General features: G+C 40.6%; 1 protein-coding gene and 1 long non-coding RNA gene across 8 annotated transcripts; one reads left to right on the forward strand and one right to left on the reverse strand.

Annotated features, from left to right (window-relative positions):
* Positions 1-23,108: 23,108 nt before the first annotated feature.
* SHISAL1 (shisa like 1) lies at positions 23,109-97,392 on the forward strand. Of its 7 annotated transcripts, none has more exons than XM_064420560.1 (5): positions 23,109-23,176; positions 57,930-58,028; positions 63,902-64,115; positions 70,726-71,025; positions 93,808-97,392. In XM_064420560.1, coding segments are annotated over exons 2-5 (582 nt in total). In that variant the 5' UTR covers positions 23,109-23,176; positions 57,930-57,961; the 3' UTR covers positions 93,809-97,392. The 7 variants fall into 7 exon arrangements, with proteins under 7 accessions (XP_064276630.1, XP_064276633.1, XP_064276629.1 ...); XM_064420563.1 differs by lacking the exon at positions 23,109-23,176 and adding an exon at positions 23,396-23,414; XM_064420559.1 differs by lacking the exon at positions 23,109-23,176 and adding an exon at positions 23,572-24,302.
* Positions 97,393-110,651: 13,259 nt separating this feature from the next.
* LOC135301375 (uncharacterized) lies at positions 110,652-120,851 on the reverse strand. The gene is made up of 3 exons (XR_010363137.1): positions 120,680-120,851; positions 111,797-111,989; positions 110,652-111,669 (listed from the first exon to the last, which is right to left on the reverse strand). It is a non-coding gene; the product is annotated as an uncharacterized LOC135301375 (long non-coding RNA).
* Between the last annotated feature and the right edge of the window lie 23,328 nt (positions 120,852-144,179).

The raw sequence follows: 144,179 nt of genomic DNA on the forward strand, positions 1-144,179 counted from the left end.
GCATAACAGGGGAAGGAGTGAGTGAGGGCAGAGGGGGAAGTGAAGGGCTCAAATTCCTTCCTCAGCTTCAGCGGTGCTTAAACAATTGTATGGAGCTGCACGCTCCAAGTGGGTTTGAATTTGTCTCGTTACTCTCTAGTGTGGAAAGCTGCTCCTTCTGTCCTGTTCCTTCCCCAGACAAACACCCCATTTTTCTATTCTGGGCTCAAGCTTATTTCTCTGTTTCCTGTAAAATCATCCTCTTTGTGCAGGCGTGATCTCCACAGCTCTTAAAATCCAGAGTCACAATGACCTGATGTAATACAGTTCAGCAAACAAACAAAGCAAATGGGATTTGTTCACAGATATTTTTCTCCTAAAGACCATTTTAATTCTTGTGCCTTTTTCTGCTCCTCCAGCTGCCTGACTGCTGGACAGTCCCAGGCAACACTTAACCACTGCCCTATTTCCTTTATTATGTCTCAGGCACTGGAGAAAAAGGACTCTGCCAGCTCAAATTCCATAGTATGTCTGATAAAATTGATATTTATATTTTTGTGCAAAGACATCAGGGAGCCACAAAAACATCTCTTATTACAGCATGCTCTGCTACCAGGACCCTTTCATGGGGTGACCTCCTTCCACAAAGAGCCTCAGGGTTTTTCTTTATTAGCAAAGTGTTGTAGGGTCTTCTGGGCCCTGTGCCTGTCCAGGGCTATCTTATCTAATTTCTTAATTTTAATTATTGCTACAAGAGTAAAGGCAGCAATTCAGAGCAGTGTTCAGCACTGGGGAAAGCAGAACACATTCCACTATGCCTGTAATAATTTGGATTTCTTTGGACAATAGACAGGGTGCTAGCCAGAACTGCACCTCTACAAATGTTATTAATGTATTTTTAATATGGTAGGATAGTATATATTGAGAGGCAACAGAAAATACAGAGGTATTTATGCAGAATATTAATTTTTGTGCTTAAAATTCCTTCTGCAGCAGCTCAGAGGCAGATGACATTCCCTGTTCACCTCACTGGGAGAACTCAGGGTTTAAATAAGCTTCTCTAACTAGTTAAAATTTCTTGGCACTTTATTACCTTGGTCCTTAATTACATTCATTTCCCTGTGGAAATTCCTTTGACAGAGATTCTCCATTACATGACTGCTGGAAGATTTCCAACAATTCACGTTTTTCCCCATTAATTTCAGACTCAAATATTGACTTGTTTTGGGACTGAAGCAACAATAAGACTGAATTTCTGATTTGTAGAGCTGGATATACATGTCCTGGGGTATAGTTTATATATTAATTCATGCCCCATTGGGTGACTGAAATGTCTGCTGTCTAGGGGAACTCTCAAAGTTTGTGCTTCAGCAGCAAATTGAAAAGAATAATGTGATGATGGCTTAATGCCTCTGAAGATAATGGAAGTGTCAGAGACTCTTTAGCTCATGATGAGAGAAAACTGGTGAGAGAGTACAAGACCTGAATGCTGGAATTAAGCACAGGCTGAAACACTGAAGTTTGTAGATGGTGGAAGATAAATCCCCTTTTGTCCATGGAAGCCACATTAATCACTGATTGCATGCAGTGGTGCAAATAAGTTCCAATGGTTGTGGACGTTTTGAACAAATCCAATTGGACTTGGAGGCAAAATGAAGCTCAAAAGCATTTTCAGACTCATGGTGTCTATATCAGTTTCTAATCAGATGCCTGCGAGCACTGCTGAGGAGAGATCCCAGTCTGAAGTCACAGCACAGCACCCCTCCTCCACCCAGGGTTTTCCTCAGCCTCACTCTTCAAAATAAATCCAAGCACCTCTTCTAAAAACAAGTTTAAGAGTTGCTATGTGGATTCCTGTGACAGGAAATGTCCTCCAGGCTTCCCCTGCTTTCAAATTCTTAACTGCCTTCTCATCTGATGATGAAAGTGCCTGTGCTGTGCTACCACAGCTCCTGGCAATTTCTCAATAAGTAGCCCCCCCATGGCAGTGTTCAACTATCCAGCAGGTCCTCCAGTGTTCTCAGAATTGAAAAAAATTCTTCAATTTCCTCAGAAAGCTTTGGATGATGTTAATAATTTACCATGTCTTATTACAGAGGGCTACTGTTCTACCCAAAAGGGCTGTTTAATCAGGCCTTTCAACCATAATCAGATGAGAAATGCCTGCTTTTCCAGCTAATTCCCAGAAATAACGCCTGTCCATAAAGGAGGAATTGAGCCTGACATGAATGTACTCTTTGAAATGATATTGCTATTAGCCAGAGCTTGCTACATATCTGGAAATAGAGCCTGCAATGCCAGATAGAAGAGTGTTTTGCTTTTATTTCTGAAGGACTCCTAAAATTTCTCTATGATAATTTAACTTTTTACTGGGATATATGTGGTAGTTTCTGTGTTATACATTGAAAGTATGGGGGGGGAGAATAATGTTTGTTGTTTGTTTAGTTTTCATCGGCAAGTTCTTTTTCCTCGGTAAAATTTTTGAAGTGTGTCTCTAGCAGAAATATTAAATCCCCAGTGTCTGTTCCTTGCGTGTGTTTCCATTCAGAGGGTCACAGATGCTCAATCACAGGAAACAGTCATTGGCAACACAGGAGACAGAGAAAGTTAACAAGGCACAGAAAAGCAGAAGGAAATCTGCACAAGTACAGAACCCGAAAAATGGCAAAAGGACAGATAATCTACATGGACAGGATATACGGACTTCCAGGTATTACTTACCTGTACATCTTGCAACATAATTCTAGCACAGTTGTAGTTTTAGCTGGTTTATGGCTCTGGGGTCAGACGGAGCCAGAAAGGAATTTAAACAAGCCCATTGCCATGAATTGTGAACTTTCATACTAAGACTCCTGTCTTGTGCTGTGTTGTTATACTCAGGGTCTGAGGGTTTTTGAGGAGCTCTGACTACAAAATAGGGGACAGGGAATCTCAGATTCTAGGTGAGAGGAAGGGAAAATGGGGGAAGGGACTGAGCCTGTGAAAAAGAGGGGATGGACAGGAGCAAAACGGGAGCATCTGAGACTGAAATAAAAGCTAAAGGTAATAAAAAAAAAAAAACCAAACTGTAGAGGGGTAGAAATCACAGTACCCCATAGCTCAGTAGCCTTTTTTGTCTTTATTTCCTTTCAGCTCCCCATCAGTGCTTCACTCGGCATCACCTGGTGCCATTTTGCAAGAGCAACCTGCTTTGATGAGCCCAGAACATGGGTTCAGCAGCCCCTGTGGACTCTGAGAAAACAGACAGGGTGGGACAGCAGGGTTTTCTTCAGGCATTCCTCTTCTAAAGCAAAATGAACACTTCCCTGAAGGGAAACCATCTCTTTGGTGCACTTTAGTGTGGAGATAAGAGTGCACTATCTGCAAACAAATTATCTCTATTGATCTGCCCGGTTAGGTGTGCCTGCCAACATATCATCAACTCCCTGCCACAGCTGGAGAAACCTGAAACCTAATAACACGATTTCAATGCATCCTTCTGGCCACAATCTCATTCCCTCAAGAAGAACCCTGAGGAATTCACTTTTTCTCTCCTGCTGGACCATTTCACATCCCAACTTGCTATACCTATTCCAGGAGATAATAAAGTGTGTGCTTGGAAGGGAGAAGGTTTTTTTAGATGTGTTAGTCATGGCCACTGGTTAAGCTTTTATATACAAATTGAGTAGGCAACTGTAACAACTAAAAGGAGTTTGGTGGAAAACAAACAAACAAACAAACAAACCAGTACAAATATTAAAGCTTTTTTTCTGGTTTCTGCAAAGGATGCATTTTGTAACTGAGTTGGAATTGCAGCTGGGCTCAAAAGTTCATTGAGAAACATAGTCTTTCCTGCTTAGCATATCTCCTGGAAAATCTGAGCTGTTTTCTTGCTTGTCTTGAGCCTAAATTTTTAAAAATAATTGTCTTAATACACTGTGTTCCCTAACATAATTTCTTTTTTTAACACAGACTAACTGTGTTCTCTTTTTTTTAAGGGGAATTTGAAAAATGTTCCAATCAGTTCTGGAGGTTTACAGTTCACTGTTGGTTTAGAAGACAGTAACGCACCAAAATTATTTCTATTTTTATCAAATGGGGTAAAAACTTCCTCAGGCAGTGGGGAGAGGTATAGTTTGAGAGGCTGCCTTTATCTGCCCTCTCAGGAACTCTAGCAGTTGCAGAATGACATCTTTTGAAGTCATTCTCCAGTATGTTGTATTTAACAAATTGAAAACAAATTTTAATTTTCAGCTGCCTACAAAGATCTCACCCTTAATCCATCATCAGTGTTCTCCCTTCCATGTCATTCTTCCCTGGTACTGGTGTTTATGAACCTTTTATGTTTTAGCAGCTCCTCTGAGCTGGGCAATTGTGTCCTCTTGAGCCTGGAAAGAGAAAAAGGTGGCACCATTCCCAAAGCCTTTCAGTCACTCTGGAGTTTGCACCAAAGAGTTACCTCTGCACCCTTCAGAGGTTTTGAAGGAGGAAAGGACCATCAAGGCTTCCTGGTGCTGATGGCAGAAGGATCAGGGACAGAACACCACAAAATCAGAAGAAGCAAAGGGAAGGCTAAATGTGCAGCTCAGCAGTGCAGTTCCTCAGCCCAGGAAAGCGTGGGTGGCAAGAGTAGACAGAGTTTAAAGAGGGAATTTGGACAATGAGTGTAAGAGAAATACAGTTGCAGGCTGTTAACTACAAAGGATGCTCATGAGCCACAGACTGTCAGACATTGGGAGAATATTGCAGAATTTTCCAGACTTTGCTCCCCAACAGGGAAGTAATTCTGGCTGTTGTTGGAGATCTTTGGTCCGATCCAGGACAGGTGCTCTTACATTCCTGAGCAAGTAACCACCCTAAAACAGACCTGGAGGGTGGGAGCTTTATTTTTGGCTTGGATTCTTTTCTAGAATAGAAGGTCAGAGACCAAAATGGGACAAAGGATGAGGGACTGAAGCTCTTCTTTGAGGTGTTTGGTTTTTCTTCTTATCAAAACTTCAAACACCAAGTGTGCTTGAGTTCTTTAAAGACAGTATGACTTCCTATTTCATCTTGCCTTTTTTTCCTCTCTAATCTAAACTTATCTCTCTACCTAGAGAGTCCCAGATCCCTTTAAACTAACTTCTAGTACTCGGCTGAAGAATCTATATCTGGATCGAGGTCACTTGGAGGGTGCCCTTGCAGTCAGTGAACCTCCAGTGGGTGATTCATTTCTGAGGTGGGCTGCACCTCCCTCAGGAAACATGAATTAACTATGTGGGAAACCTAACCTGACCTTGTTTCTAATTTAAGCACATCAGCTAAGTGTCTAAATTGTCAGGGCCTCAAGCTAGTTTGGAACAGAATTTACTGCCATCGTATCTTCTATCCTTTCAGAGATTTATTATTCTCATTTGTCCTGAAAGTTATCAGCTCTTTCCAATTTCTAATCCATAGAAACCATGGCATAGCTGTTTACATGGGTATAAAATCAAAATATATGATAAATAAAAATAAAAGACAGATGCTTGGGATCCTCCATTTCCAGATACTTTTCATATACAGGAAACATTATCAGGGTTAAAACAGAACAAGTTTAATAGCAGAACAGAGATATTTAATTCCCCTTAAAATCCACAATTTTGCACTCTACAGCCAACAATGCAGGACCTGCCACAACATGTGGCCAATCCTCATTTTCTAAGTAGGGGAAGAAGGAGCATCAGGATTTTATTTGCCAAACTATTGTTATATCTGTTTCTATTGGAATTCTTGTCTGATTTAGTAATTGAGCTAATTTTGCACACAATTACATGTTGTCATGATGACTTAATTTTGCATTTTCCTAGCGAAAAAAAAGCAGATGCATAAATGAGGTTTTCTGTAAGAAATCTAATGGAATGGGATTCTTAAAAATGAGCACTTAACAATTCTCATTTGTAATACAGAGTATGGCTATGGTTACCTCAGCTTTCCTTCTGGAAGCATGCAAGAACTTACAAAATTATTCTACGGCAGGCAGCAAAACTCTACAAAACATTGCTATGATTTTTAGTTTTCTCCTCAAGAATTTCATTAGATGAGCAAGAGCAGTTTTCAGTCTTCAGTTTTGGCAGTGTCTACACAAACAATGTGAGAGTTAAATGTCATCTCTCAAGATTTTACAGTTCAGCTTTCATTTGATGAAGGGATGATTCATATATACTTCATGTTTTCAGAGGGGGTTTATCCAAAAGGGATTTCTCTGAGCAAGGCTTTCATGCTTCCTTTGCCTGGAAGGTTCAAGTATCATCATTTTACAGATGAGAAGATTCCTGTCTGAGTATCCTCAAATGTCCACACTGAGGCTCATCCCTGTTTCTTCAGTAGTTATTGTCCCTTTCTCTTGAGATGGTCACAAAGCACCAACCAGCACAGGTCTTCCTATAAATACTCGTGGCCACACATCTGTGTTTTAGAATGACCAAAATCAGGGGGTTTTACCAGAAGCTGGGAGGATCTTGAAAAATCTCTTTCAGACCTTGGCTGTTCTGAAGGTCCTCTCTCACCAAACTTTGTTCTCTTCTTTACAAACCGTTGTGCTCTGTTGTAAACATGTGGAGAAAATTCTATGGGAAAGAAACCAGTCTTTGGGGAAGGGAAGGGAAGGGAAGGGAAGGGAAGGGAAGGGAAGGGAAGGGAAGGGAAGGGAAGGGAAGGGAAGGGAAGGGAAGGGAAGGGAAGGGAAGGGAAGGGAAGGGAAGGGAAGGGAAGGGAAGGGAAGGGAAGGGAAGGGAAGGGAAGGGAAGGGAAGGGAAGGGAAGGGAAGGGAAGGGAAGGGAAGGGAAGGGAAGGGAAGGGAAGGGAAGGGAAGGGAAGGGAAGGGAAGGGAAGGGAAGGGAAGGGAAGGGGGTTTCCCATTTCCTAAGGTTCTACTGCCATTGTAATACTCAATGACTACGAAACTTTGCACAAGGCATTAAAAATACTGTAAGCAAAATTAATCAGTAGTGTCAAATATTGATTAATCAGACCAGAGTTCTGCTTCTTCCTGGAAAAACGCTCTTGGTGACTGAAATAGGTCTCATACTGCAGGTCTGGTTTTGTTAGTGAGGTGCATGAGCAAGTTGCTGCATAAGGCATGAGATGCTGCTGAAAAGAGCAGTATCTGCCTCCTTGAAACAGCTTTTCACACACTTTCTGTGTCACTCTATATGTGATATGGCTCAGCTCATTATCATCAACCAAAGACCATAAATAGAGAGCAAAAGTTAGCGTAGAGAGTAAAAGCTTGCTTAAGAAGTAGAGAAACATGTTGTAGTTAAAACTTATTTATACACAGTCTTTGCAGAGAGCAGAAATTTCAGATACATTTTGGAGGGAGGGGAGCACACTTCTTGGATGTGCAATCCAAGGACCATTATCTTACCAGGTTATTTTCTTGTTAATTAAAATGAAATGTAAGAGTTCAGCTAAATCTCCTTCTCTTTCTTTTTTCCTCATGATCTCTCACTTCTTCTTTCCTCATAAACAGCTGGATTACTTTTATCAAATAAGTATTCTTAAAAACAATGATATCCATTCTATTTGTATGACAGCTAGAAGAAAGATAAATTATCTTTTTCTCATATTTCCATGTAATTTCTCTTTTTGAAAATATTTTTTCTCCCTTTGTGACTTTTTTCCTGGAAATTTTATTGTGCATCAATACTTGAAATCTCTCAAAGAACATAACATTCCAAATAGAAAAGAAAAGAAAAAAGAACTTATTATGATAATTGCCTTCCAAAGATATTTCTTTTTTCTATGAGAATATAAATACAGACCCTTTCATCAGAATATTATAACTCAGATCCTCATATGCCTCTGAGCCTGTCATTATTTATAAAAATAAAGGTGTGTCATTGCTATACACTCCTGATTTCAGCTGCAATTTAAGCACTCCAGGGAGGTACCAGCAGTGCCTAAATCATTAACTCTTTTCTCAATGTGCTGTTTCATTTGGGCTGTTCTTTCCTGTCCTGCAACAGCCTCCAAAATCAGCACCCATGGGGACAGGGGTGATCCTTGGCTCAGCAGCTTCCCCACCCTGGGATCTGGGAAAGGATGGAATAACAAGAGTGGTTTGCCTTTCCTTGCCAGGAAGGATCATCCTGTTAGAAAGGCACTGCAGAGGCCTTTGTGAGGTTCAGTTTCTGATCTTTACATATTTCCTGCAAAATGTGAGAAAATAATTCGCTCTGCCTTGGTTTCAGCACTTCTGACAAAGCAGGTTTTGGTGTTTCCTTCTTTTACTGTCATCTTTTAAAGCACTACTATTATGAGGGATCCTAAACAGGGAGATTAGCTTTATGAGCCCAAAATTTATTCCAGTGGGAGCCTCGTATCAGTGTTGATGTACTGTAGCAGCAATTATGGAAATATTAGTGACTATTCATCAATTGCTTATGTAATTCAAGGTTAGATATGCACCAGGGCTTTACAAACAGATGAAAGTCAGCCATATTTCTAAACAAAGAATGATCTTAGAAAACTGTGACAAAGAATATCTAGAGTGGAATGAATCAGACTCATAAAATGTATTAATTATTTATTTACCAAAACCACATTGTTGGACAGTCAGAATTCTTCACTGATTTGGCTGATGGTTTAAAAATGGGAATGATGTTATAAATATAAATATGCTGAATTCAAACAAGATTTTTCAACTTTTGCATTCAAAATCAGTGTGAAGTTGCCAACTTTTTTTTTTATTAATAGAGGGAATTAAAGAATTAAAGACAGCACTTATCTTCTGGTCATTCAGTAATAAAAGCATTCAGTAATTCAGAATTATTCCATTTACAACCTGTGCTACTAAAAAAAAAAAAGCTAAGTTAAGCCCAGTGAAAATGTGAGGTAGCAGATATTGAGCTCATCTGGCTTAGAACAGGCAATTAGCAATAAATTTGGCATCTTTTCTTGGTTGGACTGCACAGCTGGCTGGATGTCCATGTATTTTTTTCATAAGCCAAACTACTAAGAAGCTGTCTCTCCAGATTTCCAGAGCTTTAATGCCATGAATATAAGAGCAAATGTCAAGAACAGAGTCAATTTTCTCAAATAAACAACAGTGTCTCAAGATGTATAAGGAGCTGTGTCTACATTTCTGACTCAGTGGAGGCTTTCAACTTTCTTTTTTTCTTTTGTAGCAAAGATGGATTGGATTATCATTTATCATGGCGTCATGTTCCTTATAAAAGACAATGTGGTAATATCAGGATATTTTCACGTTCCTATTTTATTTAGTACTTCTCTTTCTGAGTCATTAATTATTTTTGACAGTGCCTGGTGTTTCAGGTCATGGAAGCAAAATTAGCAGACTTGGTTCACTTTTGCCCAAAAGTGAACCATTTCTACTGCCAAACAGATCCCACACATTTCAATGGCTCATACTGATCCTCAGGTAGGACACAGGACTGAAAGCTGGTCAGCAGAAACTGAAGGAAGATTGTAGAGAAGGGAGGAAGGCCAGAGGGATGATTCTCCCAGGACACCTTTCTGGTGTCTGATTTCCAGGCAGGCACAAAGGCCTCATTCTGTGTGCCTTAATGTGCCCCCAGTGCTGTGACAATGACACACCAAAGATGCTCTCTTGGCATAAACCATCCTGTTGCTGACATAGTCTGAGCAACTGTGCACCTGCATATTACGTAAATGAAAGGGAATGAGGTTATTTTGCCTCTGTGAGAGGAAGGGAAGTCACTCCATGCGCACTGGAGCATCACCAACCCAACCTACCTTTGTCCCTCTCTCTCCTCACTGAGCGGTGCAACATGGGACAATGAAAATGGAGTTATTTGAAACACTGCCTACCCCTCTTGTGGACTCAAACACCCCCACATCTCTGTTCCCTCTCCTTTGACTGCCACTGAGGTTTCTGTTTGCCTGCCAAAACTTTTCTCCCAGTCTGAACTAGGTTTGACATTTTGGAAAAGCAACTATCTTTTTCCTGATGAAGGAAGGAATTGGAAACTGTAGCAGCTTTTTGTCATGGGTAGTCCAAGGGAACTACAAACTTGAATTTAGCATGAACAACATGGATGTTCTTCAGAGAATGAAAGGTCCAGCACTAGCGATGTCTTTTTTGTTGAATTCCCATCTGAGTTTTCATTGTAATGCCAATTTAAGCTACTGCCAAAAGCAAAAGGAATGAGATCAGTAACAAGATTTGCCTCTAGATGAAGCACATGGTGTAAGTCTCTCCTAGAGATAAACACCAGACTCACTGAACTATGAGTATGACTTGTAAAAATAATGATTTTGTATAGCCTCTAGGTCTTCCTGCTGTTTCTACATTAGTAATTGGATCTTTCCAAACTCAAATAGTATTTCAACTGGTGCTGCTCCGAAACAGCTTTGTATGTGTATCTTCTATCAAAAGGAAAGAAATGAATCTTAAAAATACATTCTATAATAAGGGAGAGAAAGGTCCTTCTTTCTGGTGTTATTGAAAATGTAGTTAGGAGAACTTATCATGAAGGGAAAACAGGAACATAATTTAGAGGAGACAAAGAACAGAAAAAATCCTACTAATGACTAAATTCAATACAGAATGAAAACATCTATCATAATTTAGTCTGAAATCAAAATACTGATTTCAGATTATGAATGCAGTGAGGGAGTGGGAGAATGGGGGAATCCTACTGCTCAAATACCACTTGTCAGGAAATGGAGGAACCTGAAATTTGGTTTGGCTTCATGATCTAGGCACTGTCATGCCACATCCCCTAAATACAGCCAGATGCAATCAAAAGTGGCAATGTGGCATGTGCTGCATGCATTGACTTTATGACAGCAGCATAATCTGCTCACTTTACTCTGCAGCTGTGGTCGTGTTATGTCACTCAGACACACAGGTCTAGACATACTAAGACAAAATCTGGTTTCTTGATGCCTTCCGTTTTAAATTTAGAGATCACCAAGCATAAGGTACCAATATTCTATCAACTAAAGGAAAAAAAGTAGCTGGAACCTCCTTTTTTGTCAAAGGAGTAGAGGGAAAATGCAGAAATGGAAAGCAATTCAAGGACATCATTCCAGTTATTTATGCTGGTATCAGGTTGTTTTGAAATGCTAGTCATAAAGCTGAGCAGAAAGCTAAGACTGTTAGGTCTTATTCCCATAATATGAGGTTTCAAAATGATTCAAGAGTACCTTTTCCATCTTTAGCATCCGTACACCATCCAGGGTTCCACAACTTCAGTTCAAGGGATTGAAATCCCAGTGTGGCCTTTGCTCCTTTTCCAGAAAGGTTAACAGTGCTTGCACCAATGGAAAATGCTTCACATTCTCCCTGGAAGAAGCTTGGAAAAACTGTTTTTCCCATGTGGGACTTACCCATTTTTCACCCTTATCAGTGGCCTGTGTGAATTTGTCCTCTGCATAGGGAGGTTGTTATTGTTGTTGTTGTTCCTTTTGTACCATTCCTATGAGCAGCTGGATGCTGGAGAAAAGATATTGCATTCTGGGGTTCAGGGACTTGGATGGGGTTTGTGGACTTGTGTTGACATGGTTTATACTTTTCATTCAGACACTCTGTCTTGTTCTTTTTGGAGTGTAATGGACCATAGCAGGATTTTAAGTTAGATATGCTGAGAGGAGGGCAGGCAGCTGGAAAAATAGGAGAGAGTGCAATTTCATTATAGGATCTTCCTCATGAATTCATTTAATAATTTAAATTGCATGGGTGTCAGATAAGGTTGCTCTGAGTGCCCAGTCAAGGGGAACTTTCTTTGAGAACACACTGGAGTTCTTGCACAATATTCAGATGTTTCTTTCGAAAATTGTGATTGAATAGTTTTCCAGGGAAGTACTTTAAATGTACTGCTCCCTCCTTTCTTTCTCATTCATGGACACAGATCTAGTTAAAAGGCACCTGAAAAACAGAATAAACCCTCACAGCAACTGAAAACATTAGAAAGATATAGACACATATAAACATAAAATCCAGAGGAAGTGACTATCTTTAATAAATTCTTCTAGTATTTGCAATTCAAATGTTATATTGGTGTGTGAGTGCCAGAGAGAGACCTAAAATGAAAATGACTGGGAAGTCACTGTTTTTATTACAAACAGAAATAGCGGTACAAGGTAATCAAACGGCATACACAATGAAAAGCAAATTAGATTTCTGAAACTCTTCCTGTTTCTACTGACTCCCATGTGGCACTTGCAACACGAGCAAGCAAACTTGTTTATTTTATAAGTAGCAGGCCAAATCCTTACACCCTTCCTCTTCCCCTCATGCCAATCTAACATCACAGGTGATGATAAATTTATTTAAGAGCTGCTTTCTCAGCCAGCCTGCAAAGGGATGTTACCTCCCTTCAGCTGCTTCCAGTGAAGAGGGTAAGCTAGAGAAAGGAGGAGGGGTGGTCACAGACAGAATATAATTTTCTGGTTTGATCTGGGTAAGGGGCAAAATCAGGCACAGCCAGCTGCATTTGAAATGTCTGGGCTGCTCTGAAAAGTCAAGAGAGAGCTGCAATTTGGGTAGTTGAAGAAAATAGAGATGAAGTCCACCGGTGATGTTAAAACATAATTATTTTCCTTTATAAAAGATAAGATACTCTCACATTTTGACCATAATACCCAATTAGATGGGAGAGAGGTGAGAAATATTGCAGGGTTTATATCTTCGTAGGGATAAATATGTAAATTGATCACCCCAGACAGATTGCCTGGAAGCCACTTCAACTAATGGTTCTCATTTCTCACTATTCTTCAGCAATTCTGTCCTCTAAGTATTTTTGACTTTTTAACATCAGGGAACTTGGCAGTGACTCATATAATCTGTGTTCTACCCTTGCCTCTCCCATCATTTCCCTGGGTGATCCTTGAACAAGTTACTTCATTAATTTTAATTGGATGCTGTCATGAGAAAAGACTTGTCGGGCTGGGCTGCGAGTCCACACTTATTCAATCCTTGTTCACACAAATTCCTGTTAATTCTAGAGGGAATTTTCTCTCTGTGAAGACTGCAAGATTTGCCCTGATTGCATATGCTGAAAAGGTGGCAACAACTGGATATGTGGAGTCTGGTCATGTGCAGGTTTCACAGAATCTGCTATTAAGTCTTCTCTTCTTACTTGCCACTTGAACAAATTCAGGCCCTTCCCTGGCTGATTCCAACCACAGCAGGCATTCCTAAGTGAGTCTGTATTTCTACTAGCAGCTGTGCCCTCTCCATTCAAACTTTGAGCAAATCTTGGCTGTGAAAGAAAAGGCACAAAATTATGTGCGGTTATTTTTTAACCTACCATTGCAAAGCAAAAATGAACAGGTAGATAGAGTTCCCATCTCTAAATGAAGACAAGAGCCCAAGAGAAGGTGGCCAGGCTGGCTTCCGCTGCAGCAGAAATCCAGCCAAATGAGGTTCTTCTGCAGAGGAGACCAGAGACAGTTTAAACAGCTCTTACAAGATTCTTAAGAATACTGCAAATAAATGGGATGTGGAAACACTAGATTAGAACGCAAGTGTGCTTATTTACATAGCTTTGTAGAGCAAATATTGCTATTATAATGAAAGCGGTGACAGCTTCTGATTAAACAATATCCTTTTAAACACAGGAGTACTAGAAAAATACAGGAGTCAGAGAAATTATTGGAACTGTGTAAAATAAAGAAAATAATAATAATAATAATAATAATGACAATGTTAATAATAGCAATAAGTAGTAATAGTAGTCAATAATAATATTAATATTATATTCTACCTGGACTGTCTGCAATTTCTCCCACTTTAATTTCTGATCCTCAGGAGGCTGGGGCAAGGCCCTGACATGTAAGAAAGGAGGAGAGGAAATACTCTTGAGTATTACCTTCAAGAATGTGAAAGTACTAGTGACTCCTTTTTATTTGCTCCTTTTCTTTGCAAATGTTTTTGTCCCAAGAGAATGTCCAGAATTCCTGTGGGAGTGACCAGTAAGGCAGGTAGCATTCCCTGGCTGCCCTGAAAGGGCTTCAGTGTGAGAGTCTGTGCAACAGGATTTGGAAGCCCTGACATGTACATGCCACCAAGCATTTGGGTAAGAGGCAACCATGGTCACTGTCACCACAATAGGCATAAAAGACTTCCAGCCCTCTAATTATGCACATACGTTACACCGGAGCCCTAAGATCCTTCTAACTAGGACAAGACAAGAAGATATGGCCTTGAGTTGTACCAGGAGAGGTTCAGGTTCACATCAGGAGAAATTTCTTCACTGAAAAGAGAGAAGATTGTCAAGCACTGACAGGAGCTGCCCAGGGAGGTGTTTGGGTCCCCATCCCTGGAGGTGTTCAAGGAATGACTGGACATGGCACTCAGTGCTCTGGGGTGGTTGATGAGGTGTGAAAAGATGGCAGGAGGTAAAATCAGAGGAAGCTGAGAAACTCTATTCACATCCTCAGACAACCTGTAACAGTACAGAAATTGTAGGGTAAAAAGTACAGCTGCTGCTTCCTGGATGGAATGTGGCTGGAATGCTCAAAAGCTCTTCCACAATGATTCCCACAGCCACAAACTGCATCCACAGCACCTGCTGAAGGGGCTGCTGTTGGTGTGTGTCCCTGAATAAGTCAGTTCAAGGACCGTCTAATCCAGCAGGAGGGAAAAAGTCCCCAAATGGGATGGGACTGGTCAGGCACAAAGGGTCTCACCTTTCCTGGGCACTTTTCCTGGGAAGACAAATTAAACACCAAAGATCCAGGAAATATACCCTTTTCAAATGACACAAGGGGGTGATGGTTCAAAGTTGGACCCAATGATCTTTGAGGTCTTTTCTGACTTAAATGATTCTGTGATTCCATGAACCACTGGTTTCTCTTTCATCCCTTACAATTCCATGTGTTATTTGTTGAGAAGGAAAAAGAAATAATTTATTCAAGAGAAAGCAAAATTTCCCTAAGAAGCAGCATGCAGAACAGTCTTCTATTTTTATGAAGATTATGGAATTGCAAGCTTGATATTATGACATCAAAAGACTGGGGCCTACTACTTGCAGACAGCCATATTGTTTAATGTATTTCATCCTGAAAAGGAATTTCACCAGCCATGGTTCAAAGAACACCATAGGTTTGTCACCATCCTTTAGCAAGGCACAGCAGAACCAGAATACCCTATTAGGTTTGTGTTGAACACCTTCATTTTAGGAGTCTCACTTACAATCCCTTAATTTTCTGTCAATGATTTGTGGTGTCTTAACAAAGTTATGCCCCCCCTAAAAAGATATTGTTTTTCCCAGGATAAAGAGTGTCCCAAAAATTTGTGGTTAAGGGACTGAGATACCAAGTAACCTATTTCTGTTTCACTAACAAAAAGGTTTCTGGTATAAATAAATAGGAAGAGAAAGAGAAGCAAGAAGCAAGATTTGTATTGAAGCAGTGTAGCAGGCCCAGGGCCTGCAAGGCTTCCTTGGAGGCCAGAAGCCTAAGATAGGAAATGCCAAGTCATGATGACTGGACCTTATGTTATTAATGAGAAGCTTGATGAGGCCAATATTCAAGCAGCAATCAATTTATTAATACGGTAAAGTATGAGCAATACAGCGCTGTGTACAGTGGGGGAAATTTTCCCTCCAACTACACACCAATAGTTGAGGCTTACAGGTATTTATAGGTGTACTCATAAGCTTTCTCAGCAGTTTCCATTCTCAATTTTTACATCACAATTCTATACAGTATTGTGATTTAGTTTTTCTCAGAATGTATCCCAGAAAGGAGTATCCCCAGATGGTGGGGTCCAGCTTCTAAAAGAAGAAAGAAGTCTCCCAGCTGGTGAGGTTCAGATTCCAGATTTGGGTCCACCTTTTCATTGCAAGGACTATAAATCTTATAACAGTGATATCTAGCTTCCTTTGGTCGAAACTATCAATCCTTGAGTTGATGTTCATCTTCCTTTCTCAAGCTGCTTTTCAATGTTTTGTTAAGGCGTCGAGATAAGCATGCTTCCTTTTTATATATTCTAAAGCTATAGCTTCAAATATCCTTACTACAAGCAATATTCTAAAATTATACTTCAGAAGGTTATTATTGCAAAACTCTAAGGCTTAGCTAGAAGAAGAAAGTTCTTGTCAAACAGCACCATCCTTAAAGCTTTAATTCAAATACTCCTAAATCAACTTAAGAATTACAAAGGTTAATTGCGAACAAAGGATAGGTTCAAAGGCCTTCTTTCATGCTTTACTTCCTCAGTTATTTATTAGAATTGTCTTTATAACTGTCCCATGTTCAGTTTCCACACATATCACAATCACAAATATACACATTGTCTGTATGTACCTGACACGAAACACAACTTTGTATTTCACACTTAGAAGCCCCTCTCCTGCGTCTTCGGACCCTTGCTTATCTCTCTGCAAGCCTATAGGTCACTTTCCCTTGACCCTTACTATTGGACAATTTCCAAAATCCCTGAAAGGTATATAAACCCCTACTTCTGCCCAGTTCACCAGAAGAGCTGTCACTGAGAACCTTCGTGGAAGACCCCAATAAAGAATTCTTCGGAACCTCACACGACCTTCTCCTCTCTCCCCCTGTGTCTGCCTGGCACCTAGCAAGCTAAAGAGCTGAAATCGCAAATGAGCTGATAATCACTAGGAGCTGATATCACTTGAGCTTGCTAAGGTTGCCAGCGGCTAGCAGCTGCTTGGGAGCTTGGACAGGCTGTGCTGAGCAGTACTGAGCTATCCGGACCAAGGCAGCCCACCAGGCATACCCCGGCTGGAAAGCCACCAATAAAGCAGGACTTCAAAGTGAAGATAACATTTTCTAATACATCTCTGACCCAGACCCTCAAGGATACGGAACAGTGTTACTCTGATGCTTAAATAATTTAATGGGTATGGACAGAGATGGTTTAGCAGGACATGTAAATTTGTGGCCTCCAATCTGCCTATGGTTGGTGTGCCAGTTTTTGCAAAGGAGAAAATACACAAGTGAAGTGTAGGAGGGAGGATACAGCAGTACAGTGAGGGAGGAACGTGCCATCATGGGGGAAGTGGCTGTCCCAGCTCCCATTTCAGGCAGGAGAAAAATCTTCCAGTGGAGTTAAAAATTTCCTTTTCCAGTCCATCAGGAAGAAATCCTAAGCAGGAAGATGGAAGACTGCTCTGGATGTAATCACTTACTAATATAAAGGGGATTTTGATTATAAGCGTTGCCCATACAACAATAAAGGCACATTTACTCTCTGCAAATCCTAGCCCAAGGATAGCAATCTAAAACCTGTGACCACAGAATATTGTGCAAGAGAAACCTATTTCCATTTTGGCTTTATAAGTTATTTTCTCTTGTGTGTCTGTTCTGCACTGACAGAACTCATGGAGCTGAATATAAAGGAAATCATAAGCAACTCTGCAAACTATGCTTCAATCTCTGGATTCCACTGACATTAAAACCCCTTTCACTGAACTTCTGCTGTTCATTCCCACACAGGAGAAAACTCCCTTTGCTTGTATGGCTCAGTGTTACACGGCATGCTTCTCAATTCAAATACTTTCTCTCATTTTTATTCCTTTTTTTTTTCCCTGTGCACACTTCAAGGACTATTTCCAGTAAACTGCTAAGGCATAAACAATGTAAATCTTAATTACAGTATAAAGAATAGAGAGATCCAACATCTTGGCCTTTTCCATACAGTGGCATGTTTTGAAACTTTCCATGTTTGAGGTCCTCTCTCTAATAACAAGGATTAATACGATGTGCCTACAAAGAGATTACGCCAATGAATTACACAGAGGATTAGAGAGAAATCTCATTTCATGCGTCCATCAAAATAAAACCTTTTCAGACTCATTGAAAAGCAGCCTTCCTTTCCTTCCTTTCCTTCCTTTCCTTCCTTTCCTTCCTTTCCTTCCTTTCCTTCCTTTCCTTCCCTTCCTCATTGCATCAGATCCTTAAATAGCCTGTAAGAGGACTCAAAGAGACCAGGGAACCCAAAGCTAACGTATATTCCCAGCAAACTTCCAACCAATCTGTCCTGGAAAGGTCATTTATGCTGACAAACATGAATGTGAGTCAGCCCCATGTGTGTCTCATGTACCACCCTGCAAAAACTCCCCAGTGTGAGCCAGTGGTGACACAGTCGTGGAAAAGTTCCTGCTGGTTTCTAGCAAGCAAAACACAACAATACAAATTCCTGCTCATTTGTAGAACCTTAAAATACTTGACAAACAATATGTTCTGCAGCACATCTGGGAGATCAGATATTTTTGTGTTTATGTTGTGGATAGCTAAACCAAAACATGCTCCACTTGTCAAAGACCCAGAAAGGGGGAAAAAAAAAGATTCCCAAGAACCTTGTGCTGTAAGTACATGAAAGCCCACCCTGCTGGTTCTTCTCCCTGGTTTGGTTAATATCTTCCAGTAAAATATAATCATTGCACATCTGCATAGATTTTTTCTATGTCAAGGATCGCAGACTCCTTCAAAAATTGACACAATTCACCAATACCAGTCCCTCCCCTGAAGTGCAGCCATATTTGGAATGAAATGTAGTCACTGTTCAACAATCCAACCCTGTGTAATAATCCCTGACAGAAAGTGAACAGTGGAAAAACTATTAGCTGATATGTATTTTTACAAAAATGTATACTGTAAATTGTGGAGAACATAAAACTTGCCCCAAAATTTGGTCTTTTTTCTCTTCACACTTCCCATTTGGTTTGCATAAATCTACTTACATTGCAATTGTTCTTCCACCACTTTTTTTCTCTTATTGAGGATTCCACATCCAAGTCCAAACACTGCATAGAGCTGCATCTCTTTATTTCATAACTGGAGGCTTTAGCTGGACACCGTGGCCGCAAAGATCTACTTCATTTTGAAGACAGATTTTCTTTCTTTCTTTCTTTCTTTCTTTCTTTCTTTCTTTCTTTCTTTCTTTCTTTCTTTCTTTCTTTCTTTCTTTCTTTCTTTCTTTCTTTCTTTCTTTCTTTCTTTCTTTCTTTCTTTCTTTCTTTCTTTCTTTCTTTCTTTCTTTCTTTCTTTCTTTCTTTCTCTTTCTTCCTTCCTCCTTTCCTTTCCTTTCCTTTCCTTTCCTTTCCTTTCCTTTCCTTTCCTTTCCTTTCCTTTCCTTTCCTTTCCTTTCCTTTCCTTTCCTTTCCTTTCCTTTCCTTTCCTTTCCTTTCCTTTCCTTTCCTTTCCTTTCCTTTCCTTTCCTTTCCTTTCCTTTCCTTTCCTTTCCTTTCCTTTCCTTTCCTTTCCTTTCCTTTCCTTTCCTTTCCTTTCCTTTCCTTTCCTTTCCTTTCCCTCCTCTCTTCACCAACACAAAGTTATCCAGTCCCATCCAGCTCAGACTCTTGGAACTGATAACTCCTCTTCTGGGTGCAGAATGACTCAGAAGGATGGTTTGTCTTTTTTGCAGAGAACTGTGGAGGCACCTTTGCTTTTAATGTCAGACTGGAAGGCCACTCCAGCTCTCCCCTCTCTCTTTACAAGTGCATGGTAACACAGCCTAACAGCAAAGGTCTGGGAACCTTTTGGGAGCAGTCGCCCATTTTCTCCTTGGCAATCATACAAAGGGAAAGAGCAAAAAGCATCTAAAGGAGAGTGGGGAGAGTGATGGCCTTGCTGTGCTAGGGAGTGACCATCCACACACTGTATACTATTTCTGTGGCAAGTGTGAATGTGTTTTAAATGCCGGCTGCTGTAGCAGAACCCACTGTCTACACACAGAAGAAAGCAGTAGTTTTGATTTGCTGACACAAAAAGAGCTCCCTTCCCCTCTTGCTCTTCTGAGCAGCAGCTGCTTGGAGTGCATGTGAGGGGGAGAGAGGTGCTGCAGTCTGGCTTGCTTAGGAATCAAGTGGAGGAAAGAGCTTTGTGAATTCATAGTGGGCTGCTCTGCAGCACGAGGAATGAACGTCCTTGCCTCTGGAATAACAGGATTCGTCCCAAACCCACACACTTGTGTGTGTGTTCTGAGGTGGATCTACCAGTACAAGCCCTTACCACCAGCTAGCATGAGGTGGCATCTGCACTGTGTAATGTTGTGACCCACTCTACTTCCCTGAATGCACTCTTGAAAATCTATATGTGTACACCAATGACATAGGTAAATGTCCTTACACTATTATAATTAACTATTGTTGTGTCTCTGTTATTTTCCTTCTTTTTTTCCTTTTGGAAATGCCAGCTAATTGAAACAACATCCAAGTATTTATGTTATAGGTAGCCTTTTTCAAATTCACACCTTCAAGAATGTTTATATAGTATATGCCAGGGTTCTTGCTTTTGATCTACTTTTCAATTTTTTTTTTTCTGAATATGAAGCATGTATACATTTATATACACATATACAGCCTGGAGAGCAGCAGTGAGGCCTGTCCCTGTGTAATATCTTTGACATTTAGCTTTGAAAAACCATCTTTGGCAATCTTCAATGACTATGTGGTAGCCAGGGCCATGTCCAAACCACCTGAGTTTGGACTGCCCTTTTTGCAGTCAGAACTTTGTTAATTCACTCCAGATGCCTACACATCTCATCTGGAAGGATCTAATGCACCTTGTCAGCATGCAAGTCCTTCACAAAAGAAAACCCACTCAGGTTTCCCCTAGGTGATCTTTAAAGATGAGTTATGAAAGATGACTGAAACAATATTTGAAACACTGTCTTACTCATAGTGTTTTCCAAACACTGTGTGGAAACTGTGCATTTCATGTCATAATAGTCCTATAAAAAATATTAAGAATGCCAGAAGATGAATTATCCTTTTCAAAAATAAATCTGATTCTGACACGCTGCACTTCTGTGCATATAATGTATTATCAAGATTTCCTGATGTTGCCAAGGGAAAACTTTATGCTAAATATGAAGTTTTTCATCCTCATACAGAGGATGAAATTGCATGGAATTCCCAGGATGAAACAATAGGGATTTTCATCTTCAGTGACGAATACCTAAGAAATTTGGGGTCAGACCCACAAAGGCTTAGACACATGCTTATCTTCATGCATAACTCATGCTTGCAGGTCATTGCAACATTTGGCCCAACACAGTGGTTTCAGCACAGAATCTGTACTGTAAAGCCTGGGATGTGAACTTGTCTTTGCTTCAGTCAGTGGGATGTTCCCTGGGAGCGAAGTTAGCTTACGTGAGCCAGCAGATCTAGCCTGTAAGGGCTAAAATAGAACACGAGCTGCTCAGATGTTGTGAACTTTAAAATAGTGCCTTTCTGTAACTTCAGAAGAGAGAAAAAAAAATTCTTTGAATAACAGGTTTATCCCATTTTTCATTATTTTACTATTTACTGTGATATCATCCCAAATAAGGCCCAAATGAGATTTCCATTTAATGCTTCTTTATACCATATTAAGCAAATTATCACTTCTTGGATTCTAACCATCTTTTGTGGTTTTATGTAGAGCTTTAACTTTGAAACTTTGAAGCAGAACAGGCTTGATTGGGCACACTGCCACACTCAGTGGCATTGAATCCTAACACCAATTCCAGCACTGGTTTGGGCAAGAGGGATCTTCTGTTTGGTGTCACCCTCCACACCGAGACAGGTACTTGACGTTTACACCATGGCAGAAGTCATGATTTTAAACAGTTTTCATTTGATGAGATAGGAGTGTTAGAGCGGGAAGACTTGTAGATATTTTAGAAAATAGAAAGTGTCTACCAACTCGCTAAAATATAAATTGGTTTTATTTTATATTTACTGCAAAAAAGAATCACACAACATCAAGCAGATGATGATGAGGCTGTTGGGACAAAAGCATTTGGTTGCTGCATCTGGCACTAGCATGGGATGACAGAATCATTGATTGGGATTTAATTTTAATTTCTTGTACTAATTTTCATTTCCCTATTACTGTTTGCTGCGTTTCAGCCCTATGGGTTTAGGATTTGAAGAATAGCCAATTGAATGCTCAAACCATTAACAGGCCAGCATTTCTCTCTTTCCTCCAAAATATCGAGCAAAAATAAACACCCTCCATCCTGATCTTTCCCCTCACACGTTTACCCACTGGAAAATGTCTGCTCCTCACAGAATAGGCATGAGTACCACAGAATTGTTTATGTCATATTTAGAGGAGACTCTGGCCATCGCTTTTCCTTTGGTCACTCACAACAATGAAATGGGTGAGGGTGAGAGTGTGTCACTCTTACAGAAAGAGAACAGAACAAAAGGAGTAGCTGAAGCCTGAATTCCTCACAGGAATGGCTTTGAATCTTTGTGTATGTGTGGGAAGTGCTTCCTTGATACAATCTGCTTGAAAAGAAGGAGGAAAAACAAATGAAGAACAGGGAACAGAAGAGCATTTTGCCCTTGCAGTCTTAAGGTTTAGTAAAATAGAGTAATCGGCAATTGTACAGGACTGTAAGAAGGAAACAAAAGATGAACTGGTGGTCCACCATTTATTTGCTCTGTAATTATTTTATGGAAAAATAACAGCAACCCACCTAGCCATAAGGAGATTTTTTTGGTGTCTGGAAGAGAATTAGTCCCAATGGGATGGTGAAGCCTAGTTTAATACAGCTGTGTGATGAGACATCCCAGTATGAGAAACTGGCACAAGCTGGCAGAGTATTTTCATTTCTGTTTGAAATTGTTGAACTTAACAGTTTTTATCTGCTAATGTGCAGAAAGCCACACTTCACATTCCTGACTGATCTGAGAAGTACATCTGTGTTTGTTCCTTTCCATGTGCAGTACCTGTGCAGAAAGAGCACTCCACCTGCTAGGAAATTTGAAACATGTAGTTCCATACAAGTCTCTGAATTGTGTCAGGGAGAGAGACTAGGGTTAAGAAATTATGCTTTACTATCTCCAGAACATAATTATAGGGAAGCAGTTCAGAACATCCAGATTAGGTTATCAAGCAGCCTAATTTAAACATGGTCCCATCCTCAGACAATAAATAATGTACATGTGGTGGGCATGAGTCATCACTGTTGCAACAGTGTCTGGAGCTCCCTACTTTGCATGATTTATGCATTAAAATGTAAATGAAAAATCTTTTTTTCTTATAATGTGAATTCATGAGAGAGATCACTTATAGACATTACTTAGATTAGCTTAGAACCTCTCTGAGGTCACAACCACCTGTTGGGCTCTGGAGGTGTGATGCAAAAGGAAGGAGAGGGAGAAAGGGAAGCTTTAGCCATCTGCTGAGGGCTGAGCCCTCAAATCAGCGTCTAGCCTCCTCTTCCCATCTCGGAGATGCTTTAGTCTTTGTCTCGGAGCCGCGGGGCTGCTGTTGCAGCAGCGAGGGGCCGCCGGGTGCGCAGGTGAGCTCGAGAATCGCTCCGAGGAGCCAGGAGGGCTCACACCGCGCTGCACGGCCAACCCCTGCCTAGCCTGAGCTGGTTTAGTCTCTAGTGAGACGTGGGACAAACTCTGGGGCTGTTCCCAGGCGGAGGCCGAGGTTCTCCCGGTGCTCCCTCCATCCCTCCCGCCTGCAGCACCGCCCTCCCGGGCCGGGCAGGCCTCTCCCGTAAGGAATTTTCCTAAGGAACCCCACAGCAGGTGGGTGTTCGGCCGCGGTTCCCCGGGCAAGCCCCGCTGGAGGCACCGGAGGACGCGGCGCCCGCGCTCTGATCCCTCCGGTTAAACCGTGCCGGGATTGCTTCTTAACAGGCTGCCGGATGGATGCTCGCAGAGTAATTTAAAATCACCGAATCGCTATTTATTAATATAATGCTCTTAAATTGAACGTACACTTAATCCCCAGTGCCCTCGTAAAGACTGGGAGGGGAGGGCAGCGTGCGGGAGGGGGGAAGAAGAGGAAGGGGGGAGCGAGCCCGGGTCTGAGCCGGGCAGAGACCAGCGGCTGGCTGGGAGCCTTGGGGAAGCCCCCGCACTGTCGCCTCCTGGCCCAGCCGCCCGGTCGCTGGTGACAGAGCCCAGTCTGCCCGGGGAAAGCCGATCCTTGCGCACCGCAGAGCGGCACCGCACGGCTCCGCTCCGGCCGCACCCGCGCTGCCAGCGCCCCCTCCCTCATCCATCCTCCCCCCAGCTCAGGAGGACGGGCGGCGGCACCGCAGAGGCGGCCCGGCAGTGCCGCCAGCTCCCGGGCGGCGCATCCCGTCCCTCCTCGGGGAGCCCCGCAGGAGGAGCAGGGCAGGGGGAGCGCCCTGCGTCCCCGCCAGGTTCCACCTCCATCGGCGATGCCGCCAGCGCCGCGTCCACCCCCACGCCGGGAGGGTGCCGCCGGGCTTTGCTGAGGTGAGTGGTCACCTCCGGCCGGCTCTGCCTGTCCCCGAGCCGGGACAGGGCTCCGCGCTGCGATGTCCCCGGCCGAGGCGTGCAGCCCGCTTCGTACAGGACAGGAGCGCTGGGGGCCGGGGAAGTTTCCCTGCGGAACCAGCGCGGCGAGAGGCGGAGCAGCCGCCCCGGAGCTCCAGCTGCCGTAGGGTACGCGTGTGGAAGCAGGGAGGCACCTGGAGAGGCGGCCCAGGTGGAGCGAGAGAGAGCAGCTGGTTGGAGCAGGGGTGGGGGGAGGAAGAGAGAAGGTGGAGAAGCGGGCGGGGACAGGAGCCGGGGAAGGAGGTGGCAGCAGTTTCTGTGCATCGGTGCCTCGTCCCCCTGCTCGCCGGCTGAAGCACCCTGCTCTGCTTCCCGAGGTCGGAGGTGCCAGCGCTGCCGTCCCCGGCCACACGTCGGAGCCGCGCTCTCCTTGGTGGATTCGCCGTGCAACTATCGGGAAAAGTGGCTGTGCGCGGGCAGCGACTTAGCGCAACGTGAGGGCTGGCGTGTCTGTGTGTCTGTCTGTACGGGGCCGGGCGGGTGGCGGTCGCGGGCTGCGCTGCTCCGTGCGCTGCCGGGGACCGGCGGGCACCGTGCCCGGCTGCAGGAGCGGGGCAGAGCGCTCGGCCCGGCCCGGCCCGGCCCGCGTTGTGCTGCGCGGGGGCCGCCGTCGCTCCCCCGCGCAGCGCGGTGGCAGCAGCGCTCGGGAAACTTTGTGTGGTCCCCTTTGTGCGCAGGGAGCCGCGGCGTGTGCACGCTGCGCTGCTGCTCGCCCCGATCTAGCGGCTGCGTGCCTGTCTGGCTGCGTTCGGCATCAATATTTATTTACAGGGCACGGGTATTAATCACTCATGCCGTGGAAAGCTCATTAGCGGCGACTTGTTTCCATGACAACGGGACCCCTCGGAGCCTTGAGGGTTATCTATTTGCCCGATTTTCTCTCTTTTCATATTCGTACTAGTACCTTGTTTTGTCATCGGGGGAGAAAAATAAGCAAATAAACCCTGCGTGATCCTGTGGACCCTCTTCACTTTTCCTCCAAAACTCCACGATTTCCCCAGACTTAATTAACCATATGTGGATGTGATTGAGCAAGTGTGAGAGTTATACAAGGTTTCTGAGTATTTTTTCTGCTGTATTACTTCGTTTAGCTGTAAAACTCAAACCAAGCCATGGTCTGACTTGTCTCATGTTCAAAGTACTCCTGAGACATATTAGTGCTAAAAACTGTTGATGTTACTTCTCTTTCTGCTTGTGTGTCATTTGGCAGCACAGAATCCTTTGAGGAGCTTCGTGTTGCAGTCTCTGCTACAGCTGAGCTGGGAATCAGTGGTGACTTCTTCTATAACTTTGTCATCCTGCTGTGGTGTGACCTTGACAGGTCTCTAACCTGCCCCACTCTGCTTAACAAAAGGAAATTTCGCTCACTTGCACCTGTGCTCTGACCTAATCAAGCAAAATACTTTCTTTAAGATGGAGTAGTGTTAAAACTGAGTATATGAGTGTATTGTCCTCGGTTACAAGGAGTGAACATATGTTATATATTCATTTTCCCTAATGGTAGAGGTAGAAATCCTCCTTTTAAACTCCAGTCTTTATAAAACATATCATAGTCCTGCCGGTCTTCAAAAGATGTCAATTGTTACCACCCAGCTGAAAACAGTGTTCCTAATGCCATTTTAAAATGCTTTCCTGGGTTAACATCTTCAGAATCGGGTAAAAACTAGGGTCTTCAGCATTCGGAAATCTGTAGGAATATCTACTGTTACAAAGTGTATACCTCCAGTGAGAAGATGCAAGAGTAAGGAAAGAAAATGCTGTGAAACCGAATGACAGTCTTGATCACTTGCCTTAGCATTGCAACCTGAGAGGGACTTAAAAGTTTTTTTTAGAGAAAATGAGCAAACACATGCTTTTAACTTAACTATATGTTGGGTTAAACATCTGAAACTATCCTGCAAATTTTCATCATTTTGCAAGAGATAGTTTAATACACAGTGTTATGTTGAGAAGCATTGGGAGTGTGTAAGGAATGTTTTAGAATACTGAGTTCTGCAACACTGCCTGAGAGACGTTCAGTTGTGACTGTTTCAGATTATAGGAGTAGGAAGTTATAATAGTAGAGGAACTTCTGTATGAAGCACACTTTCTTTCTGCTGTCTTGAAACACTCCTTCTCAGTGAATAAACTGTTATAAAATAACTCTCTCATGTTGTGAGAAAGTCTATCTTCAGCTCAGTCCAGCAAAGTGCTAAAACATCTGCCTCATTCCAAATGCATTAGAGTAGTCAAATCACTTCTTGAAAAAAGTTTCATGCTTTTACTGAAATACCCTAAAAGTATTTTTACTGAAATACCCCTAAGGCCTGTGACCTTGACTTTTGTATTCTGTTTTTTAGCAACTTGGTAGTGAGATGCCTGTCTGAAAATATTTCTTGTGATTGGAGGACCATGACCAGCCCCTAGTTACCAGTGAAATAATTTAATGATAATCCCATTAATAGAAAGAAAGAAAAGAACAAAAAATCAAGTTGTCATCTTGTCTCCTTTGGATGTCATTGACTTAAATTTCCTTGCTGAATAATTACATTTTTACTGCTTCGTGCTGTACAGTCAATACAAGTACAGGGAAAGTGATCTAGGTTTTACTCTGTGCTTTACATCTCTAAAGCTCAGCCCTTTATTATTGGTGGTAGTAAGAGTAACAGATATTCCAGTTCATTTTTCAGACCCTACATGCCACGAGGAGGGGAAAAAAAGTCTTAATTTTATTTTTTAAGACTGATAACAGGCAGCAAGAAAGATAATTTGTAACAAGCCCTTATTACTTTTATAGATAGTTTCAGAACAATAATCACTTAAGGTTGTGAGAAGGCATCTTAGTATGTAAAGCTGTCACTGATAAAGGGGTTTTGTTTCAGGGAGTGGGAAAAAAGTACATAGATGTGCAGGCTAAGTCTATACATATAATGATATTGGTTTTCATTGTGTTTTACTCAACATTATACCAAAGTAACTTGGATATAATGTACACTGTTTTTTATATACAAAAATGCTTCTTCTGGTGCTCATATTCAAGATACTGCAAATTGCTCAACCAGCCTATCGCTCAAACTTTGTTGTCATGTGGAAATAGACTTAATGTTCTTTGTTTCTCTGGTGTTGGAAGTTCCACACCTGGACCATTAGTTAGAGGAGGTGGTTGATCTCCTTTCTCGGTAACTGATCTACTACCATTAATCATCATCATTCAGGGTTGCTTATTTGTAGTGTAAAGTTGTCCTATGTGCATATATTGTGCCCAGAGAGATCTCTGGGGAATCAGCAAAATGTTAGTGCAGCACAAAAACAAATGGTAGTCAACATCTTTTGTGTCTCGGGCCTTAGTCACTGGCATCTGTACACCAGTGGGATTGTTGGAGATCAGTGTGAAGATGTTGTGAGGAATTACTTCCAGTGCTAATTCCTTAACATTCATTTTGCTGAATATATTTGAAGGAAACAGATTTCAGAGAAAAAGTTCACAGATCTGTACTCCAAAGACTTGAAAACAAATAATGGCTCATCACTGCTTTTCCTGTTTGCTGTCAGGTTGGATGTACTGGTTTTCTGGATGGAAAAATAGGGCCATTATGAATTTAAAACAGGCATATTGGCAGCAAGGGGCTTGTGAAGGGCAGAGACCAGCACTAAATATCCAAAGTGAATTTTGCGTGTGTGTGTGTTTTGGGTTTTTTTCCCCTGTTTTTAGGAGAGGGTTGGGCAGGTGAGTTTCCAGGTATACTTTTTGAGCTTATAAAATGCACGACCTTATTTGACAGAAGTGAGTAATGGTGTTAGGAAAGTATGAGAGATGTTTCTGTAATTCCAGTAGGGAGCTCAGTTATATTCTTCATAAGTGACTGTGAAGTGTTTATACTTCAAATGGTGGTGTACTTGATTTAGCTATAGGGCTTTTAGTTTGGTCTTCATTTCAGAATCACCCTAATAATCAGTACTTCTGATATTCCAGTCTTTTAGATTGAGGCAGGATTGTTTCATATTAAAGGTTTGCAGATAACCTGACTTTTAAAGTATATATGGTAGACTAACTTCTGCTTTTCATCAGAATTTAGTGGCTAAACTTAAGGTAAAACAAAGACTGTATTTTTACATACCAGTGGTAATGTAAAACTCTCCTGTTTCTGTCATTTTATTATTTTAAAAAATGAACCTTCTTAAACATGAAGATGTAAAAAAGCTCCTTTCTGGCCTTTCATTGGTCACCATATTTTTAATGAACCATGTATAATAATTTCAAAACGACTTAGGCTTTTGAGGCCCAAGTTTGGAACAACCCAAAGAAATCTGTGTTTCAAAAAATGCATTCTGGAGGGATGCCTCTCCCTCGTCTCTGAGATGCCTGATTATTCACATACTCAAACTCCCAAGTCATTTTGGAAGTTTTGGACCTGAGTGTATTTTCCACTTGTAAAATAGAGATGTCAGCTCAAATTACTTTGAAATTCAAGTTCCTCCCATACCTGTATTGCTCAGAGTGATGGGTTCAGCAGCACCTCAGCTGTGAGATGCTGCTGCTGCTCTGCCTTTTCTCTTCAGCAGCTGGGACAGGCTGGCAGGGGGAAGGAGCCAGGGAGTGAAATTGGGATTTTCTCTGGGGGTAAGGCAGGGAGAGGCGTCCCCTCTGCATGTACTGCAGCCCTCTTGTTTCTCTTGTGGGAGTCCCTTGATTTGTAGGCTGACCTTTCCACACCATTGAAGCTTAGCAGGCCCTCCCAATTTTCTCACTTTATGCCAAGATGTCTGATGTTGCAGACAGGGAGTCTGTTCCTGCTCTATTTGGAGGCAAGGGCAGAATTCTCACTGATTTCCATAGGAACAAGATGTATTCCTAAACATACTTCAGTAGCTAGAAACTTCCTAATAAAGAACCAGGCTCGCATAACACAGAACATGAAGCATTGTTCTGAGCTTCACTTCAGAGCTCGTAGCAGGTTTGCAGACCGAGCACTGCAAGCAGCAAATCTCGGGGCATTCCTGGCAGCACTGTCAGGTATTATCCACTCTCATTCTGCCCAGAGAAACAACTGAGGCTTCAGCAGGTTACTGATAAAATCTTATTTATTCTAATGGATGCCATTTGAGCTCCTTAGGTGATATCAAGAGTGAGCAGTGAGTTGTGATATAGTAGCTGTTGCACAAAGGATTTGCTATGTCAAGCAGAAAAGGCAGTGGGATTTCAATTTACCTGAAGAAGCAAAATGCCCTCTCTCTCCAACGCTGATGTGGGAGACTCTTGGAAGTTACTAAGGAAAACTTTGGAATGCAATTCTGCTGCTCTGAGTTGTTGTACTCTAGCCAGACTGGTTCCTAACTAAAACTTTATTTTCTTCTTCTTTATTTGGATTTTTTTTTTTTTTTTTTTTTTAAGGTGGGGATGTTCCAGCCCTCATTTTACTGACATTCCTGTGTTGCTGTTTCACAACAATGAATCCTTTCCAGTTGCAGGCTTTTTCTTTAAGAGGGGTTCAAATGAATCACCTAGAGGCTGTTGGAGGCAAGGGTTTCCAAATATATCTCATAGATATCTGTGATTCCTTTCTTTCCCAAATCCATGTATTCCATTAATTTTGCCACTAGAAAGGCATTGTTCTGTCCAAATAGAGCTGTCAGGGTGCAAGGAAGTGGTGGGAAGATAGAGATTAGTACTTTTGCCATTTGTGTTGCATTCCCATATATGAGGCTGCTTTTCCATACAATTTTCAGCTTGTGGTAGTCAGAGTATAATTTTCTCTGGTTATCTCCCATCTTGGACTGGTTTGTTTTTGTGGCGAACATTTGGGGAAATGCATTTTTTTCCTCCTGAGGTGTTTTAACAGCATCAGCATTTGTTAAATTCTTCTTTACTTACTGCCCAATAGTTAGTACACCTATTCAAATTCAAAAAAGCTTTGTCCTGTAAAGCGTGTAGCATGGGTGCTTTCTCCTTATGTCACTTTTCAGATAATTACTATTTTAACATTTGAAAATATAGACAGAAGTGTAGAGAGATGAACTTTTCCAAGGAAATTATATCCACTTCAAACACTTTAACTTGAATGGCAAATGTAAGTGTTCAATATGCATTAAACTCCAGACTTAAATTAGAGTTCTTTGTTCATGTCTTGTTTCAGTATGACCATCGCATATCATCGGACAGAAAGCTGTCAAGATAATAGACCAACCTTCCTGTCCTCAAGATACAAAACATTTCTATTTCTAAAGGTACAAATATCGCAAAATGCAGAGCTTGAACACAAGACTGCTTGAATTATTTACTTGAAAGCTGCAGCCCAAAATTTCATAGTCCTGAAGAACTTTTGACCCCAAAGCAGGGAGTTGTCAAGCATGTGTGAATGGAAATGAATGGGAACTGAACAACATCTTCACAGGATGGGTTTAATTTCTATTTTTGTCGTGAAAACAAGACATTACTTCTTTTAACATTCATGTTGTCAGTTAAATTGCTATTAGTGGTAAAGGAGCCCTGACCTGAATTAAACACTCAGGTTCAGTATCTGGCTTCTTGGGCTGGAATGCAGAAGTCATGGCAGAAATCAGTGAGTGGCTGCTCTCATTACTGAAACTACTTCTCAAAGGCAAGTTCAGTTTAATGCTCATTACCCTTTTTAATTGTGTCAAGTTTTAAGAGTAATTCATTGTGATTCTGCTGTGAAGTGTTGTGATGTGGCAACATTTTGTTGATTAAGATATTGCTGGAAGTTCATTTTTAGAAATACTGTTGGCAAGGATTTAGAAACCTGGGTTCCAGCCAGGAAGAGAACAATCACTGGAGCCAGCTCTGCGAGGGGATTCTAAAGACACATGTTGGAGATTTGTTAATTATTACTTTGTGCTGCAGCCCCTCTCATCCCCGTTTGGGCAAGTCCGTGAATTCTTGTGGGAAATTGTGTAAGAGGCTGGCAGAGGGATTGCTGTAGTGCAGGGACATTGGCCAGGGCAGTGGCACTGAACCACGTCCTGTCCCACAGCCCTCCCTGGGCAGGTGGCGAATGGAAAGGATCCCATAGCCTTGGTGCTGTTCTGCTTCTACCCCGTGGTTTTTGACAAGTAGTTCTTCTGCTGGAAGTTCAGCAGGGTGCACAAATCACTGTGCTCACCTCTGCTGCAGAGATCAGGTCCTGTCACTCTTCTTCCCATTTCCCTTCCTCCTTTTCACTGTTCATCTCCCAGCTAGGGTGGGTCAAAGGCAGCTCCCTGAAACTCCAGACGGTTTGTTTACTTCAGAAACACATTTTACATAAGAAACCAGCTCATACTGTATAATGCTGGTGATAATTGCTTTTAGGAGCCTCATACACAGAACTATATTGATAAATTACGAGCTTGTCTTGCAACAATTCACCTTTATTATAGAGTAGAAGGGCACTAGTGAAGAGTTACTGAAGAGTTACTCTAACATTCCTTTAATAGGAAATAACTGTTTTCAAGACAGGTATCCTACTTTTGCAAGTCCATGGCCAAATTCCTGTTTATTTGAATGGGGGCAGGGTCAAGCCCCATGTGCCTAATGGCTGCTATTGTGAAAGTAGACCCTTGCTGAGTCCCCTCTGCTGGAATTGGGATGCACTCCTGGGCAGTAAGCTAAATATAACAATGAGAAATTAATGAGGAAGGGAATTGGCAGCAGTGGTACTACTTTTGCCTTTCTGCTCTTTATCACTGGGGCCATGATCTCATTGCAGCCACAGAGACATGGTGGGAATAGAGTCATGGATGGCTACATTCCTTCTAGGAAAGCCAGGGCAGCAAGGCAAGGTGGTGGAGCTGCTGTTTATAGGAGAGAGCAACTGGAATGTGCTGAGCTCTGCCAAGGAGTGGGTGAAGAAGGAGTCAAGAGCTTATGCGTGTGTGAGGGTGACAGAGCAATTGAACTGGCTTCACAGAGAGGCTGTGCAGTCTCCCCTTCTGGAGACATTCCAAACCCACCTGGATGTAGTCCTGTGGAACTTGCTCCAGGTGATCCTTGAGCAGGGGGGTTAGGCTGGATGATCTCCAGAGGTCCCTGCCAGCCCTAACCACTCCCTGTTTCTGTAATTAGATTTCCACACTTCTGTGTCATGCAGTCCATTAATTCAGTCTTTGTTAGACAGTCTCTTCTTTCTCATAGTAACATGTTAATAGCAGGGAAAGTTCTATCCATCATTATTCATTTCAGCCCTAAGGCCAGAATCTAAAGTTTGCTGCTTTTTTTCTTTTTTCCTTTTTAGAATCTATTGTGCAAGAAAGAAGTTAATAGGGATGTACATGCATACATAGCTCTCATTAAAATTAATTTGCATTACGTGTGTTCATTTTGTGCTTCTCTATTGGTCTGCTCTCTGTGATGAAAGCCGCAAGCAGGTTAATGCTTATGGCAAATTTTGGTTCAGTTTTTAACCTTGATTACTATTTTCTAACTCCACCTAACTTCTCCCTAAACCTTCTGAGTTTGGACTGCACTGGGAAATTTTCAGTAGCATGAACATGAGTTCAAGTGACTGAAAACTACTAATAATGCAATTTATTCCTTTGTGTTGACTATAAATAACATTGCTCCAAACTTACTGCTGTGATGGAAATGAAATACAGAATAAACATGTTCACAAGATTTCACAGTTTGAAACATTTAAGGCATTATTTTTCGCTTTTGATCACTGAAATTTAATCCAGTAATCTTAAATCAATGGTTATTATAGAGCAACCTTAAAGCCTCAAGGCAGAGCTCCTGCCATGGTTTTCAGGAGCACCCTGTACTGTGCCTGTGTTACAGAAAGTCCCAGTCACAGTTCTTGGTGCCAGTTGCTTTTCAAGGAAAGATAAAAGAGGAGCAATATTCTCAAGGAAGTCAACACTTTTCTTAAGCAGGATGTGTTTTATGTTAGTTGTTATAAAATGAGCGCAATGGGCCAGTCGGGTCAATTATATAGCCAATTTATTAATACAGAAAAGAGAAAGCAAATTGCATATATTCCCATCACATTACTGTCTTTTTTTATAATTAGGCACAGAAGGCAAGCATTGGTTTTGCTACCTCCTGCATATTTCAACAATTAAAAACCCTGTATGAAATAAATAATGTAAATGAAACTGTAGTGTGATCACTCACCAGAGCTAAGAATTCTCTGTAGCTTCTGAATTTGCTCTGTCTTCCCTATTCTGTGTTGTCAGCCCTGTCTCCTTTTTCGGATGGGCTTAGGCAGGCAAATGGAAATCTTATAATTTGCTTTAGTTACCAAGGCTGGGATTGACTATGTTTTGCAGTTTACTGCTGCCATGGGCTGGCTGCCCAGCAGTTGCCAACAAACTTCCAAAATGAGCCAGGCTTCTATCTCAAAATATTTGTTGGGGTCTTCTTTCTCTTCATGTCTTCAATGGGAAGTGGTGCTGGGGCCAGTAGCAATGGTTTTGTTTGAGGCAGTACTGATCAGAACTTGGAAAATAATTTTCCTGTTTCCTTTGCTTTTTCCTTTCCTTTTCCTTTCTGCCTGGTATGAAGTAACTGTTCTGGTGTTATAGTTTCAAGCATCAAGAACAAACAAATGTTTAATCCATTTAAACATTAATTTCTTTTCCAGTTTTCTTCCAATTCAGCTGCCAAAACAACAAAAAACAATGCAACATGTCAGTTGCATGGCTCTGTTTACGATAGAATCACAATTTTTTAAATCCTCTTTCAGTAAGTGCAAAGAGTATTTTGTGACAAATGCCTCTTGGGTTGTAAGGTGGAATTATCTTGCATGTTGTTTCTGTATCCAAGTTGAGAGCAATCCATCAGAATGATGGTTTTATTCATTTGGGGGAGCAGGAAGAAGGATGTAACCAAAATTGAGTTTTCTAGCTATGAGTAGCAAGGCAGACCCAGTAAAGTGAGCCGTGTGTTCTACTGCTGACAAATGTAATGATAGACCAAAAACAAACACGGTGACCCAGCAAGTATTCATAGCAAGAATTCAAAATTCAGAGCCTGAATTTTGAATTGTTGAAATGACAACAGATGCAATGGCAATCAATTGGAATTGCAATTTTGCTGCCCTTCCTTCCCCTGTGAATGGGAACCAGAATTTCCAACAAGGCTAAGCAGGAAGTCCTTAACATACATAAACCAGCACCTAAACCTGACCTTTGTTCTGTCACAAGAGTGAATGATCTCTGCAAATGTAATTCTATGAGTAGTTAGGAGCAGTTATGGCCCATCAGAAGGATGAAATAATGTCTGCAGAACATATTGCTTTTAGACAGAAATAGTAAAGTGCTATTTAAAATTTAAAAAATAAATTCTTCTGCATGGTGTGGTTTTTTTAGTGGTGTGGTGTGGCAGCTTTTGGTCAAAGCTGAAGGTCACCAGAGCACAAACCCTTCATTGTTTTGCTCCATATAAGGCACACTACAACAAAGTAAAGCTATCAAAACACAAGTGATCAGCAGGATGCAGTAAGGCATAAATATCTGTACAAAATTAGGTTCTTTAAAAAGAAAAGTGAGATCTCATTTCTGTTTCATTGTGACAGCAAAAGGGAATAGATGCTTTCCTAGAAACAATTTAATGACTGGTGTGACTCTTGGATTGGGCACATGACAGAGGAGAAGGATGTTTGGATCAGGTTAAGCATCTTTCTAGCTTGCTACTATTGCCTGGGCTAGGTATTTTATTATCTAAGTATAGGGAAATTGTATTTCTCCAGATATATACCCTCTCAGCTTCTGGCTGGCTGCCTCACAGGTACATTCTGTCTGGCACCAGTCAGTTTGGTGTTTAATAGCTGTTGGTGGGAATTTTTATCCATAGAATTTGCCTAATTGTTCTTGAAAGATAAGCAAGCTTTTGTCATAAAGAGAACAATTAAACTGTATATTGTGTGGGAAAACCACCTCCTTTTGTTGTTTTTCAAAGTGCTGTCTGATAATTCTTGTATTATAAGAAGTGATGCAGGATTGCTGTCTATTCAGTTTGTCAATGCTTCTTGTAAATTTTTGTAGCCTTTTATCAAATTCCTTCCCAGCTGAATCTTCCTAGACTGTTCAAATGCTTTGCATACAGAAAAGATTTTACAGCTCTTACTATCCTTGTCATTCCTGATCTCTTTCCAGCTCTAGAGATGTAGAAAAATCATACCATGATATAATGAGATTTTCTTTCCCCCCTTTTTTTTCCTCATCAGCTTCTGAAATTCTATCTGCTACTGCGTACTAAATCACTATCTGCATAGTACTGATGTGCATAATTTCATTATAGCTTTCCTGTCTCTTTAAGATGAAGTAGCCCACCCAGTGCTGAGAGAAAGGGATTTCCTCCCTGGATAACTTTGTATTTACCAGCATGAATTTAATTTACCATTTTATCCCCCCAGTTCCTCAGTGAGTGATGGATCCTGACAGAATGACTTCTGGGTGAAGGCAAGGAAGTGTTCTCCAAACTGTGGATGCTTTGAGGAAGGAGTCAGCTCAGTGTAAGGGAAAGTGTGTCTTGGGATTTGTAATAGTTTTGAGGAATTGGACCTCCTAAATTCTCTAAAATAAGTTTGGTCAAGAAGTTCTGTTAAGCCTGTGCAGTTCTTTGCCTTCTGGCACAGTCTTTGAAGGACTGAATGGGCAAAGCTTGACAGAGTAACAGTGGGAATGTGGAAGCTCTGCTTTGCTAGCTTTCAGCATCAAGGGCGGCAGTGGGACAGGAAAATAGACCTTGAATCACAAAAAAAAAAAAAAGATAGAGGTTGGTCTTCATTGGAAGTACCTTAACTTCGACACAGCATCTTGATGGCTGGATGTCAGCAGTGGTACGTGATCCACTGACAGCAGAGGCATTGATACCCTGCATGCACTGTGATCATCAGGGCTCTGTAGATGTTTGGCTTTTCTCAGGTGGCAGCACTAAACCTCTTTTCCACTATGGCATTGTGCTGTGTTTCTTGTACAGATTTAAAGTTTCTGTGACAGAAATGGCTCTTGGTTTTTGTTCCCTGTGCAGTGTTTTGATCAGCAGTAGGAACTGGGCTCTTTGGTCGTAAGAGAAGGGACCTTCAACATGATCAGATTCCCAGTGTTTATTCAGACTGCTTTAAAACTATGTGTTCTCAGGGATGCAGTTCCTCATATAAAGGATTCTTAAGATGTGTCTCCTCACCAAATAAGAAGAAAAACCTTTGAGGTTGTCAAATCTTCCTTCCCCTTTAAGTCTAAGTTTTATGAATGTGGAAACTAGCCTTGTTTTCAGTGAGCCACCAGATGTCAAGGAATTTTCCCTCCTAGTATCTTTACCTTGGCTAGAGGACAGGTAATCAGCGCCTCTTTGGGAAAGCAAGTTTCACTTAATGGTGTTGCAGAAGAATCTGGTTGTTGTGGAGTCACAGAGTGTGCTTAGCCAAAGTACTTTTGAAGACTGCTATCTAGATAATAGTCCTCATGTGAGTTTGTCTCAAGGAGACAGAGCAATCACTGAATATTATAAACAACAAACAAGAGCAACTCAGATCAGATATTGAAGGAAATTTAGTTGTTTTAGCAATAGCCCTTTGTGGTAGCATATTTGTGGTTGCCTGAACAGTCTGAGGTGCCTCCATTTGCAAATGTGGTATTAATGTTGTTTTTATTTTTAGGGAATTTACATTCTTTCTTTGCTTTACTCTGTGAATTCTAGTTCTTTCTGGAGCTGCTCAGACTCATGTTTAGTCATGCTATTTCCTTTAGGTTAAGACTTAAGCTTTACTAGGAATAACCTTTTATATCACCAAAATATCTATGCTTTTCCTTTATTTGCCTTCTTTGCTGGGAAAGTAATCTACAGAATACATTTTTTAATGGCTACCGTAAAGGTATTCTGAGTTTCCAACAGCTTTATACATAATCTTGTGCTGTCTTAAGATACAGGGAATACATGGAGTCATTTATTTCTCCAGGTCTTTCCCCCTCGTTCTCTTTTTACATATTTGATTGGTTCATTTCAGTCAGTATCTAAGTTCTACCTCCTTTTGTGCTATTCATGTGTGCATTCATGCTCTGCTTGTACAGGTTATTCCAACAGCTATATGAGAGAAAAACCTCTGTTCTGTGTCTTAAGGCACAGACTGCTGAGTGCTTGAAGTTTTGAGATCTGTTGTGTTACCACATGAATATTGTCCTTGGACCCTGGGGTAGCAATTTGATATATGCAGGAATGGCCTGGCTAATGAGCAACCAGTTAATCTCAGTGATGGGTAATTCCTCCTCCATTATGTGCTGCACGTTTCTCAGTTCATTTACTGAAGCATTTTATTCTGTATTTTGCCATGGCAAAAGCAAAGAGCTCTTGAACCTCAGTTTAACTCCTTTCTGTGAAGTGCTTTTTCTTTAAGTTTGGAGGTCATTATTTGGCTCACTATGCTGACTTGGGTATGCCAAACACAAATGTAATCAGCAGCCTGTTTAATATCAGGCTGATAGTTTTGCTTATCTTCTCCTAAAACCTTGTACGTAACTCTGAAGCAGAATACTTTTGAATTAATTCTACTGACATGGTTCTCAGCAATGTGTTATGCAAGCTCTGGTTCTTACATGCTCTTATTAAGTGAAGTAATCCTCTTGTAGTCCCTGCATCTTTCCTTCACATGGCAGGATGTTGTGCATGTCAGTTTGCCGGAAGTCCATGGACAACTTTCAGCATCAGATGTCTTGTCTTTTGCTTGTAACAGTTTGGGTTCTTTGCAGTTTGCATAGTTGCTGTCCACTGTGTATAGCTGGGTTTTCTTCACTTGGCACATCCTCATTTCCTCAAGAAAGTACAAGGCTGCATCTTCCAGTGGTCTTCCTGTGTTTCCCTGGTCTCTTGTCAGTGCAGTATTCCTTATTTGTTTTTAATAATGAGGCCAACCTGTAGTTGGGCTCTCTGTCACATTTGACCACAAGACAACTGCTGCCAGAAATAAGGTTTCCTAAAGCTGTCTCACCCTTAGCTGGTGCCCAGTGCTGGTAGATAAGATGTGACTCAGGACTTGGTGTATTCATGCGCAATGGAGTTCTCTTCATCCAGTGCAGTCTGCAGCACACTCTTTGTCTTCCAAATGGAGATGTTCATAGTGATTTGCATGTGGAAAGCCCCTCTCCATTGAACTCACTATAGATCCAGATCAGTGTGCTGTAGGAAGTTTCTAAAGATAGGTGAGAGGTGTCCCAGGAATGTCTGAGTATCTGCCTGGGGAGTTCTGCTTAGGGACCCGTAACTCACCCCTTTTCTACAAGAGGCTTTAGTGGACATCACATTCCTTGTCCTGGTGTAATTTTGGTGTGGTTTGGTTAGTTTTGTTTCTCTTTCTAGAACACCATTCTGTGCTTGATTTTGGAAAGAAAGCACAGGGCACAGGAGTCTGTGCCCCAGAGCTGGGTCCTTCACAGGCCTGTGCCTAGAGATGGGAAAGAGTGACCACATGTGATCAATCCAGCTCCTGATTTAGATAATGTGAGTTTATCCAGAAGTCTTATTCCCACTATCCCTCTCTTATTAGTGTCAATTATTGATAAATACTCAGCCCTGCCTTTTGATGAAGATGATCTTGGAAAGAAAATGAGATAGCAGAGCTCTAGTGGCAGAGTACTTGAGTCTTGTATATTCACTGCAGCCTAACTATAGTAAGGCTGACATTTCAAATAAGGCCCTTCACAGGTATGTGCAGTATTGTTTAACTAGTAATTCATTAAATATATTAATAGTTTATCTATTTAAGTTTCTTAAAATCTGTAACTTGTTGCAGTTGATTGGTCATGGTCATTTAACTTTTGGATTCTCTGGAGATAAGAGACTGGGGAGAGGGGATATTTTGGTAAAAATCACACAAAGGTGCCCATTGTGTGGTACCAATGGAACAGATGTGGACTAAAACAAAGCAGACATCAGTTGTTTGGATCTGAGACTCTGGGCAGAAAAACTGGCACTGTTCCAAGTGATCAAGGAATTCTTTCCAAGGCATTTGTAAAGCAATTTAAAATTTTTCTCAGTTATGAAATATTATATGATGATTACTATGGAAATAAAAAATACCACTCCTGTTTTCAGTTACATTCTTCCTTAGCTACATTGAGTCTTCAAATAATTGTAACAGGCTTTGAATTTTCTTTCTGCTTGACTTTTAATTTCAAAGTGCATTTAGGGCAGAAGACTCTTTTTAACCATGACAGTGTACAAAAATACCTGCCTCATACCTGGTAGTCCAGTTACCAGTAGTAAGTGCTAATGGTTTCTAACTAAGTATGTTTTCCTAAACATGTGAAAGAAATGCTCTTTTGTTACTCAAAGGCAGATACTTGTTCAATTGTACTCCAGCCTGTGTTTTGAATAAATTTGCTTCCTGTGCACATCATCCTTTTCATTTCTGCACCCTTATCGTTGCTAGGCGGCTTTCTCAGTTGTTGATCCATCTTCCCACTCCTCATTTTTATTAATATCCCATCTTTTATTAGAGTCTTGCTTCCATTTATATCGTGTGCCGTGATTCAGCATAGTTAATAGGGGATTTTTACTGAAAGGCAGTAAAAGCGCTCTTGCATTAGCTTTTAAAACATATTGTAGTAGGTTTGAAAATGAGATTTGTTACATTTAATGTCTTGAGACAATGTAGATTAATCCAGGCAGATTGCAGAAAATCCAGCTATTAAGTGGAGAATTTATATGATATTTGAAGTTTTCACTGAACATGAAGTGGATATTGTAGTAATGAAAATCATTGCTTTCCTGATGGTTCAGGACTGCACAAGGTTGTGACTCATCTCTTTTTTCTAAATTTGCCCCTTCTTCAAATACACAAAAAATCCAGAAAACAGGTGAGCTTAATCTTTTCTTATGAGGATTTCTCAAAAAAAACCAAAACAAATCCCAACTAAACCTGTTATATCATATCTCATATATATCCCATATAAAATATATATATAATATATATACCATTAATAATAATGTTTCATATTTATCATATGTATTGAATATGTATCACCTACTGTATTTGCCATAAATTATTATATAATATGATTTTTGTAATCATATTGTCATAAGATGTCATGGATCACATGTCATATGATATGATATGTGTTATGTGATACATGTCACAGGTATAAAATCTTATGTATTGTGTCACATTTCTCACATGTATCGCATCCTTTTCAATCACTTTTGCCCAAACAACTGAGGACAGAGGTAAAGCAGAAAAGTCTAAAATGACATTTCCATTTTAGTGGGAAGTACAGTGGAGGAAGAAACTTGCAGAGGCAAGTTTTCTGAAATTGAGTTAAATCCGGGAATGTTTCAAAATCTTTGGCATCAGTTGCTGTTTCCAAGTGTTGCTCCGTGAAGCATTCTGCCTTTGTCCAATACAGAATCCTTCTGGGTTGACCAAAAGAGCAGTGATAACTTTGCAAAATCCAAAGGGTGAAAGTCAAGCTGCTGTACACAGGGACTCTTTTTATTAAGGCACTCTGAATTTACCTGTCAGTTTTTAAAACCCTTCAGAAATACTTCCAAGAAAAAAGAATATCCAAGAACATGTCTCGTTGCTTAAGATGAATGCCTGAAAATACATTATCTTGAAACACTACAGAAATCTTTCAAGTAATGAAGGAAATCACTTTCACATCACTTGTTCTCCAGAAGTAAAACTTGAGTTTAAGCACAAGTCGTACTACTTGAAATTATTGAAAGAGGTCCAAGTCCATTAAGAGAAGGAGGATCTTGGATTTTTTTTTTTTTCCATTTTGCATTTTGGCTCTTACTCTGCAAAGAACAAAGAGGATTGCATTGATGCTCAAGGATTGCAGTCTTGTGCCAGAGCTGTGCCTGTTCAGGGGAGGAGGGTGTGCCTGCAGTGGTATGTCAGCACTCTGGTAGTTGTTAAATAAATTCGTTACACTGATTAGCACATTTTAGATCCAAGTTGTTGATTGCTTCTGTCCAGTGCTGAGCAGCTGGATAGAATTTTTAGCCAGGGCATGGATGAATAATAAAGTACCACTCCAGGCTGTTGGGTGCTGTCTGCAGACTGGGCTTAAATATATGTATGCACACATTCAACTTGAATCATGTTTGTAACAGTGAAGAAAATACTAACGTTTGCCTCAGTAGTTATTTTTTGTTGTAAAACTGCTAATTTTCTTGATGAAAAGTTGTTCTCTTTAATTATTGGATTATCTTTTCCCAGTAAGAAGCTCTGAAGGATTTAAATAGTCATTTTTTTAGTTATGTTATGGGTAACTTTCGAGTGAATTAAGTTTCTCATAGCACTGAGTCAGTGGGAGAATAAACATATTTATCTTCATACGAATGAGCAATCTGAGCCATATGTTTGCATGGTAGAACAATATGAATTATACAGAATGTGCAAAGAGTTTTTTATTTTCAATAACAAATTTCATTAAAAGCAAAAAATAGCTTTAGTCTGGCTTTTAATGGTAAAGATAGGTGACATTAATATATATATATGGTGCAATATAAATACTTAGTGCTTGTGATTATTTCTTCCCCTTTGGGCACAACAAACTCCAGAATGCTTTTCATGCTCCAAATACAAAAGCAAATTGAAATACAATACAATTGCTTTCCTGACTGGAGAAAAGCTGGATAATCTAGATGCTGGTTGTGAGAACAAAATGGAAGTTTCCACTAAAGTGATCCTGGTGGTGCTGGTGTTTGCTCCATGTGAGTAGCCTTAGAGAGTCACTGATGTGCACCTGTTTGGAGGAAAGCTGAACTCAGTTGGCTCTTGTTCCCTTCCATCTCTAAGACAACAACAAAATAACCACTTTACTCAGGTTTGCTGAGGCAGGCACCACTTTCAAGCACTGGTATGCTCTGAAACCTCTCCTTCTGTGGGAGATCTCCCTTTTTAGTAGCAATGTTTGCTTTCAAAAACATGCTGATCCTTCTCTTCCCACAGAAAGTTTGAAGGGTATCAGACCCATCTGTAGGTCGTCAAACTGATAGGACTGCCCTGAATTTTTAAAATTACTGTTTCGGTTGCAGATGCTTTGTTTGTCCTTCACATGGACATTCTCCTGTGAACTGACTGCCTTACAGAGCTGCAATTGAGATGGTTCAATTGAAACTGCTTGTTTCTACTTCACTGGGCTGATATCCCCACAGTTCTCATCTTAAGGGCATCTCTTTGTCTTGTATTTCAGGCATCCAGTCAGAGACCTTCAAAAGTCAATGCATTGCTGTGAGTTTTGTGGTTTTACCTGTCTGGATGCCAGAAACCCATCCAAGCCTGTCTATCACTGCCTCTCTTAGCTGGACAGAGGAGGGGAAAGGCTCTGGAGGTCAGGTAGGGGCAGGGAGAGATCCCTCCCCCATCACTGACGTGGGAAAACTATTGGGGAAGTGGATTGAATTTATGAACAAAGAATAAGATAATGAGAAGTAAAACAAATATTGAAAACACCTGCCCCCCACCACACCCCTCCTTCCCAGGATTAATCCCAATTCCCTCCCTCCAGCACAGGGAGATGGGAATGGGGGTTAAGGGTAGTTCATCACATCTCATCCCTCTCTTCTCTGTACCCAGTTACAGCTGTGCATGAACTTTTTTTGTTGTTATCGTTCTTTGTTCTGGTTTGCGAGCAAAACCAGTGAGAGACTCCAAGTCAGAAATATAATTTATTAGGAAAAGGGAAAAAAATCCCACAGTAATACAAAAGAAAAACCACTGACAGGGTCGGAATACAACCTGACACCCTGCTAGTTAGGGTGGTGGTAGCAGTCCAGATGAAATGGTCTTGTTGAAGTGATAATCCCATAGAAAAGATCTGGTAGCTCTTGTCCCCTGGAAACCAGTGGATAAGGGCAGCTTGTTCTGTCCCAAACCCAGATTATATCCAGGTGGGGATGCTTAGCTCCTCTCCACTGGGTAGAGCAGCTCACAATGGGCTGATATCATTCTGTCAGTCGTGCTGTGGGTCCTTGATTGTCCATTAAACAGAAATGGCTCCTGGAGGGCGTTATCTCTGAGCCATGGGCAAGGCAGTGATGGGCCCATTAACAGGAGATAAAACAAAACAATGCCCCTCCTGGCTTCAACAGCTCTTGAGGATGGGAGTAGAGTACATCTTTATATTGTAACCTAGGACACTCTTAAATCCATTATTTCTTAGGTGTCAGCACCTTCTCTGCTAGGCTTGACCTTGACCAGTGGCAGGTCTGCCTGGAGCTTGGGCTCACAATGGCTCTGCTGGACATGGAGGAGGCTTCTGGGAGCTTCTCACAGAAGCCACCCCTGTAGCCCTCCCTCCACTACAAGAACTTTTCCAGGCAAATCCAATATCTGTATGGTGGATGCTCACCAAGCTGCTCTATCACTCCTCAGCTGCACAGGGTAGAGAAAATGTGATGGAAAACAACGAGGATGAGATAAAGCAGTTTATTAAAGCAAAAGCCAAGATTGGATTTGCGCAAGCAAAGGGAAAAGTCCAAAGATTTTATTCTCTACTTCCCATCAGCAAGCAATATCCAAGGGAAGCAGGGCTCCGGTGTGGCTCTGGAAGGTAAACATGGTAAGTAATCAGTGCTCCCCCTTTCCTTAGGTTTTGTTTGAATCAATGTCACATGGTCTGGAGTATCCCTTTGATCAGTTTGTGTCAGGGGCCTGGCTATGTCTCCTGGAGGGACTTTGCCCACCCCCAGCCCACTGCTGGGAGAATGTTGGATGCTGTGCCAGCCCTGCCCAGCAGCACCAACCAAGTCACCTTTAATTGTCTTATTTGTCTTCATTCCTAGCCAGTTTTCCTTTCTGCTTGCTTTAAGAAACAATGCCTTCTGGATTTCTTCATGGCTTGCTTCATCTCTTTGAAGATTCCAGGTGTTTTCATGTTAGAGAAACAAATGGGCTCACTCTTTAATATGCAGCAGGGATTCTTAGCACACTGTGATGTTTCAGCTCTGGTTGCTGCCTCTTGACTTCCCTGAGGAAGGTTATCACTTCTCCACATGAATCTTGCTCTCCTCTCTGAGCATATTTTACATCCCTCTTCATTTGAAGAGCCCCTTTTTGACAAGGAGTTAGTTTGGAAGGCAGGCACAGTGCAGATGTCAAGCCTGGTTATTGGCCCTGCTGGGAGGGGTGATGTGGAATTTGGTGCCCACAATGTTGCCGTTTCAAGCTAAAGCCCTGACTAACTGAGAAGTGTTTCCCTAAATGTGATTTTCCTTGAGTTCTTTTTTTAATCAGTGCTGTGCTTCAAGGTGAGTTTTCTTCTTAGATTGAGAGACATTTCTGTAATTTAGAATGGCCTTGCCAGTTACTGTTAATTACCTTGTCATACAAGAAAAATTATTAATTGCATTACTTGATTTGGAAATTCATTGTTCAGAATGGCCTTCAGAAGCTGCTATGCTTACAGCTTACAAGAATGATGAAATTGCAATTTTGCCCTTTGGTTTGGCATTTTCGGTACACAATTGAGGTAAAGACAGCAGCTGGGGAGAAAAAGAAGTTATGTTAGAGAAGCATCGTGTGAGATTTAGCTAGAAATATATCAGGTTAAGAACAAGGCCTCCTTTTAATTGAATTTCTTACTCATGGGATGGTGTTTCTAGTTGATAAGGTTTCTGACCTAGTGTGATGTTCCTTCTCAAAGAAAACACTATGTTTTACCTATGTGTAAATATCAGTCTAATGTAAAATATTTCCTTACTTCTTCAAATTAATTGATATTTCAATATTTTATTTTCTAAGTGCTTCTTTGAAATAAGTATTATGATCCAAGTTTACTTTCCTTATCAAAGACTATTGAGCTTCTCCCATATTTCTCACAGGACAAGTGGCACAAACTTTGTCCCAAAGAGGGAGGATACTGAGAAACTTTTTTGGGAAGTGGGGTGCAAAAGTAGTGGTACAGTGAGGGCAAATCAGTCCTTTTGTAAAGCAAGAATAAGAGAATGTTAATCTGGTCCTGTAGCATTTACTATTTATTTAGAGCTGATCAATAGAAGTCGTTGAAGTAAAAGATGTCCATGCTGACAAGAGCTCTGGAGAAAAGCAGACCTTTATATAAGCTATGAAATAATTTATTGCTATGATAATTACATGAAGGTTTTTCAGGAATTAAGTTTTCTTCCATAGCATTTTTAGCCTCATTAGGGGAATATAGAAGAAATTTATGTCTAAGACAAACTTCTCTGCATGCCCACATATCTGGAAGTCAGTTCTGCAGGAAGAAGACTGAGCTGACTTGGTCTTCTAACCTACTGAACAAGAGTACAGCCATCTGATAGTTCTACCAGTCAGCAGAAAACTAGGATGACAAATAAACAAAAGTTCTAGTTATAAGGCATAATTCTGCCAACCAAAAAGCCCTGTTGCAGTACCAGTGATTAGTCTAATGCTTTGAATCATGTGCCCATGGAATATGATGCTATTCTGGCCTTTGAAAATGATGTAAACCACTTTTTGGACAGATTACTTCCTTTAATTGGTACGATTACAATTTTCTAAGCTTATTAGCTGGTCACTATTGTGGCCAGGACAATCAAATTTCTGTACTAGTTCAGAATGGATAAGATGCTAAATAAAAATCAATTATGTCTTTGCATGAAAGACCTTGGATTGGTCAAGTCTTCTTAGGAGGGCTGAGTTTATTTGCTACATTTTGTTGTCACTACAAATACAACCAGATTATGTTCCTGAAGTAGAATTTACTTACAATATATCCAGAAGTTTGTTTGACTTGAGGTTACGCTTAGAATCTACAGTAGCTCCAGCAGCTGAGGCACTGACTGCTCAGGAGCCCTTGGAAAAGCCTCTTTTGCCAGTGTTATGGTTCCTGAAAAAGGACAGTAATCCTCAATGGTGATTACATGATAGAAATTATACAAAACCATGCTGTAGTCTGTGCCTACCCTTTTAACTGATGTTGAAGCCCAGATATTAAAACATAAGGATTCTTGGATGAATGGTTTACCCAATATAAGGATTTGTTTGAAGAGGAAAAAAATAGGACAAGGAGAAAAGAAAATGACGTATGAACTTTGTTGAAATACCACCAACCAGAGCAATATGTTTAGTAGTGTAGAAAACAGTTGATTACTGAGGAAGCTGAGGAATGGACTGCTGACTTGGATTTTTAAGAAAATCATAATTCAGAAAAAATTCAAGAATGGAAAGGAGTTTTCAGATCTGATAATTTCTATTCAACGTTTTTGCTGGAGGGAATAAATAATGATTTAAGCAGCTGAAAGAAGTAGAAGATGAGAAGGAATAGAATCAGGTTATCTGGCTACCATTCCCTTACTTGGACAACTCTGTTTCCCATTATGCTGTCATTCAGTTTCTGTCTCATTTATATGAGCTAAAAAATAAATATTTCTATAATTTGCTTCTTAAAATAATAGCTGCCTTTACCCCAGAGTTGTCCAGTGATGTCTCTGTGAGTTGTCCTCCCAAGTCAAATAAGGAAGGCAGATCTCAATCCTTCTTCATATCTGGCCTCTTTATGTGGGGAATTCTGGTTTGTTACCTGTAACTGAAATGGGTTGATTTTAAATATAAAAATTCTCTCTGCTCTTCACAGACTCTATTAGATTCAGTTCAGTTATATTGAAGGGCTAAGGATTTCACCATTCAATATATTTTGGATGTAGTTTACTGTGCCAAGACACAAAATTGATTGACTGGCCTATGTGACTCCATCCATACTGATAAGTATATTACAAAGTGAGCATCAAAGACCTTATGGTTGGTGAAAAGAAAATGATTGCAGAATGAGCATCTGTGGCAGCTGCCAAAAGGATGAGATTATTAGACAAGAAGCCAAAAGAAGTATTGTTACAATAGGCGTAACATTTTGGGAACAGACCTCGAAAATGCCTTGAGATACCAGCATTAAAATAACATTCTGCTCATAAAATTTGCAAGCATGTTGGGCCTTCCCTGCCTTGGATGCTGTAATTCCAGATTTTTTTGTTGTTGAGGTTTTTTTTTAAATAAGTTTTATGTTAAGCTTTATGTGTACCCCATTTAAGGGAAATGGCTAAAACTGTCTGTGTTATATGGTTATAAAATTGCTGCTTACTAAATGTAACTAATTTCATGTTGCTAAAATACCCTAAAGAATGGGTCATTAGAAGAATGTGAGTAACTGTTCCCTGTATGAGTAAGGGCTTTTTCATGTCAACTTTCATGAGGTAATGCATGTAATGAAGTATTATTGCAGAGGAAAAGCTAAAATTTCCAGAAACAAAGCATCTGATTTTTAAAATACTTCTTGTTATTTAAAACTCTACATTCTTATTTTGCATCTTTACCTAATTTTGAGCTGTTTTTAACTATCTGAATGCAGAGATTAGATGTGATCCTTCAAAGATATCTAAGCTTGTTATCAGCAAGGATGATTTAAAGTGATGTTGGTATCCCTGTATCCTTTCATCACAATCTTTCATTAAGTTAAGGTGTATATTTAATTATACAGAGGCTTAATTAAATTTTCAGTTCTTTGGGTCAGAGACTTTGTAAGTGCATCTCAAAAATGCAGTGGCTAGCATCTGGCTCCTATCAGAATCAACCTGTGACCGCCACATCTCAGTTTTACCAGTCCAGAAGCCATCACTGCGCATGACTTGAGAGTTTACCATTACTAAATTGGGTGCAGGAGAATTCCCAAGCCATGCTCTCTTCTGTACATAAACTTCATGAAAATATTTTAAACATCAAGTGACTTTGTATTCTCGTAGGTGAAGTTCTTTTTTCCTACCCCGATTGTTTTCCACATGGTTTTTTAAATCACTGTTTTGTGTTTAAAGCATTAGGTCTACAAACTTGATGTACAGTCCTCAAATCTGTTGTATTCCTCCTTTATGACTGTGACTGCTCTACTGCTCTGAGCATCAGCATCCTTTCTGTAAACTAGAAATAGTGTCATCCCTCGACTTGTCTTTTTTCTTTCTTTTTTCTTTCTTTTTTCTTTTTTTCCCCCCATTTTCTTGGACTCCAAAATATCTGTGAGAAGGAACAGACTGCATGACTGCAGTATTGCTTGCTGGCAAATAGCTTTGCTGGGTTGAATGCTGTACTTTTATCCTTACTTGCCAAATAGTTGGATTTGAGAGGTTCTCTTAGTCTCTAAGGAAAATGGGAAATGCATGCCACTTTTCACTTTCAGAAGAACTATTTCAGAAAATTCTGGCGAAGTGTTCTCTGTTTGTTGCTGTAGTTGTACGCCTATTAATGGGAAATGTTTCAGATGGAGGCCACTTTTAGGGATGGGGCTGTTTGGAGCCAAAATGTGGTGTTGATTGTAGTAGCTGGAACACCCTGGATTATGTTCTATGTGAGGGATGTAAACCTGCCCACTGAGATGAATATTAAACAACTGTGGCTTCTGTCTGCAGCTGATGCTTCTGGCACATTCCATTTTGCTCAGCTGCACTGCTCAGTGAGGAGAGGGGTGTTTGATGATTGACCTATGGTAGGCCAAGAATCTGAATTTCTGTGGAATTCTGAACAAGCCTTTGGATGCAGTTCCTCTCACACCCACCTCTGTGCACAGCATAAAATCTGCAGACACCCCAAGCTAGGCATAAAATAAGCAGTTTTTACATCTTGTAAAACAGAGGGTGTGAAACAAAGCTTGGGGCCATGTGATGTCACCACCAGCAATACAGCTTTGTTTTACCTGGTTTTTCAGCTCCAAAAATTGCACACTTAAAAAAAGAAGAAAAAGATAAATTGTTGAAAGCCACTTTTCTGTTGCTCTGCATGCTTTATCTCCTTCTGCTTGGCAACCTCCACACCTGCTGTTCTGACTACTAAAAATTGTCCTTTCTTTTGTCCTGCAGGTATTTCTGCTTAAGAGGAGAGGACAAAGGATTCAGTAGCATTTCTCTTGGTTTCTCTGCCTTGTTACTTTCAAAATTAAGCTTTTGTTAACAATCCAGTGTTCTTGGGGTTGAAAATTCAGGGGTTTTAATTAGAATAGCTGTGAGCTAGGATGGTTGCAGTAGTACAGCCATGCATTGCCCTTAAATCCAGCTTTTTAAGATATTTATATGTGCAGCAGTGAAAAATGGCATTTTCTCCTGCAGTGTGAGGCTGGTTGTTCAGTCAGAATGAGGCAAAAGAACAGGTGAAAAGGAAGTTACTCCCACCTTCTACTGTGCATTTTTTTCTTTCCTACATTTCCTTTCTTTTCCATGGTTAAGGCTGCCACACAGTTTCCTTTTTCCTTAGTTGGAGTCTGCTTTAGGAGCAAACTTCATTTGTGATGCTACTGAGAAACATTTCAGTATGTGAAACATTTGCAAATGTTTTAAGAGGAGAGGCAAATTCCTTTGAACTTGCTGATGCTTGTGAGTCCTTTTCATCTTGATTCTCTGATTTCTCAGTTTACTCCAGTGGGTGTTTTTCATCGTTTTCTTTAACAAGAGGGTGAGAAAGATTTGACCAAAATGTTTGCAGGAATTCAGTTATTTTCTTCTTAAGGGACTAGTATCAGGTTTTAAAAATGAAGAAGATCTGCCTTTTGCACATTGAGGTGTTATCCTTAGGAACGGTGGAATAATGCTGTCAAAATACTTGTAGTGCAGATCCATCTATGTCAGATAAGCTACACTTTGTGTTGATATAGTTAAATATCCTCATGAGGGGAAAAAAAAGTGGGGTTTTTTTGCATTTTGAAATGTTTAATTAGATTGTAAAGAAATGGAGTAGTAATTTGTATTTGTAAAAGGAAACATCCTTTCTAAAGCTGATGGAAAGAGGAAAAAGTATTTATGAGAATTTTGATTGCCTTTGTATTTGATATGATCAGATTAATGCTTTTCTGAGTTTACTTCAATTTTTGTTTAACTTGCTGCTCCTGTTTTTTCACATTTGAACAAAATAGCACTTGAAAATGTCTACAGACCCAGAGTGACAGAAGGTTAGAAACCCATCTGATTAAATACAGATGTTGATAATTGATGTTGAAGAATTTGAGAATGAAATAAAATTTAGATGTCCCAGACTTTGCAGTGGAAGGTTTATTTTTCAGAAGAGGCCATTTTGAAAGGAAAACATGTCAAAAAATGCTCCCAGAGAGACTATAGGTAGTTTTTGCTTTCTGTGTATATACAGCTGACAGTATATTGGGAAAACCAAAAATGTGCTCACATTTTTCACTAGATAAACTGCTGATATATTACTTTTTTCTCAAATGGATATTAAAAATACACTGGCCAGGTTTACTGCCTTTTTTACAGGTACACACATTCACAGTTTTAGAGCTATACTCTAAAGCAGAATGGGGGATTAGTTCTGGGAGTTTTATAAAAACTGGCTGTTATAAAACCCATAATCTTACAATCAAAACTAAATTTATTTCTTAGTAATTTACTTAGAATTACTTGGACAAACTGTTTCACATAAACTAGTAGAAATTGTATTATTAATTTAAGACTTGGTAATATTTTAAATTAAAGAACATTTGCTTTGGTTCTGTACTGAAAGTAACTCAAAAAACCCAAGCAGAAGTTTCCCTAGAGAAGAGCCTTGTGTTTCTTTAAAAACTGAAACTTGATTAACAGTAGATTTGTAATCACTAAAAAATGTATCCTAGCCTTTTCTTAAACTCTCTTAGAATATTATTACACAGTTGTGTATACTTCCTTATCATTTCTGCCTCATGGGAGACCAAGACCATTCATAATTTCAGAGTAAAAATTCAGCTTTCGCAGATTGCTTTGTTTCATGCATAGCTTGATTGTCTCACCCTGGCAGATTTATTAATTCATTAGCAAAGCACTCAGTTGAGCTTCCACAGATTGTAGATGTTGTGTTTTCCAAAATCCCCTCTCAGCTGATTCAGTAGTCCAAGTGTACATCTGAACTTAGTTATTTCACTAAAAAGAAGGGTTCTGGATGACTACAGCAAACCTTTATCAGCTGCCTATGCTCAGGCTGATAAAGTATATGCAAATGAGAAAATACAAATATTTTAATCTCAGTGGCTTCAGAGCATTAGGGAAGGGTCAGCTCTTGGCTTCAACCTTCCCTGAATGAATCTTGTTTAATGACAAGTGAGAAAGTTGCCAGTAACTTGTAGCTGAAGTTAGTTATCAGTGAATCATCACAACTGCAGTTGTTATTTTTACAAAGCTGACTGTCTCCACAAAGTAATTTAGGTATTTTTCCCCAAAATGAGATCTAATGTATACAGTGTAAGGCCAGTTGTAGGACAGACAACAGTCTAAGATTTTCTGACCTTTATCAGAAACAGATCTAGGAAATTAAACATTTATTCTACCAAATGCAAGTGTGTAATAAATCACTTATTTGCACTACAGCTACATTATGGTATTATCTTTAATATCTTTGCTTGTGCTATGGAGACAGTTTAGAATTTGACTGTAAATAAAGAGTTTGTCCTCTCTTCTGGAACTTTCTCATCAGTTAAATTTTGTGATTATAAGGTCTGAATGCACCACTGACTCTCTAAAATTAATTCTCTTGTAATAAAGGGACCCTTTAACTTCTGTATCAGACTCTACTGTGCATTGTGCTTATGGTGGGAACTGCTAAAACCTGATTCCAACTTGGATATTTATGATGTGGCTGTGGGACAGTTCCCAGTGACCAACTAAATGTGTTGGTGAAAAGGGGGAAAAGAGAGCTAAAAGGAGAGGAATTAATGGCTTTAACAGGTGACACCTGTGCCACGTGCAGGTTTCTTGGCCCCATCCTGTTAATAAGAGCTTGAAGTTCACAAGTTGGCCTTCAGGCTGTACTTCAGAGCTTTATTTTTTAGGATTCATGAATGTTGTCTCTTCATAACTGTTTGGAGAACAACTGTGGTAAATAATAAACATGGGAGGGTGGAATAAAACACAGCAGTCTATATTTTCAATTATAAAATTCATAAAAAAAGGGGGAAGAATTTTGTGGCCTGAGTAGTGTAGTATACATTTGCTCACCTTTAGCAGTTCTAAAGCTCTGACTGCAAAGGCTTTATCTGTAGCTGGGTAGAGACTCACACGTGCTTAACTTCCTGCATATGTGTTTTTAGGGAAGTGGCATTGAGTAATGTTAGTGCTGCATCACAATCCAGAAGGTTTTCTACCAGCAGCTCCTTTTCATAGATTGTTTCAAGTAAGGCAACTGTCAATTGAAATCTAGTATCTGTTTTTCATAAACATTTTGTTGAGGTTGCTGCAGTATGAAACCACATTTTCCTAATAATCAGGTTTTCTTTCATGCCAGTTATATTGCTTCCTTTGTAATAAGCCTGTAATTTCATTGCAATGGCATTCATGAGCACATACTGGATATATTTTTAAGCCCTCTTTAATGTAAGAAGTGAACAGAGACTAGGAGTTAGGTTTTGATCACAGCCTTTTCTTTTCCATTTAATTTTAAACAGCTTTCTCAACCACTATCATGCTCTGGTCATGCTACTCATCCCCTTAGTGTTGTCACAACGCACCAGCATTGTCTCTCATGTAGTCCTGATGCATTTTTAGCCATGTGGTTTTGTCTGTGTGTGTAAATGTGCCTCTCTTCATTTTAGAGGGATTTACCTGTGTGTCCTTGCAGTAACTGAGAATTAGCAGAAGCTCTGTGGCTCTCTGCACCTTGGTAATGCTGTGTTTTTATTTTTCCTGGAAGAACTGGCAGCTCTTGGGATGTTTATTAGGATTTTCAGGGCACTAAGAAAATACAAACCACTGAATACAAAATTATGCTGAAGTTAACTTGCACAACCTTGCTATAAAGGATAGAGGCAGATCAAAGAGGGGGCATAAAAGGTGTAACAAGGATGTTTTTAAAGGAAAAATTGCAAGAGGTGTAAGCTGATAGCCTAAGAAAAAGCTGGGATGATAGCACTTCTTGTATGTATTAATTGAAAGATTGATGCAAAGAGGTGAAACTAGTGTGTCTGTAGGTAAATAATTCTCCAGCTTCACTGCTGATAGGGCTTAAAGCAAAGAAGCTGCAAATTTGGTATAGGGAAACCTTTCTAGGGTAGAGAAACACTAGGGAATTGACTGAGAAGATTAGAAAACCACTGGTGGTGGGAATCCTGTGAACTTCTGCTAAGAATGGTTTAGATGGTCTTAATCCTATGGCAGGAAAAAGGAATTAAATGATCTCCTGAATTGCCCTATTTTCTGTTCTAGACAGAGAGAAAGCTTGTGAGGCAGTGCTGATATGTTTAATAAATTCTCTTGCTCTAGCTCCTTTTGTTGTTCCTAATAACCAAAAAAATGCAAAATGTGCATTGTTTTTCAGACATCTTTCTAAACATAACTTTTCCTTTCCTTCAAAGTCAGGAGAAAATAATTCCTTAATCAGAATCTTCCCTTATGAAATGGTTGTTTCTCTCGGCAGCTTTTCTTTGCAGTGATTCACTGATTCCCTTCAAGAAAAGACAGCTAGATAAAACTATGGGGATAACCAAAGCAGTGTAGGTAGGAACAGAGTGAGAGCTAAAATGTCACGGAAAAGTAAAATCTGGCATAATGAGCTCATGCATTTCTATGGTCCCCTTGATCATAACATTACACAGACAGTGGTGCTGTCTTTGGGTCATGCATGGCTGCATCTTCTGCGAGGAAACAAGATTCTGAGTGAGGACCATTTCTTCTGTTCCAGATTAAATGTGTGTCATGGTTTAACCCCAGACTGCAACAAACTGCCATGCAGCTGCTTGCATAATAATAATAGTAGTAACAAATAGTGAGAGAGGGGAATAAGGACAAGATGTGGACAAACAGTGAAAAAAAGCCTCTAAAAATGTGATTCTTCAGCCATTTATTTAGTCTGCTTTCTGGGGTAGCTGCAGAGATACTTGTGATTGCCAGCAGAACGGAAGAGGTGGTATGAGGGTATAAATCTTAAAGGAGGAGGAAAAGGATGGGCATCATCCTTACCTCCACAGTGACCACAAATAAGCTTGGAATGGTGCATTAAAAATGAAAGCTGATGCATTAGACCACCCTTCTAATTGTGGTTTGCTGAACTCTAAGGAAAACAATCACACAGCCTCCAGGCTCTCAAATTCTACTCAAAAAAAAAAAAAAAAAAAAAAAAAAAAAAAAAAGAAACTACACCTAAATCTTCCTTTCCTCCATCCTTCAGATGTAACTCTTGCTTTAAAATGCCATCAGTCTTTAATTACAATAATAAATAATAATTTATCTATCTAGACCACTGCTAATTACCATGTTTCTGCCCTCCCTGTTCTGTGGCCTGACATCAGGAAATACTGTGTATGATTTAAGCTCTTCCTTGCAGCACATCACCTGTTGTCCTACACATCTCTTCTAGTGGCTGAGTGGATCACTAATACCTCAGAGATGTCATTGTGGTACTGCATGAAATACCATGGCTTTAGCCAGTCAGCAGCATGTAAGAAACTCAAAATAGTCAAGAAGCATTTCCTTACTGCCACAAGCATATACCTAGATGTATGTATTCACTTACACAGATTCTGTCACTCTGCTAGCTCTTGATGTGCAGCTGTCACTGTCTAGTCCCCCACTCTGATCCTCCCAGCTGGCACTCTATAAAATAAAAGCATTGCATGAGTTGGATTAAAATGCCAATTTCATTGTTGCCCATTCTGCTGGATGTAATTGAATAATTTTTCCCTCCCTGAAAAGTTTCTAGATTCGTACCTGCAGTGCTGTTTAAGAAATTAGCACTGAGACTCTACTCAGTTGCTAACAGGATTGTACTTTCCAAGACATGCACCTGATTTCCAGACTGAGTTATTCTTTCACAACTGATAAGAAGCTTGTTTTCATCATTTTCACTGTTTGCTCAAGTTGCATGATACTAAAGTGAGATATTTTACAGGCATCTCCTACATTATAACTATCTTTAAGCTACTTTAGTCAACAGCCCCGAGAGAAATAAAATTAACTTTGCCATAAGCCCATAGTAATCACATTAATTATATTTATCTCCCTAATTATTTGTTAATTGGACTGCATATTAACCATGTCATTATTTTTTTCTGGATCGACATCACATTCACAGCTTTTGATTGTCTGGATTGTCTCATTTACTTCTAAAAATGTTCTTACATTTCTTCAGGTCCTCTGAAACTTGCCATTGTTTTCCAACAAACCGAAAAAATTATATATGTGTCCTCCAGCCAGCTCTGCTGAAATAACTAGGTACAAATTACACAGAAATGCAAATATCAAATTGCAAACCTTAGTATCAACTCATTAATGTCTTCCTGAATTATTCCTCATATGGAAATATTTAATAGTCTCAGCTATACCAAACATCTTTGTCATCCCAGATACACAACAGGAGTGCTTATTGATCTCTTTTTAATTAACTGTTATGGAGGCCAAGATTTCCTGTAATAATGAATCACTACCAGAATTCCTGCAGCTTTGGTTTAGTCAGGAAAATATCAAATTCCTTTTATTCCTATCAATATTGGCAATAGTTTGTTTTTTGTAGCTGTTTTTCATCATTAAATGCCTGCATTCTCAACCTCTGGCTTATGTTCTTTTTTTTTTCTTTTTTTTTTTTTTTTTTAACAGCTCCAACTCAAAGTCTGCTTAGTTTTCTAATTAATATGATATTCCCTCTGGAAAAGAAGGGAGGCATTTTTTTAAGTATTCATGAGAAATACTCTTACTTAGCATTCCTAGTTTATTGCACTTTTATTTTCTTTTTACAGTGTTAAAGCTTCAAAATTGTTTTCCTCTAGATGAACTGGCTTATTTTAAAGCTAGAAATACAGTGGTTTGGGTGTTAATCATGCTTGCAGCAAACAGTGTAAACTGGTGTGATTTCTTGTACAGAAGTGTAAATATATTATGCATACAATATATTGGTATACACAGATAATGGTAGTAATATTTAGTAAATAGTGATATTTATATATAGTTTTAATAATTGGATCTTCTTGAGGTATAAATTGTGTTGTTCTTTTTTTCTGAATTATCTACTATGTATAATTTGGTCCCTGAGTAAAGACAGCCCTATGAATGTGTTTGTCTGTATTTTAGGTAGAATTGATTTAAACTGTTTTCCTTAATAACCTTTGATATGTACTACTGGGATTTTGTTTTTGTTTATTGTATGTAGGGGTTGAGATTGGGTAGGGTTTATTTGGCTGGTAGAGTCTTGGGTGTTAATTAATTAGGTGGTTTTTGTTGGATGTTGTTTCTAATTTTGAAAGATTTTTACTTAATGTTTTTAAGGTGTTTTTTAATAGTCTAATGTATTTCTTTATTTTGTTTGTAGTTGGTGTATAATAGGGGATATAGTATACTTATTTAATGTCATGTTCCCTAGACCAGGTGCTGGTAAGGTTGTTTTTGAAATGAGTTCTGTTTTTTTATTTAATCTTCTTAGGAGTACTGTTTCTAAAAGACTTGTTTTTCAAGGCCTCGGATGGTGTTTCTGCCCGATTTTGAACTGAAACCATCACAAGAAGTTACACTGATCTTTAGGTTTGTGATCCATGTGCTAAGATAGCTCTTGGTGAATCTGCTTGTGCCACACACAGCATTTTGTGTTAGTGAGGAATCTTTTGCCTCTCAACACTTTGTAGGTAGCACCGTGTCTTCCCTCCAGTGCCCACGTCTGTTACTCAGAATTCAGTTGCTCATGGTGTGTTAATTTTCACCCTCTCCCCCTTTTGTTACATGCAGGTGCAATTGTTTGGGATTTTCATTTGATTCAGTAGGTTGGAGCAGACACCAACTAGTAAACCATGTAGTATTTATAGGATACAGCATATTCATATACAGCTTGTTTCATAGGCATTTGGCAAAATGTGTCTCTTGAGGTGTCAGGAGCAGTGTAATTTTTAGAGAAATTGCCATTCCCTTTCTTTTTTCCCCAAGCTGTTCCATTGTAAACACCTTAGAACAATTTTAGCAGCACAGAAGTTGGATTCCCTACACCAACTGCAGCACCCCCTGGGCCATCCTGTCTGTGGCCCCAGTGCACACAGGGTTCATCCACAAAGGCAGAATTGACCTCTTCTGTTGTGCCCTGATGTCATTGTGAGTCCAGGATGCTCTCAGTCAGGAAAACCTCTGAGACCCAGAGTTAGTTGGATTTATCAGTGATGGCAGTGACAGGTGCCACCAGTCCTCTTGGTGGTGATTGATACCTGGGACAGTCCCTGCTGCAGCTGGTGTTGTTGAATCAAGGCTAGGAGAAGAGGACTTTGGACTCACCCTGTCTAGGAAACACCAAGGAGGGCTGCCAGTCAGATCAAACTGCATCATTTGTCACTCCCTGTCCCAGGAAAACAACAAATAATAATCCTATTAAAGGCTCTGATGCTAATGAAAAGACATTTTTTGAAGTGTTTCCAACCATCTCAGTTGCTTGACCCACTTTCTGAGCAACTGCACCCTCTAATGGGGTAAAACAAATTGACTTTCAAAGCAGACAGTTTATTTTTCTACTGTTTATTCCTTTCTGGCCCTTACACATATAATACAACAGCCTGTTCTTGTGACAGTAAAACAAACACAGTTCTGCTGGATGTGGATTACAGGGGACATATGAATATTCAGTAAAAACTTCATATGATTCATCTCTACTCTGGGTTAATGAAAAGTATGTAAACAGCTGTATGTCTCCATGGTGAAATGAGAAAAGAATTTTAATCATAGAAAGGAGAATTTCCCTTTTAAAAAATGGGGGGGAAATTTTTCTAGAAAAAGAACTGATTTTTTTTTTTTCCCCTACTGTGCGAAGCCATCTCATTTTACCAAAGCTTTGTGGGGAGTGAACATTTGAAAAATGAATGGAGATGAAATAGACATTAATCATGATGTTGTATCTTGCCCAACAGGTAATTCTCTAATGGACCAATGAAAGCCAACGATGACAAGTTGTGGTCAACAGTCCTTGAATGTGCTGATCGTTCTGCTCTCATTACTCTTGTCAGAAGGTAACTTTTATAATTTATCTTGTACTGATGTGTGCCACAGCAAAAAAATAATCACAATTTAATACTGTGTTCCTACAAAATAAACAAATCTAAATGATTGTTAATTGCCTAATAAATATGTCATAGAATCATAGAATGGTTAAGGCTGGAAGGGACCTTCAGGATCATCCAAGTCCAATATAAATGAAGCCTCTTTGTATTTAAGAACTGGAAACTGGAATGTGAAATGGAATTGAAAATTCACTTTAAGAACAAAGACGGGAAAGTTGGAAGAGTAGCTTTATTACTTTGGATATGCTATTTTTTCAGCTCACCTGAAAGAAAATAGTAATTTCTGTTCCACCATAAAACACATCCATTTTGCTAAATAACTATCCACTCGCAGCAGAGCAAGTCAGGTTCCAGGTGTGTGTTTTTCTGTGTGCACACCAGAGAATGTAAAGCGCCTGAAGGACTGAACTTGGAAGCTGTGTAATTTTCCTGAATCTAAAGAATTAACTGGACCAGAGATGTTTCTCCTGATGTGGATGGCTCAGATTATTGTTTGTATTTGTTCATCAGAAGTCATTTATGGCATTAGGGGTTTTTTATAATCATGAGTGAATATTTAAAATAAAATTTTAAAAGGCTGTCAGTCCAAATAGATTTGGTCTTACATGTTTTTAGTTCAGTATCTTTTGTCCTTCGCTCTTGAGACAGTTTTTAATACAAAAAGACATTTTTTTCTGTCATTGCTTCTTATTCTCTTGTAGTACATCACATCCCCAGCCACCAGAGTTAAAATTTTACCAGGCACCATGTTTCTTAAAGTATCCTTGTCCTCCAGTCAAAATTGTTACTACTGAGTCTGTGTCTTTAATACTCATAAAATATTAATTCTCATATTCTCGCCAGTCACTTCAAGCATCTGTTTTGTTGCCCACAGTCTCATTGTTTGCAGTGCTCAAGTTGATTCTTGCTAATGACAGTTCATTATTTAGCTCTGGCACAGCCCTTTTGCTAACAATGTTATAATGTTATCAATTAGACCACTCTTCTGCTCACGTTAAATCACTATTTTCCTTTAGAGCCCTTCCCCGGGAATCCCCATGTATGGAACTTCCTAGTTGTGGAACTGTCCTACTCCTGTGATGGACTGGGATCAGGCACAGGGGCTGGAGCTGCTTCTTTGTCTTCCTCTGGGCTAAAGAAATTTCAAAAATCTACCTCCCTGGTGTAGCAATGAACTTGGTTATCAAGAAGTCTTCAATGAAGTGATCAAACAGGGATCAAACATCACAAAATTGTTCCAGCTGCTCCAGGCTCTTCTGTAAATTTTTAAGTTTTTTATACCTTTGCCATTCTTTATGGGAGACTTCTACTAGAGCTGCCTTGAGATGCCACTCCTCCAACTCATTTCCTCAAGTTGATACAAATTACTATGTTGGAGTTGAGTGGGACACTGTGTATGCAAATAGCTGTATTCAGCCACTGGTGTATTCCCTCAAACCATCATTCCCTCAAACCCAGACTTTTTTTTCCCCCCCGCTCTCTTAGAAGTACTGCCTGTGAAGTGCAATGTTTTTATTTGAAACTAATTACACACAGCTTTTACTTCTTACATAATTTATCTATTATCCTTCATAATTATTGGCTTTGTAAATGTGTTTCTTATAATTTTATTGCTCCTTGGCTTATTGATGTTTTATTATCACATGTTCTATATTAGCATATAGAGTCCAGGCTTAATTTGAAATCATAATGACAGCCAAACTGCTCCTTCCTTGTGGAATTTTGCCACTGCCATCTGTAGGAAAGGGTTTAGGTCATTAGTAACTCACAACACATTTTACAGGAAGAAATTTATTATAATTTTTCAGCCAGACAATGTAATTTTTTTTTTTTTTTTTTTTTGTCCAAGACAGATCAGTTTCCATAAAGGAAAACTAATGGCTTTGTGCAGTGAATGATAGGCGGTGTGGGGAAGAAAGGATGCTACTCTCACTGGAACATAAACCTAATTTTTAACCTGAGCTGAAATGAAAATCTAATGGCAAGATTCCCTTTGAGTGCCCTAGATTTACAGACTTCCATCTGTAAGATACTGCTTTACTTCCAGGCTTTTGGTATACTAAGATTAAAAATCTCAGTAATCAGTTTCTGGGTTGAAAATACTGAAACTTGAGGTATTTTATTTCAGTGCTAGCAAGATCACAGTGATGTTTTAGGGGTGCTGAGCACTCACTGGTTTTACTGGGCACACAAGGAAGGTATAATAAAGGGAGGAGCACCATGCAGTCATGCTGGAAGGATGACTTCCGGACCACTAACTCTAAATCTTTTCATTTAAAGGATTGAAATACATTTATAAAATCAGTGTTGACAGCAAGGCTTATATTAACAAGCAATAAGATTATTTCACATTACAACATTTTTTCTTTGAAGTAGGAAATGAACATCCACACAGCAAGTTAACATGTGGTAAAATGCATGCATATGAATATTTCTGTGTTCCATATGGAAAGCTGATAAACACCAGCATCCAGAGAGTCTTGGAGTTTTAAAAATTTAGTATCTAAATTAGAAATGTACATTAGGCAGATCTCTAGCTGTGACCAGATAGAGAAGTAACAGTTTGACATTTGCTGGCTGTTTATTTTTTAAGGTAAAGTAGGTAAGTCTTGTGATGATGAAGCATGACACTATTCTCTTGAAATCAGTTGGAACAGAGAGAGGATCATCTGTGGCAGCTGTTCAATAACTGTTTTCAAAAATAGCCTGAGAATTTGCACTCATAACTCCAGACGCAGCTGCACCTTTGCAACAGACAACTTAAGGCCTTACAGGTAAAATGTAATACAATCTGAAGTATTTCTATAGAAAGAAGGTCCTTTAAACCTGGGGATTTAAGTGATTTTCAGGGAAAAAAAAACTTGGAAGAAAATAAATCCCATTTTGTTTATTGTCTGTCTGATCCACAGAGAAGCAAAGACGGCAACTGGAATTGCAGAGATTACAATAAATTGAAGAAGTGCTTTCTCTGTGTGCTATGTCTGGCTGGGGTGGGGTCAAGGCTTTGTTTTAGGCTGGTGACCAAAGCAGTGCTGGTATCACAGAGCTGTTGTGGTGGTGACAGGCTGGTACTGCTGACCTAGACTGGCCAAGGTAATTTTCATTCCATGGGATGGATGCTCAGCAATGAAATTGGGGTGGAACTTACCCAAAAATTGCTCAGGGACTGGCTGGACATCAGTCTGCTGGTAGTGAGTGATTACTTTAGCATCACTTGTGCTTTGTTTTTTTTTTTTGTTGATGGTGTTGTGGGGTTTTTTTTAAATTTATTATACAGTATTTATCTCAACCCATCAGTTTTCTCTTTGTTTCCTGATTCCCTGGCACATCCCACTGGGAGGAGGAAGTGAGCAAGCAGCTATGTGGTGTTCAGCTGCCCAGGAGGAGTAACCCACCCCACACTGACTGCCCAGCTCAGAATGGCATTCAGTCATCACATCATGCCTTTATTTAATCACAGACACATTTTGCTATTTAAGGATTTGCTTAGGAATGTTTTATTGCAGACATTCCTCCTCCTAGGACCTGATGTTCTCTCATTTCTCCCTTCCTTCTGTAATCATGCTTTTCTCAGTTTTCATTCTCAGAGAAGTTTGGGGATTATTTTCTTTTTAAAACATGTGAAGGAGCCATGTAGGGATCAGGAGACACTTCCAGATGTGCAGTTAAACCAAACACTTGGCAGTGACAAGCAGGCTTAACCTCTGAATGGTAGGGACAGGACCAGAGGACATGGGCACAAACTGCTAACCAGAGGCTCCCTCTGAACATTGATAAATGCTTTTTGTCTCTGTGAGGGGAACTGAGCAATGCCACAGCTTACTTGTGGAGGATGTGGAGTCTCCATCCTTGGCGATACTGAAAAGACATTTGGATACGGTTCTGGGTACCAGGGTGGCCCTGCCCGAGCAGAAGATTGCATGAGATGACCTCCAGAGGTCCCTTCCAGCTGCAAACATTGAGGTTTTTCACAACATAATCTATCCTGGCACACTTTTATTACTGCTATGTTAATTAAGGACAAGTGTGCAGCAAAGTACTTGTTCAAACAAACCCATTCCCATGCAATTACATGCTGTGTGGATTTTATGACAGAATTTGAACATGCGGATTTGTTACAGGAGTTACAGAGGGTGTTGAAAACCTAAGTCTAAAGAAAGTTTCTTTACTGATGATAGCATCCTCACAGTTGGAACACATATTTGTTTCCCAGATAGGGCAAGAACAGGTAGGTAATTAGTTTTGTCAATATCTGTATTCCTTTAGAAATTACTTTCTTCCAGCACTTTCAGTTCCTGGCTGAATTAATCTACAAAAATCATTTCTTCTTTCATGCAAGTAATGATGCCAGGTATATGTGTGCATACATAAATATTTGGAGTGAGCTTTCTTGACTCTGACCGCAGTACAAGATTACCTTGTCATCAGCCTAGTACTCTGCTTTTTGTTCTAGACTCCCCCATCTTACATACAAATAAAGTGATCTCCACTGTCACAATCCTTAAAATTTGTCTTGAAATTAATATGTTTTATAAAGTTGACAAACAAAAGTGTTAGGAATAGAATTTTTTTTAAAGCCAAGTAAAAAAAAAAGAGGATTAGACAGGTAAGGTGCACAGATGCAATTGTATATCAAGAGGGGCTCTGTGCAGAGGGGTACAGTGCAGTTCAGCTAAATCCATGCAAATTATGTGTAACCTCTTGTACTGGTAAACTGCAGAAAACTTATGCACCACATTACAAGAGTTAATTCTGCCAGTCCAAAGTAAATATATAATTTATTAATTGGTGTAACTTTATGAACTGCAGCTGCCCACAGCATTGCTGAGCCTCAGTTCTCCAAAGTACAAACATTTCACTGCTAAGAGTATTCAGACTCGGCTTCCACATTTCACACTCCTCAGAGCTTAAGCCCTTTGGGGTGTCTGTGGGGTACATGTACTCTTAAATGATGCTGTAAGGCCTACCATAACACACACTGTGAATGTGGAACCAAACATTGACTCCTACAAGTCTTGCATATGGTTGCTTACGACCATTTTGGAAGGGATCTCTACCCTGTCCCCTGCACAATCGAAAAACTCAGAAACTCAGGGAAACAAAGATGAGAAAAGGCTATCAGTGCATAGCTTCTTTTTTTCCCCAGTAAAAGTGATGGTGAAATCAGTGTGACACAGGACTGCAAAAAAGAAAAATGTTCTCAGAGCTGTAATAAACAGTTTACATGAGAACTTGTTAAAGAAGAAATGTAAGAACTCCGAGGAACACCTGTATTTTATTAGTTCTGTCTATTTGCAAATTCGAAGTTGCTTGGATTTGTTATAGTGTTTGTAATGACTGTTTCTGATAGACTATTCCTTAACAAAGATTGACCTTTAGAGAAGTAGAAAAGAAATCAGGAACAGTAAACCAAGTGCCATCAAACTTTCATTGCAGTTTCTACACAGATTTTTTGTTTTTATTAAGTCGTCCCAGGAGAATCGAGCATGAACATTGTTGGGTGTTATGGATATCCCTGTAACTAGAATAGTAGTATGAAAAAAATTTCCTTAAATAATTTCGTGCCTCTTAACATGGAGGGCATTACTCCCTTCCCTTAAAACAAACAATGGTAATCAGAAACGTAGAAGCAACAAAACTCAAAATACAACAGAAGTCTGAACATTGTTACCTTTAAGTACTAAATGTTAAAACATTGAAAGTTCTGAACTACTGATGTTTTTCAGAATTAACCAACAGTTGTTTAGCCTTGAAAAATGAGAATTGATAAGATGCAGATAACAGAAGTGACTGACAAAGCCAATGTTGTTTTTGTTTTCCAGTGTTGTCCGCGCATTTTCGGGTCTGCGAACCATACACGGACTACAAAGGTCGCTACCACTTCGGTTTTCACTGCCCCCGTCTTTCTGACAATAAATCTTACATCTTTTGCTGTCACCATAACAATACAGTGTTTAAATATTGCTGCAATGAGACAGAATTTCAGACTGTTATGCAGATGAACTTAACAGGGAATGCAGATGGATATATGCATAAGTAAGTAAATCAGTTTTAAAGTACTCTTCACCAAACTGTTTGTGGTCTAATAACAGAGTCTGAGGTGCACTTAATGATGGAAGCAATTAGAATAATTACAGATACAGAAATCCATTACTAAAAGGGATTTTGTTGTTGCAGAGCTCCTAAAAGAAAGAATATTTCACCTTTGCTTTCTTCACTTTGACATGGGCTATAAACATTGCAAGGAGAGTAAAAGTTGCATATAAATGTGGCAAATAAAAAGTTACATATAAAAGTTAGAAAAGTCTTTTCCCTGACCCTAATTTGATCCAAACTATGTTTAAATGTGCATCAGTAAAAATAAACCCCAAAGCTGTTCATAGGTGAGAGAGGAAGTAAGCTGACATTTTCCATATCAACTCAAATGCCCTATTTGGAATCCCTGATGTTTTTGAATCTTAATCTCTTATAACAAATCACTAGCCTTGGGGAACAGAATGTATTTGCTTTTATACCAACATTGTGTGATCTCCTTGCCTGTTACCTGGGATATTTCCATGTTCTGCTGAGGGCTGTCCCCCGGAATAAATGTCAGTAAGTTTTTTATTTATAAAGAAGTAGGAAGTAGCAAATAGATCTTTGTTACTGAATACCTATTTACAGGAACAATATTCCCTTGTGGTCAGTTTCCTGTTTAGTACTGACATTCTGGCCATACTGATCTCCTGTGATTTCCCTTGGTGTAATCCCCAAGATCGAATTCTGATCAATCTGCTTTCCCTGCCATTTTATTCTGGTATTCAGCCCCTGCAGGACAAGGAAGGGGCAGATTAAAGACAGGAGGAATCACAGTGTAGGGATTGCTCTTTACAAGAGGATTTTGATGTTTTCTGTGGTGCCAGTCAATTGGTGTGTTGTATTCACCCCAATGGGAGTGGGTGCAGGGCTTTTAGGAGATGATGGTGCAGGAATACAGATGGTGGCTGGTCTAACTCACCATGTGCAGCTGTGCTCAGCTTGAGGAGTCAGCAAAGCATTGCCTTCCTTAACACCCACTCCTCACACAGACCTGCCCAGTGAAATTTCAGTCTTGCATAGACGTAGAAGTTGCATTCTCTAAATTTACTGGCTGTTAGTGTGTCAATCACCTGCAAAGACAGACAAAAATAGACTCTACCCATATAAGAAATCTTTAAATCAATGTGAATTGATACTGTTGTGTTACTTCATGTGCAATTACATACTTCAGGTGAAATTTTCTTGTCTTGGCTTTGTAGTGCATCTGGGATCATGAAAACAGATCACACAGAACACAGGGAAGATACTGTAGTACCAAGCCCATTAAAGACCATCCACTTTTTCCACCTTTTGTGCAGCCCAGACAATCCAGCAACTTCTGCCTGGAGCTCCCCAAATCTGGCAACATAAATAGTCCCGGCAACCAGGTGGAGTTTATAGCTCCAGTGCTCCCACACAGTGTGTGCTCTACACATGCTAAAAAAAACAGGGTGTGCTGCCCTTTGTGTACTGGGATGGCCCTGCTCCCTCAGCCCTGGATGTCAGAGAGGTCCTCACAGGACTCTCAGAACAAAAGGGCTCTGAAGGTAGTCACAGACAGAACCAGAATCTGCTGCACACTTAGAGTGGTAAAATGAGCCTCAAGAATGGGCTTGTGAGGCTGTTGCCCCCATGCTTTTCCAGGTCTTTGTCCTGCACACAGCAAATTTGTTTTATTTCTTGCCGTGCTGTTCTGTAAACCCTGCATCACTACTGCTGACCACCCTGTCTCTCAGAGGTCAGGATGTAACCATGAAAGGCAGTTCTGACAAGCACTAAGCCAATGCTTCAGGCTTTTCCCAGTGTCTCAGCAGCTCCTCTGTGTAGTCATGGCCAGAAGTTACTCAGGTTAGGCTCTTCTGCCCTTCCTTTCATCAGCAACCTGGAATGTAGAGGGCAACCAGCCTTTCCAAGGCAGAGGAACAGGTCCAGGCTGATTGCAAAAGATGCCCTGGGACACAGAGCATTTCTCTGCCTCCAGTGCTGTTTGCCCACTCACATCTGCACATGTGCACACATCCCTGGAGAAATAAATCCAGGGGTTTTCATATCACAGGGCTGTTGTGTATGCAAGCGGTTTGGGAAAAAAAGTGAGTTTGGTACTCTGTGAACTACAGCATTCATTTTGATAAAAATATTTAGAGCAAAAGGTATTATATTAGTTTTCATGTAGAGCTATTTTTTAAAAGTCACCTTGTTCAATTGTGATGGAGAAAGAGGTACCTGTGTAGTTTTTGTTGGTTAGATTTGTGGTTGAGAACTACCTGCAGACTATTTACCATCCAATCCAGGACTTCTTAGGGGCATCAGCTGTGCGTGAACTTTTGCAAAGGTATGTGACATCCTACTGAATACAGTAAAAAGCCTCTGGAGTTGTAGCATAGAGAAGTGCAGGAATTGGTGTTGCCTTGTTCCTGAAACATCACTTATGATAAATCTGTCAGTAGCAGGAAAATGAAGAGATTATACTTCCTACGTAAAACTCCACCCATGGAGTAAGACAGACAGGAGAGATCTCCTCACCCTGAGCTGAGTGATATTGGTAGAAAACTCCCTGGTATTTTTAGAAGGAGCAGAAAGAAGAGAACTGTATGTGCATACATTAAAAACACTGCACAAAGCTTCTTAAGTAATACTCTGACTTTATCTGTCATACACAGTAATTTGGATTCTAATGCTTCCAGGCTTCAGTTTACAGTGACAAAGTCAGCTCTTTGTTTAGATCTAATTTCACACACCACTGAAAAAAAATCTGATGAAACCTATTGTACTGTGGCAAGGGAGAATAATTTAAGATATGGGAAAAGCAATGAACTTAAAAAAAATGGATTATAGTTTTCAGGGAAGAGTGATTCAACATTATTGCTTTGTTTATTTCAATTATATTATTTGGTTTATTTTTCCCCTTAGCCATTCTTGTGATTACCAAAACAAATTTTTTGTTTTATAATACAGTTGAGGGAAAAAGTTAATGAAGTGACTTGTGACTTCTTTAATATGGAACAGCTCAAAAGGCACATTTGTCTTCACCAGTCCCACAATGCAACTATAGCCACTTTAGTTTACATTTTTCCGTTACTGTAACACAATATTTATATGTTTTTTTATAAGAGGAAAATATGGGAGTATTGTATCTTTGCAATCATGCAAATTAATCCGTCTATAATATTTTTGAATGTAAATAATTCATTTGATATTAAATATAGAAATAAAAATTATGTCCAGCAGACAGGAAAAGCTCTGTAATCCAAAGTATTTTCCCTTAGAACCATCTAAGAAATTGTTTAGCTGTTCTCAAAAATAGTATTCATTTGAACCTAGTTTGTCTAGTTTTCATAGTCTGGTTTTTCTGTTCTGCCTATTTTGGTGGATTATCAGTAGCACTGCTATGATAGGGGTCCTTAATCTGCTACTGGAGCAATGGTCTGGTAGTCTATATCCATGGTTTTGCTTATCTCTTAGTCTGGTTTGTCTGAGTGGAATGGCTTTTGCACACCTCCCTACAACATTGTCACCTGAAGCAGTGTGAGAACAGAATAGCGCCATCTTTCTCCAAGTACTAAGTGTCCCCTGCAGAAATGGTATTTGCTTAAATAGCACTCAGTCATATTTACAAGAAAGAAAGAAAAAAAAATCATCAATCCCACTACCAGCTGTTGCAAAAATATGTAATTTGGCAGGGAAGACCTCTCAGGTACAGCAGAAACAGATTCCTCAGGAAAACCCAGGATTGGACAAAGGCTTGGAGATAATTATAAAAGAAAAATGGGGAAGGAAATCTCATTTAAAGCATAGATGCAAAAGCTGCACTGGTTTCCTTACACCAAGGCTGTAACCTTGCATTTCCTAGGAACTGCCCCTTTTAAGTAGAACAGAACTATTTCTGTGACCATCTGCCCGCATTTAAATCCTGCACTGTGTAATTCAGCCTGCAGTTGTTCAGATTTATTGGTTTTTTCAAACCTGAATTCCCAAATGAGTTATTTTTTGTTCATGTGCTACACTACTAGAAGAAAAGAAAATGTACTAAAAAGATATAGGCTAGTCATAACCAACTTGTTATCTGTCTCAAAAAGTGAATTAATGAGATGGATGCAACTTGATACACCCTGTAGTGGAACAAACCCTATAATTTGAATCTCAGCAAATTTAGAATCTGTCCACACTTCAGTTTTAGTAAAAATTAAACTTCTGTGTGAAAGAACAGGAAAACCAGATTGCAAGAATAAACTGACAGTTAATTCATTCAGGCCAGTGAAATGAGAGCCTAGAAGTCCTAGAAGTTTTTGGATTCTGAGTTCTCTTCTGTGTTTCTGGCCTTACTGTAATTCCGTGTAAATAAGATTATTTCTTTTCTAATGAGGACATCTTCTTGATATGCAGGGCAGTTTTAATTTTTATTAGTAGCCATCAGAAAACATACCATTTTCTACCACATTAATAGTTGGAGAAACAGAAGATATCAATGTATGGAATATCCTTCTGCATACTAAACATGCTACTTACTATTTTTACTTGTGATTTTTCACAAGGCCCTTTTGATAGTGCTGCTGTCCCATTGTATGTTAATTAATATAAAGTAGTCTTTCACTTTTTGTGCTTGTGAGAAACAGATTTTTTTAGGAGGAGCAGATGAATAGCTTACATATTGGCATGATTATCATAGTGCTGCTTTAAATTGGAAATATTCAAAATAGCTCTAATTTTCACTAGTCAAAATTTTGGTGGATGAAATTAAGTACCTAAAATACAAAAAAAATATTTTGAGTTAACTAGAAGGAATGTTTTTGCATCTCAAGTTGTTGCCAAAACAAATATGTTTTCTTATTGTGGGTCAAATGCAGCTCACCTGTATGCAAAATGGATCCTATTGGCAATAATGATGAGCAAGAATGGGATTTGTCCAAAGGGAATTTCTTCCTGACTTTTTCAGCCTTTGCTTGCCTTTTATTTATGTTAACAGAAAATAGAAGCATTTACCTCAATAGGACTAATCTACTGGAAGTCAAGAACAGCCTGGATTAACCAGATTCTGTTTTACTTTCAAGGGCCTGAACTGCAGATTTTAGTGCATTACTAAGATCTACTCTCTGTTGTGTGAAGTTAGTCTTGCATGTGTAAGTCTTTAGCAGAGGCAAAGACTCTGGAGTTAAGGGTTTTCAGAACATTAAACTTTGCCTACATCTAATCCTTCTGGAAATGTTCTGATTTCTATTTTTTTTTTTTTTTTTAAACTCTAGGCTTGTGTAGTCCTAAAGTTATGCAGGAAGGGAGCCATTAACAGCTTGGACCTTCCTCTTGTCACTTAGTTATTTAAAATGGAACCTCATTTAATCTAAGGGCATTATAGCTGTGTAGTGGAAAAATCATTCTCTGAAGAGAAGAATCAGTCTCTTGAGGTGCTGACAGACAGCAACACAGACAGTAAAATTCTGATTTCTTGTTTCAAATCCTGATTTTTTAAAAGTATAAAATGGAAGAGTCATACAATAGTTTAAATAGAAATGAAAGTTCAAAGAAGAGACTTGAAAACTTTTGATCCAGAAAGGCTGGAGGACATGTTTTTAAAATACCAAAATATCCTTCTGGTTTGCACGTATAATATATCTTCTCATCCTTTTTTTTCTTCTTGCAGCATTTCCATTTTGATCAATGTCTTAAAAAAATATTATTTCCTCCAAGTTTCTCTGACTGCCTGTGAAAGGAGAGCATGGTTGAGTGTGTGTTCAGTTTTGAGTTCAGCTCCATGCAGATGTGGGTTGCCCACCTATGACTTGGATATAATTTTTCTGAGACTGACTTCCTAATGACATTTTTTACTAACATCCCTTCAGCTTCCTCTTGGTTTTACAGTCTACAGTACATGTACTTCCACATTAGCTCATGGGTCTAGATCAGCCTTTCTTTTGCTTTCTAACTAACAATCTCATTTTTATACATTTCTTTCCATCTCAGTTCTGATCTCATTCTCCCCACTCACACAGTTTCCAATCCAAACTGCATTTACACCTGACAGTCATTTTTCTTTTAATAATACTTCATCTTTAGCAGGGCATTAGCACTTCTTCCCCTTTTTGATCTCCACATTTTTGACCCCTTACACTTCTTCCTTCTGTTTCTCTTCCCTTTCTTTTAATACCATTAGTCATCTGTCACAGCTTTACAGCTCTCTGCACCATATAATTGCCATGGCCTTTATCTATATATACACATTATAAATACACCAACACATACATGTCAATGTTGTACATATTTTCCTTCCTGTGAAGTGCATTGTCTAACATGATTTTGCCAATGTTCTTCCTACCTAAAATTTATTACCAGCCATATTAAGAGGTCTTTAGCAGTCACTCTGGAAAGCCTAAGGACAAAAATTTTTGTAAGATAGGTGACTTTAGTTTCCAAACACCACGCTTATAGCAGTATTCATATTGAAAAAATAGCTAATTTTTAAAGATATGTGCTTTGGAACAATATTTTGTTTCAGCTATCTCTAAATAATTAATGCAGCAAACAACCTTGATGAACTAACACAGTGACCACTACTGAGAGATAACTTTCTTTGTTGTACCTTTTCTTCCTTTCACAGCAACTACAGTGCACTGTTGGGAGTGTGGATCTATGGCTTTTTTGTGGTGATCTTACTGATACTGGACCTTTTATATTACTCTTCAATGAACTATGATATTTGCAAATTTTACCTGGCCCGCTGGGGAATCCATGGAAAGTGGATGACACCGGGACAGAGCCGATGGATTAACCCTGCTCAGGACCCAAGACAGACACAGCCTCAGCCAGAGACACAGCCTCGAACATCACAGACAGTACACACCTTAAAAGGAGATGCTTTAAACCCACCCCTGGTGTCTTTTCAGAGTACATCTGCCTGGTAAGTAAGCTAAGCCATACTGAGATATATTCTTTTGCTGTTTTGAAGTGTGAACAATCCCCTGTGTTTGGAAGTGCCTGTGAATTCAGGCTGAACAGCACCACTTCTAACACATAATTATTTATATAATGACCTGTCTTATTGAATTACTGCTTAGGAGTAATATCTTACTCTGAAATATATTAAGTCATCTTTTAATCCTTTTCTTGGAGAAACAGATGCTGCCATCTTTCAGTGCTGAGCAGTTTTACTACTGTGTCATGCAGACAAACTACAAATCTGCATCAACTATAAAAGTAGTTTTAATCTGATCCCAAAGACTAATTGCTATGTGTATCTGTTGCTCTGGTTTTAAAAGATTCTATAAATAGTGATGTTGGGATAGCTTCAACGTGAGATGTCACAAATCCTCTCTATTTGTGGCATGAGACACAGAAGCAACATAAAAGCCAGGTTAGTTTTTTATATGCATAGCCAAAAAAGCTTTGCTTGATCTCATTTGACAGAGTGACACAAGTAGGCTACTGTAAGGTTAAATGCTATGAAACCAAGACAAAACCTCCAACAAAACCCTCAGACCAAAAGGGAGGCAGATCTATGGGAGCAAGCAGAACTTGCAGTATAAATAGAAAAAACTAAACATAGCCACAGGGCAAAATGACGTTGAATTATTTTGGACTGGTTTTGCAAGGAAAATGATAGCAAAGGGAGAGAGCTGAGTGAAACATTTCTCTGAAAACGGTGTCAAGAAAGGCAAGGACTTTTTTTCTTACCAAGAAAGCATTAGTACTTGGAAGGATGCAGAGAGAGTACCAAGTCACCACTGTATTTTAGAAGAGTTCCAGAAGGCTGAGGGTTGAGTTTTGGCAAAATAAAGCGATCTAAGAATGTGCAGGATGAAAAAGATGACGACAGTTCCTGGAGCTGTGGAGCCCATGAAGCCCCAGCAGTGATGTCAGTCTGAAACGTTCAGGTATCGCTGGGTTGCAGATGGGATGGTAACAGTGATGGTCCTATGATTTTATCATTTGCCCCTTAATTTTAAGTGTAAATAGAGAGCAAATAGAGCTAAAGATTTGTTGCAATAAGGAAAGAAGTGATGGTTAATTCGGTGATAGAGGAGGTTGCTTGGCACTGGAGCCAGTCCTGGATGTATCCAGTGCAGATCAGACTGAAGGCCCCTTACAGCAGTGCTTGCTCAAACAGAAGAGTCTGAGGCTGCTACTTAAGAGAGAAAATTGCTTGTGCTTTGTTGTGAGCATTCTCCTTTTCACTTCCTCTTTCCTTTTTCCTTGCTCTTTTTTGCACATTGATTTTACATTCTCCAGTTAAAATTACCATGTATGTTAAGAACTACATTTGTAGTACAGTAATGGTATCCTGGTTTAATATGTGTGTGTAAATGTACAAAAATTATGGCATCTGCAAATTTATGTACTATTAGTTTGCTCTAACATTATAAATTGAAACCATTCAATATTCTTGAAGGCTTGATTCCTGGTCACCTCTCATGACTGACTCCTCTTCTGTTTCTTTACTTTTCCCAAAGTGTTAAGCGGGCCATGTACGTTAGGATCAGGTGAGCACATCCCATATGCTCCTTGTCCTGTTGGCAGGAGATGAGCATTGATAAGCCACTCCAGTAACACTCATTTCTTCCCCAGTGCTCCCCTCAGCTCCCACAAAATTGTTCTTTTCCCCTAGTCCTTTCCTTGCTCAGTGGAAGAAATAAGTAGATGCTTCCTTATCAAAACCCTATTTATCCCTTGTATTTCAGCATGTAAAACACTACACTAGCTTCTATATTTTCATTCTTGTAACCTGAAACTTTTGGAACTTGGAGCCTCTGAACCAAGAGCACAGATGATTCAGTCTGAGTTGGATACAGAAAAAATAGCAATAGGCACTGGTGATCAGAGGCAAGATGTTTAGCATGCAAAAGAGGATTTTGAATAAACAGCTCCCTCAGAAAATGACAGATTTGTGTACTACAGCAATTGCTAAAACAGTGGGGAGTGGGTTGCCTGGCTATTTATTTCTCTGTTAGATAATCTGCAGGTTATATAGATGAAAATATGATAATTTTGCCCTACAGAAATTAAGCTTACTTTCAGAGTCTGATTTTCTTCTGCAGTCCATATTTGATGAATGACCTCAGGACACTTTCTTCTCAAAATGTAACCATACTATCACTGAAGAAGTGAACACTTACTGGATTTGTGATTTCCATCCCATTTTTAAAATCACTGAGTCTATTAAAAGACCTGTTTTAAATTTTCTACCTGAATTTCCATTATTCTAGATTATGACACCTGCTTTGGTAGCACACCAGGTTTCCAGTCTAAAAAAATCAACTTTTCAGTTTATGTTGCCATTTTAATGTGTCCTAAATTTATCCCAGCTTTTCTGTCTGCAGGCAAAACAAGCATTTTTCTTTAGCACCTCACAAACACACTATGTGTGTGTGTGTGTGTGATATCATACCATAAGAACAGTTACTGTGTACAGATGAGCATTTTGAAAATGCAGAATAGATCTTTGAATCCTGACAGGTATGGATTTACCCCCAGGTATAAAAAAACTTAAATACCGTTAAAAACATTTTCCAGTTTTCAAGTTTTTGTGATGACAGATGTTGTTGAAGTTGTTAACTTCCTGTACTACATTCATCTGAGCACTGCTAAAAATATGCCCATTCTAGAAGACACTACATGATGATAATAGGAAAGTGATTCTTGCAAATCCCTCAAGTACTGCAGAGAACTGACATTGTAAGGAGCTGTCCCAAGAAGGATGTTGGGATTAACCTATAGCTTGTAAAGTAGTTTTCAGAACTTCCTGGATTAAAAAAAAATGATGTAAGTGGTTTTTATTTCAGCATTTCTTTCGTTGCCCTAGTTTAAGTGCTATGAATTGGCAATGAATTGGGTGTGTCAGAGGGAAAAATCAAGCAAGTTATTGTATAGAGTGGGTAGAGCCATCCCTATGGTGTTTAAACATTTGTCACAGTGGATCACTTTGTTGTTTACTTGAGACAAAGAGAACCATGTATAGCCATAATATTATTATAAGTAAAGAGGTCTGGAATCCATTCGGGAAGCTGCTGGCTGCTCTTGCAGTGTTGTGCCAGGATAGGAAGGAAAGTCATTAATCTCAGGAGCATCCAACCCCATTTGGTCTAACAAATGGGTTTGCTTCATCCTGTAGTATGTGGATTTTGCAGCCCAACTAATGCTGATTTCTTCTTTAGTATGAAAACCACCTGAGGGCTGCCCAAGGCCTGTGTGGGCAGCAAGTCATGGTGGATGCACTTTCTGCAACCCCAGTGCCAGCACAGCCAGCAGTGCCTGAACTCACACAGCCGTGCTTTCTCTCACGGTGATCCTTCAGAACATGATCTGGGCCCTCTACACTTCCTGGCCCGAGAGAGAACCTGCAGTGTGGTTATGTGGGCAAGCTTTTACACCTGGAGATGGAACTGCAACAAGCAGCAGGAAAATTATTTCTACTGCTTGGCAAAGTAAAAGCCAGGGAGGCAATAAAATGGAATATTGTCAGTTGGGGAATCAAAATCCTGACTGCTGAAACAACTTGTTCTCACAACTGTGGGAATATTGTTAATTAATAGTAATTAAAACAGTCAGGCTAAAGAGGAAGATCACATTAAGAAGTGTGGGCCAGGGCAGCCTGGCAGAATTTCTCCAGCTCCTCTGTGGCTGTGGTGTGTTCTGGATGTGAGAGGGAGACTTGATCCCTCAGCCTTGATCTGCTGATGCTAAACTCCTCCTCAACTCCATCAAGGATGCAATTCACAGGGAATAAATACTGTCCTGAAGTCCAACATTTGATTCTGTGTTCTTTGCCTTTCTGCATGACAGCAGGCAGAGGCACTATCTGTGATCACACACGTGCTCTGTGACTCTCAGTTTAAGAAACCTGCTGCTTGGCTAGAATCAGGAAAGGAGCAGCCCAGGAGGGTTAGCCCCTGTTATTTCCTTCATACAGCTGGAATTTATTAGGCAAAGGCAAGTCTATTTTACTTTCCCTTATTAAATGCTAGAATCTGCTTTTGCTGTGAATTCCTCTGGGGCACTTTGTCTTTCGGACAACAAACATAATAGTTTCCAGCCTGCTACTGTTCACCTGCTACTTGACACCTCTTCAGATGACTACCAGAGCACTAGAGAGAATAAAGCCTATAAAAATACTGGCAGAGTTTAGGAGCCAGCAGGTAACTGAGCATGTCCTCAGCAACTGTACAAAACTACATGACTGTTTTGCTGGTGGCTAAAAACACCATGTGAAAGAATTTGCTTTGATAGCAGATTTTGAAACAGGAGGTAGGCTATCACTGCAGTGCTTCCTTCAGTGACTTGTAGGAGCTGCAATCTTGCCTCTGTTATGGGACATTGGTGCTGCAGTGTGTCACTGTGCACACAGTGCACCAAAATCATGAGCCATTGTGGTGACAGACGAGTTTGTGCAGAGGCTGCTCTTGATGCCGTTATTTACAGTAAACAAGGGAAAATGCTGCCTCCATCCATTTTAGGTAAATAATATCTCAGCTTCACATTTGCAGAATTACTTCACTGAACAGCAATAGGATGATGCTGTTTTAAAGATACAGAATTTTGCACCATAGGGCCAAGCATAGCTTTTATTTACAGCCCCTACCTAGACTTTTATGTTAGACTAAATATGGCAAGTCAGAGCACGAGTAATTTAGGTTTTTTAAAAAGAAGAAAAAGAATTAATACTTACATTGTGCTTTTTTGAAAGAACTTCTGGGAATTGACATCACATAGAAAATCTGTCTGGTTACAAAGATTAGGTAAGTGTGTAAGCCTACATCTACCATTATCTGTGGGCCTCCAACGCCTTTGGAATATATTGGGTTAGAATAACAGATAATGCTGAATGTATTTTCTTCTAAATATTCTTACCTTGCTTGCTGGGAACTGCCTTACTGTTAAAACAGAAATTAGCTCTACCACAGCCCAAACCAGCACATCAGAGCAGGAAGTCAACAGCACAAACACACAGTGGGCTTGTTTGCTTGCCTCGATACATCATGCAAAAAATTGGGAGATTTTGGTTCTATCATTTACATTTAAATAATTCAAGTTACTGAGTGCCTGCTTCCTTTCTTCCTTGTGTTTAGAAATTCACTGTTAGCATGTGACGTTAAGCCAATATGCAAGGTTTTTGTCCAGTTCAGTCTAAATCTTTGTGTATCTATATATGCACAAACTGCATCTTTTGTTGATACATATGTAGTACACATTGTTCATTTCATGCTACATTCTCATTTTCCTCTGGGTCTGTAAATTATAGACCCCATATTGATTTCTCTACATTCATAACTTCATAAATTCATGGCCTGTGGGCTGATTGATATTCCCTATTTCAGCTGTTTGTCAGCCTTTTCATTGAGTTGGGACTGTTGCTTTCATCAGCTTCAAGAAAATCTTTCTTTTAAAGGGACTGTACAGTTGAAGCAGTTTAACTTAAATATGATGATGAACTGTGAGAAGATAGTCATTAGTAACTCACTCAAAAGTGAGTGGTTAAAAGGTTATCCGAGTACTATTGCTGAATGAACTCTTCATGCTGAGAAATGAAATCTAGTAAAATTACTAAAAACCAGAGCTGAACATCTTCCATTTAAATTTTCTCATCTATTCTGGATAGATTTTTGTGCAGTGAGATCACTACCTCATCCCCATCATACAGATATGGAATGACACTACTGAAGTAGCAGAGCAGCATAAAATTTATGTGAAATCAGAACACTCCAGTTAAGGCCACAATTTTACTGCATAATGTCACAACACCGTAGCATCACAAAGGAAGGAGTTTGACATCCCAAACCGTATCAGCAAATTCCACCTCCTCTGTCACAATAGGAACCAGTAGACTTTAAAAGACTGTACAAATATTTTGGTAGTTACAGAAGTCCTACCCTTGGCATCCTCTTAGGTGCTAGATGCTCAATAGTAATTGAGTAATGTTTTACACATTTTAAATATGCATAGAAAAATAAAATAACATCCTCACTTGCGTTGTGAAGTATGACAGAGAAACTTTAGCACCAGCCAAATATATTTCCAGGGATAGAAAGAATAAAAGGAGAGATGTTGAGGAGCTGGAGTTAATGATTTAAACAGACAATCCTTACTTTATGCAAAGTGGCAACAGGATTTCTAAGTAGGAGAGTATAATGGATTGACCCTGGCACAATGCCAGTGCCCCCATGAAAGGTATATTTCCAAAATGGTTACTGTGAGATGTGACCCGGAAACAGAACAAAGCAGACTCCAACTTAGAAATGGAGGGGAAACTTTATTAATCTACAACATAGAGACAAAAGGGAAAAAAAAGGAAAAAACCACACACAAGAATCCACAATGGAACACCTCCAAAACACTCCTCCTCCCCCCACCCCTCTAACACTCAATTCTCAGTCCAATACCATCCTCCACACAACCTCCCCCCAGTTCATCAGGAGAGAGGAGTCTCCCTCTTGCACCATGGGCCTCCCCAGGAAACACAGTTGGAACCTCCTGTGCTTCCATGTCACCCGTGGCAGCCGCCTGGAGAGAATCTGCCGTGGTAACCATCTTCCTTCCATGTCCAGTGATCTCACCACTGTCCATAGATCCAAACTGCTTCTTAGGTCCTTTTAAGAATGCCTTGCCCAGTTCCAAGAAGTGGCAGCTTCTCACCATTTGGGACACCTGTCCCCCCCCATATTTACTCCCCTGGGGCCTGGGGGTCTCAGGAACAGAGATCCTTCTCTGCTGAAGGCAGAGGGCTCCACCACACCCTCCCCATCAGTCTCTGTTCCCTCTACTTCTTCTCACAACAGCTTTGTCACTCCTGGCTTCTGGCCAACTGCCTCCCCCAAGGTGCAGTCTCTACATTACAGGAAGATTTGGTTCCGTCCTGTGGCCAAAAGGCCACTCCAAATCATCTCCTCCATCTAGGGTGCTTCTCATCTGCTGGCATTTCTTCACCCACTCAAGCCTTCTTCTCATTTGCCCATCCTCCGTCCCCTCTCAATTCTCAGCTAGGGAGGATCAGTGTGTTTTACAGCTTCCATTGTCTCAGCACCAAAGGGATTAAAACCTCAGCCATGGTCTGCCAGCGGCTGGGCACCTTGCCCCCCCACCTCTTCTCCTGGCCATGGTGCCAGCACGAGATATCAAATTTCAAGCCAGCACACAGTCTCTATCATTCTCTCCCTGAGGGGGCTGCCTGAAACATCCCAGGTCTCCTCCACCCCAGCACCTTGCAGGGCTCCGGCCTCCCTTCCCACAGGCTGCATGGCCTCCCCCTCCCCACCCAGACGCAGCTGGGCAGGGGAGAGGTCAGATCGACTCACCAACCGGACTCAAAAGAGAAAGCCCCTCTGGGAATCTTCTGCTTTTAACCCCTGTGTGTTCTCAGAGGCATATCCAGGTCCCCAGTGGCCACACCAGGTGTCAGTTTCAAATCTGGCCACTGATTGGTTTGACCACAACTTTCCCAGAAACTCACTTCCTGGTCAAACCACGACAGAGACTTAGTGCAATTCATTGTTCTGAAAGAAAGTACTTTTCAAAAATTAAAAAGAAAAAATACATAGACAGTGTATTGCCCATCTTCAGTAGTTTATACTGCAGAGAACTATTAAAATGCCTGCAGAACAACTATCTATGTACACTTGGTGCTTTTAACAGAAGTGAGAAGGAAGAAGAACAAACAAGGTAAGAGTGTCTGAGGTAAGATGCCACTGCTTTCACCTTGGAAAAGGAGCTCCCAGTGTGTATTTTGGATGTCAAAAAACAAGTTACTCCCTAGCAACTCCCTAGTAACTCCCTAGATTCAAGGAGTACTGAAGAGCCTGTGCTGACCTATTTATTATTTTCAGAGTTAGTATTAAGCAAAAAGCCATATGTAATAAATAATCCTTCTATGGGGTAGCAGAAGATCTTTTAAGTAAGCTAAAATTTCTGTGTGAAATGATGGCATATTATGGGATACCAGACATTAATGGAATAATCAGAAACTTACATGATAATGCTGAAGGCAGGACCATAAACGGTAACAATGTCAGACAATTGTTTTCAGTGAGAGCTGAGGTCAGGAATCTACCACATCATTACTTTTATTGTTCCTGTCCCCTGATGAGATCATAATGAAAACAACCACAGTAGTTATTTCATCAGAGAAGTGCTAAAACATGTCTGTGGGACCTTGTTTTTATGTGTCATTGAACAGTTTAAAAAAAGAACTTAAAAGGAAATAACCAGAAATTAGACACAGATTTTCATTATTAGCAAGGTAACAGATATATCTTGGCTGTTTAAGACTCAAAAGCAAAATAGATCAAGAAGCACTGAAATCTGTGTCATTATATTCTTCACTGAGACATGAAAGAGTGCTGATGTCAATCAGCAAACAATTTTCAGGCACTTGAAAGCTTTTGGGGAAGTTACGTGATCAACACTGTCATAAATAAATATGCACAGACACCTGCAATTCACTGCAGGAAAAAAACATACCTCTGAGGAGTTTGAAATCCACATAGAAAGTTTCTTGGATATTTGCAATGCTGAGGGGATAAAACCAGCTTAAGACATGAAATGGCAGGAATATGACATGTCACTGAAACACAGTTAGAAACACTGCTAATATTAGTCCCACCTCAGGTGACAACATGATCCCAAAACAGAACAAGTGAGGCACATTCCTTCAAACAACTTGGAGATGAGTTTAATCAGAACACTATGTAGCCTGCACACAGAAGCAGCAGAGGAATAATTGTTTGGAACGTGGCACCCATCATAATATATAGGAACATAAAAAAGATGTGTAAAAAGTGGTTATGTGTGTGGTTATCACTTCACTTCCCAATAGGGTTACCTGTTTCCTGGTGTTTCTGTATAGTGGGCCTTTACTTAGGCTCTAGAGAACCTCAGAGGCAGAATGACTTGGGAGACAGAGCTATTGACAGTAAATGTTAAAGGCAGAGATGGAAAGGTGTCTGCACACTGGCTCTACACCAGAAGAATGACTGTGGGGCTCAAATCTGGAAGGGAGCTAGCTCCACCCACAATTTTCCTTCTGGAAGAACTGGTGCTCTGGTACATCAGGAAGAAGTTTATGCACAAAGGAGTTGTCCTAGTTATAGGAATTGTGTGTATTAACGAGCTGATCATATCTCTGAGCTGGGCTCTGCTGAGCACACACCACACAGGCTGCCTCCTGTCTGCTGGAAATCACTGCTGGCTGTCACATGGAAAAGGAACTGCAGTGAGCTTCATCAGGAATTACGGTAAATTAATTAAACAGTCATTAACTATATTCTGCATTGATTAATGTTACAGATCTTGGTCACTCACACAGAGGATGGAGGCAAAGTAATTTTCAATTACAATCACAGTCTTTGGAAAATGGTGAGTCACAGGGAGCTGCTGAAGCCAGCACTGTTACCTGCTCATTCCCAGCACAGCTTCATCAAAAATGTTCTGAAGAAATTGTGAGTGGAAGGCAGCCAGAGATCAGCCTTGCACTCACCAAAAACCTCCCAAACTTCTCTCACGCTGTTGAAGTTAACAGCAGCCAGAAGAACACCTGCCTGATTTGCATTTTAAGGCATTTTAAAGAAAATTGCATGATGGACTGAGAGTTGACTCAATTTATTTTTTAAAATTTTCACTGAAACGTCTTAGAGCATAACAAAAATAGGCATCCCAATTAAAAAGAGCCCCAGTGTTTGCATGAACAACAAAAAGAAGACAAAAATGGGGATGCATTTTTGTGGGTATTGTGGGATGATGGCCAAACAAGCAAATTTGGAATTGTGGAGTTCATAGAGAGGTGATGACAATTAGAAATAGGCAACTCTTGTCTCATGAGTAGTATGAGATTGCTAGAGGGAAAGACCTCCTTCCCTAGGGCCTGCAGCAGGAAAAATCCTAGTGACAGATGGGAAAGCATTCAGGAAGAACTGCAGAACTTACCTAAATTCTGAAAAGTTTGTCAGACTATGGAGTTGAAGAAGCTCAAGGCTAAAAGAACATTAAAAGGTAATTTGAGCTCAGTCTGTAAATTCTTCATGGCCAGGAGATTTCAGATAGTAGAGGACTGTACAAGGAGAGAAAAATATCCAATATCTGGAAGGTCTAATTATACAAATCCTTACTGGTGATAAAGAGCATGATTAAACTTAGTTTAGCTATCTAAAAGTCCTGTATCTACTAGTTATCCTCACTAACACGTTGAAAGAGGCATTTCCAGGGGGTTACTAATTTCACCTAAGATGGATGAAATTGCTTGGAAGCCTGGCTTGATTTTTTTTTTTTTTTTATATTATGCTGGAAGATGAGTTTATAGAAGTCATTTATTCAGTTGAAATTTTCCAATGGGATTAATCTCCTCCAAATGTGCATTTCTTTTAAAGTTGGCAGTTGATCAAGGAAATGTCTTGAGATGCAGCAGAACACCCATTACTTGTGATTTTAAAATTGGCAAGGGAGCTTGTGGAACGTAAGCAACAGTGGGAAGAATGGGAACTTAGGTCTGCACAGCTGGCCAAACTGAGGATCCTAAGAGAACAAAAATCTTCAAAAATCTGATTTACCTAGGGAATGGGTGAGGCTGCAGTCCCAGAAGATGCACACCAACATCAGTTTTCTTAGAATCATTAGGCTGGAAAAGACCCTTAAGGTCATTGAGTCCAATCATTCTACCAGCACTGTAAACCCATCCACACAGCTTTGAAATCCTTCCAGGGATGGAGACTTCACCACTGCCCTGGGTAGCCTCTGCCAGCTTGGCAGCTCTTTCAGTGAAGAAATTTCTCCAATATCCAAGAATCCAATATCCTTGAGGCTGCTTCCTCTTACCCTATTGCTTGTTACCTGGAAGAAGAAATTGACCCCTACCTGTTTTCAGTCTCTTTCCAGATAGTGATAAAGAGCAACAAGGTCCCCCCAGAGCCTCTTTTACTCCAGGCTGAGCCCCCCCAGCTCCCTCAGTCCCTCCTGCTGCTCCAGCCCTTCAATGTCTGTATTGTGAAGGCCAGAACTGGACACAAGATACAAGTTGTGGCCTCAGCAGTGCCAGCCCAGGGGACAGTCACTGTCCTGGCCCTGCTGCCACACCATGGCTGGCACAGCTCAGGTGCCATTGGCCTCCTGCACCCCTGGGCTCCTGTCCAGTGCTGTCCCCAGCACCTCCAGGGCCTTTCCCAGCTTTCCAGCCCCTCTGTCCCAGCCTGGAGCTGCAGGGGGTTGGTGTGACCCAAGTATCACATTTTCCTAGCATGGCAAGCTCATCATGCCCACTGAGCAGTCAAGAAAACACAAACCAACAGCTGCACATCAAAACTCACATGATGCTTTTCTCCAGTTGTATCATCCTCTGCTGTCCAGGACTGCAGGGGACAAACATGTGGCCATCTTCTTCCCTACCTCTTCCAATAAATGCCTGATTATGCAGCTGCTGCATAATAGCTGCTGATGTCAGTGGAACTGTGCAGTGATTGCATAATCACTTCAGAGAATGGGAATCTCTGGGCAAAGCCTCATCCCAGCACCACCTGCCCAGTCCTTATCTCTCAGGTTCTGTGGGCTCAGAGAGCCAGTGGTGATAGCAGCACTGAAGAGGTGAAAATTATTTTAGTACGTAACAGGCTTCTGACTTTTCATGTGAAAGCACTGTGAGATTATAGCGGACAAGAGAGCATCCAGCAATGGGCTCTGTTACAGTGTGTGCATGTAAAAGCTGTTGTGGAATTAATCATCCTGAATTCTTACAGCCTTTCTGCTTGTCCTCTAATGTTAAGGTGCACACGTGATAGCTGCAGTTATCACTGGGCAGCTCTAAGAAGCTTAAATTTCTGAATTTCTGTCATAAAAAATGAGCATATAATAGATCCACAATATGAAATGTGCACACAGATAAAAAAAAAAAAAGTAAATAATGAAAAGATGAAAAGTAACCCAGAACAAAATGAGAATAACCCACCAACTGGCAGTCATAATGGTACACAACAAAAAAATAAAAAAATTTCCACGCTTTGTAAATTATCATTCAAACCATGCCATACCAAGTGGAATTCCTCAGTCCTGTGACACCAACCAAGCACTGGTTTTCTTTCTCTGTGATTCAAGAAATGCTGCTCCACAAGGATCATACACTGCCACTGAGCCATGCACAAAGTTCCTGTTGCAGCCAAAGGACATTTGATGCCCTGCACACCCATATCTAGATGCAGCTGTGAGAGAATTTAAAAATAATAAACCAGTCACAGTTCTAGCACTGGCATCAAAATATGTTTCTGTGTAAAACCAGCCATACAGTTCAGATAACCACAGAAGAAAAATTGTTTTCTTGCCTTTTGCACTCTGCTAAAATTGCCCAGGGTCTTTGGTCTCTTCTCTTTCCACATCACAGCACACCTCAATTTCTCCTACCACTTTTTTACATGGGAAAGGTGGGGAGGAAATAGGAAGAAGCATTTCTGCATAAAATTGCCTTTCTAACATTGCTTCCAGTGTGTAGTGCTGTAACCAATGATGGTGTTGTGGGTATTGCCCTTCTCCTCCTAAAAGTTAAAAGTTATTTATTGCTTGGATGGTTATGTGCAAGGAAACATACACTGGATCTACAACAGGAAGCCAAACAGGAACTTAAAAAATTAAATTTCAAAAGCTTTATTCTATTGATTTTAACTGTTGATACTTTTGTTAATGTTAAAAAGCAGTTCTGTGTTGTTTATTTAAGTATCTTCAGAAATGTATTTTAAAAGAAATAGTTTAAATTTTCCTGCTGCTAGAAAAGCCACACAAATTCAGTTGTGAAAAGAAAAACATACACAGAAAGAACAGTTGCAAAAAACATGACTGGTTTCATCCTACAATGAAAGCTCTCAACACAGCAATTACTACATTTTTTCTCTTGAGCTCTGACTCAGAAGACTAGCCCTCTTAATACTGAAAAGTGAGAGCAGAAAATAAAGCTCTTGGTAAAAGTAATAACTATTTAAAAAAATACTTTTTCTCACATGTCATTAATATGCATTTTATTACCAGAAATAACAGAATCTCCTGTATTGTACGGAGGTAACTAAAAAAGCTAATTTAACTTGGACTAAATATGCAGATCTGAGCAAAACCATAGGTTTTGTGCTCAAAAACTCAAGTGCTGAAACAGATTACTCCCTCCTAAATAGATGGTTGTGCAGCTGGAGCAATTTGAACCTCTGGCAAAGCAGAGGGAAGCACCACGTGCATCTTGTCCCAGAAGATTTTTCATGTTCAGGAGAGAGAAATGGAAATGGAAGAAAGAAAGGGGAAGTAGCTTCCTCAGCCAAATGAAGTGCAGAGGCTGAGGAGCAGTTCCAGCACCCAGAGGGGCTCCCTGGTTGTTGGAGGCCAGCATAGGAATTGGGCACCTTCTTCCTCCTCCACTGTTCTGCCCCCTTTCTATGCAGCACTCACCCTCCTAGCAGGGGAGCAAGAGCCTGGAGTATTTCCTAGTGATCCAGCTGGGATCCAGTTCAAGCAATATACTCATTTGATCTGCTTTGTAAACCAGCATTGCCACATTCTTTCAAACAGAATCTGGGACAAACTCTTGTCCTGCTTCTAACATGAAATCTCAATAGCTTTCAGTTTTCTTGACTTCTGTGGGCCTTGGAAGAAGTCAGCTCCTCAAAGCTCTGTAAATGGTACCAGAACATTCCAATCTAATGTTTGTCTGACCCCTTTTCCCTTGCAGCATGTTTCAGCAGTTCAATTTCCATGCAAGTGGTTGGGTCTTAGCCTCTGCTGGACATCATGACATGCTAGACAGCAATTTTAAGAATTTTGCTGATGCCAACATGTTAGGGCAAAAAGAGCAGGATGTTCACCTGATGTAGGCTGGCCTGAGCTGCTGTTTAGGTCAGTGGATTATTCTTGAATTTACACAGAAACAAAGCTACACCTATATAAAAAAATGTCAGAGATTATATACAGGAACTGTGGGCCAGATAGATACATAAATAAACACATGTATTCCTTACATCTGGCCACATTTCTTCTCTACTCACTAAAGTTTCTGTTCAATTAATGCCAAGGTACAAACCATATTGTCCTGTATAACTGAGCTGCATTTACCCTCAGATGTAACTTGCAAAAACCTGTTACAACACTTAGAACTGACCATCCCCATAGGTAAAGATAGATACTGTGAGCTGTACTGAGTATAGCTTTCACAGACAGCCTTTTAAATTGTCCTTCATTTATATATAAATAGATTAAAAAAATTAAAAGTTACCAGACTGCTCTATAAGTGCTCTTCTTTCTGAATCAAGCAATACTGTTGAACCAAAGTTTTGGTGCTTGTGGTTTGTAAAAATCCCTGTCAGTATTTTCAGTGCATTAGGAGACTGTGTAAGTGGGGAAAGGCAGTCCCCTAGTAAGCTACATCATAAATCACATGCCAAGTTTTACTGTTTTTTTTTTTTTTTAACCTCACTTTCTAGAGGATCTGTTCAATTCAAATTGTCAGGCAGCATGAAAGGAGGTTTTTTTCTCCTATCATGTAACTGAATTTTAACACAGAAAGGCATGCTTTTATAAAGTCTCCTGTACCCTCCACTGTGCTCTCCTGGATCTAAGATGAATGGTTTGGCACTGCTGTATAAGAGCTCAGCACACATGAAGAATATTTGAGTGTCTGAGAGATGTCAGAGCCACTCTCTAGGAACAGATTTTGAAAGCTGGTGGCATCAGCTTTTGGGAAATTGGGATGAGCTGAAATCAGAGATTTCAGTCCTTACCACTGATGCAGAAATAGTTCAAGTTCACAGATTTTTTAAAGAGCTTTTACAGCAGTACCAAGAACAAACTGAGGATCAAGCCCTGCTCCAGAGAGTGCCCATCTATTACCCCACCCACAGGAACATGCAGCATTGCTTGGCATGTCATGAGCCTCAGGGATTCACCTTTCCTACCACTGAGTTTGTGGGGGGGGGCACAAATCTAGAACTGCACATGCAGCTGTGGGATAAGAATTTGCTTCCCTTTCCAGAGGTAGCTGTATGTGAGGAAATACCTACAGGCCTTGGGTTTTCCATCAGAATCTTTTAGGATGTTACTGGTATGTTATACGTGTTCATCAAATCTGGTTGTGTATATACTTGAGGAAAGTTTTCTAACTAGAACAGGGAGATTACCAAAATCCTTTCACTTAGTGGTACTGGATTGTAAAACAGTTTCATATATTTACATATTAATTTGTATATTTGCATGAGGCAGTGTGAGAGTGAAGATGGTGTTAACAGAAATCTGTACTACTGCTGCACATTTTTATAGTTCGGTTTTTGGGGCCAGTGGGGCTTCTGATTTCCTAAGTTAGGCTTGGGACTCTGAGGTTCCTGCACTATCACTTTCTTTTGGAGCGTGTCTGAGGAGGAATAGAGTAGCTCTGCAGGTGCAGAGCAGCTCTGCAGAGTTGCTTTCTGTTGACAATAAAGGACCCTGAGGTGACTCGCTAGAAATTAACTCATTTTACCATTCTGATGTCTGCATTTAAGTGGGATTAAGCCTAATTGGAATATCTCTGCCATTAAGTTATACTACACATAGCAATAAGTCTCCTTTCCAAAGCAACACACTCGAACCTTAAAGAAGCAGACAAAAAATACTCTCTTGCCTCTAGCAATAGTTCTGTTTTTAAATATCTTCCTCTATGACAGGAGTGCAATTAAAGCTATTTGGTCACTCCAGTTACTTGAAAAAGATGTGAAAATGAGCACAGTCTCAAGTGGAATAAAAAGTCTAGAGTTCCTCATATGATACCCACATTCAGCTTGGCATTATGATGCCTTGGGGTCTTGAAAAAACTTGAAAGCAGCTCAAACTGTTTACACAGCAAAACCAGGGTTGGGGGTTTTTTTGAATCATACAAAGAAAATTTGGTTCAGGTGTATCAGCTTTTTCAGGACTGCCAGATATTAACAGGAAAATTGATCAACCATCAACCAGATGAATTTCAGCCTCAGGCCACACATCTGTTTCAGGCAGCCTGGTAGTGACACAAGGGTTTCAAAAATATCTGGAGAATTAGTAAGTCAAACTAATTTTCAGTTTTACTTGTAATGCGCCATCCACTCTTTTAAGACATTTTGGAAGGCCTGGGGTGTTTTGAATATTTTTCTGAAGTAACCTTAAGAGGAGGAGGAAAACATTTCAGATCATGAAAAGTCAGACTGCAGCTCTTCAGTGAGGAAAAACATAGCTTTTCAGTGATCATCTTTCAGTTTATGTGCTCAAACCTTCATCTGTTCCTCCATTCAAAACTTGTAAATCAAACTTTGAATGTTTCATATTTCCATTTAAAATAAAAACAAACCTCAGAAATTCTCCTGGAGGTTTTTACTTTCCAGAACGGTGTTCAGGAGTATCAACCAATTCAGGAACTACCAAATGAAAAACACTGCTACTAATTGAAAAATACTTGACTTTCAGGAGCATAGGATTACTTCAGAAACCATTATTTACAATAAGTAATGTTTATTTATGTTAGCAACCCAATTGGTTTCACATCACTACTCTTTGCAAGTGAGTATTGTAAAATATGGCCATTAGTAAATAAAGAAAGAAAATTGTATCCTGTGTGGTTTCATTCCTCTCCCACCCAACCCAGCTGATGGGACAAAAAATATATTTAATTTGTACAATTATAGATATTCCAGAGACTCTACAGGAAACCAGTTTTCCCTCTAAGCTTTGCTGTGTTGGCCAAGCAGCCATATTAATGACAGAAGTTAAGCCAGCTGCTGTTTTAACACCCGCAGTTCAGCGGAAAGAGCTGGACGAGGCCAGTCCTTGCCTGCTGCAGCTCTCCAGGCTCATTGCAAGTGCCAAACCTCCTCCTGCATCCATTTGTAGGACAGGCCTCGGATCCAAGCAGATCCTAAGCCTCACTTCCCAAAAGACCAGCCAAATCTTTGGTGGTATGACCATAGTGCTGTAACAAAGCCAGTTCCTGACTGGTTGCAATTTGTTTCCCAGCTCTCTGGCTTCCAAATCACAGCACTGCCCTAGACACAAGTCCAAACCAGTGAGTCTACCAGTGTGAAGTCCAAACACATTCTATAGGCAAAGTGTTCCTCTGAAAACCATCTCTGAACTCAATATTAGCAGCAAAAAGTCACAGAATCAAATTTAAAAGTAAAGAGGCAAAGAAAGCCCCTCCACTGGTGTGCTATCCCAATCTCATGGGTGAGTGCACACCAGTTGGGGGTACACAGCTGTTGGTAATTAGGTGGTCTTAGTATTTTTTTCAGATTTATCTGGAAAATAAGCAGCAGTGGAGTTTAAATCTTCCAAGTCCCTGTCTGCCCCTCTGACACAGAGAGCAGCCCTGCACCTCCCCTGACCCACCAACCTTCCTCTGCAGGACAGCAGCACGACCTGGCCAGCAGGCACCTGGCTGGTATCTGCCAGCAGCTCTCTCTGCCCAAGCCAGCCTGTCCCTTGGGAACATGAGAGCTTCCCAAAGTGTTTCAAGTTCCTCCAAAACCAGGGAGCAGCTCTCAGAAGTGATGTGATGCCATGTGCAGTTCAGTTCAGGCTCCCCTGAGCCCTTATGTGAGTTGCACAAGCTTAGACTGGTTCTGTAAGAGGTGAGATTACTAAGAAATGTGGTTGTAGGAAATGGAAAGATAGAAACTTACACAGATACTGAAGGGTTTGATTTATAGCCTTGGAAGAAGCTTGGATTGATGTAAAAAAAAAAAAAGTACACAGACATAAAGCAGAAAAATTATAAATTTATGTTTCTCTAGTTATAAGTAAGAATATACCTTAAGTAAGAAAGAAATGGTATTGGGTAAGATGGTGAAGGGCTTTATAGTGTGGTAATGTAATTGTACAGAGTAAGCTAAGAGTTTAGATGTTATCATACTAGTATATGTGTGTACGTGTAACAATAGCCCATTGGATAAAAGTATCTGCAATGCAGCAGAATTAAGTAAAGGTGATAAGTAACAAAAACAAAATAAACTTTTTGGCAATTTTCTATTGGATTAGAATGTTATATATTGCCTTGTAATAAAAAAATTTGTGACTACCTTGAGCTATGGCTAACTTCTTATCCCTCTAAAATCTCACGGCCTTTGAGGCTGATGTTTATCTGAGTAGTCAATCTTTTTTAGCCCAACAGGAGTCCCATCCCTTCAAGTAAGGCATCAATAATAATAGTGGTGAGCAATTTAAAAAGCAGACTTACAAGAACTCATAACAAACTATTCAGATGAAACTTCTTTAAAACAGCTTCACAAGCTGTTTTTTTTTCTAGTAAGCCTTTCTAGTAAACCATTGTAAACAGTCAGTGCTGGGACGTCTGAGACAGCTGTCAGCAATCACCTTTTTACACATGATGCCCTTGGCGATAATTAGCTTCCATTACACAGACAAGTGATTCAGCTGTGAAAGAGCAGTGGAAGTAAGCACATGCCTGGTTCCTACCTGCATTTCCTAGGTGTAAGGGAGAACAGCCTGACAGGTGACATTCACACCATGTGTCTGAGCTCACAGACACTGTGCTAATGTTAGCTCATTGCAGTGTGAGCAAACAAACTGCTGTAAGCACAATGCAAGGGAAATGTAAATAATCCAAATGCTTTCTTCCCACCTGCAAAGCAACATTGTTTAACTGTGGTGATTCAGGCATGTATTGCACATTTATTCCATTTAAACCTTAACACCATTCTGAGGTATCTGCTTTCGAACATATTTTGACATTTCTCTCAATTTTTGCAGAATTATCAGCTACGGTAGGAACAGCACTTGAGTTGAAATTTCAGGCTGTTTTTCAAGTCGAACATGTCCAGTGCCTGACTTGTGTAAACTCTTAAGCACCAGATGTCTGTCTTCCCTGAGCCAGTTATTATTTAGAAATATTAGCAGAAGTTGTCAGTGATGGTGGTCTTTTTTAGCAGTGGCTGTGACAAAATTGATTTTCCACCACTTAAGGTCCTCCTCCTATCTGAACCTCATGCAGGTACTAGGATGCATTTCACAGCTAGACCAGAGGAGAATTTGTGATCCATCAAAAGTGAGGCAATGCCTGGGGATGAAAATAGAGGCAAATCCAATGCTCCTTTATGGCAAGAAGGCAGCACCCAGGGCCACTGCTTAATGCTGAGTTGTTCCTTGTCAGTTAAAAAAATCCTGAACATTCAATCTCTTTGGTATTGAGCCAACCTGAAGCAAATTTTTCTTGTTGTTGAACTTTCCTCTGCATTGGAAAAACCTGAATCATTCAGCTACTTTGATGTTCTCCCAAGGAAAAAAAAAAGATGAGGAGCCCCACATAAAAAGTCTGAGACTTTCCACTTTCTTTCATGCAAACAAGATGGCCAAATTGAGATTGAATGAGCAGCATTCACTCTGGAATTTTGTAACTTTCAAGAATTAGTATTGGTAACCCAAGCAACCTTTCAGTATATACTTTGGATATAATGTTGCATGCTGCTCTGTATAACATAGCCATAGGAGTCTATGGATGCCAAATGATCAACATTATTTCCCTGCTCTTTGGCAGACTCCACAGGCAGAGGGATTAGATTATATTCTATTTCTTTCTGGTTTGAAATATATTTAGACAACTGAATGGCTTTTCATTTAGTGCTTGTCCTGCAATTAATTTCTCATGTCCTCGCTTTCAATCTGGTGAGGCTTTTACAAAGTCTTGTGCATTGTGCTTTGTCCTCCCTCATCCTTCCATTTCTGGGCAAGGAGGGCACATTCCTATTTCCTGTAACAATAGGTGTAGCTACCAAAGGCTTCCTGTTGCGGAAAGCTGTTTGTTAGCCTGCCATCCCAGCTCTGCCTGTGCCCAGAGAGAGCATAAGATTTTCTCCCAGTCCCTGAGAGGGGCTGGAAGGCAGATGCAGATCACAGCAGGCCTGCTCAGATCAGTGTAGTGCCATTATATTCCAGAGCAAAACCTGAACAATTGCAGAGACTGGTTGCATTTGTGTGAACTGTCATGTAAGTCATGGATCCAGGGTGTATCTGAGGCCTGAAGGGACTGTGGTGATCCATGGCACTTTTATGTCAACACCAACTTAACTAGAGGCCTTGTAATGGTGAATGTGGCAACTGTTTATCTCATTTGTTAGAAAAGTGGCAGAAATCTCTGGAAAATCTTGCCTCCAGAGGCTCTGAATCATTCCTTCATTACTAACAGATGGCATTTCATTCCAGCAGAACTGAGCCACCAAGCAATTGCTGCTGTCAAAGAGGAGGCAATCTTTTAGTTGGCTGCTGCCTTGTCAAGCAATGAAAATCAAGAATCACAGAATGACTTGGGTTACAAGAGAACTTAGAGCTTATCTAGTTCCACCCCCTGCATGGGCAGGGACACCTTCCACTAGACCAGACTGCTCCACACCCCATCCAACCTGGCCTTGGACACTTCCAGGGATGGGGCAGCCACAGCTTCTTTGGGCAACCTGTGCCAGGGCCTCACCACCCTCATAGTAAAGAATTCTTCCCAATATCTGATCTGAAGCTCCCCCCTGCTGATGTGGCCTGCCTGGGTGCTGTTCATTGAGCAGCCTGGGATGCTGTACAGTGACAATAACATCTGCCAGGGAAAAGGAGCAACCTGAGCTACCTCCAGAGCACAGGCTTCAGCTCTAAGTGCATTAAAACCCTGTAGAAGTGGCCAGAAGTTACAAACACAGGGTTTCTGTTGGCAAGCACGCTGTATTGGAGGACTGGAATATAACACTCTTGCACATTGAAATTAGCATTTTGAAATTAGCATTAGGAAAATGCAGGTATTTTTATGGGATCCTGCTATTGCAAAATGATGTGAAGCAGTACCTCTCAACCTTACTGGTCCAGCCCCAGTTAATCAATCAATCAATCAATCAATCACACACCCCACTCCATTTTTTTGTAGGGGAAGAGGAGCTTTTAGCTTAGCAAGTGTCCCGTCAGGGTTTGGTTTCAGGGAGAAGCTGAAAGCAGGGATTTGGCCCAGACTCATCCAGCTTGGAAAATGCAGGCTGAATACTCCCAATGTGCTGTAAGAGGCTTCCAGAGCTGAGTGGGGTCTGGCTCTGCTCTCCACATCCTCCCACTCATTCTCCCATAGCTTTAGACAGAGGAGAAGAATTGGCAGGAAATCTAAGCTATGCACAGAAGTGGTATTATAGCTTCTGTGCTGCAGACAAATATTAATGAACTTTGCTATGGTCTTTGGGTCCAGGAACTCCAGTAACTCTTGCTTTGGTGACACTCTTGATTTTACCTTAACCTGAAGAAGGACCTGGCCAGCAGCAACTTGGGGACACTCAGGTAGAGGAAAAGAGTGACTGGCTGATAGGTCTGATATGTTTAAAATTGTACTCTGTCCTGGGACACACAAATGCCTGCTTTATCTGCTTGATCTCTAAACATTTATTTAAAAGCAAAGATAGATAAATAAAAGACACTGTATCCTGTCAAACAATCTAGTGATTTAAATTATGTAGATAGAAGATTAGTAAAGCATTTCACAGGAGGGGAAGCACATATGGGAATCTACAAAAGAGTGAGATGAAACAACTGAAGCTGCTGTGAAGGACAGAGGTGTCTGTAAGCCATGATATGCACTCATAGTCTGCAGTTTCTTTCTCCCCAGTTTGTTTTTTTTTTGTTAATTAGTTATACCTAAGTCTCCTGAGACTCTCTTCTAGATATTAACAACTCATTTTAAACGTCATCTGTGTGCAGACCTTACAAGAGCCAGGTTTGCATGTTGTGTTAATATGCATTTCAACCTATATCAAAAAAGGACAGTGACAGAACAAAACAATTTTTTTTTTTTCCCTAACATGAAAAAGGCTGTGTAGACTATTTGGTTATTAGAAAGGAATTAGCTGTCAAACCTTGGCAGGTCTTATGTGACTGAGTTTTGGGTAAAGGCTTAAACCCTCAGAGTGGTAAGAAAATCTCGTATTTCTGTCTGGAGGTCCTCCCTGGCTGAAAGTACTATGAAAAATGCCTCAATCTGAATTAAGGTAACACTGTTGTGCTATGGCTCAGGTGGCTGCATACCCAACCTTGCAGTGCCCAGCACCTTGCACTTGTTACCTGCTTGAGCAAGCAGATGTATTTCTTTAATTTGTTACTATGATTAGTGACCTTAGTCTGCCTCAAAACATTCCCTAGCTGGACCTTCAGCCCGTCCCCCTGCACTCTGCCATAATTGTCTGTGGATGGATCCCACAGCCAGTTGCACACTCTGCACAAGATTTAAAGCAGCAGATTTAAAGCAGCTGTAATGTCCAGAAAGTGCTGCAAGCAAAAAGCTTAGTAATACTTACTTCTGTAAGGAAAACACATAAATATATTATTTTACCCATGTATATGTGTGGAAATAGAAGCACATTTTCTCATCATAGGAAAGGAATAGGGATCAGAGTAAGCAGCCAGGACCAGTTTAATATGAACAGGGAGAAACCAGCTTAGCCTCCCACTCTGGCTATGCAGAATCAAACAAGAGAAGGAGAATGCAGCCATCCATAGCACGCACAAGGTCATACCAGACCAAAGAGAGCTAACAAAGGGAGGTAGAAGCCTCTTAACACCTCCTTTTTCTTCCTCATGCTTTTCCTTCTTCTTTCTTGCCTCCCCAAATTAAATGTGCATCTCGGAATACTACAAGGTTTTCTTTACAGGAAATACATTTGTGTTGGGCATTCCTGAAACATTATGGAAACAATTTGTGCTTTATGTCTTCCAGAAAATTATATTGATGTGCCTCAAAATGGGAGAGGTAAGACCAGACTTCAAGGAGCAGCTTTCAAGAAAATCAACTAAATTACAAGAGGTGAAAAAATTATGGATAAGCAGGAGAGAGAAAGACTACAAGAGGAAGACTGAGCAAGTCACCTGAAGACAGACACCATTCAAACAACTTCTACAGGCAAATTATATAGAAAGAGTCTCCAGGAGAAAGTAGTCTGTAAGCAATATTTTAATTCTAGACTGACACTATTATCTCTGAAACGAAGCATCATATTTGTGAAACTGCTCAGTAGGAAGAAAATCACATTGCTCTGGCAAATCCACGCAAAGGTGGAAAACGAACTCAAGACAAACCTTAGGTAGATAACTTTTCTTTGCCTCCCCATCCATCAATTGCCATTTGAGCCTAATCTCAGCCTAAGTGTCAGAATCCTGAATGTGAGTTTTTCCAAAGTTCTCTGGTGAACATTTTGTAACAATAGGGTAGATGCTGGTAATCCACATCGTTGTTAATCATATTGTCCTATGCATTGCAAAGGTAAGCAAAGCCCTTTCATTGAGTCAGACTGCAGGGCAATTTCAACCATAAAGCACATTTTTAGATCACTGGCAATGACTCTGCTAAGATTATCCAAGCCCTTCTTAAATTCAGGTTCTTGAAGAGGGCAGGTTTATTAGGATGCAACACTATTCCATCCCCATACTCCTTGAAGCTAAAAGAGAAAGAAAAAACCCCAGCAAACTGTATATTCAAAAGCAATAATACCATTGTCCCTCTGCTTTCCAAGACAATAGTCAAATTTCCTCAGCCACTGCCTGGCTGCAAAGTTTACCCCACACAAATCTCAGAATCCATTTGTAAGCCAGAAAGGCAATGACTTTGCCACAGAAGTATGTGGAGCACTTGATCACTGTGTTGCACTAGGTTGACTTAACTTTCCACAGGGCAGGGATGTTTTAAAATCATACAGTACCAATTACATGAGCAAATCCTGTGAAATTCAGTTATTTAAGATATTTGCATGGAGAACCTCTCAGTGACAAGCAAACAGAGGAGTTCATCTGGAAATCATAACACAAAGCCATGATAATGCCAGTTTAATCCTTCATGTCTAATATTTTGTCCTGCAAATCTCAATAACTTTAAAATAACCTTACATTTTACCAATTAACCACAACATGAGGAACACATTGTTAATGAATAATCAAGTGTTCCTTTTGTATCTCTTTGGCTGAAGGAATTTTAGTTTTCTGTTGAACTCAAAGGGGACACTCTTCTCAGTGATTTGAGTTAGTTCATAGCTACTGGAGTTCAGGATGGTAGGTGACTAAAACCATGAAGGAATAAATAGTGTTGGAGGACCCAACAAGGCTGGACACTACAGGAGTGGAAGACCAGTCTTCAAATAAAGACCAGTCTGAGTAGTATGCCAACATACACATGGCCCTTTGCTTTGTAAACCAACAACTAAACATGCCAGGTATCACTGAGTAAGGGCAGGCAGTGCCTAAAAGAACAAATTCACAGGTGGGAGTGCCACCCTGCAGGCATGAAACTCCATCCTGTCCCAGGACTCTCACTCATCACACTCCCCCAACTTGTAGAGACCTAAGGGAGCTGCCACAGTGCAGATGGGGTGTTACACCTTAGGAACTCTCCAAGAAAAGCAAAGCAAACTGAGTAGCTGGAGGTGATGCCATCCATGCCAACATCATGTTCTTCCACACTTCGTCATTGGCTCCAAGATCCATAACCCCTGCAGACACCCAAAAAAGTATCCACAGTAACCAGTGTGGCACTCTGCAGTAACTGCTTTTACCTTCTTCCAGCACCTACTTTCATTGTGAGGTGATGACTGCCACAGAGAGCTTTGGAAAAAGCTTATGTTCATAAAGGAATTTGTATTAGATACTGGTTTGTGTGACTTACTGTATTTTGTAAGGGTTTTTTTCCCTTTGGGAATTGTGCGTTATTAATGAGCAGTTTTATGCTTTACTTCTAGTACATGTATACCTTGTAATGGATGTGCTTTTTGTTTATTTGTTTTCTTTTATTCTCTATACAGAGCCAGTAAATACAAGGTAGATACTCTCTGGCTGAAATTCTGATTTTGCCTACCAATTAATTTATGGATAAATCCATGTCGTAGCTGGTGAACAATTTTTCATCAATTGTGTTATAATCACCTGATAGTCTCTCTAATTTAGCAGAATGAAAGATACTGGATAAGACTAATGCCAGTTTGGGCCTTAAATTAAAGGGAAATAGTGCACTACATATTTTCCTACCATCATTTCAGCCCTTCTTCCTTGCTGTTGGGACACTGGAGAAGAATACTGGCTACACAAACAGTCACCTGAACACCTCATCCACCTCTGTAGCTGTGCTCTGACATCCCCCTGCATTTACTTGATCAAAACTATGGTGGACCAGATAAACTGCAGTGAATTTTTCAGTTATTTCTGCAGAGAGACTGGTTCAAATGCAATTCTTCTCTAAAAGAAATTATCTGGACTAAAATAATTGTATTTTTCTCTATGTTCATTCCAATATGTATGGAAAAATAAGGGATCTTAAATTAACACTTAAAAAAGTGCATACTTTATACCTCCCACGTGATAATGGCAGCTGTCTATCTCAGTGGCTGTTAGAGACCTTCCTGCTCCAGAAGCCCTTCCCCTGCCCAAATAATTTCCTCTCTCCTGTTTCACTGAAAACTGTGTCCAACTTCTTAGTAATTGCTGTGTATAATGTAGGACATAAAAAGATAAGTTATAAAGCTTGTGCAGGACTCAGTGTTGTAATTTAACCATCTTTCGTGCCTGGTTATGAATTTTACAAAACACAGAGTGAAAATAATCTGGCCTCAATGTATAATTCAGCATATTGTAGCAGCTATTTTAGACACCTGTTTTTTTATAGTTTTACTACAGCTGTAATTTCTGTATGAGCACTGTCCACTTGAAGAAGTGGTGAAGTTAACATGTCAAAATGATTTTTTAAAGTCAGTTCTATTCCACCACCTGTGACTGTGTATGAAAAGTAAAGCAACAAAAACAAAACCTCAGCCACTTCTGGGAAGAAACACCTTTTCTCAGCTTGAAAAGTTCTCTTCTGTAAGACAGGCATTTCTTCTAGTCCTTCTTTTACAAAAGTAGTAAATTACTAAGGAGATAATATATATACAGTACAATAGTCTATTTTGATAGTCAGCAGACTATTTTAGGCTAATTAAGCTAACTAGACATTGTAGGGTTGCAGTGATTATTAATACATTTATGATAATACTGTTTCCATAACACTTGGTGTTTGAAATCAACATGTGCCAGTGTCCAGTGATTTGCTAATCTAGTTTCTGTTCTAATCCTGTCCTATTTTTTGCAGCATTCTCTGACTTCATATTTGAATCATGTTGTCTTTCTAAAGTGATTGCCAAGCAAACCAAAAATGTGTTTTACACTGCTATTGCACTGCTCTGGTCTTTATATACAGTAGTTTTTATAAAGATGTCCTTAGGTTTTAATAAATGAGTGTAATGCAAACTAATCTCTGTAATAAAACTTGCTTTAGTGTTTCAAAGCTGTCTAGAATAGCTGTAGAGATACGAGCTTCTGAGTATTTCAATAGCTTCAAAATTCGTGGCTTCCTTTCCCTCTGCGGGAAAACCCCAGATGCCAGAACCCCATAGTCTGTACAAGGGTAAAATGAAGAGGTTGTATTTAACCCAAAGAATGGACTTAGAGATGGGGGAAGAGGCCCCAAAAAGCCAAATCACACCACAAAAAAAACCACTAAGGCCATTGCATTAACCAGTATGTGTTCCATTTAGTCTGCTTCACATTTCCAGCAGTTGCTGATACCAGATATTTAAGAGGGAATTGTGGGACACTGAAGATAAATTGATAAGAAATAGACATAATCTTTCCACTACTTGAGGCAAGCTGAGAAGGCCAAACTGCAACTGAGCAGAAAGAAAGCAACATTTTGACTTTCACACATAAAGTACTCTGTCCCACATGGCTCACCTCTCGTGCTGAGGCAAACACAGTTGAGTTTGTTCTGTACAAAAAGGCAGGATCAACAATTCTCAGGGAAAAGAGATTTAATTTGGTCTTTGATTCCAGGCTGAAGGATTTTAGCAGTTTTCCCAGAAAGTTCTAGATTTTCTAAGCACTCTCTCAAGTCTCTTTGTCACCTGTTGTTTGTCCCATCACTGCTAATGTTTCCAAAATACTGAGAGATTTGAGCTGAAATTTCAACTCTCCCGTTAGGAAAAGGGAGTATTTTTGAACAACATCACCTCTTGGGACAGATTGCTTCCTTTTACAGAAAGAGTTCTTGCTCTGTCCTGCTGCCCCCAAGCTTTAGTTTTCCTCAGCTCTTTTCCTGTCCAGCACTTGCTGTCCTCCTTGGCCCATCCCAAATCCTTGATATCCGACTGAAGTCCTGGCATTTATACACAGCAAGTACCTTTTCCCATTAGAAATTATCCTTTCAGCATCAGATCACTAGCCTCACACTAGAGACTGCTGTGGGCATATACCTAAACCCTCAAAAATAGATTTTAAAGCCCAGTTTTAAAGGAAGGATGAGAAATCCTTTGTAATGTCACCTACTTCATGTGCTAGAGTGCATTTCTGGAGCTTCTATAACAAAGCACATGAGCTCTAAAGTAGAAAAGGATCATTTTCATTAAAGCAACACTTCAGTAATTCTTAGGGATTTTGCAACTGTAAGAGACTACAATTGCACTCCACTGTGCTAAAATTTATGGAAGGTATTCCAGAAAGAAAGAGGACAAAAAGCAGCTTTAAAAATACATAACTGTGTGAAATTACAAATAATTGCAACACAGTCCCCTTTTCAAACTGCACCTGCAATTGTGAAAACAGTTAAATATATGAGACAAAGGACATAAATCAATGGATTTGGTACGTTATAGCTCCCTCAGCAAGTTTCAACAATTTTTATTATGTGCTTCTAGTAATTGAGAAAGGGTTATATTCAGTACATTATGTTCACCAGGAACAGCTTTTATATACCAAGGAGCAAATTAAATACCTCTGGAATTTCCATGGGAGATGTTAAAATGCTGATATTGACTTACAGACTGCCATTACCACCAAGTCAAAAACAAACAGGAGATCACAGCCAGTTCCTTTAAACTGTTTATTCTTACTAGAAAGCAGAGACTTCATTGACTTGCTGGTTGCTCACACATACAGAAGGGCAAGGAGAGAAAAGAGAGCTAAAATTTGATTTTTATTTTCAAGAAAACACAACCCTGTCACTCACCCAAGCTATTCCAAACAATAAATTTAATTTGGAAAATGAAAAAAAAAAACATTACTGGGGGGGGTGGGTAACTATACCAATACATTAGGTATGAGTAGCTACTGCTGCTGCTTTGCTGTAGTGAGAATTAGCAGTGACAATTGGGTTTAAATCCTTAGCATTGACAACACACAAACAAAAAAAGCTTGATCTAGGTAACATTTGAGAATACTATCCCCTTAGCCAGCTGCAGAGATTTAATTTAAGGCATTGTTGTGAATTACATGGGTTTTGTTTGTTTTGACGGCCTCATAGTTACTGCTTTAAAATGCTGTAGGCTACTGAAAACAGTTGAAACCTTTTAAACATCTGAAAAGTTGTGTTCCATTTTACCTCAAGGCTTTTGCTCCCCAGCATAAGACCTATCTCCTCTACTCTCCAGTATTTGCTGTCCTGAGAATTAAGAATATTGCATCATTACTACTATTACTATGCAGTATCAAACTTCCCTGCAAAGTCACCTTCCTCAAGCATGCCTGACTTTTGTTGGAAGAATTTATGTTGCAAAATGCTGCTGTGATGGGTGGGAGCACAGTAGAAAGTGTTACCTTCAGTGAGCTAGTGATAGCTGGGGTTCACTGTATAAACTACATTATGATTTTAACCACACAGTACACCTCCTATTTCCCTGAGTGAATGTGCTCCCAGCAGCCACCAGAAAAAGCCAGTTGGGAATTTATCTAGCAAGGAGACACAGCATCCTTGTGCTGGATCTGCTATCATTATGCAGATAGAGAAGCTCAAAGACATTTCACAACCTCTCCCTCTTATTTTTGCTAGCTGCATGGATGTTTGTTAAAGAAATCATCTCCAGCTAATAAAAAATCTTAAAAGCCCCAAACCATAAGGAAAGAAACCATGCAATACTGTGATTCTCAACAGATTTTTGTTTTTTATACTACCCACAAACATGCCACATAAATAAAAGGCACTGCTTAAGCCCCAGATGCATTTTTATGGAGTTTCTAGGCTGTAGCTCAGTGGCACAGGATGTGACTTCTGTTTGCGCTCTGCACTCATCATTCCTCCTTTCACATCTTCTCCCCACACTGCCCATAAACAAGCACTCTAAGCACATCAGTCAATGCTTCTGCACTACTGGAGGTGCTCCCACCCTCCCTGAGACCCAGCCATGCCTCACAGCCCTCACCAAGCAAAGACTTCTCTGCAAGGACCAACAGCTTCACCTTCTAAGGCATTGCCCCTCCCAGTCTGTGCAGGGAGCTCTCTGCTCACCCAAGGCATCTCTCACTGCTGCCTTTGGCTGGGGACCTTCTCCTCTGCCTCAGGTCCTTCAGCATTACACCGACAAAAGGGGAACAACAAACATTCGGAAAAAGTGCCCAGAAGTGGAATTGATTCAGGACAGAAGTAAAACAGGAATACTTGGACTACTTGAACACACTTTCAACTTCTCCTCCCAATCTCCAGTGTTCAGACAACAGTAAAGCAGGCCATAGGAGAACCACTGGTATTAAGAAATCTTCTTTCTTCTCAGCTGTATGATTGTAGGCACTAAGACTTCAGCAGCCTTTTGGAGAGACACACATTCCTTGCTGGCAGGAATGGACAATTTGGGCAAATGCAAATCCAGTTTTCTGGTTTACTTCTCTTTCACAACACTTAAAGAAAGAATATTTTAGCTGGACTGTGCTCTTTCCTATCCAGCTACAAAATGCCATTCCCTGCTGCAGCCCAAACCTGTGTAGTCACTAGAGGCTCCCAAATGCAATTCTAACACCAGCCCACATTGGAAGTCCAGTGTTCTCTGGACCAAGCCTTGTTCCTGAAAGAAACTCTGTCAGAGCTATGTAAAACTTGCAACCTGATGATATGGGCAGATTGTTACATGGCCACTTCCCAAGGTTTGACCCAAGGTCTCTTGTGCTATCCTCTCCTCAAGGGTAAAATCCCTGGAACACTGCCCTTCCCTTTGCCACATCTCCCCATGTTGCAGGAGTGGTTCACCAATCCCAGCACTCCCTGTCTCACTCCATCACCAGGCAATGAGGCAGTTCCCTCTGTTTTTCAGGGAGCCAGAAACATCTGAACGCCCTAAGGGAAGGAAGCAGTTTTTAAAAACACTTTTAAGTGTGAGCTTTGCATCTGAATCAAACCCACACTCTGCTGCCCCAGTACTACCCAGTCTGCACCACAGGGTTGGACTTTGGCTTTGCTGCTGAGGTGAATTGAGGACACAAACTTCTGGGAGCTGGCAAGCAGCAAATAAATTTGGAGCAGAGTAGGTAAAAAATAGCAGGGTCCGAAGAAGGCCAAGATGTGTGCCTGGTTACTGTGAACCCCTAAGCCAGAGGGAACCCCAGCCCCCTGTTTGTACATACCCAAGCAGCAGCCTCATACCTCAGCCAGGCTCTATTCCCAGGCAAAGTCAAACATCCAGAGATCACTTTGGATCAAAGGGAGCCGCCACTCGCCCAGGGCATGTGAGCACATACCAAGGATGTGTCTGCAAGCCTGAAGAATGGTCTGGCCCAGACCCAGAAAGTTTCAGCCTGCTTGGCTGAGAGACTCTGGCTGTCCTCCTCTTTGCAATGGCCCAGCTTGAGCCACTGGCTTGGCCATCCCCTTCAAGCCTGTCTAACTTACATCATTAATTCCTCAAGTGCTGCTACAGGAAAATGAGCACTACAAATGGTACTCATGGAAAGTCACACAGAAGACTTCATAACAAACAGGAAAACATAAAACTGGGTGGCAGGGGGCCTCTACAAAAACATGAAGCTTTTGCCAAAACAACTGCAGGATGTTTTGGGGTTTTTTTTTCCCCATTTTAGCCAAAAGTTTCTCATTCAAGAAAACCTTCCTTGGCATACCCAAAGCCACTGTTTCAGCTGAACTATCATGGGTTTCCATATACTCTGTAGCTCCAAGGTACGGATCAGAGAGGTTGAGTGGGATAAGTTTGGTTGCAGCCAGGTCTTAGCAGTTCATTATCACACCTGGAGCTTGTAAGGCATTCAGGGAAGAGGGCATGAAGCAAAAGTTTGGGCTATTTCTCACCATAGACTTTATCAATGAGAGGACACCAAGAAAATTGCCCTGCCTGCAGAATATTGCACAGTCTTCCCTTCAAGCCCTTGTGGTAGGGACTTATTGGGTGTAAATACAAGGAGTTTCTTCTGATCTCCACATCAAGACACATACATAACAGAACAGCAAATTCAAGTCCTCAGGGAAAGCTTTGTGAAAACTGCTGTGGCTGATGCATTCCCAGCAACTGCCGCTTTAATTCTCTCTTGTTGGAAAAGAAAGGAGCTCAGCAACAGGCTGGTAATTAATTCTGCAACAATACTCAATAAGGAAAAGTTTGGTTTTAATAAACAGAGCAGAACTGGTGATTTAACTCAAACATATTCAGTTAGAAGGACATCTCAAAAATATTTATATTAGAAGCAAGAACAAAGCAATAACAACCACACTCTACAGGAAGTATTTATTGCTGTCTAGTGATTAATAAACCCCAGGAAAGATTAAAATGGATGGTCTAAATTTTTCTTCCCTGTTTCTCATAAACTGAAACACACAAAGGAAATAAATGCCTATGGTGAAACCAAAGCCAAAATTTTGCTGTGAACTTACGTTATTACAAGAATGTCTTGAGATGCCCCTCCCCAAAGAGCTCAAGTGATTTCTTATAACGGTGATAGAGGAACAATGGGGAAGACTTCTAAAACAGTGGATACTTATCCAGTTTTCATAAATTGTCTGTCAAGCAGAGAAAGATTTCCTCCCCTGCCAGTCTCTGTGGCCACAGCTCCAGCAGAAAGCAGTGGGAGCCCAGACACAAGCAGCCTCAGTTAGCACCAGCAGTTAGTCCCTACCAAAACATGCTAAAGAATGTGCTAAAATTCAATTGCAATATTTCTCCCCAAAACATTTAGCTCAACAGGAAATACAATGTCATACGGGCAGTAAAAGTTTTAATTTCTTTTCATTATCCTTTGTATTTCAATAAAATGTTGGAAAACAAGCTACAGAATACCCCTGGATGTTCATCTTGGAATTCTTCTTTTACCTAAAATATCCTCTCTCCAAATCTGCCTGTCAATATGTTCTGAGGAATCAATGGGTCATCGAGAATGTGCCAAACATATGTTACGACCTTAACGCCAGACCACAGCTGGAGGTCGTGTGGGTTTTTGGCTGCCAGAAGCTTTCTCGAGCCCTTGGGCTTCACAGTTCAGCTCTCACCATCTCAGGTCCTGTTGTGGTCTAGCCCCCAACCAGCAACCAAACACCACGGAGTCAATCCCACCACTGGGATCAGCGAGAGAATAGGAAGGATAAAAGCCAGGATACTTGTGGGTGGAAATAAAGGCAGTTTAATAGGGAAAGCAAAAGCCACTCACAAAAGCAAAGCAAAACAAGGAGTTAATTCCGGGCTTCCCATAGGCAGGCAGGTGTTCAGCACCTCCAGCAAAGCAGGGCCCAGTCCTGTAGAATGACTTGGGAAGACAAACACCATCACCCCAAATGTCCCTGCCCTTCCTCCCTCTTCCTCCCCCTTAACATACTGAGCGTGATGTCATGGGGTCTGGAGCATCCCTTGGGTCAGTCAGGGTCACCTGTCCTGGCTGTGTCTCCTCCCAAACTCCCAGGCACACACAGCCCCTCCCCAGCGTGACCTTTGCATGGCAGGAAAGGCCTTGGCCCTGTGCAATTCCTGCTCAGCAATAACAACAACACCTCTGTGTAATCATCCCTGTGTGCAGCACCGATCCAAACCACAGCCCCATTTCCCACCCCCCCCCCAGGGAAGGAAACTAACTCCAGCACAGGTCCCTAAAAACAGGCATATGTCCAAGTCTGACATCGCAAAGAAACAACCTGGAAACCTTTATGAAGTTTTCAAGTGCTCTGATGAAGATGACAAGAAAAAGACAGAGAACATATGGATTTGCAGTCAGACACTGGTTTAAAAACAAACAGAAATATTTCAGTAATTTAAATATGTTTGTCCAGACCTCTCTCCCGCACACTATGGATACAAATCTGTCCCTTGAACCACATCAGGAAGTTTTGAAAGGAGTCATTAAGTCATCTCTGTATTTGATGTGCCCTTTTTGAGTGTCAGCTTCCTTTCCACAGGCAAAATCCCCCAAGCCCAGCTATGACATTCTTGTGCTGCATCCATCAGTCACTGCAGACACAGCACTGCACCACAGCAGCTGAAAGATGGAGTCATCAGCTGGCATGCGAAAACTGCTTTTTCTAGACAGCTGGAATTGTGGTAGCAGCCTCCTCTGCAACGAGGCTGTCTGAAGTGTAGAAATCACAAATATATGAAAGAGGAAGTGGAAACATTCAGGATCAAAGCAATGGGCAGAGGGGGTTTGTTTGCTTTTAAGTTCAGAGTTGGGGGTGTCCTTGGGGTTTTGCTTTGTTTTGGTTTGGTTTTTGAGCAGCACAGGGATGTGGTTCAAAGGCAAAAGAGTTGGCAAAAGTCCCAAGTGCCAGGAGAGGGGGAGGTCGGAACACGTGGCAGTCATGGCAGAGCTGCAAACTCCCTTGTGCCCATGCATTTTACTCAAACAAGTCATTCACCTGTCCCACACAGGGCTCTGCTTATTGTTAGCCCTGGCCCTGCTGCAAGTTTCAGTGCCAGAGTCAGCAGAGTGAAATGCCCAAAGGATTTGTGCCCAAAGTAGATCCTTTGCGGCAGAGGAGCTACTGGCACACCTGCACAACACCATGAGAGAAAAAGACTGTTCTGAGTCCAAGATTAAAAGGTTTTTTATACACTTTACTCTTCCTATTTTCAGTTTCTGCCTCAAAAATAAAACTCTGACTCTATTTCTTGATCTTTAGGTGCTGGATGCTCAGTAGTTACACCTCATACCTCTATAAGGGCTTTGGCTGTGCTCCAGGACCAAACAGTAATAGATGGAAACTACAGGACACCACAAGAACATTGGGTGGCACCAAACTATATAAACATCCCCCACTCCTTGATTTTAGTCTTATGTCTAATGAATTCCCAGCAAATTTGCCATAAACAGATAAAATCCCTAAGAAATCAGAGCTATCAATGGTAGTCCAGGAGAGAGACAGGAAGGATTTGGGCAATATATTTCATCAATTCAACAGAAATAGAGGTATACTGAAGTTACTCTCATGATACTTATAAAGGCAAGTCTGAAAAAAGACAGGAGGAGATAATTTTGCAATTCTTAGTGTGAATCCCCAAAATAAAGAGCTTTATTCTTTGAAATAAAAAACAATCATTTATTCCAGATGTGTTCACATCCTTTTTGCCTTCCACAGTTAATCTGCTGAAAAGCTTTTAGCTAAGATTAATGTATATCCAGCTGTCTCTGTATTTTTCTATTTTATCTAAAAATTAACACACAGAAAACAAACAAACATATATTGGCAATAACATATTAGCAAGAAAAGGAACATTCAAATTCAAACACAATTCCCACAATGTTGCCTTTCACTCTGGAAGAATAAAGCAAATTGAATTTGTTTTCTAAAGGGGAAAAAAATTAAGATGGGGTGAAAACAGGTACTCTGCTAATTTATAGCATTGCTCAGAAGACAAGAAGATTAAAGGGTTTAAGAGCTGGGAGTATAAAGTTGTTGGTTGGCTGCATGGTAGTGTGGAGATACTGCCAGTGGGGAAATTGGGGCTACCAATGCCACAATGGTTTTACCTCATACCAGCAAACACCTTAAAACCTTCTGCAGGAGAACACAATCTTCACTTTAATGTGCTCAATCACCCCTTGTTGCCCCAGCCAATTCCTATTGTCCTGCATAGGATGTTAATTAGGCAACAGTTTTCCCTCACCTAGCTGTTAAGATCCAGTTATTAAATTTTTGAGAAATGCCTTTGCCTGAATTAGTGCAAATGAGACCATATGCCAAAGTCAATAGTATGGATTTTATTTAACAGTAAACCTGAGAGAGAGAAATAGAAAATAATGGGGTGAGAGAGAGATAGTAACAGGGACAAATTAAGCAGAAAAAATCACCACTCTGTGGATCCCAACAGTATCCCATTGATCCTCTCCATCTTGTCTTCTTAGTGGTGAGGGTCCCCAAAAAAAAAAAAAGTAGAGCTCATGGATTAATATACATTTGGGTCAGGTGGGAACACCCAGATACCTCCCCTGGGGGGTCAGGTTTGACACTGTCTTGCAAGACCGTGGATCTGTTGCATCACTTTGCATCATGCGCAAGGTCTCAGGAACAGGTCTGGGGGGGTCCTTTGGGGGTCTTTGATGGATTATGACCCCCTTAGCAACTAGTTCTGCTAAAGAAGTTCTTCACCAAAACACCACAGAACAAATTTAAAAAAAAAACATCATGGAACTGCACCTGTCAAAGCTGAGAATTTCAGCATGAACATCTGCAACCAGAGCAGAGAGAAAAAGCTGACCAAGACTGCATCAATGAGCATACCTTGATCTGGCCTCAACATGCCAGTTTTCAAGGTATCTTTCAATATCCTGCGGGATTCCTTGATACACTGTCAAATACAGCCTGTGTGTATTTGGCTTAATATTTTTTTACTTGTAGCTTTCCATTTACTTAGTCATCATATGGAATTTATTCAGGGCAAAGTTGCTGTTCTTTCACAGCTGACATTGTAAGTATCACCCTTCCTTACAAAAAAAACCAAAACAACCTGTGCTTTTTAAAGCACCTTTATTGTTTCTCTATGTTTAATAAATCACCAACAACAGGCCCTGTGATGTTTTTCTTTCTGAGATTATGAAGGACTCGTTTCCAACTCTTTGGAAAAATCACAACCAGAGGCAAGGTTAACTTTCCAGAGGAGCATGACAGAATAGTGGAGAAAGTCTGTGGTGTGGTGGGAGGTTAAATAAAGGCTGTGCAGAAATGCTGGCCAGCCTGAGTATTAGGGATAAGGTCAGGCCCATAGGAACCAAAGAAAATTCAACTCTTTAACTGAGTTTTTTTCAGAGAAAAATACTGCTTCAATTCTACCAAAATTGGAAGGAAAAAATCTTGTTAAAATGAAGCTGGACCTCATTCTATCACAAATGTTTCAGAAAGACACATTCCAAAATGGATTTTTAAAAAAAAACTCGAATGTTTCCGGCTGTATGTACCACATTAAATTTTCCTCTAGAGCTTAAAATGGAAATAAAACAGATTCTTGCACACAGTCTGTGCAAATACTGAACTTGGTGTGAGGAGCAGGAGCTCTCCCCAGATCTCAGCTTTTTTCAGAGTAAGCCAAGCTGTTCTCTGATCAGGACTGCAAGTGGATATATAACTTTGGATATTACTCAAGTCCTCAAGATCCACAGAAAATGTGCACCTGTTGCAGCAAAAGGGAAGTTTAATTGGAGCTGAAGAAGCTCTAGTTTTCAGGCTGGGTGTTCCTCATGTCAGTAGCTAATGCAAGAACCAGGATGGATGAGTGCTTTCCACCACCTTCCTTTGTGAGGGCGTAAAAAGATCAGTCTTAAATGTTATCACACACAAAACTTTTACTAGTGTTTTTTCTAAATAAATATTGATTTTTTCTGACTTACAAGGAAAATTCTTCAGGATTACTAATTCTAAAGAAGTGTAAAGGCTGACAAGGAACAGAAAATTCAAACTTTATAGAAGCTGTGGAAATATTCCCCTCATGTGTAAAAACAGTTATAAGAGGAATCCTAAAATATGAATCAGTTTACTTTTTTGGGGGGCTGGTGGTGTTTTCCTGTGAAAGTACAAACCTTGCCAAGTCCAAAGCAACCAGCCCTAAGGAACACTTGAAAAATGGCACACAAGGAGGGAAACATTCCCAAATGTGCCAGGACACCGCAATATCCAAGCACCTCCAAATGGTCTGGTAAAGGTACCAGGGCTAAGTGATAACAGATGTGTTTTAGACTGTACCAAAATATCCAATTTAAAAAGAGACAACAACAGAGTGAAGGACTTTAATATGTAAATGTCTTGGACAAAATAACATGTCAACATAGTCAAAGCTAGTAATGACATGATATTGTTTGAATTTCAATGCAGGTACAGTGCACGTGGAAAGCAGTAAGTCACCTTTCAATAGCATTTCCCTTCTATAGGGAAATAAGAACCAAAAAGCAAATACAAAAAGCCCTTTCTCACAGACACCCAGGTTGAAAAGAGGCTCAGATATTGGTGCTATTCCGGGATCACTGCTACAATACCACTTCTACCTCCTCCTTTTCTGCTCATTAATAGTTGCTGTTGCTTTTTCTTGAGTGCAGCAATTCAGCAACATCTGATGTGTATCCAAAAACCTGAGGGTTTAAGATGGATTAATCACTGAATGTCCTCTCAGTAATGCCAAAGTCTGGCCAAGTATCAGTAGACCACTAAAAAAATGGGTATTCATGATCTTCTAGCCTTCCTCAAGACACTGCTCCCAAATCTGTCAAGGCTCTTCTACTTCTGAAGTGCTGTAAAATTTATCCTGAGGAAGGATTCCAAGCTGATGGTTCATCTTTTCTTACTTCCAGAAATCTGAGCTGATGGGTTGTGTTTTTAACCAGTTCTAGTTGTGTAAAGTCACACTTTGTAAATTGGCATGTTCTATTCTCCCCTCATGTTAGTAGTGGTTCTACCCAGTTGCCTCCTCCCTTGAATCCCTGTCAGTTTCTTTATCTCCTCCCCGGCTGCCCCAACAACCATTGCATCCCTTTGTTCTGTCCCTCCCCGGTGCCCTGTCTGTCACTCGGCGACACAGCCCCTTTCATCCAGAAGCTTCTCTCTAGGGCATCGAGTGATTGGCTCAGGGGCTGGGGCCTCTCCCTAGGTTACCTCTGACTGTTTGAGCAATGTTGCCTGTATCCCTTTACCCACTCCCGCCATGGTCCTCTGTTGGTTGGAGGGGAGGCTCCACCTTTGTACCCACCTCCCTTTATAAGCTGCTGGTACCGCCCACCCCCCCCCCCCCCCCATTGATCTTTGCCTTCTGGTTTCCCTCTACTTTCGACTTTCCTGCTCCTCAATAAACCCAGTTTATTCCAGAAGACAGAGTCCGTCTTTTCATCGTTCCTGCCACAGCTAGCCCAGGGTCTGAGAAGGCATCCTTGCCTTAGGCACACTCCCTGCCACACGCAAAGCAGGCAGAATGCCCCCAGCAGCTCGTGTGCTATCGAGCTTGCCAGGACTGCCCTGAACAAGGGCTTTAGGACACACACGGCTGCACCAAGCCTACTCTGAAGCTGTGGGATTTCTATTGCAGCACCCTCCCCTGCAACCGGCCTACTCCTCACAACATCTTCTAGTAATTTTATCTTGGCAGGTTTTCTGCAAGGAAGCAGACTGCAAGAAGTAGACTCGTTCTCCCAAAACATATGCATGTAAAAAAATAGTTGGGGGTCTTTTGAGTTCAAAAAATACTCCTCAGCTGGTTTCTTTTACATGGAAAACTCAATAACTGGCTCCTCTGAAAAGCCAGAGCGCAGATGTTGAGATATTGCTTCAAAAATCCAGCTTCTGCTGTTTCTCAGCCTTGGGTGCACATGTTACCTCATGGCAACACACACACACACAGCTGAGGCTACAGCAGCTTCACAGGTCAAACTAAACACAATAAACTGAAATTTAATATATATTGCATGAGATACTCGCCTTTTCTTCAAAGGAAACTCTATTTAACAGACTTCCTCCTTTTTTATTTATGACAGCATCTGTCTCATTTTATCAGGTTTTTCTTCCAGCAACAGAGCCTTCTGTGGCTTACTTGCACAGTTAAAACAACAAATCATGAAAATGAGATGCTGGCAAGCAAGGACGGGATTGAGACTGTCCACATGGGCAGAGCTGGTAGGGTATGGTTCCATCATGTCTCACTAAGGGCTTACTGGTGCCATGAAAGTACACCGGAATTACTTTGGGTGGGAAGCAGCACCCCAGATCAATGGGATTCCCAAAACCTGGGAGAGATGCAGAGATGCTCTGCACTGTGCTGCTGTCCAACATGCTTCCTGTGGCTTCAGGATTTCCATTTGCGGCAGACTCATTATCATGGCCACCTTCTTAGCTTCTTGATCTTGTTATACCATATTGCTGAATTAAAGGAGAATTTCATGTCCCCATTGTAGGCTGTTTGCTTTCTTCTGTTTCCACTGTAACACAGAGCCTGACAAACTTGTGTGCCCAAAGGGCCACAGACAAAACCCCCTGCTTTGTCCCCCTGTACATCCACTATGCATGCCCAGATTATCTGGAACATTAATGAGTTCTCAGCTCAGGACTTGCTGAAATAGCATAACTTTGTGAGGGCTATGGAGGAATTTATTAAATACAGCTCAAAGTCAAACACACTTCTGCCCATACTTTACAAAATCTTAATGTAGGTATAGTACATGTGAAAACAGCATATCACCTTTAAATAGCATTTCACTTCCAAAGGAAAATAAATACAAGAACAAAAAAAGCAAACAAACAAACAAAAAAAATCCCTTTCTTGCAAACAGTTTCCCACCAGTGTATAGAAAGTGAAATGGAACAGATAAAGCCAGTTCCTTGGACTGAAATACTTCTCATGCAGCAGACAAGTTGAAGTGTAAATGCAGGCAGTTCCAGAGGCACAGTGCTGGCAGAAACCTTGGTGGGTCACCTCATCTACCCCCAGGGCACACGACAGGACCAGAGCCAGCCCAACAGACTGGCCTGACCCTCACAGACCAAACCCCACCCAGGGAGAAGCCTCCATCTCCCAAGGACAGGTGCTCCTGTGGTCCCCCAGCCCAGCACACACTGCCCAGGGGTGTTCTTTAGAGCGTGTGAGATTCTTCAGAACGTAGTTTACCACTGCCCAGCTTTGTACCTGGGATAACAAAGGATGGCTAACTGATTCCTTTTTATACAACATCACTCTGCTGATCCCCCTGCCAGCTGGGGATGATACAATCCCACTGCCTGACACTTCACCATCAAGGAACTGGTTGTGTTTTCACTCAGGATGTTCACAGAGCTTATGCAGAAAAAGAGAGCAATAGTCTACATATATTAGATATTGCATATGTAACATTGGCTCTTTATGTAGTCTCAATAAACAGCTTTTAAACATCACTGAGCGGCCACCAACCAGGACTCATCTTTCAAGAAGTGAAATCCTACCAGATCCCATCTTTCCATGCCACTCAATCCCTGTGCCCAGGTGCAGAGAATTCACCCACCCATCCATGTCTATCAACCAGTCACCAAACAGGAAACAGGAGGAAAACATTCAGCATAGGGGATGGAAGTTTCCCCCAGCAGACACCAAACAACATCTGTGCCAAGCTGAGTAATCAATGGAATGGTTGAGAAATGTCATCCCATACTGGTTTTGTCTGGAAGTATAAATTCACATTAAAGAGGAGCCTCAATTCAAATGCCCTGCTATTTTCAGAAAACCGGTTTGTGTCTGCAGGTGGCTGATGCTGTCTCTGCCAACCCACTCTTCCCGACAGCTCTCCACTCTTCGCATCCCCACTGTGCTGCCCAGACCTGGTGCTGTCCATCAATTCTTGTTACAGGGTAGGAGATGCCTCTTGAAAGTCACTATCACAGAGAAAAGAGACAGCCACAAAGCAGAAACATACATGAGAATGGGCAAGCTATACACAATTTTTCTCAAAGGTGCAAAACTAGGAAGCTAGGAATAAGTTACTTGAAAGCTAAGTCTAACCTGAAGTTTGAAGACAAAAAAGGGTCAAACGCCAGTGAGAAAATTTCTTGAAGGCTTCCCATAAGGGCCCTTGGTCACAGTCTGATGCCTCCTTGGGGCCACCTGCAGCTGCAATGACGGTCAGTGTTTTCCCAATGTTGTGTTACAAAATATCGTCACACAAGATTCCCAGCAGCCGTGGAGCATCAGACAGCTGCAGAGGCAAAGAAACACAGCAGGGGACAGAAATTCATAACAGACACAGGGTGATTGCTCCATTTCAATGAGCTGACCAAAACAAAGACTCTTTGATAGAATGAAATTACTGATGTCACTAACAGAGAAAAAATACAATTGATAGGAAGGGAAGTCCTCTCCAGACAGGACAACAGTGGTTTTGAGGTTAAAAGAAAGGGGAAGGCAAAAAAAAGAGGTTTAAAATTCTAAAGATCAATGTGTTCAGTATACTTACATATTCAGCTGGGAAGGCTTTGTAGCTCTGTGTCCTGGAATTCATCTTTATTGGAAAAATTTTAAAAGGGGCTTTTTACAGCTAAAAGATGGGATCTAAATCAGCAATGCAGCCAGCCACAGATGCAAAAAATAGGAAAACAATGGAACATCAGTGTATTTTGGTTTACCTACCACAGCAGCTTGGAGGAAGAGATGTCTCTGTAGCTTCTTGGCCCCCGGGGTTTCACAAAGGGTACATTTAAGCTTTTTGCCCTAACCTCTAATTTAAAAGAAAATCTATACTGCAGCCTCCAGCCTTCCAGAGGTCCTGATGGAAAAAAGGCCACTGAGTTTGCCAGTCTTCCCTAGGATTTGCTCCTGACAGCTTGGAAACTACAGGTTTTTGTGCCTGGTTTGCACTACAGCACAAGGAGCCAAGTGCAAGGGTCATGCTCTGCAGATGGTGCCAGATGGATGCTAGACAAACTCTTCATTTTACTGTCCAGGACAGCCACTAAGCTTTTGCTTCCTGGTAAAACTTGCAAAGCATCCAACAAGAGCAATTTACCAGCTAGAGGGATGTGGTTTTCCAGTGAAAAATCAGGTTTAAAGTTTGCTTATTCTCCTCACGTAGCACAACTGGCAGAAGTAACAGAGCGAGATCAAAAGGAAAAGAACCTACATGAGAAAAGATGAAGTATGAAATAATGCTGGTAACAGACAAGCTGCAATTCATGATCAAAGGAATGAATCTGGCCCCAGCTATATAAATAAAGAAGTATCTTCCCCCATTTCTGAAAGGAAAAATTCATTGTTTGCCCTCATATGAAGCAATCCTTTCAAGTGTAGATACACTTAGGTAGCTGAAAGGAAAAAATGTAACAGCATCTCAAATTTTGCCTATTTTGCTTTATTTATCATAAAAGAGGGTTCTCCTGGGACCTCACTGGTTTTCCATTCATGTTATGTATAATCCACAAAATAAATAATCAAACCCCAGAGCATTTTCCATTCCACCTAAACAAGGTGAGTGTCAAAACAAGGTCTCCTGACCATTACCAGCTCAAAGCAAAGAGTCCTCAGCAGCCAGATCAGCACTGCATGCCCCACACATTTCCCCTCCACAGTTACAGAGTGGATTTATGAGACAGATGTGTCCCACCACCATTTTCCAGGGAAGGCAGAACCCACCTCCTGGGGCTTCCTGGTCCCTTGAATTCAGCTGGAGCAAGAGGCTCAGAGAGGGTTTGATGAGGAAATGGTGGAAGCACATGGAAAGGAATGGTTTTCCACCCATATAAACTGACCTCAAAGCCTGAGAAAGGAAAAGTGCCTCAAGCCTCTCATCCTCTGACACATGATCAGCTCTGCATTGAGAAAGCTGGTTTCAGGTCTGCTGCTTATGCTCAGGTGAGAAAAAGAGATCCCCCCACTGGAGTCCTGCAGCACCTCCACCTAGGAATGGACTTTTGGGCCCCAGGGAAAAGGAAATCTTTTCACTGCTAAACAAAGAAAAAAAATATGATGTTTTACTATTCAGACAAAGGCAAATTAAAAGGAATTAAAATACCTAGAAATTTTCACTTCAGCTTTCACAGTCTCAAACACCATTTGCCTGTCATCTTATTTATTAAGGCCACACAATGCTGTGGAGACTGCCATGCCAAAGACCAGGAAGCAGCAGAGTTTCTGTGACACGTGCTGATTTTCCTCTCTCCCTCTACCCCATGCCAGCAATGGGTCCAGGCCCATCTCGCCACTTCAGGAGGGGTTGATGCCAGAAGCTGCACCAGCACTGCCTTCCTCGTTGCATGTAGATGTCATGTGCAGAGTCAGAAGAATGTTACAGCATTTCCTGCTGAAATGGATAGCCTCCCAGCACACCTGAGCAGGGAGATTTTGCACAGAGAAATGCATCAGCTTGACATCAGCAATGACTGATGGGCACTCTGCAAAGCTGAACAGTCAAAGCCTTTGTGTTCTCATGAGACGGACCAATCCTTGCAAGACCTGGGCTCATACTTTTGTTTTACCAGCAACCCAATATGCAGAAGACTTTCAAAATCCAAGAGAAAAGGTGGAAGATTTTAGATTCTATTTTGGTTTTCAGTGTCAGCTTTGAAATACACAGAACGTTCTTGTGGAACAGAAATTTCCATGCAATTTGATGGTTGCATGCCAAGAGTTTTTGTTGTGATTGTTCCTGAACAGAAGGTGAATGTTAGGAAGCACATTAAAGGGAAATGTACCAGAACCATTGGAATTAGATACTCTGTTCCTGCTGACAATGGCCAAGGCATCACCACAGAAACCTGAACTTCTTCATGCTGCACCTCCAGAGAGAAAACAGCTCCTCTGACAATCTCTGCTGTGCTAGCAGATCAAACAGTTCATTTTAGCTCTTCTTCCCTCATATATTATCTCTTACCCATTTAAAGAAACCACTCTGAGGCATCTGCTAGTTTTTGAGGTTGCACTTGTCTTCAAGGGAGCTCCCACCTCCATACAAGCCCCTTGCTAATTATTGTCACATCAATCATTGCAGCATAAGTTTGGACTGGATATGTTTTCATGCGCACTTTCTTTATGTACCTGATAATAACTGGCAAGCAACAAATTACTCCTGGTACCCAGGCTGGTGGTTCTGCTCAGGTTTGGGGTTTGTTTCCTATGGCAGACTACAGTTATTGCTGTAGGATAGTATTCTAAAAAAATCATTTCATACTTGATAGGATTGAAGAGAAAATACTCTTCAAGCTCAGGCAGAGAGAAGACATTGTGAGATGGGACAGGGTTTATGCTGGAGAAAGGACAATATGGAGGCAGAAGGTGGGAAATGGAATAAAGAAAAAATAGAGCCCCCATTTTTTTCCTTTTTGTATGGTGAGATACAAGACACTCATTTTTCCTTTAACAATAAATGTTTGTACTTCACAGCATGTCCTTCTGCTAATGAACTAAACACTCTGATTTATTGAAAGGGTTCTTGTTCTTATCTAGGTTTTTCAAAACAGAGAATACCACCAAAAATAGGTATCTAGAGAAAGGAGTCCCTCAGTTCTTGATTATTGAGGCCCTTCTGTTAGAACATTTGCACACTTCAATAATTCCCTCCCAACTCATCTAAAATATTGATAAGATACATTATTTTAAAAATTATCCTATACACAACTTTCTTTGTTTCATTCAACACGAGTTTAATGTGCTTTCACTAAGAAGCAGCAAAAGAGAATGATTTTTATTCATGGTCTGGTCTCTTTATCTGCTTCCGTTAAAAGTCCATGAATGTCAATGTTGGTGCCACTGGTTTTAAGAAAAAAATCAACCAAACAAACAAAAACCAAAGGAAAATAAAGCTTCACAGAAACCCCAAACAAAAACTGAGCCACTTTTTATTGCTGACAGCAATCTGAGCAGAGCTGCAGCCCCCACCCAGCAGGCAATTTGACCCGTGCAACAAACTCTGAGGGACCCAAGACAAGTATCCTTCTGAAATGCCACCAATTCCTCTTAACCTGGGATTTGGCAGCATTATAGCATTCCTCAGTTTTATATCTGCCATATCTGCCTGCCTGCTCTAAGACATTGGAGATACAAGATTATAATACAATATTATAATCCTTGTTGCAAAACTAAACTCTTTGAAACTTCCTGCACTAAAATAGTCCGACCTCAATTAGTAATTCATTTGCCCAATGAAGGAACAATATTTGCTTACAGTGCAAGTTTGGGAGTTGATTTTTTTGTGCCTGGAATGTCTAAAGAAGTATTCATAAAATTGCAAAATGTAAGCCATATCCTGGCAGGCTAATTTTAGAAAACTAGATTATCAAGTTTTAACATTAAATCTAAAGCTGGAGCAGCACAGGATTAGGCAGAGACACAACAATGTCACAATTTAAAAGTTCATTAACTATTTGCCCTTTAAAGTAAAATTGTACTTTTGCAATCTCTCCATTCAAAGAGTTTGGAGAAATACTCATGCACACAGTCTAACAGCTGAATCACTTCCTTTTGCTGTGTGTCCCATTTGCTTTTTCTGTATTATTCACTACCACAGAGACACAGTGACTTAACATTAATTTAATTTACATATATTAAATGTGCTTAGAGCATTTGCACAGCTTGACTAGAACTATGGGACCAGCTTTCCAAGTTCAGATAAAATTTCCAAATTCATGGCAAAGCGCACAGGATGCAGTTATTTTGCTAAGCTGGCTGTGGGACAGAGTCATTTCTTAACTGCTCAAATTTAACTATTCATGGAGAGTTAATTACTTCTGTTCTGCGTATCAGCAACAGCTGACAAGCCTTATGCATTAGCATCTTTTTCCTTTGTCAGACCCTTGCTCTGCATCTGTGTCTCCCTCAAAGCTTTTCAGAAAGTTTCTGTATTGATCAGTAGAGTTTTCCTTTTGAAAGTTATACAGTTGGATGATTATAAAAAAGATCATCATGTTTTGAGAGCAGAGAGAATCTGAACTTTCACAGTCACGTTTTTGCTGTTTGCAAAAATCCTCTGTTTAGGTCTATAATGCTAAGTATTCCAGATCCCATTCCTTGTCTCCTGGCACCACTAGGAGAGGAGGTAGAGTTGGGAAGGAGGGAGGGGTGGGGAAAAGGTGTTTCTAAGGTTTTATTTTATTTCTCATTATTCTGCTCCAATTGTGTTGGTGTAACAAATTCAATTAACATCTCTACTTCAAGCCTGTTTTGCCTGAGACAGTATTTGTTGAGAGATCTCTTTCCAGTTCTTATCTCAAATCATGAGCCCTTGGTTGTATTTCCTTTCCCCTGCCCAGCTGTGGAGGGCAGTGAGAGGGGGCTTTGGTAGGTGCTGGAATCCAGCCAGGGCCATGCCACCACACCACAATAGCACCCCCAGTGCCTGGCAGCCAACAGCCATCTTTAGTAGAAGGTTAAATCCACCAATCTATAAGGAACGGATGTTAGAGGTTTTGCCAGGGTCCTAAGTGTCTATAATAGTAGGAACATGTTTCATTTAATGCACAGAAAAATATAGACTAGCCCCAGTCCATTTTGGTACAGAAAGCCAGAAGGGAATTGGTGTAGTTTTTGCCAGTCTCACCTGAGGAAACTGGTTTTGGTCTCCAAATGAGGTGATGTGTTTCACTCTGAGTCAGTGTGAGTAGGACACACGAGCACCATTATCTCCTGGGTTAAGTTATAGCCCAAAGAAAAATTAATTCCTTTTTAGTTTCAGCAAGCAACCAGCTGGAGCCCAAGGCATGGATTAGTACAACATAAATATGATGCAAACAGTAAACCAGTTTGCTTCTGCAGCTCCTCAAAAATACTTACCCATGATGCATGGGTAATACAAGATACTGCATGCATGCACAAGTTCTATTTTCTATTTATATGGCTTATTCTGTATTTTCTGTATTCTGTAATTTCTTGTATAAATTTGTGAAGTTCTATCATAGATTTCAAGTCCTTTTCCTCAGCAATTTGCAGGGTTGTGTGTTGTGTCCCCCAGCTCCCTTGAACTTCATCTTTGAGATGGCTGGAAACTTCTACTCTGCAAATTGGTGGTGTATGAATCAAAGCAGTTCATTCTGTGCCAGTAGTCCCCCTTCAATTGTTACTATTTTAATTCAGCAGCCCGTAGTAATCTTAAAATTCCAGATGGGTGGTGGCCAGCCTCTGTCACCTCTGCCAGTAAAGAAAACTGGAACAAGCAGCAGAATCCCAAGTACAGCCACTCCCTAAACTAAAGCACATCAAAACCACTTGGTCAGGGGGATCAAAACAAAAGTGGTACAAGTACCATAAGAGGCAAGCACAGCTATAACACTCTGTATGACTCATTGACTGACTACTGCATATAGCAGAAATTTAACCAATAGCCTACTAAGGAGCCAAAAGCCTTAAAAGTCAGCTGAAAATGTTTTTAAAAAAAAAGAAAATAAAAAGTCAAATTCAAAATTCCTATAATAATCCCAGAAACTGAAATACCCTGTGTTCTCAACACAGTTTCAGCAGAAATCTAAAATAAAGCCCCATACTAGCTACTATGAAGAATAACTTTATCCTAGAAAAAAAACCAGCACAGTCCTGAAGGAGGATGCCAACATTTCCCCATTCCCTGTATCTTTTTTCAGTAGAATCAACTACATCAACCTCTGGTGAGCCAATACACTCAGATGCACCATTCTATCATCTTTTAAAATGAAACTATTCATAAAGCAAGCAAGAAACTGTCCCTCGTTGTGCTGTGTACTTATCAGAGAGGTTCAGTAAATTCCAAACATTCTCTTATGGCTGGCTTAGGAAGCAAACCTTTGAGGCTGTGAATTTGCCCAGAGGAAGGGCTGCAAAGGCAGGGATACACAGCTGGTTGTGAACTGCTCCTGCCACGACAGAGAAACTTGGCAAGGGGAGACAAGCTCTTAACTCACTTTAGGAAAAGGGTATGCATGTGAAAAGGGAAGAATGGCATATATTAAAAGGAAACTGTGAGAGTGAATAGGAAAGGCAGAAGAGCTGGCAGACAAGCACCAAGAGGATTTGCTAATTAGCCAACAGCTGCTGCCAAGGTGAGTGGCAGGGGAAGCATGGCGCCCCTGAATTGTCACCATCGCCTCAGCAGAGCTTACTTCTCCCAAACTTATTCTCTTTGTCTCCCCTCCATCAAGAGAGTCCTGAGGAACTGCAAAGCACAAAGCCTGGCATCCAGGCAAGCCTGCCACTGAAGCACTGACAGCTCAGAGATGACATCTCCCATGAAAGCTTGGGAGACTTGCATTCCAGCATGAAGCTGGGCTCAGTTTTTGGTTGCCTATATGGGCACCATCCTTCAGTCAAGCCAGCCTGAAGCCTGGCATACCTTCTCCTTCACTAAGTCTTTCTCTCTATTCAAGCTTTGGTTTTTTGTTTTTTTTTTTCTTCATGTCAAGCTGGATATGCAGGAGAAACCTCAAATGAGAAATCTCTTTTATTAAACTGTTTTAATAAAAATTACTGTGTCATGTGTCATCTGTGTTTGTCTACTGAAAGCAAACAGTGGAAGAATTAAATTGATGTTCTATAATGCTAGTTTGTGCTAAATAATACTTCATGGTAAAGGTGTGACTTAAAAAGTGATTGGAAAATCTAGTGCTAAAGCAACTGACCAAGTTTTGCGTGAGGACCAGTTAAAAATGAGGAAATGAATGTATGATTTCAAATATATTTATAAAATTATTTCATCTGTACTTTAGGGCATACTTGGGATGAAGAACACTCTTGAAATCTGAAATTACTCTCTACTAAAAGCATTAGTCTTATTAGAATTTTATCTAAGCATTTTTTAGGTAAGAGTTATCATTAAAGCAAAATAGATCTAATTTCCCTTTTCAAAGCCCAGTCCCTGGTTGATTTGCACTCCAGATTTTGCAGCATTGTGCTAATTCATGAGAAAAATAGAGAGATAAAAACACTAGAAACAAAAGGAAAACCAGTTTTGTTTCACTGTGTTAGGAGCGGGAAAGACAAGGAATTAACAGGAGAAATAGGAAAGGCAGGGCAAAGAGAGAACAACAATTTCCCCTGGCTCCCTGCTTTTCAATGGCTATGAACAGCCCCTCCTGTCTATCCAAAAACACTGCAGAGAGACTCCTGGGTCCTACAGTGTAGCCATGATATTTTATGAAAAATCCTCTGCTATGATTTTTCCCATCCTGAGGAGCTGAGGGCCTCAGGAAAGAAATGTAAACAATAACTATCTGCTGCTGTGGAATGCAACAGGTGCATCTTCCATTGGTCCATGTGGATTGTTTTCAATTAGTGACCAATCACAGCCACCTGTGCCAAGGCTGTGAGCAGTCACAAGATTTTGTTGTGCATTCTGTTCGATTCTATTCTTGTTCTTTGTAGCCTTCTGATCCTTCCTCTCACTCTGTTCTTTTAGTCTAGTTTTAATGTAGTATATTATATAACATAATAAATCAGCCTTCTGAGCAAAATGGAGTCAAGCCTTGTGTCCTCACACATGGGTGGTTCACCACAACACCACAGGACATCAGCTGTGCAAAGATGAGGCATAAACACACAGTGAGTGACTGTCTGTGTCTTCATGGACTCAAACAGCCTCTGTGTCCACTCCGCTTCCCAGGCTGCAGGGCTGCATCCTAGGCCCCTAGAGAACAGCTCTGGACTTTCTGGCAACCCTCTTCTTCACCTGCCCTAAATTTAAGCAGGAACTTAGAGCAGAGCCTGCTAGATTACCACTCAATCCCTTTGCAGAAGAGAAAAACCATTTAAAAACCATTGATCACCACCACCTGCAGGAGAGGATTGCAGGTGGGTTTTTTTAAACAAAATAATGGCTCCGTTTCCCACTGAGTGGTATTATTCTTCTGTCTCCGGGGAATGTGTGCACAAAACAAAAAGCACCCCAATTTCACTGTACAATTTCCATCTCATTTATGATGCCATCCCCCCTCTTACTTCTGTGATGAGACTCCTTCCTTCCTCAGTGATTCCAAAATTGCTACTACTTCTCTGATACCAGACTCTTTTCCTCTTCTATGATGCCACACTCCCTTGGACATCCAGGATGGCAGAAACCCTCAGAACTCTGTGGGGACAGAATCCTTTCTCCCTTCCTCAACAATGCCAGACTGCCTCTATCCTCTTTGATTACCTCCACCCTCTATGAAGCCATATTCCATCTTTCCTCTGTGATGTGAGATTGCCTCCAAGCTCTGTGATTCCAGACTCCTTTCTTCTGCTATGGTGCCGCATTCCCTCCATCATTTGTGATTGCAGAACTCCCTCCTTTTTGATACCAGATTACATCCACCCTCTGTGATATCAGACTCCATCTATTTCCAAAACTATGAGAAAGCTAAATGTTGTTCATCCTCATTCAGAAGGCTTGGATAAAGTTGAGGATTAATTTTAGCTAAGTAATACCCCATGGCTAAGTCCTTGTGGACGTGCAGAGAACCAGGAAAGAATGATATAAAAGCATTGTGTTGTCAGGGAAGGGACAAAATTACTTCCATAGTTTCTCTCTGTTTGTAACTCCTGTAATTATCTTGTAATGAAAATAATCTCCAGGATGTCTGAGTCAATGACAGCTTTTTCAGATCAGTTTTGTCATGTAAAATATTTATCAGACATATTTTGTCCTATTCTTCCCCATCTGTCTGGTGACAAAAAAGGTCACCAATGTGCAAGTTTAATGCAGCTCTAGTGACAACAATTAGATTATGAACTTTATTCACAAACAAGTAGGATGTTGGTGGGTACAAAAATTAATCTGTTGGAGATCTGAGCACTGACTTTCAGGAAGTTATTACACAGCTAAGCACCACTTTATAAACTCTTCTGCTCCCTATAACCCCACTCAACAGTACCAGCACCAGGACTGGAGGCTGAGGCTGAGTATACAAACAGTATTAAAAGGTGTCCCTGCAGAGCCCTTGGCACAGGGACTGTTGGGAGGAAAGCATGAAAACACATTTCCCAGGACAGGGAAGAAGCTGGGACAGCACCTTCACAGCTTCAAAATGAGAACAGCCTGCAGGTATTGTCTGGTGGGCAACACCAAATGGTCTATGGGGGCCCAAGAATTAACTTCCTCAGCTTTGCTTCTTAAGCTTTCAAGTTCAGCTATGCCTTGTGAACAGCAACAAAAGACTTTTGGCTTCTTTTCAACACAAGAACTTCTCTATGGTAGCATCTGGATTTTATCACAGCACTGCACCTTGCCACCTTGGATCCTACAGCTCTTCAGACTTCACCTCTGGGCCAACTGTTTTACTCAGGGAGGCCCTGTCAGAGCATTTCTGTGCTGGGCAGCAGCATTTTTTTTTTTTAGCATCTGTCTAGTGAAACTGGAGAAAACTTTCTGTCAGGATTACACAGCCATTCTGTGTGAGGCAGCATTAGTCTGCTGCTCAATGTCAAAGCAACAAATGGCAGTGTCTCTCCTGAGGGCCACAGCCAAGCATAATCTATTTTGTCACTCCTCTAACCCTTCCCAAGCACTGTGGGTTTGTAATTTATCCTTTTATCCTTCCTTTAGGTGTCCCAATAGACAGTTGCTTTTCTTTCCTCATAGGGCTGTCTCTTCTCAGCAGCCCCAGCCTTTGTGTAAGTTCTCTTTACTGCAGAGAGCAGCTACTCCATTCCCTTTCCTTTCTCCTGTCTTGGCTCTCCAGGTGGTGACATCTCCTGCACCTTATTTTGGTCACTACACAAGTAGGTAAACTTTCCTGCTGAAATATTTCTTTTCCAGTTAAAGCAAGTACTCTTCTACTTGAATGTGCTGGATATACTTAGTTTCTTTTTAAAGATACACTTTAGCACAACCTTTGTAGAAGAAAGGGAAAGAGATCAATAAATAAAATGAATAAATCATAAAGGCATCTTTTCCACAGTAAAAGGGATGAAGGGGAAAGGGTACCAAGGAGGTCACGCGGTTATTTGTGCACTTCTAAAACATTCCAGAAACAGGCACCAAAATTGGGGAACACTGTATTGTAGGATGCAGAGGTCAGGAACACTGCTCAAAGGCTCAGCCCCTGGCCTCATAGGAGTATATTGAAATTTTAATATCTTAGAATAAAGAGAGGTCAAACAAGAAAACTCTTGTTGCTGGGAAAACTGCACATGTTAAAATATGCTCCAAGAAGACACAGAACATAACTATTAGGAGGTAGAAAACCTAGAGCTTTGCTTCTCAAATAAGATCTTTTAGCCAGCTGGAGCACATCAGCACCATACAACTAATTACTGTTTTGGGAATAGCAGTGTAATGCAATTTGGAAATGACTCAGCATGACCATGCATAAAGGATTAATGAATCACTCCTACAGAGTCTCTGGCTATAAGTAGTCCAGTCACAAGTGTGAGAAGCAGGGCAGCATGGCTAACACTGAGATACAAATTTAGCTGTATTTGAAGCTACCTGACAAAGTCAGTGTCAGTCTGAAGAGACAAAGGCATTTAGGAATGGACAATAAAGTCAACTGAAAATGACAGAAGATCACTTGGATGAAATTAACTTGTACACAGGCTGAAATCAAGGGCATGCTGGCAGAGGAGCTGTCAAAGACTGCGATTCAGTCAGGCACAGGCAGAAAACAGCAGTTCTCACAATGACAAGACACTGGCTGTGATCTGGAGAACAAATGGGTCCACCATTTACCTAAGGAAGAGGACCAATGTGAGGGAAAAATGTGACTCTCAGAGTAATATTTTACCATTTTTCTACAATTCTTTAGATTCTGATAGACAAATCTTCAGAGCAAAGACCTTCAGAGCAGATCCTTCCAACACCTACCAAAGAAAAAGAAGTGCATTTTGAAGTTGCAGAACAGACCATTTCCCCACATAACTTGTGCAAAGCTTTCTGCAAACACATCAGCAAACCTGGTTTTCTTCTACAACCTGGTTGATTGAGGGAAGCTGGTTGATGTAATCTTTTTGGACCTCAGCAAAGCTTTCAGTACTGCCTCTCCCAGGAGGATCTTTCTGGACAAACTTTCCTGCCCACAGCTGGATAAACACATCCTGTGATGGGTGAGCAGCTGGCTCAGGAATCAGGCACACAGGGTGACAGTGCCTGGGGTGACACTGGGCTGGCAGCAGTCACTGGTGGGGTCCTACATGGCTCCATCCTCAGCCCTGTGCTCTTAAACATCCTCATTAATGATGTGAAGGAATATTAAGTAATTTTGCCAATGACACCAAACTGGGAGGAGTTGTTCAGAGGTGGAAAACCTAGAGCTTTGTTCCTCAAATAAGATCTTTTAGCCAGCTGGCAACTTTGTAGCCTCAAGGGCAGAGAGGCCCTGCAGAGAGCCCTGGACAAATGATGCGGCTGGGCAGCTCCCACCCTGTGAGGTTCCACAGGGATTTCTGCCCCTGGGATGGGGCACCCTTGGCTGAATGGACAGACCGGGAATGAGAGGCTGCACTGCAGAGCAGCTGCAGGAAGGGACCTGGGGGTTTCAGGCTGTGGCCAGCTGGACATGGGCCAGCAGTGCCCTGGCAGCCAGGAGGGACAGCCCTGTCCTGGGGCACCAGGCCAAGCATGGCCAGCCAGGCCAGGGAGGGGATTGTCCCACCCTGTTCTGGGCTGGGGTGGCCTCACCTCGAGTGCCAGGGCAGTTTTGGGTGTCACAACATAAAAATCATAACACATTCAGTTGTTGGAGAGTGTCCAAAGGAGGCCAGAAGGATGGGGCAGGGTTTGAAGGGCAGCCTTATGACGAGTGGCTGAGGGCACTTGGTCTGTTCAGCTGGAGAAGAGAAGACTTGAGGCCAGAGCTCACTGTGCTCTTCAACACCCTTGTGAGGGAAAGCATTGATCTCTTCACCCTCGTGACCAGGGACAGGACATGAAGGAACGGCTGGAGCTGTGTCAGGGAAGGGTTAGGTTGGAGTTTAGGAAATTTTCTTCCCCCAAAGGGTGGTGGGCACTGAACAGGATCCCCAGGAAGGGTCATGGCCCCAAGACTGGCAGAGCTCCAGGAGAGTTCAGACAGTGCTCTCAGGCACAGAGTATCTCTGCAGGGTCACAATTTGAACTTGATAATCCTGGCAGGTGCCTTCCAACTCAGCATATTCTATGATTCTATGAAATTTGGCCCATGATACTGGATGTTGAACATTTTTCTCTTTTGCAGATATGTAAGTGACCTTGGAAATTTGTTTATGCTCACCCACATTTTTTCCCTTATATGTTCTGTATTTGAATAAATTACTCCCCTCAGTGACTATCTCACATGGTGTATTTTCCAACAAAACAGGCCAGCAAATGCTTTGACCCTTTCCAATCATGGAAACCAGGCAGGGGTGGAACAGGACGCCTTGGACTGCACAGCTGCAGCACATCCCAGGCTAGCATAAAAATGTAGCCGATTACAAATAAGGAAGTGGCCACCTTCGCCCAAGCAGGATTCAGTCATGGAGTGGTTAAATTTAACCATTGTTACCTTGTTCCAACATCCTGCCATGAGCAGGGGCACCTTCCACTATCCCAGGTTGTTCTAAGCCCTGTCCAGCTTAGCCTTGAATAGTTCTATAAAACATGAATATTGCCCCATAAACCAAAGTTACCAGAAAAATAGGTCTGTACTCTTGAATGGTCCAGATTCTGAGTCTCACTCTATTTGGTTCAGTTAAAGGTCAAAATTAACATATTTATCTTAAAAACAAGGTCACTTTAAATTCCTAATATCTGAAAAAACTCAGATCTATCAGAAAGCAAAGATAAATTTAATCACCACTGTAAAACAAACAGCCAGTTGTATTCTAGTTCTGACATCCTAAAATATATGAAGCCTTAACATTTTATTCTGGTTGTATTAGACCTTTCTAAACACTCTGTTATGGCACTTGTAGAACTTAGTATTTCCTAAGTATGGAAAATTAAGGCTTTAAAAAAAAATACAAGAAAAGCCAGTCCTCAGAAAAAAAGCACACAGGGTTAATCTTTAACTGTAGGAATCCATGAGAAACCAGATGCTAAAATCAGGTGGATGCAAATAGAAATGATGCGAAACTGCTCACATTCAACAGACCCATACAGAGGTTTTCAGAAGGAGTCAGCATTTCTAAATCCTGGCCTGCAATCACCAGAGGAGAAAAAAACCCAAAAAATCCCTCTGGTACAGGCAGCAGTGAGAGGGAATTGTTTTGTTCAAGACAGAAAAATTAAGATCCTGTCCTCATATGGTAGTTAAGATCCCCTGGCAACCTTCTTAAAACAGGACTGTCCAGCTTTCTGCTTTGCCTCTAATTTGACTATTTCCTCCCTCCACTGCCCCTTGGGAATCACTTCATACAGTTTCAGTTTGGAAAGCCACCTTTGCTCCATGTCTTTATTTTCCTGTAGCATTTCAGCATATTGGCATGTATCACATCTTCTCGATTCCAGATATTCAGGTGCCCCACATGCAGGTGGGCAAAATGCACTCAAAAAATATCATGACATAAGGAGCCATAACCAGGTTCAGGCTCATTTCTCCAACAGCAAAAAAAGGATCAATTTGTCACATTGCTTTGATTTTGAAAAGCACATTTTTCAAAGGGCATTTCTATTTATGCCTCCTAATTATAAGCACCATTATTGGGCACAAACAAGACAGTTCAACAGCCAGCTAAATGGTCTGCACACAGAGTTGCTTATAGATGCAGAGTTCACGTGGGGAAAGCGTATTCACCATACTCATGATTCCTCTTTGAAAATGTCAAGCTACTGCCCTAAAGCTGCAGAGACAAAGCTCAGCCAGTGCACAGCACCAGCTCTGAAAATGAGCCCATGAGGACTTTTTGAGTCAACAACTCTGTTCACATTAACAATTCCCAACTTAAAACCACAAGTCACAAAATAAAGACAAGGTTTTACAATGCAATGCTTTTAGTTCAGAACATCCTAATACATGAGAAAGGAGGTTCCCCTTCCCAGACATGCCCTTCCTTTGTAAAATTCAGTTGAAAATGCTTGAAAAGCTGTAGTACCTTTACTCTATAAAGCATAATTTCCCCCATAATTATTTAACATTCTACTCCTGAATTGTAAGGGATAGGTTCTTCATGAGAATTTATAGTATGCCATTGTTCTCCCCAAAGTTCTGGCAATTTATAACAGCAGAAAACTTAGCCATTCACAAATGCAGAATTAGAAAAAGAGTTACTGAAAATCCCTCCAAATTCAAGGCCTAGGAAATCATACTTGCATGACAAAATATTAGAAGAGGGTAGCTCTGTTTCCTAGTCATCTTCTGAATTTCCCTATTATCCTGCAAAATATTTCTACAGCAGAATTACTGTGGTGAGTGAGCCAACAGCTGTAATGATGGAAATGAGATGGAATTTGTTACGTCACAGAACCCTGACACCCTTTAGGTTATGAAAAATGCAGAACAGCACAGTCAGATGCAGTTAGCCTAGACTTCCCTGGAAGGAACTCAATGCTGTGAGGTGGAAAAAAACATTCTGAGTACAAGTAAGGAGTCAGAAGGCACGAATTCCACGCCTCCCTCATGTGGCTGGGAGTCATGCTTGGTGCTCAGCAGCACTGGTGGAACCCGCACACGGCCCACGGGCAGCCCTGGGTTTCTCACACGGGAGAAGTGCCAGCAGTAGTGAGCAAAGGTATAGAGGAAGGGCTGAAGTGTTTGAGTAAGTCTGGGAGGCATGTAGTTACACAGAAACAAGGTATCTGTAGCTTTTGGTAGTTGTGCAAAGGGTGTTTGCCAATTGAAAAGCTGAAAGATTTACTGGGGGCAATAGCACTGGCATGAGATTCCTCCTGCTAAGGAGAAAAAGTAATAAAACAGGTGCTAGAAATGCAAATGCCATTTAATTAAAATCAAGAGCTCTGGGCACTATTTAGAATTACTTGCACAGGTTCCTTCAGACCAAATATCCAGCTTAACATAAGTGTGTATATTCAGCCTCTAACAATTTCATAATGTTTTATAACAGAAGCCTTTTTGTACTTCTTTCTTTTTGAAGAATAAGCCATACTCTCATAAGATGAAAGTATTGAAAACCATTTCAAAGTTGAATAACATGAAACTCTTAAGTGACCCCTGTGATGATCTATTGCCCCTCCTTGAGAGATCATTTCTCAGCAGCCCCATGCTGATCCACCTTTTGGATACTACTGCCTGCCCAAAGCTAACTAAAAGGTCATTCTTGATCTCTAAGAATGCAATTTAAAATTTAGCTCTGGAAATAACCTTTCATCTTTAATGATGTGTTATAATCCCCCTGCAAAATACTAATAATTTGTAAGCCTTGTGGAGGTAATTGTGTTTACCCAAACCCATAGTCTGAAGTATTGAAGTGCTGAGGTTTAGATATCAGTGGCCAGGTCCCTGTGCAAGAACATTCATTTTAATTGAATATATTGACTTCTTTCCTCTCCACACATCTTCCCCTGTCATTTAGAGCCAAGGAAAGTAAAAGCTGTATCTGCTGGCCTTCCTCCCCCTTCCAGCTTTATTTTTGTCTTCTTTCAGAAAAGGTCTCCTGTGAAGGACCACATCAAATTAGTGTGGCAGAAAACAGCAGCTTCAGGCAAATTCAAAGAGTAGAAAGACTGTGAATTTGCCATACCAATTACATATATACTTGCACACTGAAAATTAAGACATTCAGGATACCCAGTTGTCATGAAAACAGATGTAATTCTTGGCTGCTCTAATCGTGGTCAGCATCTCAGAAGAAAAACAGTGCAACAGAGCAGTGAACAAAGGGGTTGGATCCCAGACATCTCTCATGTGATAGAGTAAACCTGCATCCTCATGTAGCTCTCTTTGTATATCTGATGTCTTTCCTAAATGCCATGTCTTAGAATTGCATTCCTTCAAATGGAAAAAAAAAAAAAGGCATCTCATATTTCCCTCTATTATTTCCCAAAAAGAAAAATTAGAATAATGTACATGTTCAAAAGCTCAGAGGAAGAATCGAGAGTTCCTGATATTTCTTAAAAATTCAACATTTTCTAATTGCTGAGGGTTGAAAAATCACATTTATTTCACTCCTTTCTACCTCATGTTCAGACAAGCAACAGTTATCCAAAAACATACTGAACACACCAGTTGGTTGGGGGTTTTTTAATATAAAACAATAAATTACAGAAGGTTACATAGAACAAGAAAAGAATTCACTGTGGTCACATCATCAAGAACCAAAATAACATGGCATGAATGAATAGAAATTAGTTATAGGCACTTGCTACTATTTCTACAGTGTTACGCCATCATAGATGAGATTAAATAATGTCATGGTGGGGAGTGGGGGGGGACATAGCTTCCTCTAATCTCTCCTGTCAAATTACATTCATGTTAAGAAAGGAATTAAACAATCTCCTTTTACATTTTCAGGAAGATAAAGGCAGCCAGATCACCCCACACTGGGGGTAGGGAGGCTAGATGGGATTCTGGTCTAACACCCACATCCTTTGAAAGTTAATGCAGGGAAATCAGAGGTGACAGTCTTGGGTATCCTGGCAGAATTTTGGATGCCCACAGGAGAAGGCAGAGATGCATTTCCTACAGAAGAGTCCTTTCTGTCCCAGCTGAGTAGCCCAAGGCTGTGCATACTCAGGGTCCCTAACTTAGCTGAGATCCCACCTGTGGAGCTTTCCAGGCTGTGGGCACAGGTTGTCAGCACCTGACATATATTTCCACAAATTCTGTGTTTGGAAAGTGAAGCCAAATCTGTCTGAATAACCAAAATCCCCAATACATGGTCTAATCCATCAAAACATCTTCCCATTCACAGAAAATGAAGATTACAAAACCCAAACTTTTCCTGAAGTTTTGGGTTGTTTCCCTCCAAGCTTATCAGAACAGTTATTCAAATACTGGAGAATCACCATTAGGATTTCCTTTGCCCACAATTTTATTTTATTTTTTTTTTAAAAACAGGCTCCTGTAAACAGCACTGTAAGACGAAATCTAGGTCGTTAGATTTTGAGGACATAATTGCCAATCCTGGCCTTAATTAACACAGATCACTTCACTTCTGGCAAGGATATGACCACCCACACCTTCAAGCACATTTGCTCTTTTCTACAAAACTTATATGAAAATTTGCTAATATCAATCAGAACTGAGGGCAGGAAAGCAAGGCCACCACCCAACTGCACCTCAAGGCACAGTTCAGTGCAGGATTTTCCACTTCTCTTTTTACCTTATTACATAAAATCTCATCACACTGAGTAGTTGCTTCAATATGGTCAACATTCACCACTGAAATTTTCATTAGTTGAAATTCATTCTCATCAATAAAAACACAAATGGCCTCTTCTGTACCAAACTGTTATAACCATCTTCACCACACACTTTGCAGGCACTTAACAGAACACAAAATCTGGGCTCCTGTGAGGTGCAATGGTGAACTAAATGCTGTCATTTGTTTATCAGCAGGATTACAATGAGTTTGATTCAAGGGGTGGTGTCAATGGGGCTTTCTGAGATCTTTTACATGAGAGCAGCATCTCTAAAAGCTCATAGTAATTCCTGTAAATGAATTCACCAGCATCTACTCTGTCACTGTTAATGAAGAATCATTTGCTCCCTTAGGCTCCCAAATAGGAAATTTTACTACATTTCATGAAATATCCTTAAAAATTGTAGTTGTGATGCAACAGGTTTGCCAGTTTGCAAAAAATCTCTGTCACTGTCACTCCCTTTGTAAATGCTATTGGAGAGGATGATGGAGGCAGGCTTCCTTCCCTACCTGCTCAGGTGGACAGGCTGCCCCATGGGGCTGGTGCAGAAGGTGTCAAGTGGGGCATGAAAGCTCAGTGATTTCCCCTTTCCTGGCCTTTTCTGCACATGCACTGTTTTTTTTGGAGATGTCTGGCAATGAAGCAAGGCCTCACAATACCAGCACTGGAATCAGATTGACACAGCACTAATGAACCACTTGGAATGACCATTATTCTTACAGAACTAATGAAAATTAGAATGGAAAACTCTGACTGAGCAATTCATACACTGATATATTTATACAAATGAGATGTACCTACTTATCTTGTCTGCTTCCACCAGCTGCTTTTGGTAAAGCTAGAACAGAAGAAGATTGCCTTAGAGAGAGAAATGATATGCAAAATAATTAATCCTCTTTCTCTTTACTTGTTTACAAAGTATGTTGACACAAAAAAAGCTCTCTCTCCCTTTTTCGTATGTTCATACATGCTCTCATTCTTCTTTCCCCATCTAAAATATTAATTTAGTCCACAGCATGCGGGTACAAAACATTACACTAACATCCATCAGAGGTTATAAAAAAAGCTACTGATCAGCTCAAATTATCTCTGCTGGTATTCAAATTAGCATCAGAGTAAAAAATGTGTGTTAGTCTGAAATGGCTGGTCCTGCAAAGCATGAATGGCTGAAAAGGTCACCACCTAAATTGCCTCTGTGCCTTGTAGCACATCAGCAACAGTCAGGATGTCATCCACTCCCCAGGAGACAATGTTTAATCAAATTTGAAGAGCGAAGGACTGGACTTCAGAAGAGTTTTCTTTTTCATCAAACCCCAAATATTATTCATCTTTACAATAAAGAACATTATAATGAAAAAAGCCATGCACAGGCTAATATTTAATTAGGGGCAAAAGTATTTCAGCAAAATTTCCTCATCACAAAGACAGGGATAGAGGAGAATTTAATTACAATACATATTGAAAATGTGTTAGCTTTACAATTGTCTCACCTTCTTTCACAGTTCTCCATTAGGTATAACAAAACAGCTCACAGACCAGGTACTCTGATTAGAACAGCAGTTTGTGAATATAATATAAGCTGTTGAACATACTGCAAGCAGCAAAGCTTTCAAAAAATATCTCTTTGTCTGCAAGACAAATTACCTCTCCCCACAATTGCACTGATACACTGAGTGCTGGGCTGCTGAATATAATATGTGGCACATAGGGCTTTGCTAGTTTTCTTTGTGTTAAATATTTCCACACACAGACCCTTCACTCTCACCAACCACTGCTGTGGCGCATCACATTCTGGCAGCTCCTTGCAGTTTGCAGTATATGACTGATCCTTTAAGTCACTGATTAATATTTCTCCTCTCAGAGACCTTTCAAAATGGCTGATTAGCATTTTTAGAGGAATTTTGGGAAACTCCATTGCCTGGTTATTTTATGGCAATTTTTTCCCCTCCACAAGCACAAGTCCCTTCTACAAATTCTAGAAATGGAAAGAATTTAAAAGGTGGGAAAATAGTTTCCAATCTAGTAGGTCAGAATGTCATATTCATTTGATTTTAAATAACATCAATAATCTAGTAGAAACAACAGCAAATGTAAGAGTCATAGAAATTAATGTGGTAGTTGTGGGATGATTTGAACCAAATTTGGAGAAAGTGCATTGCAACAAAAATTATCGGTTTAAGAATTTGTTTCATGTATTGTTTTACACCTTGAGTGAATTTAAAAAAATCACAAAAACCTGCTTTTCTTTACCACTTTGTATTAAAAAACCTTAGCTTTTTATCTTGAATATTAATTTAATTCAAAGGGTTGCTGTGTTTTAACCAAAGACAATAAAAAGTATTAAGCCACATTAGGTTTTATGAAGTCAGAGACAAAGCTTATTAAAGATTAAATTCTGCTGGCAATCCATCATGGTGCCTTGAAGGTAATTTTGAATTGATGTATTAGGCTTTGGGAATGCATCTTTCTACCCAATTCACACACTGTCACTCTTCAGCTCCCATTAGAAGAGGTTACTAACATGTTCCCCTGATTACACAAGGAACCAGCTGCCTTGACACATCTTGAAATACCTCTCAATTGTACTGGGAATGGAATTGCTTTAGAATCCATTACTTGGGAAGCATTCAGCTCTTTCACAGCAAAACAGGATTGACTGTACACTGTTTAAGACAGCACCTAAACAGATAAAAGAGAAAGCTGGGGAAAGATAAGATCAGAAACTCAACCAGAAAAAAAGGTTAAAAAAAAAAAAAAAAGGTAGAATGTGTAATTTGCCTGAGTTCAGAAGGAATGAAAAGCAGAACTGGGAATTGCAAGCCGAAAGCAGATCTTCTGGTCTTAATTTTGAAAATATCTGTATCCAGCACTATCTTTCCCAAATGAGAATTGATAAAAAAGCAGCTGTTTGATTTTGTCTTCCTTCTAAAGAATATCTTGCTGTAAACAAGATGATAAAGCAAGGCAGGGTCTAATCAGGACTGAGACAAGGTCTGGCAGGACTATCAGTCTTGATATTCCAAGAGATTTTCAAGGACTCGATGGGAGGCATTTTCTTCCCAGTCCAAGAGTCTGTCTGAAAATTAGCTTTGCCCAGAAGTTGTGGTAATTGGATAAAGTAAGCCCCTATGGGAGCTGTAAGAAGTGTTCAAGCAGGTGGCAGGGAAAAATTCAGCTTTATATGTAAATGGACTTCAAAAACCATGCTAATTTTCACCCTCATCCTTCCCCAAAAAAAGTTAAGGGGAAAAAAAAAACCTCAAAAATGGCTGATGATAATTCAAAGTTAGGTTAAAAAACAGCCACCCAAATCCATGGAGAGGATGTCCACAATCTTAAGGCAATCTGATTTTTGATGAGTTTAGAGACATTCAACATAATAGCAAAGAGCCTCATGACAACAGAAGTCCTTATCTCCATTTATGCTCCAGCAGAATTGCAAAATCAGTAATGTTCTGATGGTACTACAACAAAACTACATCTGCCAATCCTTACCCAGGCTGTCTCTGAATAAGCCAAGGTGCAGCCTGTCTCCGTGGGCACTGAAACCACTGTGTAACTCAGAGCCTTCCCAGCTGTAAGCACCCACTGCAGCTCCTGCAAACAGCCTGTGCAGTTACCCTGCTCTGGTGTCTGGACACTATTTCAAATCCTCCTGTCCTTCCACCAGAGCCTGTTTTTCCCAGGAGGACTGTATAGTCAGATCTTATTCTCATGGCATCCTCTTCTTTTTATTTTAACCACATAAAACACATTGCTGACTTTTTCCCAAGCATATTTAGAATAATTTTCAAGTGTGACTCTAGTTGTTTCTCTTTCCCACATCACTATCTTTGATGATACTTGCCAGACTAAACAGACCTCCTAATCTGCAAGCTAAGGAGCTTCAGCAAGTGAAGGGCCACTGGTTCTCTGCAGATTTAGATCCAATAGATCTGAATTCTGTTAACTGAGTTTCAAATTAACCATAACAGGTCAGAAAGACTTTGCCATGGAAATGCAGAAAACAAAGAGCTCAGAGATTCACTGACAAGAAGATATTTTGAGGTAATAGATTAATGGGCTCAGGTATTTACAAAAGAAAGACAGGGTGCCCAGCTTCAAGAGACACTTTCTTCCTTTGAAAAAAATCTCAGATCTACTTCTAAATACAACCACTGACAGCAGCAGTAGCCTGGTACAGCACCATGTTTGACATTTACTTTTCCATTGCTAAATAGTGATGAATGGGTACAGAGCAACTGCGGTGAGTGGCTCTATACCATGGTCAATTTGAAAAAATAAAAAAAGCAAAGGGTAACCAAGAGTTAAGAAAAAAAAGAATATTTAAAAGTGCTTTTGATATGAGGCAGAAGGAAGAAGCACCCCCAGAGAAGCAGAGGGAAAAGCAGCACAGTTAAAACTGAAGCAGAGACTGAATATTGCACTGCAACCACTGTTTCATTTTCTGATCACATGACAAAATTACAAACTGCTGTCAAGGAAAATAAATTTGATTTTTTGTGAAGAGATAATAGGAACTAGGACAAACCAGGCAGGTCATAAAAACACTGGGCCCCTACAGACTTTAGCCCAGTGGAAGGCTTGACTTGGTACCCTGGGCTGGAAGTCAGAAATAGGTCCTTATCCCAGCTCAAATGTCCCTTGAGGGATGACATACATTAAACCTCAGCTCTTTGTTTCATTTTGGTTATTATTAAGCTAACTCTTTGGAGTTCAGTGGTATTTGTCACTCCACAGGCAGCACACCTCCAGTACAGAGCCAGAACATGACGTCGTTGTCACATAAAAGCGATGAAATCCAAAGACAATAGGACATAAAAAATGCAGCAGATGGCTTCGTGACTAGAAGAAAATCCTAGAAACACTTACTGAAGTGCAAAAAGAGTTGCTGCAGAAGAGCCATGGGAGAAGGCCACAAAGGCTGTAGGTGTTATCACAGCACATCCTGTCTCCACAGTGAGCTGTAGCATATGAACAGGACAGGGCAGAAGACAGAAGGGAGTGGGAGGACTGTCAACACCAGCAGATACAGTCTGCATAACATGCAGCCTGATACACTTGAATATTCACCTCTCCCTGTCAGGGGAAATGCCAGACATGCTCTCAGAATAAATTCTCATAAGCCTTCTTGACCTAGGTAAGCATTTCATGCAAACTACCCACGTTGTTGTACGGTGGGTACAAAATTCTTATACTATTTCCTCTTTTCCAGATACATAGGCATAGTCCTTAATCAGATTTCCTTTGTTGAAAGGTGTTGCCAAACTTCTCATAATTAAAAAAAATTCAATTATTTTCCATCTTCTAATCTTCTTACAAAACAAAATTAAAATGGCATGAGCAAACAAAGTATAACAAATGCACTGCAGAACATATGTATTAGTAATCTTCAGTTAGGTAGGGGAAAAAAGACAGGTAGATCACATAGTCTATATATTTGTGCTGTAAGTTACAGCACTCTACAGAGCAATCCAAGCACACTTTAAAGGAGTTTGGTCTTGCAAACCTCCACCAAGCTGGTGCAAAGGATGGGGTAATTCCCCTGCCTGCAGCAGAAGTGGAACCAGTTTGCTTTGAAATGCCCCTCCCTTCATTCAGGGCATGAGGAGATAAACTGCCTTAGCTGCCAGTGGTCTGAGTTGACACCAGGGTAAATTCAGTAGTGGCAGGATCTTTTCCTTTTGCTTCTGGTGTGAACAATTATACATAAACAATTGTGTGAGGGGTGAGATAATCCACTGAGTTAGAGAGGTTGAGAATCCCCATCAGAGTTGAGAAGGAGTTTCCTTGCTGCTCACAAGGAGAGGGGAAAGTTTTCTCCCAGCTCAGCACCAACAAGAGCCTCCTAACCCAGTTGTCCACGACAGTTTGTCATCTCTGGGTTCCATTGCATAGGACAAACACACTCAATGTATTTTCAAAAACAAGAGGTCACTCACAGTGCTTCCAGAGCATTAATGTTAAATAAAATAGTCTTTAACCCAAGGACTAGATCTTTTTCCTGTCAGGACTGTGGAAAGGCCCTGTGGGAGTGGAGGGTTTGTGCTCCCTCTCATCTCCAAGAGGTTGGGTGGTTACCAGGATTTGGCCTATCTTGGTCACAATGACAACAGCCCAGAGGAGGCACCCAGCCCATGTGAGGGCACATGCACGTCAGACCATGCTTCGCCCACACACTCACACAAAACCTGTTTTGGGCTTAATTACTGAGGGTTTCATGTTTCTTACAGAAAATCTGTGAAATTGCTTTCCCAGTAGCTTTAAAATCTCTGTGTTGCTTAGGAGGGCTCATGGCATATTCAGACATCCTTGTTATACTTTAACCAGTGCAACCACATAAGAAAAATGTCCTATTTAAACTCAAAAATGGCCATAACCTGAAGGTACAGCTCAGAAAAAAGAAAAAAAAAATTAGTGCTGAAACCATCATTGAGAATAGCGTATTAGCTAATGTTGTAAAATAGTGGCATTGCATTTAGGCTGTCTTATTAAGGATGAAAAAATACAGAAGTCAGATAAAAATGTAATGGAAGTCATAGATTTAGAAAGCTTAGCTGTGCAGAAAGTCCTAATAGCTCTAGTCCCTACATCATCTCCTTGTGAAGGAGGAAAAACTGACACATAGTGACACTCTGCATTCAAAAAAAAGACCTAAACAGTCCTAACAGACAAGAATTTAGGTCACCGATTAGAGAAAAAATACAGGAAGGGTCAGGCTGTCAAGTTCAGTAAAAAATCCTTTTGTAGAGACCAGATGGTCTCCTGTACTAGTGAATTTGGAAAGGCTGATTGGTGCACCACTACAAACTGAATACCAGAGGTCTTGACAAGCATTTGAGCATCTTCTACCTTTCCTAGTTATTATAATTTTAAAGTTCATGTCTCTAGCTCAGAGAAGCAAAGAGCTGTTCTTTATTTCTTGTCTTCACCCTCTCCCTCCATCTTTTTAATATATTTTTTTTTCTAACTAGGTGCAACTAGTTTTAATACCATGATCAGATGTTTACTCCTTCCAGGGGAGGTCCCTGTCTAAAATAAGGTATTCAAATGCTGAAATTTGAATTGACACAGAATACCAGTCTGTGGAGTTCTCCCATATATAGGAGATTTGGTGGATTGCACTTTAGGTTATTAAATCTGCCTGACTGTTGGACAAGATGGTTTGGTTTAAAAATTAGCACACAACCTTCAGCATCTTGCACATTTCAATGTCTTCCCCTCGCCCCAAAATCAGTTTACTTTCCATACTGAGCATGTGGGAATTCCCCCTCATCACTCCCATAATTCTTGGGAATTATTACAGTATTGGAGTACAATGGCATGTAGAAATCACAGCTTCAATCAGGGCCTCAGTGCAGCAATCACAGTAATCCACAAAGTAAAAAATATTCCATGCTATAGTCTAAATATAGGAAAGCAGGAAAGCATAAATAAATGATTTAATTTTGTAGCCAGGGAAGCAAAGCTCCAGGACATTCAGAACCAGGTGCCTGGAGCAACTTAACATCAAGAGTCTTCAAACAAGACTCAGTGCTATGTGACAAAACATCCAAAAAACGGCAGTTCAATTTTCAGACATTTCTGCCCCACCTGAACCGAAGCTACTCAGAGAGTCCCTGAGCTGATCACCACATTATGCACCTTTTCTCTTCCTCTGACCCGTTCAGTAGAGTAACCTCAGAGTGGTTTCCCCAATATTTGTCACATAGCTGCTATCATTGCAAAGAGGAATAGATCCCATCTTCTGCTATGGTCACCAGTGGCCCAGAAGAAATTAGGAGAAGAAATAATAAAATAAAACTAATCTTACCTTAAATCTTTTTTTCTTCTGCTACTGCTTTCTCATTTTCAACAAGTCAACTCATCCAGGTTTTCCTAACAGTGCTTTGATCTTCAAACCAGTATAACATCTGTGCTTATTTCCATTTCTATCTCTATTTAACCAGGCAGAGAGAGATATTTGACATTAATGTTTTGTTTAAGTCCTGTAGGTCTCAGTGCCTTTGGAAGGTGTTAGATGGTGATAGGAGCTTAATATTTTTTTCCTTCTTAATGATATGAAGTTGATAAAAGATGATGACTGGTAAATAAATACATGACAAAAATTCCTCCTCTTTTTATCAGTGGTAGTGATGATACCAGACTCACCTTATTAAATGGCTTTCCCTCATGAACAAATTCATTTAATGCAGAGCACTGGAGAATGAACTTCTGGACTGCTTTAGGAATGTGACAAAAACAATAACGCTCTTTAGCACAGACAGGGTGAGGGGACAGACATGACATTGCTTTGCTACTTAGAACTTTGAAAAGCTTTTACTGAGAAATCATTGGGATTCCATGATAGCACATGTGCTTTGAAGGATGGTTTTATGAATTTCAGTTGTTATTTCAGTATTTGGCCATGCCTTTGGCCCTCTAGCAAAACACAATACTAACTTGGCTAATAACACATCTCAGAATACAGTAATTTAGACATTGCTTGAGAGAGAGAGTTAAACAGCTACATTCCCTAAGTATATTATTTACTCCTGGCTCACTCTGCCACAGGCCTGAAAGGAAAATCCAGCATTTTACCTGCATTTCTTCTCCAAAGTGCAGTATTCACACGTGGAGCTGAGACAATGTGAAAATTCTGGGAGTGTTTCAAGAATCATCAAGGCTGTTGTTATCAGGCAATGGTATAAATAATTTTGTAGCTCTACAACCTTTGTCTCAAGAACAGCTTTTCCTCCACTATCCTTAAACGAGGTTTACTTCAAAATGTTATTTTTCTGGCAGTTGGATACCTTGGACTTGTCAGCCAGGCCACAGACACCCGTTGCTTTTTGCTTTACTGCTCTGTCAGTGCAAACAGCTCTTTTCCTTCCTGATGCCTGCTATTCTTCCATCCCCACACAAAGAAATGCTCTCAGCTTTGTGCCACAGGCAATTCCATTAATGCATTCTTACTTTTCCTGGTTATACCACTAAAGGAAATGCTAAATAACAACAGAATCAACAAATGAAGCCCAACTGGCATACTTTCTTTCAAAAGCCCTTCTTGCTTCCCCACTCCTGTTCTCTCTAGGACAACACCAGAGAAACACACCCACATTGCCTTCCCCCTTGCACCTGACCACCAATATTTAAGACCTCTTTGCACTCTGGGGGTTCTTCCCCAGCAATGAAGTTACACAACATTGCTCAGTTTTACACAAGGATTTTGAGCAGTCACTGACTCCACTGAACAATTTTGCCAATGGACTGTAATGGCTTTGGAAAGGAATCTACATCTTTTCTCAAGTGCAAACCATTCCTTAGAGATAAATAGTGTTGTGAACCATGAAAATCAGAGGGTTGGGTAATTTGTGCTGATTAGACACACAATCAGTTGATTAGCGGCAATAAGTTTGGAGTTTCAGTTCTTAATTCTTCAGCCACCTGTTCTCAGGGATCTTTCAACACTTCCCATAAGAAAGTTCCTCAAATAAATACTTTAGGTGATATAATCAAATTTTGTGTAAATATCTTCATTCAGGAATTAAGATCTGTACTGTATCACTTGTTACAAATACAGGAGAAAGAGGAAAATGAGAAAAGCCATGTCTAAGAGTCCTTGGACACAGGAAATCTTCTTGGAGGAACTGCAGTGCAGTGAACCCTGCAGCAGCAGTTGATGTTCCTGTGTGCACTGAGTAGAAAATGTTCAACAAAATACTCTTTTAATCAGTAATTTTTCATCCCTTGCCCTTGACTGGTTATTAAAAACCAAAGAATTGCATTAAAAAATTTCCCCAGATTCTTTTTTTTTTTTTTGCCATGATTTGCATTCAGAAACAAGCAGTGATTTAGATTTGATTGGACTTCCCTTATCATGGCCTGTCTCTCCAGTGAAAACAATACCTGATTTCTGGGGGCAAAGTTTCAGAGCTACAGCAGAGAAGTAAAAGCGTGAAAAGGCAGAGAAGCAGTAGAAGGTTGACATTCTTTACCCTCTTCTTCCAGTACTTGAAATTAAGTGTCATTAATTCAAACTCTGCATGGATCTGCAGCTTACTGTCTTCCAGTTCGTCACCCAGTATGACAGCACTGGACCCTTTAACTTATCACTCACTCTCAGAAAATTTAAAAGGTGGCTTGAAAGAAAGAAGAAATATAAAAATAGTAGCGGGGAAAAGGGAATATTCTACTCTCAACATTACCCCTAGTTTAAGAGGAGACAGCTCAAAGCTCCTGCTGTTTGCAATCAACAGAAGTAGATTTTTTAAAGTTCTCTGGGGACATGGCTGGACGTTTCATTCTCAGAGGCAGAAAAGCAGGTGCATGGTGATGTATAGTAGTCATGGGTATTAAGGGAATCTAGAGGTACACAGACTGTACTCACACCAAGTGTTTAGGTACCAATATAAAAATCATTCATTTATATGATTTTGCTTTGTGTCCTGGTAAATTCAGTTTGGTAGAGGGTGAGCTCTGCATCTCACAGGTGTGAGATGTCACCAATTTCCTGTCTGGACACAACTTGCTTCACATACCTCACTATATTCCCCAAAACAGCCCTCAGTCATTTCCTTTTTCACCTGGAAAAATTAGGACTGCTCTGATGCTCACAGCAAGTCTCCATGGAGCACCCTATTTTCAGCTGTGGTTACATAAAGATGAGGACAAAAATAATTTTGGAGGGCAGGGTGATGAAGTGTTTCCTGAAGGAGATTCCAGTAATTTATTTTGTTTTCACCGAAATGATCCCATGGACAAGTTTACCACACAGCTCAAGTGCTTAATCATAAAAACACACGTGCACCAGAAAGCCTCCTTCATGTGAGAACCACCAGCTGTTAAGAGACCCTTGATATCATATACATCTGAAAACAGAGCAGCTCAGGGACAAAAAAAAAAGTGTTCCAGCAATAGTGAGAGCCCTGTCTCACTGCTCAAGCAAGCAAGCACATGCCAGAGAACTATCATGGAGCTGGCACTGTGTTATTCCCCTCACAGGGACTCTGTGCTTGGAGATGTGGAAGTGCTGCTGCCACATAACATGTTCAGTTGTGCCAGATTTAATATGGGTTATGCACTAGGTGTCCCCTGCAACAAGCATTGTCCTAAATCATGCACAAACCCTGCAATAATTTTAAATATTGTAACATGTTAATGTGTTATCCAAAACACATCTCAAAATACTGACTCCTCACAGTAAATGATGGGCACACTCAAAAATATCCACGTTTATGACACCTTCAGGACTTTGAAATAGCTGTGATATTTGCACAGAAAAGAAACAAAGGAATACACAGTTTTACAAGGGTCTGTGATTTGACCCAAAAAGAAATTATGTACTCTGAGAGAAACACTTTCTAGGAACTGCCAAGGGCTTCTGTATGAAATAGTGATGAGTCCCAGTTCTTTCTTTCAGTGCCCCATCAGGCTACACAGCAGTGCAGTGGCAGGAGCTCCTTAGTGCCATGGTGCCAGGCATGGCTGTGTGCAGTGGCTTGTGCCAGTGGAAGGCAGAGGAACACCTCACACTTAACACTCCCATTCATGCTCCTGACTGGGAGGAAAAAGCATCCATCTCCCCTCCAATACCACATATACACTCCAGACACAAATCAAGCTCTGGAGGCGGGTAGAAACCCTCTTTGGATTCCCCTCACCTTCAGTTCTCCAAGTCCTGGAACAAAGCCTTGAAAGAAGCAGACAGTTCCTAATGCTACAACAGCATAAAATTGAATATAGTGGTTTGTGAAATGCTTTTAGGTGTCTGAGGGCATCATCCAGCCAATGATGAACTACCACCAACAACCCAGACATCCTCCTGCCTATCTGACCTTCCATTAGGAAGGAAAGTAGGAAAGGGATGTAGAAATACAACTCTTTTCTGACTTCCTGCCAGCAAAATGTATGAGGGTGTTTCAAATTAATTTTTTTGAAAATATTTCCCTAGAAGTGTTGTGGGAGGACTTCAAGGGAGATGAGTGATACCCTTGAATTCATTTCAGGAAAACCATATGCTAAATTGTAGGAATTAATTTTCCCAGCTAATATTTTGACATTTCTACAATATGGTCAAAATTAAAACGATAATCACTGTATTTGGCCTGTTTATCCTGTATTCTGTCTGAATGTATAGTGTGGGGGGAGTGCAGATATATCCATTAGTGCAGATTTACATGAGATTAAATTATTAGTTGTGTAGAAGCCATGAGACACAGCTTAGAGTCTTCTTAAACTTCTGAGGAGGAACACATACCCCCTGGCAGCATCCAGAGCTCAACAGAGGGAGCAAATCCTTAACAGGGAGGCTCTGTTCCAAACCCCTGGGTATTTCACTCTCTTGTGCAGAATATCACCATCACTTCACATCACATCACTTTACCAAAGATAAAATATTTTGGTCAAAATCAAACCTCTCCCTATAACAAGTTAGAGGGTTTGGTTTTTTTTTTTTTTTTTTTTTTTTTTTTTTTTTTTTTTTTTTTTTTATGTGTTTGTGCATCCATAAACCTTCAGCTCTGACCAGACAGATGATGCAAAGGCTCAAGGCCAGGGTTGAGGCTGGCACTCTCACTGGTCTTCATACAGGATTGTTTCAAATTATGGCTCTATTTACCCTACTTGATTTATTAATTCAGCAGGTATCAGCTCTGCTAAGGGTATACTCAGCCTTACTCAAACAAATAGCACAGGATTCTAGTGGTGTACGTAGAAATAAGATCACAGATCAGAAGTTAAAAAATCATAACATGACAAAACTGCCAAAAATAATTCCATAAACACTGATCCTGTCCCTTCAGAAGCTGACAGAAACACTGACATATATACCAAATCTAATTCAAACATTACAGAAAAAATATCTCAGTAACTTACCCTAATTTGAGAGAAGCCGCTTGCTTTCTCCAGAGGGCTGCTGAAATGGCAATTTTTGGACTTTACATCCTACAAGCCTGAATGGCACCAGGTGCTATCTATTGTTTCCTTCTCAGAAATCTGTGTATTAAATTACCACTTTCTCTTAGGAAGCCCTCAGATCTGGCTGCTCAGGTTCACTCTGGATTTTTCTTTGTTGGACATATTTTAAAAGTTATTTTAAAAACACCAACATACAGCACTGAGGCCCATCCTCACATCATGCAAAATAGCAAGCCTGTCTCTGACCATCAAAACCTGTTTTCTCTCTAGTCTGCCCAGTAGTCCAGATTTTGAGTGTCACTGCTGGCTAAAGGTTGTGACCTGATGCCCACTCAATTTGTTTTTAGAGACTGTACTACTCATAAAACTAAATCTACCCTATATCCACTGATCATTAGGCTGCAACTAAAACTCATAAATATATCATGTAACTCATTTTCTTCAATTGGTTTGGTCCCTCAGGGCCCAAAGAAACAAGCAGCAGTAAAAAAATGAGTTTCCATTACTGACATGAGAAGGCACAGTTCTGACAATACAACATCCATTGACGAAGGGAATGTAATGTATCGCCATGCAGCCTGTAGGACTTACAAACACTGACTGAACTTAAAGAAGAAACAGAAATTTAATTCCACAGGTACTGAATTGTAACTCCTGATTGGCAGCCAGCTGTGGCTTAGTCCAGATTAACAGGCAGTATGACAGTGCTCACATCCAGCCTCAGGTAAAACCAAAGCCGAAAAGGTTTGTCTAGTAGGTGACTAAAGGAAATGTGCATGTTGAGAGTTTTCATTCTTTGGTTTTTTTGCAAGCAACTTCAAGATGTTACTACTAAAAATATTATACTCTTTGCTCTTGAATTCAGAGATTACACACATTTTCAGCCATCACCCCATACCCTCTCCTACCATACAAACAGATGCAGCAAACCATTTTTCAGGTAAAACATACACTGAGAAACAGTGGGTAGTTCAGATCATCACAGCACATTGCAAATGAGATTCTAAACTGGCAACTACAACCAAACTACCCCTATGAGGGAATAAACATTGGTGAAGCATATTTCTAAAATTTCTGGCAGCAGCACATCTTATGAATGGGAAATATTTCCTTCTTCAGCAGATCATATAGCAAAATCCTAGTACAGAAATTACTATAGGCAGGGTAATAAAACATAATTTTTTGCATTCCATAAAGTTAAAATTAAGTATTAAATCTAGGTCATGTAAAAAAAGAATTAAGTCCACTATCACTTCTGATTCAGTGTTTCAGGTAGATACTCGTGGATTGTTCATTGCTGAAAACCATTTTCATTAAAAAATTGCCTTAAATATATTCCATATTTCC

This window comes from Passer domesticus, chromosome 5, assembly GCF_036417665.1.
Source record: "Passer domesticus isolate bPasDom1 chromosome 5, bPasDom1.hap1, whole genome shotgun sequence".
NCBI classification, from domain to species: Eukaryota; Metazoa; Chordata; class Aves; order Passeriformes; family Passeridae; genus Passer; species Passer domesticus.

What these genes read in the sequence shown, in the direction of transcription:
- SHISAL1 (XM_064420560.1), top strand. Translation starts at nt 57,962, where the DNA reads ATGACAAGTTGTGGTCAACAGTCCTTGAATGTGCTGATCGTTCTGCTC. An exon ending in CTCATTACTCTTGTCAGAAG is followed by an intron (nt 58,029 to 63,901) that starts GTAACTTTTATA and finishes TTTGTTTTCCAG; the next exon opens with TGTTGTCCGCGCATTTTCGG. An exon ending in GCAGATGGATATATGCATAA is followed by an intron (nt 64,116 to 70,725) that starts GTAAGTAAATCA and finishes TTCCTTTCACAG; the next exon opens with CAACTACAGTGCACTGTTGG.